Below are 117,613 nucleotides of genomic sequence, written 5' to 3'. Positions count from 1 at the left end.
GGCTTTAGTGAGAAATATTTCAGTGCAAAGAACGACAGCCCTGTCCTAACAGGGAAGCATGGCGAGATGGACACAGGTCCCAAAGTCGTCTGGCTTCTAGACAGGACAAAGGGAGACGGGTGCAGCAATCTGTGGTCCCAGCTTCTGATGGAACGGCCCTGCGTATCTGGACCAGCCTCAGTTGGCCAATGGGAAGAGCGCTGCAGACCACCCCACCCCACTGCACCCCACCCACTTTGCCTCTACTCTTGTGAATTATAGCAGCACTTTAGCTAATGAAACGGTTTGGGTCCAGGCAGTAATAAAAGCCATTAAGTGAGTAAAGAGCTTCCCCCCATAATGAAATTAAAGTCCTGCCCCTTTGGGGAGAGGACACATTGTATTAATATTTATGAAGTGCAGAAGCAAACGCATCCCCCACCCCACCCCACCCCAAATGCCACCCAAAGAAAATGCAACTCTCCACCTTTGGGGGAGGGGGATGTGGATGGTATGCTCTTAGAACAGTCTTTTCAGTTCAGTCTCGACATCCAAACTCATGGGTTCACAGCGGCTCTCGGGCTGCCTCCCGGGTGGGGGTTCCCTATGGTGCAGGTTCACCCCGTCAATGGGAACAAGCCGCCTTCCACCTTGGAGACAACATCTGGAAAGTCTACATAGGTTGGTGACTGAGGTAAGAAACATTTAAAGTGCCTTGATCTCCTGATGCACATTGATGGGAAATTACTTGCAGATAAGGCTACAAATCTTCAGAGTTTGATGTCCTGATTGACTCAAGATTTTTTTTCTTGGTTTGATTATAGTGTCTTTTGTAGAGAAGATGAAGGAATTCAATAGATGTGACTTTGGAAAATGTGTTGGGAATGTAGACATTTTCCAAAGTCATGTCCCACTGTCAAAGAAGGTCTAAACCATTGAGACTGAACAGGGTCAAATGAATGGGGAGATACGGGTGAAGGATGGAAAGGAATAAACGTAGCAGGAGGAAATGGGGTCAATGCTGTATTAAAACACTATAGAGGACGACAGCTGGTGGAGAAGCAAGTGAGAAAGTCACATTCCAACGGACCAGCCAGTGGACAGGTAGGGAGAAATGGAGGATATTGCAGAAATCTGATGAGCAGTGATATTCTCACACTCATCTACCTCTCCATCTCCCCATCCACATGTCCTTTTTGGCTAAGCCCTATGATGTGGTCGCCTGCCTGCATGTCCTCTCTGTTCGCCTGTTAGCTGGCATCGTCTTTGTCTTCATACTAAGGTCATGTCACCGTCCATTGCAAATGAAACCCCCCAAGGCCCTGTATAAAACAGCCCACAGGGGATTGGTAAAGGGGGGCAATAATATTGTTATTCAATTCTCCAAATCCTCTTAGGAGTTGGTGGGGGGGAGCGGGGGCTTGTTGTTGATTTACTGTCCATCAGTCATGTCCATTTTGTCAGACCCAATTTCGTTAGGAGCCCATTGGCCACTCAGCCAAGGTCCACTCTGTGGGTCTGGGTATGGTGGACTCAATAGAACGATAACGAAAGACAACATCAGTCTATCCAGTCTTCAGTACCTTTATTGTCCCAAGAACCGCCTGATGTCAATGTGTGAATCTTCCTAAAACAGATAACGGCGACAGAAAGAATGCAACTCGTAGAAGAGGGGAAAAATTCAGTCAACCAGATTTCTATAGACTCAAGTCTTAGCTGTTATTCTGTAACTCAAGCTGTTGGCAGTTTATTAAAAAAAATCTGCTTTTCAGATATGATGTAGCTTAGCAATGACAGCGATGTGATGTGGAGGGGGGCGGAGCAAGGCAGGGTTCCTACGCATAAGAAGGCGGGGTCCACATTTTTCCGCAGTGGACATGACTTGGGCCAAATCCTTTTGTCTCTGAGTTGCTCACCTCTGCATCATACGTTATGCGCCGCCTCCCTCTCCACCCAATTCGATCGGCTCAGAAGGACAGCAAGTCATCCGCTCCCTCATCGCGCACAATATGCTGAAGCCGCCCTTCGCCCCTCTGCCGCAGCCACCATTTTGGCGTTGAGCTTTCGGTCGACTTCTTCAACACTGAGCAGTAAGTTCAACGAAGACCTGCAACTAGACTACCTTGAGCCAAAATGGGTTAGAGCTGAAAAGGGTGGTTGTAAATGTTTGGTAGCCAGAAGAATGGAGTTGCACTCTTAGGCAAAATTAGATTGGCAGAGACGTGATCACACAGACAGGTATGCTTAGGGACTTTGAATTAATTCCCTGAGATTTGTGTTCATATACACTGTTGTCCATTTGCTCTATGGTTGATGGTCTGTGTGAATGTGCAGTATAATTGTTTGGCATTGACGTGTTGAGTAGTCTTAGTGAGATAGACTTCCTTGCTGGGTGTCTGGGGACCTCAGGGTGGGGTGGGGTGTGGGGATCTGTGATCAAGCCCATTTGCCCGCTTACTACAGAGATTCTGGCGGCTTCCCAAGCTCCCATCCTAGTTGCCCGGGACCCCATTGTGCTTGATCTAACCATGTGGTTCCCCCCTCGGTCCATGGTTGTGCCAAGCACTCTGGGGTCCTGTGAGCCCCATCCTCCAGCTTACAGCCCTGACCTCATCAAAAGAACGGAGCCTGCAATACAAAGTCTGCCTTAGCTGGGACAACCCTGTACGTTTTTTACAAGTCCGAGCCCATACACCCGAGACAAAGACATTTTGTTAATTCATTATGATTAACTGTGTCAGACTGAGTATTACTACCTTGCAATGTCAGTTTATTCTGAATTCTGAATAAATTTGAAGAAGCTCAATTATTAAATCTATGTTTATTGCTTTTGGGTGATTATTGACTAAATTCGCAGTGGAATCAGTATTAAATAAAAGGTGCACACTATTGTGTATGTATCTCCAGCTGAATTTTCTAAAACTAAATTTACTGATGACTCTGGGTATTGCAAGAAATAGCAGCGCTCAGACGTATCCTGAGAAAATTTTAACATCACATTGATTTTAACTGTTAATCAGTCTATTCACCATTTTTCTCTCGGTGTACAAAAGAGTTAGATAAAAGCACCATAAACCTTTTAACTGGCCGTTTTCATTTTAAGCTCAGTTGCACTGTCTATTAAACTGAAAAATCAGAGTCAGAAACACACTAGTGAATGAGTTTTGAGTTTTTCTTAAAGCTAACACAAATAGCAGCCAGTAAAGAAACCAAAAATGGCATTTTGCATTACAGTAGTATAAAAGGAAAGTAAGACAGGGCTTTTCATTGATTTGGCAGATAGCGTCAAACTCACACCAGTGGTCAGTAGCATATAAGTCTACACACTAAGTCTCGGAGGGGATGCCGATGGAAAATCGTGGATAGAATTCTACACCATATTTTAACCCAATAGGCAGCCTGCGATTATACTGACAGCATGCTAGCTCCACCCACTTTATGAAAGCATCATTAATGCAATTTTAGAGGTGAAAAATCCTCAGTGCAGTGTCATCTTAATTTAAGAAAAAAAAAATTCTAATTAGAAAATAAGTCTAGAAATAGAGAAGACCGTTCCGTGTACCATCATTAACCTTTATTGGCGTCCGAGCTCACGGCTGAGCTCAGACACTTTGCACACCTCTACCATTTTGTTCAATGTGTATTTCAGGTGAGATGGCAGGTGGGAGAGAGGAATCATTTTCAGTTTGTAAATTAGCTGGACCTCAGAAAGCAAACAAGTCAATAAAGAAGCGAAAAACATTTTATTTATTGGAAAAAATCAAAAGACACAAATCACAGCAGGCGTGTAAAAGGCAGCGCACTCGGTCGCGAGCCTTCAGACAGCTGTCCATCCATCGTGAGCATGGAAGTGGGCTTTTGGCCCTGAAGGAGACTGATCAGATGGCCCGCGCAGAATTCCAGACTCCCGAGTCGGCTGTCATCCGCTTGCACTCTCAGCATACAGCATGTGAAATATTAAAAGGGTTCTGTGTACATGTGGTTTATCTCCAAAGGCTGCCGGGTTAAGGAAGACTGGGGAAGCACAGCAGGCTTGTCATTAAAGCAGGCTCCAGCCGGGACAGCCATAGCCCTACATTCACGGCGCATCCCTGGAATCATGGGCACCATATCCTGAATCATATAACTGCTCATTGCCCCATGGAGAAGCGCATTCAGTAGCTGAGCAGGGGACTCTGGTTATGGTGGTCCATGGTGACAGGGGATGTTACTAGCTGCTCTGTGGGAGACATACATGAAGGATATGTAAAGCCAGGAACTAAATCAAGTAAACTTAGTAAACTAAGCTGGATCATCATAACATTGGCATGGTAACTGCTGTACGCTCACGTCTGCACACAGACACGGACAACCACTTGGGCTCTAAATACTCTAATACTACATTGTGGGTTAACTCATCATATATGGAATAATTATTATACTGCTTGCCAGTTGATTTAACATAAACCAGCAGCCCCTCGCATTATCTGAATGGCCTATAATTCAAACGGAACGTGGGAAGGTAATGAGAGCAGTAACAAAGCCCTCCACTGTCTGGGGATAAGCCCATCCACTTAAACGGAAGTGACATTTTTCCCAGTGTCATATATGCAACCATCTTTCTGCAGGATAACCTCCCTCATCGTACCCTTTCCTCCACTGCAGGGCGTGCAAAACTAAACATACAGGACAATGCCGCGGCGTTCACTGCAGCCTAGTTAGCATTCAGTACAACTGTTCACACAATTTATTGGATATGAAATATCATAAGGACCTATATGACATGCCAGAACAGTCCAGCACGCATTTAAAATTTGGAATCACAATTTGGAATCGCAGAGAAAAATCAAAGAGTAAAAAAAATAATAATAATATATATATATAAAAAAAACAGAATACTGCCACAAATATTTTCTCAAGTGCCTTCATATCTATTACCAAGGTTGCTAGGGGCGGGAAACATGACCTTGGTAGGTGACTCCAATACTGTGACATCAACTCAAAAGGCATGAGAAGGCCCCAGTGCACAACCAGAACTATTAGGGAAAATATCTGAGGGGAAATATATACTGCAGTGACTAAAACATGCACTCACACCCAAACCCATCTGACATGACACTGTAGCTGTGTCACGTGACATAGGGCGGCCAATGAGGCGTCGCCGAGACAAGTTTAAACGGTTACTGAGGGTACTGTCGTGACGACAAATTCCATTGCAGCATATGGGAAACGTACAAATGGAACAATTCGGGGGGGGGAAAAAAAGTATTTGAAACAAGGAACCAAATTCTCACATTACCAGAATGCTTCTTTGACTCTGTACAGTTATATAAACTCTAAGGGGTTTGAAACCAACTCTCTGTCCATCGGATATCCACATTAACAGACTGACACTCCCACTTAGTTTCCTAAAGCTTGGGATTGATTTACAAAACCGACAGACGATAAAATGAACACTTTTGATGCAGAGGTTCACAGGACCCTTGAAACCCGAAGGATGCTGGCACCGGCACATGATAAATGAGCTTCTGACAATTGCTTGGCGCTGAGGATGTCACGGCTGAAATAAGACACTAGAGGTTATTCACTGAAAGGCTGTTAAAGGTGACCAGGTCATCCCGAATCCCTAAAGACCTAAAAGAACGGCAAAGCAGGTGGAAAATCCTCCGTTTTGCAACTAGCAAAACATCACTGTTTTCACAAGCAGGATCTCTAGGTCCCCTTGTCTGACTGGGGGCCAGTACCACATGACCGCAAGGTCTCATCAGAAGGTTCCTGGTGCCTCGATCAGATAGCACCACTACTCTCTCTCCCAGATATTTGGCATTTAGTTACGGAGGTAACAGTACAGTGCTTAGACAACGCCTTCAGGGTACCACGAATGTCCGGTGAGTGAGCATATCCTCACCCCTTCCAGTTAACATTATTTTTCTGAGCAGGCAGCTAAATGGGCACCATAACAGGAGCAGCCCACTCAGTTCACAATGTTCACATGTCTGGTGTACCGTTTCACCATGTATGCCATTGAATGTTCTCAGGAGTGAAACTGTCTCAGTGTGGGCCCCAATGGTGCTCTGAATGTGGAGCTCTGCCAGGTCCTTCCACCACATTACAGAAACTCAGTCCTGATATCTGGTGGTGCATTGTATGGGGGCGTGTCCGAGGGAGGGCTCCGCCCCCTCACGCTGGCCAGACCCAACCTCAAGCGTATTCCATGCGGCCGGGGCCTCCTGCACGCCCAGTTTCTGCACTATGGTATTCCTGCACGGGTTTGACCATGCTCATGTAGTCTTGCATGCCCACCTCTTGGTTGCGGGCCCGCAGAGCAGCAGCATGCAGCTTCTCCAGGAAGTCGGGCATTCCTGCAGGGCAAGGAGAGCAGAGGTCAGGGACATAATGCCAGGAGAAAGAGGACGACAACGGAAGACTGCATCACTCAAAGTGGAACTGACACTCTGCTAGCCAAATACACTGTGACGCAATTTTACGCTACAATCACCAAGGGCCCTGGCTACACGGGCAAATCATGGCAACACTCCCATGGTCAGTGTCAGACATGCGGCGGCACAAGGTGCTCCTCACCACTGGACACCATCCAGCTGACACAGTAGCGCGGGATGGCAGTCTGGGGGTCATCTCTGTAGGTTAGCAGGTAGTCAAAGCCATTCTGTGTTCAGAAGCAGAAAAAGAGCCTATCAAATAACTGGTGTTAAGGTCAGATGAGCAGCCAAGTGTCTGTCAGCTGCCACAAACCAGCCCACCCCCGAGCCGACCACTCACTTCATCAAAGGACCGGTGTGGACGAATAACCATCCGCGACTGATATGACTGCACCCGGACAAAGTCCTTTGTTTCTGGAACCAAGGGGTGTTCCACAGCCCTGCAGAGAGAGAAAGACAGAATTCAGTTGAGGGAGCATGTTGAGACAGTGCCACCTACTGGTAAGGAGGACAGATGACTAAATGCACCTGGAAACCAACACCATGAGGTTCTTCTCCACATCCACGTCGTAGCGACGGACGTAAACATAGTCTCTGGAGTACATGGGATACTGTGGGTGATATAGAAAAAAAAATTAAATAACTATGTATAAAAAGGTCTACAACTTTACAGGCTACCGATTCAACGAAACATTGCCAAATTCTAAACTGGAAACAAGTGACGGCAGGCTAATTTTATTATTTTAAATTTTTAATGGTAAGGTCTCAGAATATCCTAGCATAAATCAATGGGAAGCAATCAATGAGAGTCAAAAATAGCACAATATGAAATGCCATGACAACAAATAAAACAATCACCAATTAGCACTGTAATTATTCATCACAGTAAATGAACCTTACTGGGAAGTGTGTGGCCCAGTGCACAACTTCTGTGCCGGTACTGGCGTCTCTGTCCACCACCTCCAGTTTAATCACCAGGGAATCCCACTTTTTCCTGTACTCTGTGTCCAGCTAAGATCCCAAAACATAAAAAGTCAAACTCAAAAACCGACCAAAACTGGTTAAGAAGGTCCTTCCCCTTAAGATGAATAATTTCTTAAAAAACAGAAACATTCCTTTAATGCCAGTTTTTCCACAATTTACAGTATCAGTGGGAAGACGGTCCATGCTAACGCTGCATGCATGGAGACTTTACCTGGACATTGAAGAACTGCCTGGGGGTGATGTCATTGTAGGTCCCCAACACTACAGAGAAGACAGAGACAGAACAGGGTGAGAAAATGACAGGAAGGCAGTCCATCCAATCAGGACAAGGGGGTCAGCTGACCACAGACCCCAGCAACTCGTGCAAAATGACAGCTATTTATGTAAAAGAACGATCAGAAAACATTGATCTACAAGAGCCGTCCCTGGACACTAATTGGTTTCGCAATTTATAAGAGAACAAAAAAAAAATTAAGCGTATACATTGAACTCAAAGGCTTGTCTCAGGTTATGGCAAAAAAAGCCATTAGTAACAGACCTCTGTATTCATAAAGATGGCCGTTCAAGATGGGCTTGCGCCACACCCAAAAGTTCTTCTTCTCCATGACAATTTCCCAGCCAGAGTCTTCCTGTCCTCGAGTCTTTGCTGGAACGGGGGTCTGGTTCTTCATCTGCTCCATCATTTGGAGCTCTTCGGCTGACCTACAAACACACAAAATTGACAAAGTTCACTTGTTTCTAATTTGCAATTATATGTATCACAGGGTTACAGGCTCACACGGTGTTATTCAATACCGCGATACTATTTGCATAATGCATGTTATTTGCATTTAATGCACAATGTCCAGTTTTATGACCATGTGCTACTTCGGGGGGCTTTAAATTCATTTTACGTTTTACGTCAAGTCCAATCAAGTATTGCATAGTGCTCTGTAGATGAATAAGTGGAATGTATATTATATAAAAAGGTGATGCGGCTGCTGACTCGGCCCTTACTGGGCACCTGCACGGAGCAACCTTTTTAAATCAGCCGCACAATGTCATTGAGCACGCCGATAAAGCACAGATACCATTAGCCAATATTTACCAGAGATAGTAGCTTCACTAACCACACAATGACATCTTTGATAACCTGCTCTAATGGCGATTTATTTGCAATTTCGCTGCATACCTTCGGATTTCTTCGTCTCGAATCTTCTCATCTTCCCACAAGAAGATTCCGGCCAGCGCCGCCACCAGCTTGCCCACCTTGCAGTGCTTGTTCTGGAAGCGGTACCAGAAAGAGCCCACGAGGCTCCAGCGAGTGTGCTCGGCATATAGATTCGAGTACAGTTCGCCGATCTGATAAGCTCGTCGGAGCCTCTGGCCAGTGACAAAACTACACTGGTTGGCGAGTAAGGAAAACATGGTTTTCCGCCTGTTGTCGTGCCCGCTTCCCTTAGCACCTGCCTTATAAAGACACGAAAGTCTACTTCCGAGCCACTCCCCGGCCCCATTTCTGCTTTTCCATAGCTTCTCACTACAGAATCCGCTGAAGGTCTGGATCCGCGCAGTAATCCCGAAAATCGGGCGTCGTCGGAAAAACGGAAACATTTTTGTTTACGAAACAAACCCGCTCCTGACAACGGTGCCAAAAAGTCGTGCACAAGTCAGTGACTGCAATCTGCAATACACAAACAAACAGTTGTACAGTTAGCCAACTATCCGAACACCCCGAGTAATAACATTTCGGCCGAGCAGAAATGCCCCGGAATCGCCGAGATCGCTTTCGAGTCAGCCGATAAACCCTTTCCACGTTACTTTATATAAATGCGCTTCAGAGTGGTGACAGTTTTGCAGTCAAATGACAGTTGTCTGACCTGACAATCAAACTGAACCACGGGAACTTCACGAAGATTGTAAGCAATTCGAAAAAAAGGTGGCGTTTCTGTGCGACGCTTGTTTCTTCAAGTAAAATAAACTGCGTAAAGTCTACTTTTTCGTTTGGTTAAGTTTCCAAACGAATCTTTTCGACGTAATTATCCAAAATACAAAGAGCATCAACAAGTTCACTGTAAATACGATTACATAATACAAACAATTCAAACGATGCTAACAAGGTGTTTCAAAGAGATAAACAATATTGAAGATTTGTACCACCCTCACCAGTGGCTAATGGGCAATACCCTTCAGTACCCTTTGTCAGTTGGCAAGCTACCTATCATATCCTAAATTGTAGCTTGGCTTGTAATCCCGTACTACACCATGCTTTGGACACAGGCTCACTAACCAGTTACGCTGACAGTCGCTAGAACACGGTTGACAAAAGGTCTACTGCCATTGGTTTTCGTCAACAGACGTACAATTCTCATTGGTTGTCGTCACTGTCGTTCTCGGAGTGAACTAATCATATCGTGCTCATGATCGCTAGCACGCTAGAATTCTAGAACTTGAAAACGTCATAAAAAAACGAACGTCGGAAAAGAGCGACGGCACTGGCTCGGCCCCCGGAAAAAGTGACGTGACACCTAGTAGCGTGCCTGTGAAAGAAGCAGTCGTTGTCTTTTTCACACACCATCGTTCTACATGTATAAACAGAGATTCTTCGCAGGTAGATGGCACTAAAAGCAAAGTTTGACGTGGCTTTCTAGAAAAGAAGATAATAAAATATCTTTACGAAGGCTATGTGCTGGTCAGAAAAAAGCTGTGCCTACGTATAATTCAAGCGTTGGACCCTGACTAGGCGGGAGAGTGACGCATGTTGAAACAGCCGTAGTTGCGAAGAGTGTAGTTATTGATCTGTAGGGCATTACTGACCTCCTGCTGAATCGCAATTTTGAACTGTCTAGGCTACTTGTCAAACTCAGCTTCCACCAGCAGATATTGTTATATTGGAGATTACACAGTTTGTAGCCCAAGTTCAAGTTTGTTAAGAGATGGCAGGAAAGTGGTATTATGTTCAGTGATTCATCTAATGCAGGGATCTCAAACTCCAGTCCTGGAGGGCCGGAGCCATGTGTAGCTTGGTTCTTTCCCACTTCCACCATAAATGATTCAGCTCAGGAGCTGTGTTGTAATTAGCACAAGGATTTGAATCAGGTGTGTTTAATGAGGGTAAGCCAAAAACTGCAGGGCTCTGGCCCTCCAGGACCAGAGTTTGAGACCTCTGATCGAAATGGAGGAAGAAGGCATGAGGCTGAGACTTGAGGATTTTAATCAGAAATGTGAATCTGAATTGTTCTTTAGCTGAATTTTCTAACATCCCGTATAGTAATACCTACAGCATTTTTGCACTTGCTTTTGGAATAACTATCATGCACCAAAATTGCATACGTTAATTATTGGCAATGGGGATTTTTGGACAAAGAAAACGTAATTATATTTTTAAAGAAAAAAAATGTATTTGCTCCTTATATCCTGGCCCAGCAAAAAGAAATAAAGATTTAAGACATTATGGACAATTGGAAATGAAATCCATAAGAACAAAGTATTGAAAATACAGGCAAGTAAATGCAAGTAGTATATTTTTGTTTAAAATTGCAATTAAATTTTTTTAATGACATATACCCATCATAGGAGTTTCTAAGATTTTGTTTTAATTTGGAGGTAAATAATTTCCAGCTGTGCGATTAACATATACAGATGACTGACCATTTGATTTATTATTGTATATAACTGGATGGGAGAGAGTTCTTTGGAATCTCCTTTCAATGTTATGTATTAGATCATGAAAACATTGAGTTTTTGGTTAATAACATTGTTTTTATTCATTAGGGTTTTTAGAGTTCAGGTTCTCATCCCAGAGGTGGTTTGTCTTGTAATGGGTGCAGCGACATGCTGTGATCTGCATGCCCTCCTTACCTACCTTAATACAGGTTAGTTATTGCAGGACCATGATCTAAAACTTTTCATCGCGGATGCTTTAAGATGTCTTATGGGACAACATACGTGTCTGAATTTTGTTTCTTTTTTCAAACTTTATTAAATTGTAGTCGATCACCGTTTGCAATAAACCAGACCTCTTTGTATTTCGCGTTGTTAATTCGCACAAGATTGTTGCCTGTAGTTGTGAGCGGAAATGTGGCACAGGGCGCTGGTTTTCTAAGCAGCCGCCTGTCATTCAGCCGGGTGCGCGTCATTTCGGCGGGTCTTTCGCTCCGGAGTGTTCACCTGCAGGATCGGCGCGGCGGCTCATTCCTGAGCTCCGAGTTTTATCAAACCAACGTTTCTAATGCAAAAATTAATTCGAGGTATGTTTAAATGTGTCTTGTTGTTATTAGTCGTTTTTGTTTCGATTTTGTGATATACAGTTGATACAAATATAACTGTATGTTGTATTTCCCTCCTTGTAAGGGAGGGAAATATTGGCGCAGTTTTTGAAACGCAGTTTCCCCGGCATCGTTAACTATAAGGGATGCCAATAGTGTGCCAATTTATAGATAATTTTGACATTTACATGTCCCGGTAGAGTAGAAGTAGCCGTGCATGTTACATTTGGGCATATGATTTCTAGAAATTTAAAATTTAACTTCCTATATATATTATCTGCGGCTGGAATTGTCAAAAATGTCGTGTTGCAGATACTGTAGCATTAGAAGTGATTATACTTATGACTGGAAGCGCTTACGATAAAATCCTTAATCTGCACTCAACGAAATATTTAATATTCACATAATTGTATTTGTATATTAAATTAGCAATCGGAGTAACCGCTACTGTATTTCCTGAAGCCAGCTGGTCATTATATTACTTAAAAATTAAAGCATTCTGTCCAACACTACACAGATAAATTCAGTCTATATACGCGTTTATTTTTCGGACGCAACTCTGTTATATATATAGTAATGCAGGCATTTACTTTACGTGTGGAATCGCTTTGCCTTCAGATCCCCACAGTTCTCAGTGGGTGTGTCGAGTAAGTCATAAACGTGAACACATTGGTGTAGCAGCAGATAGCTTGTGTTTGAGAGATTATGTTTTCAAAGGTGTAATATTTTATTGTTTGTCCGCCTGTTGTAGTAGCCACATACACTTTACACCACTGCAATACTCTGTCAAACAACAGAGGGAAGCAACGTGGCGTTATTCCAGAGGGAGCACGCTTCACCCCCCTTTGTTCCCGGGAGTTCTCTTATCCCGGAATAATAATTACATTTTGCATTTTCAGTTCTGAAAGTCACAATTGTTTAATTTTTTAAAACTACGGTTTTAAAACACTCGATCGTATTTAGTCGTAGCATTCGGTCTAAGTTTATTTGTAGCCACAGGGTTATTTGAGTATTGCAAATATTGAATTCATGTCCTGAAGGTCTATTGTCAAACGACAAAGTAGGGACTCTCCATTTGTGGATGACATGCTGACGTCATCTGATATCAGGGTCTTGTGCGTAAATTGACATGCATTGCACTTCGAATACAGAATGTAACGGGGATTAGCTTGTTATAATTCCACTTTTCCATGCCTTTGCGTACATATGACCGGTGATTAAGCGTCGGTCAGTTTCGTACCGTGATCTTTATATCTGTGATGCCACTGGAGAGCACACCAGCTGTATCTCCTGAGACTGAACAGAACTGGGATGTACTTGTGAGTTCCGTTTTTCTCTCAGGACTCGGAAATTCCGAGTTGAGTGACATCACGTCCGACAATCTCCAGTTCGAGTTACCACCTCTCGGAACAAACATGGCTGCCTCCATGAACACGCTGCTGTGTGTTGCTTTATATTTTAGCAGTTTTGGAGTAAGATTATTTTTTTCCGAGAGACAAACAAACAAGAAATATGAACTAGTCAAACCACATTAAAAGCTTTATAAAATATTTTAGTACATCCATAGCCATATTCTTCTTTCGATAGGCAAACAAACCAGAAACACTAACAAGTCTGGTAAAAATCTGATATTGCATGCTAGGATATTGTTTACGGTCATGATATGGTATTCTCTAAATCGAACACGTGCAATTACATTTATTATTAGTACATTTAACAAACATTTTTAAAGATTTATAAAATAGAATTACTGCTGAGTGTGTAAGCCGCCATGTTGAAATTACGCCACCGCGGCAACGTTCTATATCTACGTCATAAAAGAGGCGTGTTTCCGACAGGAAGTGACGTATTTCCCGACGTTTTCATCCGAGTTGGAGAGAAGTAGTTGAACTGACAGTCGCTGCAAAGTCTCAGAGCTACACGCGTCTCCATTAGTAAGAGGTACATGATGGGGGACCCTTTTCCATTTTCGTCCTGCTACACCCGTTAGATATATAGCAATATATATATTTTTTTCATAAAAGCAAGTAAGATGTTTTTAAGTAGTATTACTGAATATGCATTTTTTTGTCTTCTAAAGTTCGTATTTTCACATTGGTTAACCTACGCTAGCAAGCTAACCTCACTACGGAGGTTAGCAAAAATGGGTTAATCTGTTCCCGTTAAACTAGCGTTGCAGAGTGAATGCTTTTTAAAGACAAAAGCAAACAGCAAAACTGTAATGACATGTTTATGAGTGCATGTATGTGTATATTCACGTGCATGGATTATAAGGCGCAATGCTGGATAAGGCTGTCTCTGTGTGCTGTGCCCTGATAAACCAATGCCCAACTATAGTTTAAGCACTATAACTATATATTAAACATTTGCAAGTACGGTTTCTAACGTTTCACATGATGTCTGGAAGCATTTGTATAAACTCATTGTATACCGAGCCTGTATTCTGCTTGCCGCTTAACTTTATTGATCATATTTAAAATGAAACATGATGTCCAATGACATTTTTGCGGTGTTCTTGACTCTTTTCCTTTCTTAAACACCTAAATCACTGGTGTGTTTTGGTAATGAAAATTGCTTATTACTGATTACATAAAACCACATTTTTTGTAGAGAAAAAAACCACTGAATATGAAATAAGTTTGTTGACTAAATGTGTTTACATCTGCGATACACTCAAAATGGCGAATGGGGGCGCGTCAGTGCAAAACCGCGTCGATTATTATTATTTTTTTTGTAGTCGACGTCGTCGATTACGTCGACTAATCGTTGGAGCCCTAGATGGAGTCTCTCTCTCTGTCGCACACACCCCCGCCCCCATTTAAATACCTTGCTTTAAGCAGCTGTCTTCCGCCAGCCGTACGCCCCTGTCTCCTGCCGGCCCGGAGGGCTTCCTTCTACCCGGTCTAGGGTTATTTAAGGAGTCTGGCCGCGTCTGCCCCCCCCCCGGTATAAAGACTGTCTCTTCGTCGTGTGGGGAGCGCCTTTATTGGTGAAAGGAAGTGTTAAGCGATAGTACCAATGTTGAGATTACACGTGACTTTTTTTGTCTTACAGAAATAAGAGGAAGTTACTGATCGAGACTGTCCCGCTGAAGTGAGGACAGATCGACAGAGAGAAGCGGTGGGTTTCATCCACATTGGTTTCATTTACCTCTTCTGGTGAGTGCCATTGCTTTTATCGATGAGTATTGCTCTTAAATCGACAGTCTCGTTAAGAGATGCTGTTACCCATCATTTATCCGACAGTTATCTATTCGCTATCTGGCCGGGAGCAACGAGAGATGTTTCATGAGCCGCCACGGCTTGTTTATTTTGTAAACGTAGCTGAATTTGGTTCGTTGATTCAGAGTGTTAGAAATTAATATGCCCGGTTGTATGCCCTGCGTGGCAGCTCCGGTGCACAGATTGAATGGGAAGCGGTGACACCCAGCACGTGTTAGCAGGCGGCCATGTGGGTCCTTGTTCCTGAGGCGCCGACCGGGGGGGAAGCCTTTCTGGTCTGTGATCGGGGGATTGTTAAACCGGCATCCGCATTCAAAGCCTCCAGTTACGCTTGTCTGCGCCGTTTCTAAAACGGAAAGATTCCGGAGACAGATAGCATGTATTAATGAGACCCAGAAACTTGTATTGTTATGCACACTCCCCAAACCAGATAAGTATATAAATGAGCGATTAGCTAGATGGGCGGCCAGATACAGGTCAGCGAGGAGATTTGTGCGTCGGCGATGGTATTAATTATAATTTCAGACTGTCTTTGTGAACAAACATGGCCTCCTTCCTTCCGTGAGCCCATTCAGTTTTTGACGGGAGTTCCCGTAAGCGGTTCCTCTGTGAGTTTGCCACCATCCCCCATCTCCACCGCCCTTATCCGACATGTCAAACTTACGCTCGGTAACTTTAGCGGTATAAACGTCGTGGAGCGGGTTCGGTTTGTTTGTTTGTTTTGGGGGGGGGGGGCAATATAAGCCTAGAATGAGCAAATCCGGTTTCTGGCTCGGATCTCCGCCCAGTTGCGCGGCGGCGCAAAGAAATCTCATCAAAACTGAGAATGTATGAACTTGACCCAGTGCGTCTAATAGTAAATGTTTCTGTGTTATTAATGAAACGGGGTCTAGACATACCGCCAGCAGTCTTTACAAGAAGCTCGGGTTTGGCGGATCGTGGGAGGTAAACTCTCTACTACTTTAGTGATTGTTGAATCATATGCATCATCCTGGATTTTTAATTCTTATTTGGATGGCAAAAAATATGGTTGTTAAAGGTGAACTGTGCGTTTTATTGTCAATGGTCTGTTCATCTGTTTTGTAGCTTTTGAAAGCACATTAAGACTGCTTAGCTGTGTATAAATATTCAGATTAAATAGTTTATCCCTGCAGAGGTGGCATGGTATTTTTCGTACTTAAGCCATAGTGATCGATTGAATGTTTACCTGTTTTTGCTATGGCAGATAATTCAATAAAGATGATTTTAAAACACTTAATTTTTATAACTATATTTAGAATTGCAAATTTGTCATGATCTGGTGTGCACATTATATCACAAAGAGGAGGTTTTTAATCCACTCACTTGTACTAAATTTTAATAGAAATCCCATGTTGTCTTTTGGGATGGAATTTAATGTATGTGTTATTTTTTTCTCATAAAACATACATGTTTGCCTCCTTTTCAGGATGCTCTTCCATCTGCTGACTGGCTCCCTTTCACAATGGAAGTCTGTCCCAACTGCTTAACCCCCCAAAGTCAAACAAACTGTGATATTTTGGGCATTCCCAGAGGATAGCAATAGCCCCCCCCCCCCCCCCCCCCGGACTCTCCATCACTCCCCCATCCTCACAGCACGTTAAAAACGGTGCCAAGCATATCTGTTTACATTTGACCTCCTCTTGTAACAAAAGAGAAGGTTTAAATATTTTTGTTTACACTGTATTGAAATCCACACTGTAATACCTCATTTTTTCCTACATTGTTTCGTAAATACTATTTTTGTACAGATATTTATTGCTTGAACCATCTCACCGCAGGATTGTAACAGTCTAGCAAGTTAAGCACTAAGCTGTGAGCAATGGCGTCCGTCACTCCGGTTTTGGTTACCGTGGCTACCACTGTGATGGCGTCGGGCACTGCCCCACTCTCGAACTACCTCTGGCTTCTCATCCTGGGCTTCGTCATTGCCTTCATCCTGGCCTTCTCTGTTGGTGCCAATGACGTTGCCAACTCCTTCGGCACGGCTGTGGGCTCCGGCGTGGTCACTCTCAGGCAGGCCTGCATCCTGGCCACCATTTTCGAGACGCTGGGCTCCGTGCTTCTTGGTGCCAGTGTAAGCGAGACCATACGGAAAGGCATCATCGATGTGAACGTCTACAACGGATCGGAGAAGTTTTTGATGGCGGGCTCCGTCAGCGCCATGTTCGGTGAGCCTCGTGCCGAGAGATGGATGAGTTGGCGCCATGGAGGGTCAGGTGTGAAAAGTGACGGCTAATCAGAGCGTCTCTGCTTCCGCCTCAGGTTCTGCTGTGTGGCAGCTGCTGGCTTCATTTTTGAAACTGCCCATTTCTGGAACGCACTGCATTGTGGGAGCCACCATTGGATTTTCCCTGGTGGCAAAGGGCAAGGACGGAGTCCGTTGGAACCAGCTGATCAAGATCGGTGAGTGAGCAGCCGAAAGAAGCCTCAATCCAGTCGTTGTGGCACTTATAATCCGTGACGCGCGTTAGATCTGTGGGTCTGTTCTTCATTCATTCCATTGTTGTTTATCGGTTATCCAATTATGGCTGGCACAGCTTATCCGTAAGGCAAAGTACGTTGTGTGTGAGATTCTCATCCGTTGCAGGTAATCTGAGCAGATTAGAAAGAATTTGTGCGGCTTCCCTGGACCGAAACTGATTAATTTTAGAAAAAAACAAAACAAGGTTTGACTCAAGTGTCCTAACATTAAAACATTAAGGGCTTAAGTCATGAAATCCAAGTGCTTTCACTCAGTAGGAATTTTCTTGGTTTTGAGTTTCAGTGTTTATGCAATTGATACGATATAGGAAATGTAGTTTTTCATAGATATGCATACGACTAGTATTTTGCATTTGAAATACGGTAATTGGAATGGGTCAGAGTGGTTCTGCCGTTGGGCTGTGTTCAGCCAAAACTGAGGTCTCCTTTCCCCCTGCAGTGGGTTCCTGGTTCCTCTCTCCAGTTTTGTCTGGCCTCATGTCTGCTCTGGTCTTCGTCCTCATCCGTAAGCTCATCCTGCGCAAGGTAAGAACGGTGATGGCGTTACAGAATGAATTTATGTACCTGTATGTGTTTTAAACGCTCAGTTTTTCTTGGAGGGTGTCAGCTCAGTGTTTCTCACCCCGGTCCCTGGGGACACCCAGACTGAGCACTTTTTTGCTTTCTACCAAATTCCCCAAGGACCTGTTTGAAAAATGCTATTTTAGCACATGGGTGTTTCTCCCTCACCACTTTATCTTTGTAAGTTCTGCCTTCACATGCATGATACCGGCGAGGCCTGTGTGGGTGGAGAGCTGGGGGGGGGGAGCGAGGGGGGTTGGGGGGTTTGGCTGGGGGTAGGCAGGGAGGGGACTGAGCCCCTGCTGGATCACCCCAGGCTGCAGTGGGAATGTAACGGTTAAGCTTATTTGATTTCTATGTGTGTCCCACAGGAAGACCCTGTTCCCAGTGGTCTGAGGGCCTTGCCCATCTTCTACGCTGTGACCATTGGAATCAACCTCTTCTCCATCTTGTTCTCCGCAAGTACGTATCACCTGCCTGGGGTTTGGGTTTGGGTGCATTATGTGTCTGCAGTTAGTCGCGAAGTTCTGACTGGTAGGTGTGAGATGCACAGTGTGTATAGGTGAGCCTGATGCCTGTGAATATTTTATATATATATTTTTTTATTTTTCCTCAAGTTTTTCTGTCATTAGTCATGTTTTTTTTTTTTTTTTGCCCCCGCAGAAGACGTAGCCTCCAGTAAGCTAATCTGGTGGGCCGCGTTGCTGGTCTCGCTGGGATGCGCTGTCCTCACAGCCCTAGTCGTCTGGTTCGTCGTCTGTCCACGTCTCAAGAAGAAGATTGAACGTGAGGCACCATCCCGCCACCCCCAGTAATTCCTTCCCCGGATAAACAGCCAGAGTTACTCATCCTCTGCCTCCTCCACACACCCATAGGTGAAGTCCAGTCCAGCCCCTCTGAGAGCCCGTTGATGGAGGTGAAGGTCTCTGAGGGACCACCCCTGAAGACGGCTCCAGAGCAAATCCGGGCACTCGTGTCTGCCCCCCCGACCGTCGCCCCGACTGTCCCCACGGCAGCCCTGTCTAAGGACTTCAGGGTGACCTTTGATGTCGGCGAAGAGGATGGCGAGGAGCGAGAAGGGGGCACCGCTGTGCCCACTGACGGTGAGCCTGATGAGATCTCATTCCTTGGCCCTGCGATGTCTGTCACACGGTTTGCCTCCACCAGCCATGACCGTAGGTGCACTTGCCGCAAAGGGCCCCCAGCACCTAGACTAATGAGTCCCTGTGGGCTGATGGAAAGGGGCTGCTTGTCTTTTCTGGGCTCATTTTGGCTGCAGTTTTGTTCTTGGCTCCAGGCACCACGTTGTTTTGTGTGTCTGAATGAAAGTGGTGGTTTAGTGCATCAGATGGACCTTATAGGAACTTGATAGTTCTGTAGTTTTTGTTTCAGTTAGGTAATCGGTTTAGATGTTATTAGTCACACACAACAGTTCCTGAGGCTGGCTGCTTGGCTTCTGAAGTGACCAGCAGCACTTTGGCGCCATCACATTCTGATTAGCTGGATATTAATGATGTCATTCCCCTCCGCAGGCCAGAACCAGGCCCGCATTCAGTTCAGCAACAGCCCGGCTCGCATTCCCAGCGTCGGCTACAGCCAGTACCATACGGTGCACAAGGACTCGGGCCTCTACAAGGATCTGCTGCACAAGCTGCACCTGGCGAAGGTGCGCGACTGCATGGGGGAGCCGGGGGAGCGGCCCATGCGGCGCAATAACAGCTACACGGTGTACACCATGGCCATCTGGGGCCTGCATGCCGACTTCCGGCCCGGAGAGGCCGACGGCGCGGCCAGCCAGGAGAGGAAGCGCGTGCGGATGGACAGCTACACCAGCTACTGCAACGCGGTGGCCGAGAGCGCCCCCCCCGAGATCGCCTCCGTGAGCGCCGGCGTGAGCGAGGAGGCCGTGCAGGTGGGGGACGGCAGCCCCGACGATGGGGCCAGTGGCGGCAGCCAGGGCTCCCTGGAGCGCGGCGGTACGGACGGCGACAAGCCAGCGGTGTCGCTGCTCTTCCAGTTCCTGCAGATCCTCACCGCCTGCTTTGGCTCCTTCGCGCATGGTGGCAATGATGTCAGGTGGGGCTCGTCAGTGCAGGGGGGGGGTGACGACCGCACCCAGCGTTTTCGGGTACGAACCTGTGTGACTCTCTCTTGCAGTAATGCCATCGGCCCACTGGTGGCGCTGTGGCTAGTGTACCAGGACAACTCGGTGGAATCCACCTCCCCCACTCCCATCTGGCTACTGCTGTACGGGGGGGTTGGCATCTGCATAGGTCTCTGGGTGTGGGGCCGCAGGGTCGTCCAGACCATGGGCAAAGACCTCACCCCTATCACCCCCTCCAGGTAACCAAATCCCCAAATGCGCCTTGGAGGAATGTGGGCGGAGTCAGTCACCCATCCTCCCCCAGTATTGTAACCCGCTGATTTTGTCCTCTCTCCCGCAGCGGGTTCAGCATCGAGTTGGCCTCCGCCCTCACCGTAGTGGTCGCTTCCAACGTCGGCCTGCCCATCAGCACCACCCACTGCAAGGTAACAGGCTCTGGCCACCTGGTCCGGCTCGCGGCCTTTATTAGCGTCGTGTCGCTAACCGCCCGTCCCCCCCCCCCTCCCCCAGGTGGGCTCTGTGGTGGCCGTTGGCTGGCTGCGATCCCGCAAGGCCGTGGACTGGCGCCTCTTCCGCAACATCTTCATGGCCTGGTTTGTGACTGTCCCCATCTCGGGCCTCATCAGCGCCGCCATCATGGCCCTCTTCTGCTACGTTATCCTGTGAGCAGGCAGGGTGGAAGCACAGCCCGGCCCGGCCGCCTTCGACATCCTGCATTCCTGGCTGTGGTGCAACATCCGTGTGGCTCGGGCAATTTCTGGCCCAGTCCTGCTGGGTCATTGGTGTCTCATGTAAATAGTAAAAACAATGTTTTTTTTTTTATCATTTATATAATTTTTTACATGTTTTAATGCAGTATTATTAAATATCTTACTCTTTGAACCTGCTAACGGCTACGGCGTGTGGTATTTTCAGGTGCTGGTGAGTTTTGTACCTCTGTAAATGGCGTTCTGATGTACCTGTTTTGTGTGAACTGTAGCATTAGACCGCGGGTTGTCCGCTGTACCCCATTATGGCGTCCTGTCACTAGCGAGACCTTTTGACCGTCATTTTACTTTTACCCACCATATAGTCTGGTAGATCAAGCTGTAAGATCATGGGGTTTGGTTCATTTTAGAGCCACCATTTATGACTTGATTTATTAAAATGTGTTCATACTGTGAAAATACAAATCTGACTTCTCAGTCTTATTACACCACAAACCAGAGATCTGGTCGCTCCAGGTTTAGCACTGTTGAATTTCAATTTTGAGAAAGTGTCAATTTAGCTCTTTGCTCAAAGCTGGCTGTCAAATTATTATCTGATTCAAACTATAGTGTTTTGGAAGGTGTGTAAAGAATTACTTGTTACCTCATGCAGATGAACTATGGTGCTCTTTGAAATAAGTAGGATTTATCCTTTATTTTACCCATTTGTGGTATCAATTATGGGATGGTAATCGATTTACTGTGAAATTCAATAGAAGGGCAGGTTATGAAGGATTTTACAATAGTGCCTAATTTCCAATTAAGGGCTTGTAATGTCATAGCAAGGTTCAAATATATTGTTAGTGGGGTGCTGGATTTGGATGGAGCCAACGATTGTATGTGTTGTCAGTATTGCTGCCCAGTAACGTAAGCGGTTGTGGACATGGGCAGATCGACATCCTTTTAATTTGCAATGCTAGACCTGCGGGGGTCTTTCTGGAACAGTAACGCGCTCCATGGGGACAGATCAGAGTACGCCAGCGTTTAGTTATCAGTTTAATGAAACGGTGGCCTTCGTTAAAAGGTAGACAGACCTTAACCACAACAGAGTCGTTTCAAAGGTAACAAGATCCAAGGAAAGATACAAACTATCCCAAAGCGTAGCAATCCCTCTAGCAAATGTATTTTTATAAGTCTAAAAGCTCAGATTGATTACGGCGGCATTTCATAAACTACTGCTTTGTTTAAAGTTCTGCCCCAAACAAAATGGGATTAAATTCTTTTTGGTGTCTGTCCAGACTCGTCTGTGGGTGGCTGGTGGCTGGTGCTTAGTTAGGTTTTTGGCTTTTGTGTGTGACCCCCGCCTCCTCCACCCCCACCCTGTTTGCTGGTGCCCAGAACGAGGCCGTGACAACGGGGGCGGTTGCGCTGTGGGGCCAAGCTGCTGAATGACCACTGAGAGGCATCCAGGCTGTGGGGGGGGGGGGCAGCTGGGCTTTGTGTGGGGGGAGAGGTGCTTTCAGGTTGGGGGGGGGGCAGGCAGCTGAGTCCCATTTACTGTGCTGCTAAAGAGCTTTTGTGAGATCTTTTTCCCCCATCCGCACCCCCCATTCTACTGTGTACAAACAGTCTTTTGTAATTAATATGGGGGGGGGGGTTTCTGAAAATGGAATGAAAAGATGAATAAACTTTTCATAATTCCACTCACTTGTGGTGTTAGTCATTAGTTCAAGGCGGGAACACAGAAGTGTTGTTTAGTTTAGAAGTGAAGTATCTGAAACTGATTAACATTAATCATGACCGTATGGAGCGTATCTCTCTATGTTAGTGTTGTTTTTTTCCTTTCGGATTTGCGCCGGTCCCCTTATCCTCAGCAGGTAGCGCTTTGGCTCATTTATAGGTGGCATCCCCCTTCACCAACACACGGACTTCTGCGTCACCATGCTCCACCTGCTGCATCACTCTGTGTAATCTGTTACAGATAGAGAGCATGTTATTGGCAATTTGCATGATGGGGCGGGACCAATAAGTAACCAATAAGAGTAAAATGGGTGCAGGTGACTGACGAATATGTCTGACGAGTGTCAGGTGCCCGATAGGAAGGTGAAACGCGATGAAGGTCTGGCATGTGACAAACCTCGCAGACGGTAGCGATTACAGAAGTTTAGACCCTCTGCGACACTTTCGGGCCAGTTTTACTTTCACCACTGAGTAAGCACTAGGCAGTGTGGTCTGCAGGGGGAGGTTCGGGATTACGGTGAACGATTGCAGCAGTTGTGATGAATGATTAGAGCCATTAGTCGGTAAATGAAGCTGCAAAATTACAGGCAGCCAGAAAATCTACGAAGTGACCATCTGCTGTGTGCTGGACGTGCACAATTTAAACAGGCTATTTTTATACGTCGTTCTCTTTCACAATGCTGGCGTGAGAAACCGAATCGTGTTCAATGTTATTTTGTAGTTCGTTTTTGAGCATCTGCGTATTGTTGGTAGAATTTGTTCATGCCAACAGCAGTGAGAAATGCCTGTTCGGTGTAGATGTCATGGAAGGTTAAGGAGACCAACCTAATGGTTCGGTGTATTCGTAATCGTTCTCCACACTATCCTGGTTCTCTGGAGATGGAAAAGAGGACACTGGATATATTGTACCATAGCAGGGAGTCAAAATGTCATTTCCTCTCATAAACCCTGTCCTACAGGAAATTACACGATTCCTTTGACTTTTGACACCCAGCACCCCTGATGGGAGGGGGAGGGACAGTTACTCAAGGGGCTGCAGATAACCAGTACTGTCTGGACACCACTAGCCTTCATATCACATCAGGTAATGCACCAATAAACCAACAAAATCCATCCATTTTCCAAACCGCTTATCCTATTGGGTCGCGGGGGGTCCGGAGCCTATCCCGGAAGCAATGGGCACGAGGCAGGGAACAACCCAGGATGGGGGGGGCCAGCCCATCGCAGGGCACACTCACACCCCATTCACTCATGCATGCACTCCTATGGGCAATTTAGCAACTCCAATTAGCCTCAGCATGTTTTTGGACTGTGGGGGGAAACCGGAGTACCCGGAGGAAACCCCATGACGACATGGGGAGAACATGCAAACTCCACACACATGTAACCCAGGCGGAGACTCGAACCCGGGTCCCAAAGGTGTGAGACAACAGTGCTAACCACTGCACCACCATGCCGCCCCCACCAACAAAATCTTATTTTTAAAATATTATTATGTCATTTATCCAATATTTTGGATGATTAAAGATGTATTAACATACCAGTCCCCTCCCTCAATCTTTTAAAAAGTTATTATAAACTAAATGGCTTATCGCTTTGTTAAGCTCTTCCCCTTGGTAAATAATGTCCAATTGCTACTGGCTCACTGGCCGACAGGTCTGGGCATGATGGTGAGCATCTGGTCCCATTTCCCCACCCTGGACAGTTCTGGAACTTTCCTAACTGCACGGACACTCACTGTACTTCAACTTCAGAGTAATTGAACATGGGATTGACCGTGTACCAGCCCCCGGGCCCCTTGTGAAGTTGCAGAAATAAAGTAACACTTACGTCTCTTTTGTCTTGCAGCTGTGCGGGGTGGGTGGGTGGGTGGTGGTGGGGAGAGATAAAAAACATGAACTGAGAACTTAATGCCTCATTGTCACAAGGGCTCATGCAACTTGGCTCTGAAGTATCATCAAACTAGCAGCTGGCAGTGGTATGTATGTCAAACTAACTGGGTACAGTACCAAGGTTTATTCCCCAAAACAACCTGTCACTTAGGAGGCCTAGTAACACGTCAGGAGTGTGACCTCATTGCACGCAGTCACTCCTGGGTGAGGCTAACTTACCCCTACAGGAACCTAGAGCAGTGAAGCTCAGGAAGCGGGACAGAGTCGCCTACTCATCTCCCAACATGGGGAGACGCTCTAACAGGTCATACTGTCTGATGGCACATGTGTGACCCAAAGCCATGCCAGTCAAATGTGGCTCGGGGTTAGCCTGGCATAAGTGCCAGTTGAAGCCGCTGGTGCAGGCAGACCTGGCCCCTAGGGAACATCCGCCATCACATGACCATGCTGGGCACATTTCATGCCATTCGTCCTCCAATGATGTCAGTCCAGAGATTGTACCCACCCCTCCGGACCCACTGGCAGAGGTGGAGATTTCAGGTCCTGAAAGTACAAATCCAGTCCAAGATTTTGTTTCAACCAACCAGTTGAGTTACTCTTTATTCTCAAATGGTTGGTTGAAACAAAATCCTGGACTGGATTTGTACTTTCTGGACCTGAAATCTCCACCTCTGCCCACTGGTGCATGTGCCGGCACTGAGGTTGGGACGAGACCCGGCCGCAGCACCTGCCAACGGTTTTAACAGAGATCATCTCACGTCGTTTAGCTCCTGTTGACGTCCCTTAGTCTGCAGCCAAGTAAAGCTACACACCTTTGAAAACTTGGTGGGGGAAAAGGACAAATGCAGTACTGTCTTCTTAAACTAGGCGAGCAAGGTCAGAAATAGCACAAATCGTTACCCAATATTATTGCCGCATATTCTACAGTTTGCTGTTCAGCTGTTTATGCAATGGGCCATGCACTGAAGTCGCCAATGTAACTGGGTCAAAACAGGTTTACCAGCAGTGCATTTTAACCATCAGCTTATACGAGCGCGAGCACCCCGGCCATATCTCCTGTGCAGTGATACGACTGGTGTGTAGAATTTGATAGAAGAAAACAGTTCCTACAATAAAGTGCTCACTACAAAGTCTGTGGATTATCGTCAATAACCGGGTCAACATTTCCGTTTATAGACATTGCAGCTTTATTCTTCAATTGGATTTTGTTGGTGCTTTAATCACCACAGAAAGAATGTCATTCGCTCACACAATATTTCAGAGAAGACCAACATTTCTATGACTGATATCTCCAAAATTAGGCAACTCCCAGGAGAACAACCTAGATGAATAGACAACACTAAAGCCAAACCCCCCCCCCCCCCCCCCCCCAAAAAAAAAAAACATCTGTTTTCTGTTTTGGGGTAAGCTGCTCCTTTAAGGTCCATGCCACCTTTGTGTTAGGTTAGCACTAACATATGCTACCAAACAGCCAATGTTGTAATATATATATATATATATATAAAAGTATGCCAGGCTGATTAGTCAGCAGAAGCTCAAAGAGACAAACTTACCGTCACGATCTTTATTCTCGGTGGATTCTAGAGGGGAGAGAGGATATAGTCAAGGATTTCAGAACGTTTGATTCATTTCATTAACAAGAGGCCAATTAGATGAGCATTAAACTATTCAAACATCCTGACCTTTTGCTTAACTGATTTTATTAGTTATTTTTAGAGAAATGGGGCTTTGAAACGTCTGGAGGTTGTGGATTAATACAGGCAATAGCCAATGCAAACAAGCCAGTGACTCATCACACAATGATCCCGTGAGGCTTCAATGCCCCTTTCCAGCTGCTGATTAATATTCCCTTATTAGTAGTCATTTCATATCCAAATAATACTGGTTATTGTGTCTAAAGGTCCTTACTGTTACACAGAAGCTCTGTGTCACCTTGAATATTGGGGTCAACTACATAAAGAGATAATGACAGAGAATGATCAGATTCTACAATTAGATATATTTGCTGCTGTTTCTGTGCCCTCTCACTAGGTGGCGACACTGGGCAACTAAAGTCTCATTAGTGCAAAGGAAAAACAACATCAAGGACCGACGTTCTTGCAGACTATCTAGCTACATGTCCTGGTTTCTAGGGTCAGGGTCTGTGTTGGGCTGTGTCTTTTTAAACCCTTACCATCTGATTCAGCAGATTCCTTAGAGCTGGTGGTGGTGGGGGTGGTGGGGGTGGGGGTGGTGACATCTGCAAATACAGCAGCAGAGAGTTACGCCAGGTGTTTGGAAGGAGTAAGTATCTCTTAAGAAAAACATTCACCTACATCGTGCTTCGCAAAGTCTACTTACTCATGGTTGCTGTCACCTGCTCGGCCCTCTCTCCTGCAAGGAATGAGACATTAGAGCAGCATTTTACAATAATTTCATAAAAAATGATGGACAGCTTCAGATAGTTACAAACGGAAGGTGGCAAGAGGGAAAACGTTACATATATGCAAACTCTAAAAACACACAACGACAAAGGAGACAATGGTTTGAGTAAGTTCTCCTGCATTTCTTCACAACCTCCACCTTCTTGCACTCATTTTTTCTCTTATGTTGTGAGACCTACCCTTAACTGTGGTTTGTTCTTCCACCCCTGCCTCCAAGTCTGACCTTCCTGAAAATTAAGCAGTTAGATTAAACAATGGGGCGTCCACCATCAGCCCCACAGTCAGTGAAACCCGGGGCAGCCTCTGCTCCTTGTTAAAATGCCCCCCCCCCCCCCCCCCACCCAATACTTGCTCCTCTGAGTGTTACCTTACACCAGGCTGTCATACATTACTCTTCAATATGTTTTTGCATGGATTTTGTTTTCCTAACATCTGAGCATCACGACCCCATTTCGCTGGAAGTTTCCCTTCATCTGCAGGCCCGCGAGGTGTGAGCGGTGGTGGGGTGTGTGCGTCCTCTCAGCTCGTGACCTGTCTGATTTGTCACCCATCTGTCACAACGCCAGCGATGACTAACGGCATTATTAGCGGGCGTGGAGCCGCTGAACAGAGAGGCACACAAAAAGGCTCTCATCAGCCCCTGGGCGGCGTGAAAGCCGGCAGTGTGCCGCCCCGGGACCACGTGTCACCAAGAACATCCCGGCCACAGCCAAAAGTCAGAGACCGCAGCAGAAAGGCCGGCTGACCACAATCCCTCTGTGTAAGTAGCGAGAGACAAACACCCCGGTCTGAGCAGACGGGCCCAGGAAGACGTCCTATGGCATATATATATATATATATATATATATATATATATATATATATATATATATATATATATATACACACATACATATGTGTGAGTGTGGACTCTCCATTCATTTCTATGACAGAAACTTCAGTCCCAACATGACGACCTTAACCCCTACCCAGTCCTAACCTTAACCATAAGTAACCAAACAAAGCACAAGACTTTTGGCATTTTTAGTTCTTTGATTGCATTCACGTGACTTTTTGGGGATCTGAAAAATGGTCCCCACAACGTAAAAAAAAAAAAGTTTTTTATGACATTGTTGGATACATTTGGTCCAATGTAATATAAACATAATCCACATACACACACAAACACACATTTTGGATGATCAAGTACAAATTTCCCCATTAATTCGTATAATTTATTTTGCCGTTTTTTCCTCAAAGTAGACCACGCAGAGAAAAAAAGCTGAGATAGTTAAATATTTGGCACCCTCTTGTGGCCGTCATACGCAAAGACCTAATTTGTGGGACCGGGATAGGATTGACTGGAAGACAAAACGTAAGTGGCAGTATCAGGCTCGTCATACGGCCGACATCATTTCAAACATGAAATACGTCAGGAAAAGGCCTGAATCTAGATGTATTACTTACAAGTCTGAGGTCTAATGTAGACCAACAGCCTTTTTATGACATTTTATACAGTTACATATGTCTCCTTATTACTCAGTGGTTACATTTGTTTGCATATCAAAAATATAGAAGATGCTCATTGGCTGATCTCAAGAATTTTTCCTTCAACAATATTTGGAGGGGATGAATCTCTACTAAATACACGGTTTCCCTAGTTCACATCAAATGGCTCCAGCCCATTTTCTGGGAGGGAGGTGCACCAAACCTACACTGGCCTTAAGACTACTCAGTAAAAGCATTTGAGTCAGGCCTGGAAGGAGGTGCCGGGGGCACGAGAAGGTGGGCATTACTACATCCATCCATCCATCCATCCATCCATCCATCCATCCATCCATCCATCTATCTGTCTGTCTGTCTGTCTGTCTGTATATCTATCTATCCATCCATCCATCCATCTATCTATCTATCTTTCTATCCACACACACACACACTTACCATCGTCTTCAGGTGTGTCATGGTCCGTCACATCTGAGAACAGCGGGGAGGAATTTTGTTAAGACCACAGAATCAATGAGGGGCTTGTACAGATAAAAGTGGATAGTAGAAGGCATGAGGGTGGGGTGGGGGGACAGGATAGTTAAGAGGGCGCTAAGTGGACAAGATAAGAGAGGTTAGGACTGGTTATGCATACAGTTTTTGAGCTGCTGTTGTTTAACATGGGGGTTTAATCTGAACATACCTCGTTTTTGCACCTCAGAATAATTTCCGGCTGGAAATGCAGGTAAAAAAAAATAATCAGAAGAGACAAGTGCAGGCATGTCAGGTTGCTGGTGCAGTTCACCGTGACTCACACAGAGGTTTCTTTTAATAGGTTAGAAATTACCTCACAAGACGAGCATACGGTGAATGAAGGGTTTTTAACCGTCTAACGGTCTCGGACTTAATAGCTAAGCCTAGACTTCATATGAATCCAACAAACCGATGAACGATTTCTAACTATGGATATTCTTTCATACATAAGCCTGTTATTGTACAAAACAGACCTTTACAAGGGTGCCGCTGAAGCATGGAATATGGTAAGATTTTCATCATATAGCCTACATTAAACCCGAGTACATCATGATTTATAACTACTTGAACATGTCCAGCAATAATAATTAGTCATTTTGTACACTTTTTTGGAGAATATGACATCACATATTCCAATACGCCTAATAGCGAAGTTGTCAATGCCTTAAGTATAAGTTCTCCCGCGTTAATTCTCGGCCTCCGTGGTCCTCTTTTACACTCGTTTTCTTTGTCTCTAATAATAATAATAATAATAATAATAATAATAATAATAATAATAATAATAACAATGAAGCGAGACCTACTCTTTCCTGTGGTCTCATCCTCCCCCTGCGAACTGTATAACGTACCTGAAAATGAAGGGGTTACATTAAACAATGGGAAGGGCACCATCAGTCCCGCAGCCAGCCAAACCCGGGGTGGCCATCCGCTCCCTTAAAAGCTCCCATTCATCCTTTCTTTCATCTTAGGTGGGATGGCGTTACAAAAACCTGCTCCTTTGAGTGTTACAGTACCTTACATCAGGCTGTCCCCGTAATTTATTGCTCAGTGTGTTTTTATATGTCACAATAATAGCGAGCTGATTCTAAGACGGCTCACGTGCAGCCATGCATTTGAAAATGTGCCTGAAAACATACGACAAAAATAATTTTCTTCAACTTTAAATGTTAACCAAATAATTATTGATCACAGAATCACTAACTGAGGCGTTTTGTAATAAATAATAATAATAATAATAATAATAATAATAATAATAATAATAATAGTGACACTATCCTGATCCTAATTTTTTATGCATGGTATGAAATGTGGATAATGAATCCTTTTTGTTTGTTTTAGCCTATAAGTTATCTATTACACCCTGAAACATAGAAACAATCTGACTTGGGAGAGAAACGCCTTAAAATATGTATAAATATATATAAAATATATGTGCATTTCGAAAACAGGGGTGCAGTCCCGTGAATCGACACGCCCTTTGGGGTAACGCCTGTTTAACCTTAGGGTGAATGACTGCTAAAACGAACAAAAACCCACTTATCAAATTTATTTTACAATACGTTTTTCATGACAAATTAGAATTAAACTAAAGTTACCTGTTTTATAAATATAAAGCATTAAAAAAAATATTTTATGAGGCCGCTCTAAACACAGTTTACATTTCAGAATTTTATGACTTCAGCTTATAAAATTATTCACAGCAATTAAGTTTTTTTTTTGCTTCCTTACCAGTATCACGGGTCAAATATTTCGCTTGAGCTGAAAAAATAAAATGCAAATAACATTAAAGCGTCAATTAGCACGTCCTGCATGCCTCGGCTGCGAGTGCCTCCCTACATTATCAACGAAAAGTGCGCTTTTTGCGTAATGCGAATGAACTGCACAGCCAAACGAGGCGCTAGACCTCAGCGTGATTTATAGTTAAGATCTAAAATACTGTAAACTTGAGCCCTCCTTGATTCTTCATCCACTTTCAAAGATCGTCCTAAATGCTGATGCAGCTTTAGCTGAACGACCCTCCCATAAATACACCTCATTCACAAACAGAATAGTAAGGAAATATAACTCTGCACATGGCTTCTAACGCTATTTTTACAGACACCTTAAACTAATTAAAAAAAAAATATATATTATATATATATATATATATATATATATATATATATATATATATATATATATATATATATATATATAATTCTTACTGTGTACTAGGGCTACTTTTTATTGAAAGGAGTGTAACACGTGAAGGTCTAGTTTAAGGGTATATATCGATAACAGCACAAATTGCTGACCTATTCAGTAACGGGAAAATCTTTAATAAAAAAAAGTTGGTGCGGGATGAAAACAAGTATATAGCTATAGGTGAAACGTCTTACCATAAAATCCCACTGCGGCGAAGAGAAGGAACACAGAGTAGGTGAGTTTCATCTCGGCTGTTGCGATGGCCGTTCAGACAAGGTTCTGAGCGAGAATCGAAATCCAGACTTGTTCTCCTGCAGCTTCTTATATCTCACTTGCATCACATGACTGACGCGGATGTTCTATTGTCACCCCCCCCCCCCCCCCCTTACCTGACAGCAGCTGGGTTCCATGTCACTAAACGGGACAGTCGTCTCATTATTCGGACCGTGAATGGGATTCTTTGTCGGACCGGTTATCAGTGCCCGCGGTTCCTTTGTCAAATACCCGTTTCGTTTATTTATTTTTATTATTGGGAGGGGCTGCTGGGATGCTCGTGCTGTCAGAGCCTGAAGTGGAAACTGTTTCCGTTCTAGAAAGAAGCGACTGATTAAGCTGGATCATTAACGTTATGTTCCGGCGTTTTGCTTGCAATGCCTAGTTTAAAAAGCGGCCGTCGGCACTCACAATGAATAAATTGTACTAGCTGACTTGATGTCGCCTAATTAAACTTTATACGTGATTAAGAGGGGCAGGCGAATGCATAGGCTATCGTATACTATAACCTAGGGCCCCGTCAAACATCATGGTAAATGGTAAATGGACTGCATTTATATAGCGCTTTTCTGCTCTTACGAGTACTCAAAGCTGCAAGATGACAGGTGATGTTAATTAGCATCTAGGTATTTTCATTCCAGGTTTTGGCGGATCTCCACTTAAATAAAATGTGAGCGCTTCAGTTGCCTAAAAGGGATAAGGACCTCCGTTCAGTCCAGATATGCAGCAAGATAACTCATGAACACAGCAGTAACCACTAAGCCTACGTTTATTTACTTGTCTGGTTTCCATGGGAAACCAAGTCTGCAGCTCCAAATACAGCAGTCAGGTCCGAGGGGTGGAAAGACACATTCTTTCCTAAGTACCTACAGCCCCCCCTGGGTCTCACGTGAGCTGGTTGCCATTATGTGCCAGACAAGCATCTCTAAAGTCTTGGTGAAGCAGACCTTACTGCCACCTGGGATGCCAACCACCCTCCACGCCATATTTGCACAAAACAGTAGAAATTTCGTTACATAAAAATATGTAGCCAAAACATTATATCAAAATATACATCATAAATAGATAGAATGTCTAAAAGCCCAGCGATGGAGAAGGTGCCGTGGTTCAAGCATTAAACGATATTTCATAAAATTCTATATACACACATTCATACCTGGGTAATGCCAACATGCCAACAGCAAGATAAATTCTCCAGAGGGCAGTCGCTACAAACCAGCTCCGAAAACTCATGCAAGTAACGTAGTTCAGTTCGAGCCTTTGCTTTGAATATATGCAGACAACCTCAGCTTTATCTATTGCAATTAAAATTGTTATGCTGCAACAACTGGGCAAAGAAGTGCCTATCATGCGTAATCAATACAATATTCAGAAGCATCAGCATTTCCCATGCTGCTCCCATAATCTTTTGCTCCCACTTCTCTTCCTGGTCAGCTTCAAGTTCGCATGGAACGTGTAGGGCTACCAAAAATGTATCCACCTGTTCCACGATGGGTAGTAACCACAATGTAAAGAGGAAATACTGAGACTAGGCATTATAATTAAAAATATTTACCATCTTTGCTTCGGATAAAAAAATTGCAAAAAAATACGCACGATATTTGCATAACTATACAATCTTGAGTATTAAGTACTACATTCCAAAGAAATTAGATGCTCATGGTACATTCTAAGCTTGTCGTGTACAAATGCGCAAGTTCACAATGGGCACACAGGATTTTGGGATCCCGACTCTGAAGGAGGCCCCAGACCAAGGCATGCTGGGTACTCATGCGTAATGAGGTAGAACATGCACCTGGGATAAAGCGAGTGGGCGTGGCCTCTCCATACACTGTCTACATTAACCAGCAGCACTGAGGGGCTGTGTCACGTGGCGAAGCAGGCCTTGGGCTCCCCCTGCTGGCCGGGACACATGTTCCGAGAGCATGCTGAATCTCCATCGCTCCCCACGGCATGATACACCCCAGCTAGCTCCTTCCCCTCCCTTTCTGCAGGAGGGTGCCTGAGGGGGTCTAGGTGCTGTGGTGTTCTGTGGGCCTGACATCCCGGCCTGCAGCAGTTTTCTGTTCTGCCTGTGCCGGCCCGGGCCTGGTCAGAGGTGGTCCTGAGGTGGACACAGCAGCACTGGCTGCTGTCCCAACCAAGATGGTCCTCCGTGGAACAGCCACAGGGCTGGTCCTCTGTGTCTGCCTGATCCACGAGACCGTTGTTACATGGGTCACTTGCATGGGACGTTTGGGTCAACAAGCCCTGGATGTGCATCAACTGCTTCTGGTGTCAGCCTGGGGACCCCAGATACCTTAATCCATCCCTGGTAATTCAGCTGTATGTTTTTGCTTGTTTTATTGTTTAGTTGCATGTGGCTCATGGCAGATTTTACTGCTGACATTTTAATGTTTAAATGTTAAAATATTGTCTTAAGTACTTTGGGTTGTCACTTTGTGTTAGATGTTCTTTTTTCCCCATTTGAGACACACCTGAGCTTGGTAATATCCAATTCAGTCAAATTCTCCTGGTTTTAAAAGAGCGAAAAACCTGTAAGGGAGCAGACAGAGAGGAAGATGAAATATGATTACACACCAACTCTTTGGGAATAAAAGAAATTAACAGTCAGACAGGCTCCTTTTCTATGGTAACACATGCATACCTTCTGTGCTATTGTACTTCACTAAACATCCACTTACGGAACTCTGCAAAAGTCTTAAGCAGCTAAAGGAAATGATGTTTAAATAATCTTTATGTTGGTCTAAATTAAATTATGCATGTGAAAGTATATTAGCTTTCAAAAGTTCTAGTAAAACTACCCTAATATTTCCAGCCACCATACAACACACCCATGTATTTTTGACTCAACCACTAGCGCACCTCTTATGGCTGATCAATATCTCACTGACTTTTTAATGACATGAGCTGGTGGTGAAATACAACAAATGCATGGAATGATTGAGGTGCCCCTGAGGAGGGGTTTGGGAACTGAAGCGGTGTTCATCTAACCATCCAGCGAGATACCAGTAACTTTTTGGAGAAGAGATGAACTTACTACTAGTTTTCATTGTGTTACTCTTAATTTGCATATTTTCTAATGTTAAATTGTGTTTTTGTTCTGAGCAAATGTGCACTTACTGCCCAGATAAATGACTTCATACATTTCTTTCGACTGCCTAAGACTTTTGCACAGTACATCAAACTGCAACTAATATGCAACTAAACAAAATAACTGCAACTGGTGAGAATTGTGTATCACTGGGTGTGGTCCACTCAAAACCTTATGATGAAATACTCCTGTGGGTTTTCAAAAAACTTCTTTGGGTTTTAGCCTGACTTGTCCAGATAATTATCGTAATAAAGCAAACAAAGAGGTGGAGGGAACGTCATGTTTCCCTGCGGCTCTCCCAGACCAAAGGAGGCCAACACCCAAGAATGATGAGTCATGAGAAGCTCTTCCAAACACCATCTCCTTTCTATGACTCAGAATCATAATGTGTACAATTAATAACCACTATCTGGTTTCGAATCAGTTCACAGATAGATGGACAGCTAAGTAGTGTTTATATTCAGTTAATGAACCCTCTCATTTAGGGCAAGTGATGCTCTTTGCACTGGATCGAATGGCAGTAAGATGAAGCTATTTCAAGTTCTTACGATGTCCAAAAGACCCCCAAAAAACAGCTTTACGCCCACTGCATGCGAGCCCATCAGATGGACCCCAGTGATACTAAAGACCCACTGAGGACCTGCAGCTGCAGATAAGAGAAGTACCTTGGTGACAGGTGAGGCGACGTCACCCAGGCTGTGCAGATGACATCAGTTATTTGCATGCTATCAAATGCCGTGGTATTCTTCCTGAAAACATCGGAATGTTTCACTCCATAAACACACTTGGAAGGACACTGACAGTAAAATTCCATCCAGTTTCGATCACACAGCTTCTACCAAAATGATAACAATAGTATTTCTTTAGGTCAATAGTTTAACTTTATTTCTCTACATTTCCCTTGTGCCAGAATGTTCTGCAGTACTTCAGATCCCTTCATATTTATGTAAAGCTACATCACGCAGAATTTATAACACTTATTATCTTCTGGTGTTAAGCACAACTTCATGGATTCAGCCTTTGAACTTGCTAGACTAAGGCACTTTTGGACTTTTGAAACTAGTAACTTTAGACATTAGTATCTCAACTAATGCATGTCTGAACTGCAGCAGAGCACCATAGAAAAAACTCTGACAGGAATTAAACCCACAACACTGACCAACCTATAAGCATAACCACAAACACTGAAGGGTTTGCCCAAAGTGGAATCACACCATCCTTTGCAGCTTAAATATGCATGCACTAATGGCCAAAATTATGGGAACACTTATAATACTTTTTGGCATTATGTTAAAAAATATTTGCAGTAATATTTATAGACGATCAAAGAATGTTTCAAATGTCATATGTTGGATGATTAAATAAGTAACCGGAATAAAGTTATGCAATTTCTTAAAATTTGAAGTGTTTTTACAATTTTGGCCACTAGTGTACATACATGCATACAATAATTCACAGTCCAGTTAAACAATATACCGTCACTAAAAAATGTCACCAGTCAGACCATTTGCCACCTGAATGCACGAGCATGCGCGCTCGCGCGCACACATATAGCGTTGGCTCAGGATAACAAAGATGTTATCAGTTCAGGAATTGTGTATTGAGTATTGAGCACCAAATGTGTCATAATAGAGAATTTGACATATATTATTCAACTTGAAAACGATTAAGAAATATGTTTTATATCAAGTAATTTTACGTTGACTTCGCCTTTCACTTAAATTTTTTCAGAATAGTTACATTTCCAGGTTGTTCTCGTGCGTCTGTCTTCATCACATGTACTCACTACTAATGTTTAATTAGTAAACCATCAGTATCTAAACCAGGTGGCGCCAACCTTTATTTCATCCATCCATCCATTTTTCAAACCGCTTATCCTACTGGGTCGCGGGGAGTCCGGAACCTATCCCGGAAGCAATGGGCACGAGGCAGGGAACAACCCAGGATGGGGGGGCAGCCCATAGTAGGGCACACTCACACCCCATTCACTCCTACGGGCAATTTAGCAACTCAGCATGTTTACCCGGAGGAAACCCCACGACGACATGGGGAGAACATGCAAACTCCACACACGTGTCTCAGGCGGACACTCGAACCTGGGTCCCCAAGGTGTGAGGCACCAGTGCTAACCACTGCACCACCATGCCGCCCCTTTATTCTTTTACAAGAGCTACGAGCCCATAAGGGGCTCCGTACTTAGGGGCTCCGTAATGAGCAACTTCTATGAAAAAATAATGTTGGGGTCCACGCTTCAGAGGGTAGTGGGAGGAAAGTTGTCGACCGATGGGGGGCGGCAGTACAATTAATCACCGTTCTGCACCCATTGCTATAAATGTTTCTTTTTTCTTTTGGTATATTCAGAATACTTGCTTTTTATATTTTAACGGAAATTCACGTATGAAATGATTCACTTTTCATGTTACTACACGTTTTAACTAGAAGCGTGAAACCTACCGTTCGCTTACGAACTATCGCCAATAGCAATTCCGGGCATTGCGCATGCGCCCTCATGCTTATCCTGAACCCAAACTTGAGATCACGGAAGATTGCTTTCAGATTCGATTAGCCCATAACCTTCTACGACATAGTGCTTTATTTTGCCCAATATGTTGTATGTTTGTTTGTGATGTTGGATTTTGCAATGGTTTGTGTACATCTCTGTTCTTTGTACATTTCTGTAGACAAAATTAGGAAAAAGTTTAGTCTAAATAGCTTAAGCTACTGTGGCTGCGCAGGTGGATGAGGGGAGTAGAGTTAGGGTTAGGATTAGGGTTATCTTGCAACAAATAGATTATTTTTAATAATGACGTGTCGACGCTTAAATTCTGTGATAAAGTTAGAAAAAGAGCAAAAAATGCACCAAATTTAATGCGACGGTGACTTAAAGGTATTCAGTTAATGACTTATTTCGGGCGATAAAATGCCAATAATTGTTTATGAAAGGATGCATAAATGTATCACGACGAATCCGCTTGGGGTGTGGAATCAGCAAGTAATCTAAATTAACTACTGCGATGTCCTCTTCTGTAAGAAAGTAGTAAAATATGATCCACAAAAGACAGAAATTACAAAACATTTGATTTATTTAGGTAGAAAATAGGTAGGATGAGAAAAAAGAGTGTAAATAGGTGAAAGGTTATAATGTTCATTAATGTTGGTTATATGGAATAGGTACTGTGCTGCTATGCCCTTTGAATACTGCTCCTGGGCACCATTAATATCAAATCTGCACTAACCAGCACAGACTAGCATGGAAATTTTGATGTTCTGTGCTTTTTTTTCCAGCGGGGCATAGGCGTCACTGTTCGCCACTTAAATTTGGGCATAATAACAATTAGGCTATGCGAGGTGGGGCTATTAAATCATAAGTCTTAATCATAAGTTAAATAAGACTATGGCTGTACGTAATTAATTTGTAATGAATAACTCTCCTTATATTCGTGTACACTCATAATAGCAGTATCATTATTTTGTAGCCACACCAAGTATAAGTGGTTAGCTAATTTGGCTAAGGTGTAACTACATGCTACGTTTCCATTTAAGGACATCATGTATTTGCAGAAACATTAAATAACACTATTTAAGGCATTCACTGGCCAATCGGGTCGCTGATCTCTCATGAATATTAATCAGTTTTCCCGAACAATAAGCGTTGCAAATTGTTTTGGGGTAGGGGCCCCACGGGCCCCATGCACCCCAAGGGCCCCTGGGCAGCTGCCTCGCTGGCCCGAACCGTAATCCGTCCCTGCTTAAAAGGCGTCACTCTCAATGTGTCGGGAAACGTGTTGCCGTTTCGAACATTAAACAGCGACATCTGGTGGAGAGTAGACATTACAGGCAGCCTGGAGGAAGAGCGCCATCTCTTAAAACTACGTGCAGATACGTGGACACCATTATAAATCTACATGTAAAAATAAAAATGTAAATGTAAAAATCTTACATTAGTGTGAATTTCATAAACATTGCGTATGAAATAAATATATTTTCATTAATGCGGCACAATATGAAATAATTTTAGCTCATTCATCTTATGCATTTATCCAAGCAACTTACAGTAGAGGGAAGTGAACTTATGTGTGCTCTCTGGGATATGAACTCACAACCTTTGCACAATGTTCTATTGGCTGAGGCAGAGTGAAAAACATTTTTGTGGAGTTCACTGGGAAACAGCAGAGTTGCCAACGTTCTTTTGTTTTTTTTTGGGGGGGGGGGGGGGGTGGGGGTGGTGGTACAAATTGCTTCTGTCCCTTACTTTGTACTACCGCTATGACAGACACTTTAATACACTGACACACTCATACATGTACCAAAGTTTGATGACCACTAAACTATAATGTTGTATATGTGAAAATGTGGACACTAAGATTATTGTACATGAATGCAGAAAAAATGCAAAAAAAACTGGTAGCTTATTTGCAAATTTACCTTATAGGACAATATGATTTCAAAATGTTCTCAAATAGTACAATTTTTCCTCTTTATTTATTACCGAACAAATAAATTACCATGGTGGCACAGGTGGGTCCAGGTTGTCCTTGGCCCTACCAGATGGAACTCAAGCCCTCCCATTCAGCATTCAGAACCAGCAATAAACGATCGTGTGTATGTGTGTGTACTTACTTAGATCGATTGGAGGAAATGTGCTATTGAGAGGCAAAGAGGTTTTTCTTTCCACTTTTTCATTTGGTTTTGAATGCAACAGGTCATATGAGATTGGATAAAAATAAAATGTAGTTGAGTCTGTAGTGCGATTTTGTTGCCAAGTAAACTGCTATGGGACTGGCCCACCTGTGCTATGATTTCTGACTCAACTGTTGCCAACAACTAGCGAAACTCTCTCCACCCAGATCTGACGCATAAGGGCATGCAAAGATTCGCTTCAGATTGAAATCCTCAATTGTATTGGTCAAGTGATGCTCTTTGAAACAATATGTATTTTACCAACAGCCATCATCTGTCTTTTAAACACATTTCAGAGTATCGGTACTGACTGGACCACCTCTACCAGAGGGCAAAAACTCCCAGCATTGTATATTTTTCTCTCTTAACTGGCACCACATGTGGAAGAGAGGCATTGTCAAACTATGACAATAAAAAAATAGCTTTATTTATGTGTTACAAACTCCTTTGCTGTATACAGACCACACTGACTGGCGTTTACTTAGCATGTATGCATTATAAATATTTACATGTTTATACAATATTTGCAGATTAAATTGCAACCATTTGCAGGCGTTTTTACAGTTTTAATTCCTATGCATTCCTAAAATGAGTCAAGCTGCAGCTCCACACCATCACAAGACACATTCAGAACATCAAAAGAAAGAAAAAGAAAAATAAGACGAGATGGTAAACACTACTTGAGGGGGATAAAAATGTTTAGCAGTAACTCAGTTACTACTGAAGAACAAATCATGAACAATTATAGTAGCTATTTGAGATAAAAGATGCGTTACAATTCATTATTGATAAACAAACACGAGATCAGTATTTTACTTCCATTATTCATTACTTGTTCCTTCAGTAGTTCACAAAGGTTTACAAAATTAACAGGAAGAGATATTGTACCTACTTGAAATAAAACATGCGTCACGATTCATTAATGATGAATTACCATGGTATCAGTATATAAGTAAGATTTAGTTTGTGATTAATTAATGGATAAGTAATAGTATAATAATATAATCACTTGCGGGAGTAAAACTACCGTTGCTGGTGGACTGGCTGGTACAGGCCGGTTAGGTTCAAGCGTACTCACCCTAAAAGTGCAACCGTGACTTTACCGCATTGGTAAACCTGTATTTGTGTGGCCATCATGGACAGCTAAGTGTGTGCCGTTGAAATTAAAGTAGTCGCGACCAGCAAGCACTGGTGCCTTGATGTGATGTTTTTCGTATATACTGCCGGCACAGTTTGGAAATTTCCACAGTCGCCAGAACTCAACCGCAAGTTTCCTGTTGTTATATAGACGAGCGAGGAAATAACACCGACTGCTGTACTTTCCATGTTCCTTATTACGGAGCATGTTGTACTTGAACCTGCTTCGTAGCAAACCAGCCTGTTAGCTTCCACACTTGAAACTAGGACACGATGGGTAATTGCCAGTCTCTCGGGAACGTCAGTAGGCGTATTGTGCGTAGACTGATGTGCAATAAATGGGCGATGGCGACACACCAAATGATCAAATCTATCTGCTGACATTGTTTAATATCCGAAATGCATCTCCAGGGTTGCCAACTCTCGCGCATCAGGCGTGACGCTCACACTTTCAGACAAATGAACTACATCAAAAGCATCGGGGTAGTTTGCAAACCCTACAAACTATTTAGAAGGTGATAATGAAACGGATACATAACTGTAAATATGTGTGCAGACTTGTCTGGAATTGAAAAGTTCACGCCAGCCAGCTGACCGAAGTTGGCAACTCTGAATCTGTCGTCCATCTCCCTGTTGTCGTATCCGCACGGGAAACTGTGCTGTCCCTCCCTGTGCCTCATAATCACTGGCTTTACATGCCATCTTTTGCGTTCTGCTTCAAGACAGAGCATTTGTCGTTTACTAACTGAAATTGCAGGCGCACTCCTTTAGTTGCGGTGGTCGTGTTTTCTTTCGTCGCGTAGGACGAAAACAAGAAAGTGTGAAGACGACGCTTCCGCTTTGGTGGTGTGCTACAAACTTACAGCGCCGCCTAGCCGTCAGGCTGTACGTTTACGGCCCAGGGCCGGCGCGCCAATAATCAGCCCCGAGAAGCTAAACGGTTGATCTGCTGTTCTAACGTGACGAAATTGGCTGAAAGTGACGCCCCTTTTTCTCGCCAAACTGGATTGTTTACGTGTGTGATTGCCCACAATCGCTACAAGAAACATTTAGACCAAAAAAAAAAGGAACAATCGTAGCGATTTTATCCAATCAGGCTGACGTAGGTCAAGTGCTGTTAAAGAGAGTGTCCGCTGGCTGCGGATGTGCTGGGCTTCCCGTGAGCCGATGCGTTGGCCACCTTGCCGAGAGTTAGCTACCAAGCAAAGTGTACTGTCTGCTTGAGAGGGTAAGAGAAATAACATCGTGGAAACCATGCTAAAATGATCACAATAAATTCACAAAAGAACGGAATTAATTCTGCTTCCAAACTTACTCTGTTATTCTGTTCATCAAGACTTATTTTTAACATTAGCATTTTTACACATTTTGCAGACGACGCATAAGTGAGGCAAACACCACATTACGAACATACATGCTCTCAATATACAGTACTTATAGCATACAGCACGTATGTTATTTTTCCTTTCTGTCTTGATCGTTGTTTTAGGGGTTCATTGTTTTGCGCCTGGCTGTTTTGACATCCGCTTTAGAAAAATAAAAACAACTCTGCACTTCTTTTAAACAAAGAAAATAGCTATATAAAACGGATCGTGGTCTGGGGGATTAAATTCAAAGTCATTTTTAGTTAAAACATTCCGAAGGAGTATTATAGTATTGTATTGTTCTGGATCGGTTTGCATCGCCTTCTCTCGTGATGCGTCTTCCGTATGTGCCTTGTTTATGATTTTTAAAGAGAAAAACGTCTGGGCAGACTTCTCCGCCTTTGCTTCCTCTGTTATTACACTGGGTAATATTAAATAGTCCTTTCAGTTTCTTCATCTTTAATGCATATTCACCCATTGCCATGGCTTCATGTTGAGCAGCTGGAGGGATGGGCTCCCTGGGCAGTCGGCTCCAGGTTTCCCCGCGGGGCCCACAGGGGACAGTGGAGGGTTCATGCGGAGCCTCGAGACATGGGTGCGAGTGCCGCAAAAGGAAGCGCAGCTCGGGGTGCCAGTGTGACAGCGAGCCGGAGGAGGAGGACAGCTTGCTGAACACGCCAAGAAGGTGAGGGCTGTGGGTAACTCCAGCGCACTCTTCTGTGCTCTAGCCCCATATAGGTACCTCAGCACAGAACCAATCACCTTGAGTGGCCTTGGTGTTGGACCATTGAAGTGGGTAGAATAGTGTATATGCATAAGTGCGTCATGTAGTCCATGTGTTTCTTTCAGTGAAACTAATAATTTTAACAGGAAAAAGTTGAAAAGCACCTCTAAGTACATCTATCAGACCCTGTTCCTCAATGGTGAGAACAGCGACATCCGGATCTGTGCCCTGGGCCAGGACTGGAATCTGCACAAGGTCTATTTGTGCCAGGTGAGGTGAGGTGAGGGGGGGGGGGGTCCATTTTTATGGCTCAAACAAACATGCAGTGTCCTGATTAAAGACTGAAATGCGTAATAAATAGGGCTGAACGATTTGGGGAAAATATCTGATTGTGATTTGATTTGCCATATTTTTTAAAACTCAAGCTTCAGTTCAGTGTGTATTAGATTTAAATCATGTGACGCAGCACTACCACTTGAGATACCATCAAGATAACTGTTCTATATCCTGATGCAAGGATGAGAACTTAAAGATATGAATTGATTCTAATATGTATTACATTTTTTTTTAAATTAGTAGAAACAATTGAATATAAACAGGGATGCACGCAATCAGTACGCATTCACCTTTAAAAGCAATGCCTGCAGCAATCGCTTGGTGTCGCAGCACAAATGCCTTCGTATTTTGTGTGCATTTGCTCTGCTGTGCTAAGAAATCAGCATGCATTTTAACCTTTATGCTACAAGTGAAGTACGAATTAGCATGTAAAGGTTAAAATGCATGTTGCGTACCAGTTATGTGCACTCCTGAACATAAAACAGTTATCACAAAAGCTGAGTTAAGTAAAATAAATGAATAAAAATAAAATAATTCTAGCAAGAAAAAAACTGCGATCCTGCAGATAATGCTAATAACCCTAATAACTGGCAGCGGAATCCATGTTTTTCGCACCAGGAATGTCACGTTTTCTTTGGGTTTATGTGTTTGCTGTTTGTGGGAGTATCCATAGTCACCTTGGGCCACTTCTGATTGGTGAGCATGACTGGCATACGAGGAGCACAGTGCTTCTGATTGGTGAGAATGACTGTCACACAAGGAGGCCGGCCTCAATTTGTAAAATTATTCTCACGACAGTTTTAAACCCTGAGTCAGACATAAATGACAGCCTTTTGTGATCTGCTAATCACATTGTTTCAAATTTGCAATTTCAATTTTGAAATTGACAGATCGTTCAGCGCCAGTAATAAATATGGAAAGCGAATGTAAGTCTACATAGAACGGAGTTTTTCATCCCGGTCTTCGGGGAATCCCAGACGGTCAATGTTTTTGCACCCACTCAGCTCCCTGCACATTTTTGCTCTCTTCCAGCTCCCAACTGGCAGCAAAAAACACGGACCATTAGTGGGTCCTTGAGGACCGGATTTAGATACACTGACATATAAATCACCTGTTGTAGATTTCATCAGGCAGGAACCTGACCTGGAATGTCCAAAGGTTGGAGGTTTGGTTGTCTAGTGGTGTGGAAAGGCTGCTGTCCTATTGTCTTACTGCTCTCCTGAACTGCAAATAGCGTTTTAGCTTGCTGCTGACTCCTCTGATAAATGGCATTATTCTCACGTTCTTCCCTGTTCCAGTCGGGGTACTTTTCCAGCATGTTCAGCGGGTCCTGGAAGGAGTCCACAATGACGGTCATCGAGCTGGAGATTCCAGACCAGAACATCGACACAGAAGGTCAGATCCGGTGTTGCATTTCTGACTCCATGGCGTGCATATAGGCTGGTTTCCTTTCTGCAGTTTTGTTTTTTTAATGAATGATTGTCCTCTGTGCAGCCTTGCAGGTGGCTTTCGGATCTCTGTACCGGGATGATGTTCTCATCAAACCCAGCCGGGTCGTCAGTATCCTGGCCGCGGCCTGTATGCTTCAGCTGGTCAGTTGCGTCGCGGTGATGGGTCGTTCTGCTTAATAGCACACCTCCCTCCCCCATCCCAACCAATCCCTTCACATGGTGGGCGGGTCTCCTCGTGCTGTGGGCGGGTCTCCTCGTGCTGTGGGCGGGTCTCCTCGCGCTGTGGGCGGGTCTCCTCACACTTTGGGTGCTGATTTCATCTTTGAACAGGACAGTCTGATTCAGCAGTGCGGAGAGACGATGAAGGAGACCATCAGTGCAAAGACTGTATGTCATTACCACTCCTCTGCCCGCTTGTATGGGCTGGACTCCGTCACAAAGAAGTGAGTCCCAGCTCTTAGAAGCCTCCTCCTGCATACAGGGGCATTGTGGTGCTCATTTGAGCACCTGGGGATGTCCCATTTTTGATTATGTGAGCAGTGGGTGATAAGTACAGCAGAAGCTGGAGGGATGGAGAGGAGGTGGCATGGGTGGGGGGGGTCAGATTTCGAGGTCCTCTGATGCATTTTGCCTTGTCTCAGGTGCCAGGAATGGCTCCTCAACAACCTGATGACCCAGCAGAACGTGGACCTCATGAAGGAGCTGAGGTGATTGTCGTGAGAAACTGGGTGAAGAGTGACCGCTGGTTTTAGCAATTTTATAAAAATCTGTGACTGCAATCAAAAAACTAAAAATGCCAAAAGACTTGTGTTTTGTTTATTTACTTATGGTTTAGGTTTAGGCTGGGTAGGGGTGAAGGTTATGCCCACAGAAATGAATGCACAATCCCCACAAAAGATATAAATACAAACCTTTCTGTGCCCGTCTGTCTGTCTGTGTGTCTCTGTATGTCTGTGTGTCTCTGTCTGTCTGTGCCCCTCTGTCTGTCTGTGCCCCTCTGTCTGTCTGTGTCTGTGTTGTATGGTTTCGCGCCGCCTGACTGATTCCATCCACCCCGCCAGCGTGACGCTGATGGAGCAGCTGGTCCAGTCCTCCGATCTCTTTGTCATGCAAGTAGAGATGGACGTCTACACAGCTCTTAAGAAGGTACATGCCCACCCATCCCTGCCCGTGTTTGGACCCGGCCCTGCTGCACGCGGTTTTATATGGTGGCCGATGGCCCCTTTTTCAGGCCTCAGGCAGTGGCAGAGAGCTGTATGATTTTTGTGGGAGCCCCAGCTGACCCCCTGGCATCCCCCCCCCACTCCCCGCAGTGGGTGTTTCTCCAGCTCAGCCCATCCTGGAGCGGGCCCATCAAGCAGTTGCTGACTGACGCCGACACCTGGCTCTGCAAACGCCGGGCCGGTGGGTCTGACCACACTCTGCATGATGCCACTTGTATTATTCATATTTTCCCAGTTAAAGTGCCTTTGTGTCAGCCTTACCAATTTAGCTGTATTTTTCTTTCCCCTATCCTCTTTCTGCCCCCTCTTACCCCCTTAACCCTACTGATACCTTTTTTTTCGGCCATCTTTCCATCTGCGTTACAGACCTAGGGGAAGAGGAAGCTTTCCTGAGCACCGAGGAGGGGGCCCCCTTCGTCCCCGTGTTCAGACGCGTACGGTTGCAGTACATCATCAACGACCTGACCTCAGCGCGCATACTGGAGCGGGACAATATCCTGCCCCCAGGTAAGACACCTGAAACGAGCATGCGAGAGCCAGCAGACCTCATATCTAGGTCCGTCAGATCCATACGTTTAAAACAATGATCAAGTTCTTTCCTGTTGTACCACCTGTTCCAAGGAGCACGGTGCAATTATTGCACCACAACTGCAGGGGGAAGACAGATACATGGGAGCACAATATAGGGAAAAAAACCAGTGTAATACAGGACAAACAACAGTGCAGTATGGGAAGTCCCTGTTTCAGACTACAGAAGTATTATTGTGTTGTTTGAATTAGTAAAAGATCTGCACTTCACCCATGCATTTGGATGTGAAACACATTTTTTTCGACTGAAATCTATAAATGGACAGTTTGCTCGAAATTCCATTGACGCGTGTCTCTGTGTTGTTGATCTCTGTGTTCCTCTTTCTCCAGACTGGCTCTCTGCTACGTACAAACAGCAGTGGTTTGCCATGCTGCGGACAGAACATGACAGCGACCTGGGGTGAGAGCATTTGGGGACTCGCGTGACACCGCAACACGTCCGTCAAACACCTGTGAGCGGCCCACGATGCATCTGGGCCCGATGAATCCTTGGACATATAATGTCAGAGACACAATCGCTACACATTTCTATGGGAAAATTCAAAGCATTAGACTGAGATGGGATCACTGGATTGAGCGCACGGATCACTGAGCACAACTTGAAACAAACGTGAGATAGTAACGATGAAGGGCGTAAGGCTGGGGTGTCAAACTGCAGTCTTGGGGGGCCGGAGCCCTGTGTAGCTTAGCTCTTTCCCTGTTCCACCGCAAATGATTTAGCTTATGAGCTGTGTGGTAATTAGCAGAAGGATTTGCAGCTAATCAGGTGTGTTAAACCACCAAAAACTGTGCAGGGCTCTGGCCCTCCAGGACTGGAGTCTGACACCCCTGGTGTAAGGGATTAGATTATTAGGTTAATTAATAAGATGTTATATTAAATGACTTCAGTCAAATTTGTGAAAAGAACTTGTAAATCAAATAGTCGTATCTTGAAGGATACCTGTATTTAGATACGCACTCCTCTTTATAACTTTTCCTATAATACGATTATTTCTCCCATGGTAATTGTGTGTGTGTGTACGCGCGCGTGTGCTTCCCCTAGACCGCAGGAGGCCAACAAAGAAGAGTTTGAACTGAACAGCATGAGGTGTGGCAGAAAATTGACCAAAGATGGAGACGTGAGTTGAAGCGGTCATGTGATCCCACATCACCATGTCTGCATTGCCTGTGTGTCACTGTGTGTCACTGTGTGTCACTGTGCAGGCATGGTCACTGAACAAATATTTATAGAAACCATCAATATCGAACATCGGAACAACATAATATTTCACTCTACTGAATCTGTCTTTCAGCTGTAGCCTGGAAATGTATTGCATTAACACATGCTGTTAATTTTAAAGTCCATAACGTGTTCCTGTTTTTTTTCGATTGGAATTAATACTTTGCTCATTCATTTCTTCTAAATGGAGAGTGAACAGTGGGTGAAGTCATTTTCTCTCAATGCAAACATAAACTCATCAAAGCTTTTGATAAACTACCAAAAACTAGCCACCGAGATGCAACGTGAAACTACAATAAGCTATATTTTATGTACGTTATTGTACTCTATTGCAGCACTGAGCAGACCAAGGAAGAGCGGCAGCTGTGAATGAAAATGACAAAGCTGTTCTTTATGTGACTGCACACCGTGTGTGGTTGTGTGTCTGTGTGTATAAATATATACAGTAAAATCCCGTTATAGTGGACTCGCTTATAACGGAATGTCGTCTATAACGGATGAGGTCCGCTGGTTCCGGCCGTGCGCCTTTAAGAACGTGCAGAAAAAGCATCAGATATAGCGGACTCGCATATAACGGAATTTATAACGGACAAACAATTTGCCCCCCAGGGCTGCTTCTAGCTGTAATTTAATTCGGCTGTAACGGACATGCAGCTCCGCCTACAAGGCGTGTGGCGTGCTGGTGATATCCAGCGCAGATTCGTAGTCGAGATTATTAATAGTCACACATCTGGTCAGGTGAAATTGGATTACTACATGTACAATATAATAATCTATACCACAAGTGTGTCTGCTGGGGTGCGGCATGAGTAAATGGTGTCCTGTAGTTGTGTTTTGGGCATACAGCAACTCTGGATATAACGGACTTTGGATATAACTGTTTTTCCAGGTTCCTTGATGTCCGTTATAAGTGGAGTTTTACTGTATATATAAATGTATGTGTGTGTATACATATACATATAAATGTGTGACTCGTGGCTGAATTTCTGGCTGCAGTACTGCTGGCGGTGGACGGGCTTCAGCTTTGGTTTCGACTTGCTGGTGACCTACACCAACCGCTTCATTGTCTTCAAGAGGAATACCCTGAGTCAGCCATGTGGGGGCGCTGTGAGCCTGCAGCCCCGGCGCCACATAGCCTACCGGTGAGAGCGGCTGATGGGCACCTTCTGTCTGCGAGCATGTGCCCCTTGACCCTAACCCTCATTCACTGCCCTCCCTCCACAGGCTGCGCCTGGCCTCATTCGACACCAGCGGCAAACTGGTCTGCAGCCGCTCCACTGGCTACCAGCTGCTCATGCTGGAGAAAGACCAGGTAACGGCCGTCGGCAGGTGGCCAAGAATGCTGAAGGATCCGGGTATCAGGATTTCCCCCATAAAAATGTCCGAATAAACGCATTACATGTTTTCTTTCTTTCTCAGGAGTATGTGGTGATGAACCTAGACAGTCGCCTGCTAACCTTCCCCCTCTACATCTGCTGCAATTTCCTCTACACCTCGCCCCCCTCAGCCAGCCAATCAAGCAGCCCGGAGCCTGAGAGCGGCGCCCGAGGCGTGTCTTGACCCCTCCCACCACTTCTGTCTGCACCGACCCCTGGGCTGTCATTGGCTGTCCTACAGCAGGTGCCCTTGGAAAGGACACTCATTCACCCTCACAAGCGATGCCTGTCTGCTTTCACCGACGTGGTTAGAGAAGAGACTCAATCCAACAAGCCTCTGTGAAATCAAGGCTTCCAACCTGGCAGCTCTTTGTGGATTCATGCCACACTCTGACTCTAAGGCTTTAAATAACTTGGATTGTGTTTTCCAAAATTTTATATGCATATCTATAATTTTATATTATTTTTTTATAGCATTTTTTATTATTTTAAAGCCACCCCTACACTATAACTCTATTAATTTGTAATAGCTAATAACTATGTTCAGTATGAATACAGCAGCTGTAAATTGCGGTCAGCGTACATACATCTCCAGATATGCTTGCGGGTTTATTATTGTATTATTTTTTTAACCAATATATCGGTAATGTATCCACAGTCACAGTTTGTCTTCTTGGTGCTGTTATTGGAGGACATAATTACTTAGTATGACCTTACAGCTCAGGTTAAGCCAAAGCATCTTGGGGGAGGGAGGGGGTGATTCAACAGGTGCTCTCATGTAATGGGGGGGGGGGGGACGTCATTGTCTTTTCTTTCCAATATTGTGATCGTAGTCTGTATTTCACAGGCACTGTACTTTGCACAGAACAAGTAAATTCGGCTTTGTCACCGATATTGTGTCTTAGAAACAGTCATTTTATATGTCAGCAGATGCTTTTCTAAAAGGATTGAATCATTTTTCTTCTAGAAAAAATGACCACTTAGGGAAGGAGTGCTTAGAACCATCTAATAAGATTTTTTTTGAGGCATAAGCAGTTCTAAATCATATTCAGGGGGGCTTCGTCGTGGGGATCCCACCTCCCCTCTGCAAATATAATCATGGGGGGGGTAGAGGTCCCGTATAGAGGGTATGCAGTGATGCCTCTTTCCCGCTGGAACACGCCCCTTCAGATGGACTGAGCGCCGAAACATGCTGCAATGTGGCTGATTTTAGTCGGGGAAACTGCCAAACAATTATCTTCTTAAATCAAAAGCAGTTGGACTCAACAGGGATCCGTACAACTTGCCAAAAAACCGTGAACCATGTATAGTAATATTTGGGCTGAATCCCCCAAAGGTCAAATTCTAGAATCACCCCTTGTTTGAAGTGCGGAGTAATTTCAGAGTTTGACAATAGACACTCTTGCCTGTAGAGTAGCCTTTTTAAAACTCTCCTAACCCACAGAGGATGCCGAGTTTTGGTCCAGCTGAACTATCAAGCGTGACTGAGAGTTTGACACATTACACTATTCCGTCACAGAATGTTTCAGGATATTTTTAATATTTATAGCGCAACACTACATGTCAGTAACACATTCCCATTTTCTGGTTGTTTATAAAACCCTTTGGTTTTAATGATTTTGCAATAAATGTGTAGTGATCATTCATTTGCCTGCTCAGGAACCAGGAACAGTCACTGATTGAAATGATGCAGCATATATCTTTGCAGAAAATACAAATACAGGACTGGACTGTTCACTTAAATTTATTTCCATTTTACAAAAGAACCACAAATGTCACAGCTTGGAGAATGTGCTGAGTACCTACAGCTATGGTCAGGATTGTTCTTAAAGCATTATTTTCTCCAAGGCCCAGGGTCAGGCCATGTATAGCTGAAGTCTTAAAGCCAGCACAGAGTCCACAGATTGTTAACTCATCCAAACCCTCATGGTGAGTTTCTGGTTGAACTCCTCCATAGCATCTCTTTGTCATTAATGTAACACTGAGGCCCGGCACATGGATAGTGCGCCTTAAAAAGGGAGGGTACACCACTTCTCATTCCATTAGAGTACAAGCATTTCTGGTCACAGTGATGTTCCTCAATCCCTCCTATCCAGTGCCACCTAGTGCCTCGGAGGTCCAATTACTGGTCTGCCCTCCCCACCCACGGGACCCTGTCACTGTGGTATAGCCCCCAGGCTGTCCCTCAGACGCCGTGTCATGCTGGGAAGCAGGTTTACATGGTCATCTACACAGCTGCCCACACAAAGCTCCATGGCTGCTCGCACTGCTGGCTCCTTGGTCCCCGAGTCAAACAGGTCCTTGGCCTTGTCGTTGCAGTGCATGGTGCAGCGGGACAGCCGGTCCTGGACAGGAAGCAGAGTTGGGGTTGCGGTCAGGCTTGACGAGAAACTCACATTACATCATTCGAGGCATTACTAGGAAGGCTATTTTTTCAGCAGTTTGCAAAACAATTATAAAAAATTATGTATTTTGAATAATCAAATAGTCTTATTCTTCAAGGTGACATTTTGTACTGTTTTCTGGATTTCGAGCTTCCATTGGTTGATGTTCTAGTGTCATATCCAGGTGCTTTCCACATCTCACAAAGCAAAAAGATTCTCCAGTGGGTCCATAGCACCAGAGATCAATGTCCCAGCTAGCAGTGAGAGCAGAACCTGAGCTCCTTCTATTTAACCATTCACTGCACTTTGTGCACCTTATCCAATCCCACCTGGAACCAACTGGCTATAACTGGAAAGTGTTGCTGCAGCATTTCTGGTAGTGGTTCAGTTTGATGCACCAATCCCAACAACAGGAGAGTGTGAGAGGTGGTTGCTGGGTTTACCTGGAATTTCTCTAGTTCAGTGGTAACTAGGCTCTGGGCCTGTGCCAGGGGGGCATGGCAGCGCTCTATGCAATGGTGAACCTGCTGCATAGACTGTGAGGGCTGTTCACAACACTCAGCGCTGCACCGGAACATGCGACCCTGTTCATAGAGAGAGATGCCATGTGAACACAAGCCTGGAAACAAATCACCTCCATATAGATATATACATCAGGTTGAGTTCCTCCTAAAGATCTCTTGTCTTTAATGTAACACTGAGGCCCAGTACATGGACAGTGTGCTCAGAAAGCTCAGACTATATATATACACATACATACACACACACACATTAACGCGGAAATAAATATATATATGAAATCATAATAATGGAACTATTAACGGAAAAACTGCACACAAAGAGCCGTTATTTTCCATTTATAACAAAAGTATGCGCATGTGACCAGAAGGTATGCCCATAACCAGAAAATTTCGGTTTCCATTCATGTCCCTGAAGGGTATCTCACCTTGAGCCATAAAATACACTACGGTATCATCCTAACAATAAACCACTCATACATCAGATACACGATCTATACATCGCTGCGAGGTTATAAGCAGCACTATATTTAACGTTCACGTGTTTTATACAAAAAAAGAATATAGATCAGTGAATAAATATAGTTTGGCCCTGTACGACTGCACTCACTTGCATTTTACGTATGTGTTCACGTTCCAGACCTTCGACCATTTTCTCTACAGCCGTTTGTACCCGAGCTTGCTGCGTTTCTGCCATCTCGGAGATAAGGCGATACCAGAATCAAATTAACCGACAAGCTTACAAAACTAGCTGACAACACAGCCTGGCTCTCCGGTTCAAGTTACTGACAATAACTTCCAGCGTTTCCTGAAGACCTTGTGCCTAGTGTTGTATTTGTCAGATCAGCATTTGTGATTTTTATGAAATCCGTTTTGTATTCATTCACCAAGCAGCTCCTTAATGCCGATAAGGTCACCTCATCTCGGAAGCATGAACTTCAGCAGCAGCAGGCACCACTGTAAAATGAAAGGGATAGTCGCACTTCCGCTTCCGGGTCACGGGCGGAAAAGAACCCGCGGAATGGTTGTGTTTGTTACACTATACCGGGGAGGTTAATCAGCCGTTATGTTTTGCATTACATAATGTTGCTAATGTGTCCCATATCAGAACAAGTCTACTTAACACATTTATAATCTGGGTGCAAAAAAAGTCGTTTTCAATCTATTTCAGATTGTTTACATGTTATAGTGTTCCGAATTTCTGTCTAAGACAAATCAGATTGGAAATAAATCTTCCAGCTATACATTTTGTTTGTGCAAGTACTGCTGATGTCTGCGTGACACGACGTGCACAAACAGTAGAACATCGCCTTTACCCATATTAACTGAACACGGAAGTTTACTTCGTTCAAATACAGAAGTTATTCTTCACCGTTTGTTCTAATAGCTGATCTTGCAGCTGCCTGCTCCCGTGCAAAAGACGGTTTTCTCCCTGGGAATGGTCAGGATCAGTCTTTTGTCGACGCTACCACTTGTCTTTACTGTTATTAATCGGAAATTACTTCTCTACTAATCTGTAAACTTGCAGGTTGTCGGTGTTAATCTGCACGACCTGAGTTTTTCAGAGACCGAAGGATTATAGACTTATGATATCGACGTAATATTTATGCTACCAATGGACCATCCAACACTTTACGCCAGTCGCTTAGTTGTAGCATGAAGTGTTTTAACTTTGCAGCCGCGGTTGAATTGTTGCATCAGGGCTGCCAACTTTGCTCAGCTGGCTGGAGTGAGATTTTCAATTCGAGACAAGTCTACACAGACATTTACATATATGTAACAGATTTATTACTTTGTAAATAGTCAGCAAGGTTTTCAAACTGCCTCGACGCTTTTAATGTAGATAATTTTATGTTTATAATGAAATAATAATAGTTTTGCAGTAAGATTCCTTGCTTGAGAGTCTGAAGGCGTGCATGTCACGCCAGATACCTGAGTGTTGGCAACTCTGCTGTACTACTGCAGATGGCGATTTGAGGCACAAAGTTAACGTTTGTAAAAGGGGAGGACTTGTGAGAGCAGGCAGGATACGGCGGTCAGACCCGTACAGTCAACTGGTTTGGTGCAGAAAGAAACTTTAGTCATAACTGAGTAGATTTATTTATTTATCCATTTGTTTCCATGCCATCTGTTGATTAAGCACTGGGAATGTAAAATAATGTATTGCTTTAATATATTAATAGTCAATTGTTATGATTTGTGTCTCCTCAGACGTTAGTCTTTTAAAGTGGATGCCAACTCAGGATGCTATCGACACTTTTGCCGACCCGGACGCTACTCTTTCTGGGGCTGTGCTTGACCGGTCGTCGCGGTCTGGCTTCCGCTCCTGAGCTCAGGGAACAGCCCAAAAACATCGGTACGATCCAGCCTGCCTCCCTAGCCGCTAGAGCCTGGGTGGGTCATGGGCGATCCAGCACTTGTTCCCCAGCAATTAGTTGCAACTAATAATTGCAGTCATTATAATAAATTATAGTTAGCTTTTCAAAATGCTGCCTTTGTTTTCAAGAGTTCCTTATATAACAACGTCCTGAATATTGCAACCATATATGATTAACCAACACAATAAGTTTATCACTAGGGGTAAATGTTTAACTTGATTAATTACATTGAGTTGACTTTTCGTGTGGTCTGTGACTGGATAGTTGTGCAATATCACTGTTTTCTTGCAGCTGTGATTGGAGCCGGCATCGGTGGTACAGCCACAGCCTTTTTCCTGCGTCAGGAGTTTGGTGCGGGGATTAAAATTGACGTGTTTGAGGCTGGGACAGTGGGGGGCCGTCTGGCCACCGTAAAGGTCGGAGATGAGGGCTATGAGACTGGCGGCTCCATCATCCATCCTCTAAACCTGCACATGAAACACTTTGTGGATACGCTGGGTGAGTGTGACTCGTACCTCCGCCTCACACGTGCGACTGTGTACCATTCTGCAGAAGCGTGCATATGCATGAGCTATAAGCCGAGTTCTGCTCCTGCCTGTTTCCCCAGGCCTCTCTCCACGCAAGGATGTCCCCACCAAGGTGGCCATCTTTGATGGAGAGCAGTTGATCTTCGAAGAGAGTGACTGGGTCATTGTGAACTTCTTCCGCATGGTGTGGAGATACGGCTTTAATTTCTTGCGCTTGCAGATGTGGGTGGAGGGCATGCTGGACAAGTTCATGAGGTACGAGCCAGGGAGCACAGAGTTTATGGGGTCTGACGGGCTTTTAGAACATTTACAAGCCTTTTAAAGTTCGCTTTGTAGGCTTTAAATTTTCCTTCACTGCAGACCACACGAGGGAGCTGTGAGATATGTACAGTTTGAAGTCTGGTCCAAAGTATGGGATGGAATTGCTTCAGAATTTTTCATCTGGCATAGAGCAGGGCTCCTCAAATCTGGCCCTCGATTCCAAATCCAGGCCGTGTTTTCAGTTCTCCCAGGTAGTTAGTTTAATCATTACTGATTCTGATTGGCCACAGAGGCTTCACACCTGGCTCACAGGTAAAGGGAGGCTGTAAAATCAGCAGGACTCACCCCGTAAGAACCGTGATTCAAATAGTCCTGGCATAGAGTGTTTATCGCTGCTCTGTTTATACTGTCTGATTAATGAAATTACTGCCTATTTATTACTAATTTGCCTCCTACGTAAAGTTAACGAAATGCTTTTTAGGTGCTAATTTATACGAAGACACCTCAAAAATCATATCATCAAGCATTCTCTAATCCAAGCTCCAAGTTGTATCTAGAGCAGTCACAATTATTTGGTTAAACTCAATTACTTGTTTTTTTTTTTTTTTTTAGAAGCATTAAATAGTTTGCCTTCGCAACTTAAATATCGTAACAGCACAGCTTCAGTGTGACATCTTGAAAGACGACATCCACTAAATAAAATGAGGTTAGCAATAAATAAGTACAAATTATGTCCTTTAGTTCTCTGAGTAGCCCAGCCTGTCTTTGTCATCACTTAAATCATGTAGCTTAATTCACCTTCAATGATTCCAGTATCGTAAGATGATCATCCCTAAAACGAAGGTCAGCTTAGCTGCCTTAGTGCTATTAGATAAAGTTCACATAGTGATATTTGAGTAGAACCTGTTAATCTGTTAATGGTGTGTGTCAAATACATTGCTGGTGTTGCTGAGAGTTGTGCCAAGAGGCACAAAACAATGCTGACGAATCACTTGCTATTGCTTAACGTCGTCTCTGTGGAATCCCACACGGTTTGTGGGCGAGTCCAACAGCAAGGACAAGGATGACTGACTGGCTCAGAGAGCTCATGCAAAAGCAGGGACTGCAAACTTTAGACTGTTTTTTTTAAGCCTATGTAGTTGAAGGAGCCATTATTAAAATTGCAAGGCTTTTTAGGTTTTGTTTCCTGTGACAAACACAAAATGTAAAAGCGTGACTTTTCTTTCTTAACCCAGCTAGTTCTTCCATCACTGTTATTCCGATGTGATAATTGCATGTGCATCTCAAGGGGTGGTTCATATCTTATGTATGTGCATATATTACACATAATTATCAATTAATTGTTCAATTAATGGGTATATTCTGCGATTTATTAATCGATGTGACAGCCCTAGTTTCCCCCTTTCTCTGCTCTGTCCTGTTTACCCAGGATCTACCAGTACCAGCAATACGGCTACTCCTTCACCTCGCTGGAAAAGCTTCTGCACGCAATGGGCGGAGACGAATTCCTCCAGATGGTTAATAAGACCCTGGAGGAGGCCATGCTGAAGGCGGGGTTCTCACAGAGCTTTGTGAACGACATTGTGGTTCCGGTCACACGTGTCAACTACGGGCAGAGTGTCCGCATCAACGCCTTCGTAGGTACGAGGTCCGGACTAGAGCGCGAACGGAGCTGTGCACTGACAGGCCGGGATCAGTCGTGGAGAACAATCCGATTGAATGGCATTCTGTCTAGTCTATTAGACCAGGAAAAATGTTAGTGGATGTCTGGTTGCTAAGAACTGCAATCTACTTTACATATTATTTAGTTCACCTTAATTCAAACACAATTTGTTTTCTAAAACTGCTTCACAGCTTAATTTGGAATTTTGCAATAGAGGAGTGGACGCCTATGCTGGGGCTGATGGCAGTCTTTTGAGAACGCCCTTTCTTGGAACTGAAGCGTCTTCCCTTCAGATGACCAGTGGTGGCACTCTAGACACTAGTTTCTGTGTATAATGACTCATCTTACCGGCAGCTTCTCCTTTCTTGGTCTGTTCTGCTATAAATTCTTACTCAGGGCTCTCATTTCCTCACCTTCCTCCACTTCAGAGTTTTTGGAAAGTCTGAAAGACCTTGGTCCCACCATTGCAGCTGTAACAGCCTCCTGGGAAGGCTTTCCGCAAGATTTTGGACTGTGTCTGTGGGATTTTTTTGCCAATTCTTATAGAAGAGCAATTGTGAAGTCAGGCACTGATGTTGGATGCGACTCTGTTGTATTTGATCCCAAAGCTGTTCGATGGGGCTGAGGTCAGGACTCTGTGTGGACCAGTCAAGTTCTTCCTCACCAAACTCACCCAACCATGTCTTTGTTGATCTTGCTTTGTGCACTGGGACATGTTTGTGCTGTTACAGAAAAGGACCTTCCCCAAACTGTTCCCGCAAAGATGGAAGCATAGAATGGTCCAGACTGTCTTGGTATGCTGAAGCATTAAGAATTCCCTTCACTGTAACTAAGGGGTCCAGCCTAACCCCGGAAAAACAACCCCATACCACTATCCCTCCTCCACCAAACTTTACAGTTGGCACAGTGCAGTCAGGCAGGTAACGTTCTCCTGGCATCTGCCAAAGTCAGACTCGAGCATCGGACAGAGAAGCGTGACTCGTCACTCCACAGAACACATTTCCATTGCTCCAGAGCCCAGTGGCGGCGTGCTTTACACCACTCCATCCGACACCTGGCATCGCGCTTGGTGGTGTGAGCCTTGCATGCAGCTGCTCGGCCATGGAAGCCCATTCAACGAAGCTCCCAGTACACAGTGTTTGTACTGGGCTTAATGCCAGAAGTAGTTTGGAACCCTGCAGTTATTGAGTTAGTAGCGCTTCGGCCACGTTTATGCAGTACGCACCTCAGCACTCGGCCGTAATTTATTACTTTGCGTGTTCTGCTACTTCATGGTTGAGTCTCCGTTGTTTCTAAATGTTTCCACTTTGCAGTAATTTCACTTACAGCTGACCGTGGAATATTTAGCAGGGAAGAAATTTCACAAACTATCTGATTGCAATGGTGGGCATCCTGTGACAGTACCAGGCTTGAAGGAACTGAGCTCTTTAGAACGACCTATTTCAGAAATGGCTGGGTGCTTGATTTTTTTTTTTTACACCTGTGGCAATGGGTCTGAATGAAAGACCTGAATTCAGTGACTGTGTCCCAATACTTTTGTCTATAGTGTATAGAGAGAAGTAAGGAGCATGTGCTGATTACAGTGCATTGTTGCATCCACCACATGACAAACCACCTCAGGGATGAGAACCTGAGTGTAGCCATGCAGTGGGCATTAACTCGGCATCACACTAATCCGAATGGACCGGTGGGAGTTTTTTTTCCGGTGGCTGGAGTGCCAGTCCTGCCGCCAACTCCCACAACATCCCTGTAATATACTGTTAAGTGTTTGAGTTCAGCTGAGCATTTTAAGGTATTTAATTCATTTTACATGTATCCCTTCTGCGCATTGGTGAGAAGCACATCGCTGAGACCTGCTTCTTGCTCCCAGGTGCTGTGTCCCTGGCGGGGGCAGATTCGGGACTGTGGGCCGTAGACGAGGGGAACAAGAGGGTCTGCTCTGGGCTCCTGTACCACAGCAAAGCCGAGCTGATCCCAGCACGGGTGACAGGTATCACCCAAAAGATGCGGGCTTCCAGGGCGAGTAAGTGCCGGAAAGGGAGGCTTTGCCCCAATCCCTCCTTGGTTAAATTCCCTTGGGGGTGGTGATAAGTCATCAGGATTTCACAAGCTCACTCGATGTCCCAAGAGGTCTCTTGTAAGAGATTCCATGTTGGCTTTTTGTATTGTTATAAACAATTAGTCATTTACATAATTACTGTGTCCAGCACAAAAACTACAAAATTTAAAGGAAAGCATATTTTGTTTCCTGATGTATGTCCCAGCATGGAAGTTTAATGACATTTTGCATATAAGTGCCTTTAATAACTATTAGAATTGGTTGACCTGTTCACCACACTGCATTAGGAGACCTCACCTTAATTCTCTTGGCCCTTTCCCCTCCTCCCTTGCAGGTGGAACAGTGCCTCAGTTCGAGGTCAGCTACAATGGGGAGTCTGGCTCCGCCTACTCTTTGTATGACATTGTCATCGTGGCCACGCCTCTCCACCAACGTCTCTCCCAGATTGCCTTCTCGGGCTTCTCTCCGCCAATCCCTTCTTACTTTCCAGGACGCTACCAGCAGACAGTCAGCACTCTGGTCCGCGGCGTCCTCAACATGTCATTCCTGGGGAGTACCGAGAGCCCCTCGGACTTCAGGGTGTCCGATATCCTCACCAAAGAGCACGGTGGTCTGGCTATCAACAGTCTGAGCTCCCTCGACCCAGTCCACATCCCGGACGGCTACGTCCGTCCCCCAGCTAGTGTCAAGAAAGTGTGGAAGGTGTTTTCTCCCCAACCACTTTCGGAGGACCAGTTCAGGCAGATGTTCCTCTCCTGGGACGTGATATCAGTAGAGCCATGGCTGGCGTACCCCGCCTACAGCCCTCCCCACCGCAAGCCCCCATTTATCCTACACGATCACCTGTACTACCTGAATGCAATAGAGTGGGCAGCCAGCGCCATGGAGATGAGTGCCATCGCGGCACGGAATCTGGCTTTGTTGGCACACCATCAGTGGCATGGTCTGCAGGGAAAGGTGGACCAGGAGGACCTGCATAGCAGACTAAGGAACGAGCTGTAGGTGCGGAGGTGCAGTTGAGGGGGTGGTAAGGATATGCAGGTTGGGGGGGGTCCATAATCTTAGATACAAACAGTGCCTTGCAGTTATTCAGGGATGACCCACCTTCATCCATGAGGAGGGCTGCCTTCGAGGCAGCGTCTCTTCGAGCTGTGGTCTGTTTCATTGTTTGAAGGGTAGTTTAATTGTACCCATTCAGCAATAACAAGTATTTTTCAGGGTAATGTAATAGTGTCCTTACACAACAAGGGTTCAAGACACCCATAGCTGAAACTTTCTGGTTCAACCATGTCTGTTTAGCAGAATGATTTCAGCGTTGGTTTTGCGAATACATTAAGGAGACATTATTTTTGAAAGAGGAGAGCAGTTCGGTCTGGACCAGTCTGGTTGTTTACATTAAAAAATCTCTTACAGGTTTAGGTAATGTTTCCTCTTTCATGCATTTGAAGTAAAATGGATGGGAATGAGAGGGGCAGTAACTCCAGGCCTCTGTGAGGACGCTCCCCTTCTCACGGACTTCTCAGATATAATGTCCAGTTCCATCAGTAGAGTGTCTCTGATTTCTCTGCGATTTTTCTCAGTTGTGTAATTCCTTAAATGATTTACAAAACCCAAGTGTGGCGTAATACTAATTTTAGTACTTGTTAGATAAGATGAACCATATTGATCTCTGGGGAAATTCTTGATGTATGCAGCAGAAACCTGGTTTAAAATAATAGCTTTAAACTTTTGGATGACGTGCCAGTGTGAGGAAGTAGCCTTCTGATCCTCATCCGCATCCTTACTAATAGCATGAGCCTTCTGACCGATTGCACTGTGGGCCGCTGGCTGAGCCGACGCTGAAGTGGCTTCACGTCACGGCAGCCCTCCCTCTCGGCCTCGATCCTTCCTGCTGCTTTGATCCCCAGCGTGCTTACAGGGGGGGCTGCAGCAGTCACGTAGCACTAATGAAGCCCATGCTGTCATACTACGTCCCAGTTTACCGCACTCACTGTTGCATACTGGTCTCCGTCAATAAATCAGGTCTGTTCACATGGAGCTTGACATGTTTGTTCTTTTCGTCAGATATTCTGTACCTGTGCTGCTGTTTGGGGGGGTGATGGAAGAGCTTTGAAGATTTTGAGATTTTGCTCTTTTGTTATAATACACAGAATAGTTTGCATTCATTGGTTGTCTTATCATGAAAGGCCAGGGTAAACTAAGCAAGTCGTGGAAGTAATTGGCCTGTGCGTCCATTTTCATTAACCACTTATCTAGTGTGTCACAGGGCTCACACTCGTGCATTATGGGTAATTTGCATACACCAGCTCACCTAAAAGCACCTAACCAGAGTGTCAAGGGTGCAGATCTATAGCCCAGAGTCTGCAGCCCCAGATATTAATAAACAGATGGACTTTTCTGATCCCAGGGGATGTTCCATTGTGTGTGGATAGTCACTCACAGGAAACACTTTACACAATTTGCAGGTAAATCACAGACCAACCCCACCCCAGTGAGTCAGTCTAGTTTATTAAATATCTTCCAAGTGGTGCGGGGGCCGTACGATCCCTCACGTATATGGTAACGACCTGTGATGTTCCTGCCTTTTTTTTCACACAGTGACATTAAATTATAAAGTGAAGGCAGTTTTTTTTAGCCTCCCCCAAAAAAAGGAATATACAACTACGTACTTAACATGTACTTAACACACTTAACACATACATCATCAGCACTCTGGAACCGTTAACAAGCAGCAAAGGAACTGCGTTCTGAAATGGGGGCCATGACCATTACAGTATTCCAAAGAGTACAAGAGGGACAGGGGTCCCGGGGACATCTGACACTGCGCCCACCACAGGATAACAGGAGCTTCATCTATAAGCTCTACCCTATAGCACAAGGTCGCCGGTGCTTTAAGAAGAATCAAAAGAACTGCCAATGTTTCACCTTTGCTCAAACGCAAACAGTGTTGCTCAGCTGGGCTTAATCTTCTCCTGCAAGAGCGAACATGTGTGGAGGAAGGTCAGAGCCAAGAAACCTACTCTTTTTGTTTAATCAGACGCTGCATAAAAATTCCCTTTCGGTAAACAGACTTCCTCTGTGTTTCTGTATCTCACAGTGGCAAAACATAAAATGAAGTATTCTGTCCCCCATCCCGGAGAAACGTCAACAAGACTGCGGATCCCCCTGCCAGGCAAATCATTTCTGCTTCGCTACCCATTTGGTGGGGCTGGAGGCGAGGTCCAAATAGCTCGCGGTCCTGGACACAGACCCTCGTTATTTAGCAAGGTGGTAAGTTTGGTCCAACAGCTGTATGGTCTGCGGTGTTCCGGAATGTAGAGGTTCGAGTCAGGCAGATCTCCAGCCCAAGCCCATCCTCTAGATGTTCAGGTTGGAGATGAGCTGCTCCATCCGCTTGATCTTGCGCCTGTTCTTGGGCATGGGCTTCTCGTACCTGCCGGTCCTCAGCAGCTGCTCTTTGCTGTGGTGCACCTGAGCGCCGTGCTGCAGTTGGAAGGTGCACAGGGCCTGCAGCGGCCGCAACAGTTGCTGTGGGGAAGGGAAGGGTGCAGGGTTAAAGGTTAAAGGTCAAAGGTTACTTTCCACACCATGTGTCTCAAGCAAACCACTGCCAAGGAAAAGCTCAGAACACATCTGCCCCCCTCCCAAACTGATATCACTACTGGGATATTTCTGATGTGCGTATTGTACACTCATGGAACCATGTCAGAGACTCGAACCCTGGCGGAGGCAACCGTGCTAAACACGGCACCGCCCCACTACCAATATTTTGTCTGTGAGTTTGTGGAAGGTTTATTGGTCAATTTTTTTCTTTATCTTTTTTTTGGGCTGCATAATGCCTCACAGTGTGACTACCACTTATGACAAACGGAAGCAGAAGTTGAAGCCTTTAGCGGACAGAAACGACACATGTCAAAGGCCGTGAGGAATCTGGGCCTGTGTGCCGCACACCTCCTGTATGGCTGGTCTCCTCTCCACGATGGACAGTGCTGCCGCGGCACACTCCAGGGTGGACAGGCACATGTTGGTGGGCTGTGTACGGATCACGTACTGGCTGGACAGAGAGCTTCTCAGCTGCACCTGCAGGCAAAGTGCGGGCACTGAGCTCACATTGTGTTTCTCGGAAGCTCATCCAATGAAACGCCGCTGGTAAGCAAATAATCATTCAAGTACTAAGCCTGAAAAGCACAAAGTTAGGTCTGAACTCCGTCTTTAGCACATGGCAGGAGCTTCTAATGGTGAAGCCCCAAGAAATCATAGAAACACAGTGAAACCTAGAGGTTTCGATTTACCTGCGCTAACACTGTGTGCCTATACTTCATGCTTCTATGGGGTGAAACTGGGAGTATCTGTTGTGATGGGGGGGGCAAACACCCACCTGTTTTGGCAGGCGGAAGAGGGTGTTTCGGAGGAACATGTCTCTGGCCTGGCTCCACGTCCCGTCGATAATGATGATGCTGCGCGCCGAGGTCGAGAGCTCCTTCTCCATGTCCTCCAGGTTCTCCGCATCCAGGCCAGGGTACAGAACCAGCGTGTGAGGGTCGCGACACACTGCGGCCAGCTCAGGGTTCCTGTCATGCAGCCCGGGGATAAAACAATGTAATGTGCCTCATGTAAGGCTTGCTTTTGGGTAAATCAGAATTCAATCTCATTCCAAATTAAGTTACCCTCTCCCAAAAAGTACAAGATTATTGGCATTTCAGTAACGATATAGACCGATTATCTGTCCGTCCGTCCGTCCATTTTTGGTAACCGCTTGTCCTATTCAGGTTCGGGGGAGTCCAGAGCCTATCCCGGCAAATCAACTGACTTATGACTTTTGAAATTTTATTTTATTTTACTTCGTCTTCTTATCTTCCGGTGCCAAGAGGCTTGTTTTCCTGCTTATCCTCACATCTAACACATTTTATTGTAACGTCGACCTTGTATTTAACATACATATGACAAATAACTCAAACTAGTTACACAAAATCAAAATGTAACAATGGCTCCCATAGAGACATTAACACAAGTCTTTTGTAGCAAACAGAGTCTCCCAGTGAGGGTCACAGGAGGCCTGGAGCACATCACAGGCAGCACAGGGCATGGAGCTGGGGTGTGCCCTGCAGGGGATGCTAGTCCATTGCAGGGCACATGCACACATACATAACATTAGCAATTTGGAGGTGCCGATTAGCCTAACTGCATGTCTTTGGAGTACCCAGAAAAAACGCTTGTCACACGGGAAGAACATGCAAAATCCATGCACACAGAGCAGAGGCAGAATTCAATTTCAAAGCCCTGGAGGTGTGTGGCAGCTGTCCACAGATCCTGTGACACAACTGGATACAAACTCTAAATCAAACCAAGATTATCAAACACTTGTAAAAGCAGCAATTTAGGACAATGTCCTCGTGAGTGAGTAGATGGAAGAACAGCAGATCTCTGTGTCTTACAGTACGGAAAATGTGTCCACCTACCTTTCTTCACTAAACCTCCTTCCAACTAGAACTTTGCACTTGCCGGGGGAGAGGGAAGCGGCTAAAAGTGGAACTGTTCGGAGTGCCCGACTCTCCTGGGGAGAAATGCAGAGGCGTGGATGTTTGCTCGTGAATCACTGGATGGATCGTGGCAGACGCAATAAAAAGGTCATGCTAGTTTAGTGTACATTACGACCCCTTACATGATGGTGGTCTGCTCACCTCTGCAGGATGCTGCACAATGTACAGGCATGTGGACACCTCTAGGGGGCGCGCCGGCAGAAAGGGACACAAGCACACTTTTTGAGGTCGCCTTGAGTGGAGGGAGGAGTAAAAATTACTTGTATTCCAATATCACATTTGTGCAGGGTCATTCCATGTCAGACCATCACACTTTTGGGCCTCATCGTGTTAATGAAACTTGGCATGCTGATTTGGTCACATGAGTAACTTATGAAACTGAAATTGGGCATGACTGGGATGAATATTCAGGGAGATTTAAGTTTTAACTTTTTTTTGGGGGGTGTATGACTGGCTATATTTACTTTAATATAAGCTGTACAGAAATGGTCCTTATATTGTTTTAAAGCTATTATCCAGCTCTATAGATTGAACAAATAATATGCCATCCCCAATGAATAATTACTGTGTAATAACTGATAAAAATATTTAAAAATTCAATAATAAAAAAAACTATATTTCAAAATTGATCGATTGTTTACTAAAGCTAGAGCATAATGTCCTGAACATCTCCAGAAAATTTGTTGCTGAGATATCTTGACGTAAAGGTAGCGTCACATGGTTCCATATCACTAATGGGCCTTTTTAATGGCAGCCAAACTGACATGAAATAGTATAACAAGCACAGGTGTAAGTAATAACATTAAGGTTACAAATGCTATAGTAAAATTTAAGGAAAGCTTCATTAAAATCTGTGACGATGAGGTCAGAAAGTGAGATGATTTGACATGGAATGACCCTGCAGTTATAAGGTGAAATCTTTATGTAATGGCATACCAAACACTATAACCAGTGAACAAATGGAGATTTTACATACTATTAGTCATTCACATACTGTTAGTCATATAATCATTATTACTACAACTTATTGTTATTGCTGCTGTTACCGTCATTATTATTACTGCTGTGTGGCTTGTCTCCTCACACCGAACCCCTCTCACACGCCCATGTTTACATATTGAAGGGGTCTCAGGTCTGAGACTTTGGGTGCAATTTGATATACAGTACATCGTAAATATCCCTTCAAATGTCCCTTCATTCTGTGCTCTCTCGTTCAATGTAATGTGTGATCCTGTTTATCCTGTTTCGTGGGATTAATGAAGTTAATCTCATTTTAAACTGCAGTATTTAACATCGATTTTACTTAAGATGTTATGTCTTTTTTCTTCTAAACTAGGAAAAGACATTATTATGACTGACGGACGCCAAGTGCCCGTCGCAGTTTCGACGTCGCTTACTGATGAGGTCATTGTTAATACTGTTTTGCAGATTATGTTTATTTCACTGTGATTTTAGAAGCATAAAACATACCGCGTATTACTTCATGTGGTAATATGAAGAAAATATATCGATATAAAAAAATCACAATTACTGGTGGTTGCTTGAAATATGCCAGGAAAAGATGCTACAATTGAAAAATAGGAGTGTTTACTATAGGATTCGGAAATGCTCGTCAAACTTACCCACATCTTAGACATGTGGGACGTCTCTCAGTTATTTCAACCGGCAGTTCCAGTAAATCCCCAAATACATCGGATGTTTCCTCTTGTCCCTTCTCAACCGAGCCGGAAGGACGTCTGGACTCCCCTGCGCTGTTACTGAAGTTCTTGTCGGGGACATTTAAATCCGAAACGTCCCCGCATTGTGAGTCCATGGCACTGTATAAGTAGAAGAAATGAACACCCCTACGCATGCGCAGTGTAGCGGCCAAATACTTCGCAACCGATAGAAGGCGCTGGGTCGCATATATGATTAGAAGCAGTTTAACTCAGTGTTTTGCTTCTTACGAAAATTTATTGACGATACGTATGGTATGGACGGTATGGTATTAATACAGTATTATTTTCTGTATTTGGAGTCACCAACGTCATTGGACAATAAATTGTTTTACAGTTCAGCAATAGTTGGGAATATCTTAATCATGTATAGATATCCAACCAAAGAGCTGGCTGGCTCAGGTAACTGGAGATCACTACCAGACCCAGATTCAAGCTTGTATCTATGCTGTGGTTTTGGGGTAGTTTGTGGCTCAGTGGATTAGGGTGCCTGCGATTATAAGACTGCGGGTATACATCTGCTGGTTGCCTGTTGGTAGATTGATTTCAGCACTGGGCACCTGAGCAAGGCTTGAAACCACAACTGCCCCAGGAACTGGCTGACTCTGCTTGCTTGAAAGGCTACTCTACTTTGGATAAAAGCATCTGTTAAGTAAACTGCTTGTTTTTATTATGCAGACACTTTTATCCAAATCAAAATAGCAAAAAGCAGACAGTATATGATATGTTTTCTGCCTTTATTGTGGGGGGAACAATATATATATCTCACTTAAATGTATCATACATGCAGAATTGAGACATTTTCTTTAAAACAGCTTTTCCCAAAAAATACTGGAAATACAAAAAGACGTTTATTTTATATTTTATTGCTCTCTTCTATTTATTCACCTTTACATAGTCCTGCACATGGTTAAAGTGCTAAAAGTTAAATGTTAGTCTTGGGTACATAAGCATCACATCACATCAGTGTCCCATAGATAACGGATCGCACCTGTCCCTTTGAAAACAAAAGTTAACATTACTAGGTCGGGACAAGAATGTTGGAGTGTAAGACATATCAGTAGGCTAGTGTTCTGAAATATCACTTTTTTATGACCACTTAAAATACGCACAACATGCCAATGAATCGGCAATGCCGCGTGTCTCCATGTAACCACACATCTACGACATCCGTTTTCGAACTTCTCAGAATCTATACAAACTGTGACATTACATCAACTCAGGGCTCCAAAATGCAGTCCCTTTGACGACGAACGGTGTTTGTCCATCTCCCAGATGTGCATGGGCGACAAACGCCTTTCAGGATGACCGTGTGCATTCAAGGATAATTAACCGGCGCATGTCAAAAGCAGCACCGTGTGTGAGTATTACTGTTCCAAAGAATTAATGCATCACGTTTAAATCAGTGTGCAACTTTGACTGGCGTTTGATTACAGATACTCACGCATTTACAAAACAAGGCAGTAACAGCAACAGTAACACATCCGTCCAGCTGCCTCAACTCTACCTCTCCAACTGGAGACCAGAGCTCCCGCTACACAACCCATGTGTTCTCAACAACAATAACGATTAAATCACACACAACCAGTTCCCTTGTAAATTCCATTATTTTCATTTGTGTTAAAAACAGATTATCATCTTCCTTGTGAGTTAAAACAAAACAAAAAAAAACAGGCCTGTTAGCATGACATTTAACACAGTGCACGTCAGTTCATAGAAAAATGAAGCGTGAATCGCTGGTTTTGTTTCATTTGAAGCAAAGCCATCATCAAATCGATGGGTCAGTTTCATCTCATTATTCACATTATTACATCTGCTGGAAATATACACATCTGTTATGAAAACCCCTTTGTGGATAAGGAGAATATGGTAAAATACATGTATGTACTTCTACATGTAAACCCCGACATGCTGCAATGTTGTTTAATCCCTTTTGCTGAAAAATCCGAATCGGTCCTGAAGATCATTGTCTGATCTACCTTGGCTGCAGGTCGGGGAAAAATATTCCATGAATCACACCCTCTATGATCACATTTGAAAATGTATCTGGAAAAAACAAACACACACAATTGGAAATATGACAGCAGAACTAAGTATTTTGTAAATACTTAGAAAAGTATTCAGCATAAAATGAAGACAAATATTTAACAAAAGAGAAGAATTCAAAATTTAAAATTATATTGTACTTCCAAGCAAGGGCTGTTAGTCAAATAATCACTAGTGGTGGGGGGGGGCTTACCATTGGCAGCTGGCAAAACGTATGGGTCCCTCAGGAACAGCAGGACAGGCTGATGGGATAGTTTACTGGAGCGGAACAGGGTGCAGGAAACACAGTCATCACACATTTGCCTGTACTACTTTTCTCATGTCTGTGTACGTGTTTTGAATCCACAATTTCCTACTTAAGATGGTAAAAATAATATCTATTGCTGCACTTCATGTGCTGAGCTACACTATTTGTGGCAGAAATTCACACCCTCCGTAATATCTGTATCTGGTAATGATTTGCATGTATTGCATACCTGGATTCTTCCGATTCTGCTTCAAGGGATCTTTAAGAGAAAAAAATCATCAATTAACCGCATCAGGGTCAGTTTTAATTCCAACGTAATACAACATGCCAACTAGAAAAAATATATTAGAAGAAATATATATATAAAATATACGTTACATCTTACCCACAACTCTCCGTCTTCGGCAAGGAAGGAAAGTGGCGAATATTGAGAAAGTCTAGAAATATCTTTGGAAGGACGTCGTTCTCCATGATTATTGTCTAAAGATGCAAGCAAAATGGACTGTGTCAGAGGAAGTGGTTCAAAAAGCGAAGAGATTAAGTGCAACAAAACTTCATGCACACTTCCTCATTCATGAAAAAGCAGGAACTGATAACATCAGCATGCTTGTATTCAAACCTCAAAGCCTTTCACAGTCTTTCATGTCTTATGTCATCTCTATGACTAGAGACGCACCGATGCGATATTTGGATCGGTGTCGATCCAGACCTATTTCACAGATTGGGTATCGGCCACACATGACCAATCCACATCTGAAACTTACTTATTTAGGTTATCTGCTGTTTCGTGCTAAACAGATTTGTACAATAAACTGCAGGACAGTTCTTTCCCATATTTTTTGTGGCATTCAAGCTGAACGCTAACACTGCCACTCAGGTTTATTTTTGCGACACAGTGACTGTGAGCGCAGTGCATACTCTTTGCAGCAGGAAGAGCGTAAAAACAGCAGATAAAGGGGTGACCACTTATTTTAAGGGTACAATTGACAACAATGTGTAGTCGCACATGAACTACAGGAATCTTACCTGCAAGTACTGTTCCAGACCAAGACGTCTCTGCTCCAGAACCTTGGGAACCCAATTGCGGACATGTTTGGATGGTATTTCAGGTGGCTTCATAACCTTCTTCAACTGAATTAACACAAACCACAGGTAATACTAGTGAGAGTATGCTAAGTGTAGGATGCACAGAGCCATTATACAGCTGTGGAAAAAAATTAAGAGACCACTTTATATTTCTGAAAATTCTGCATTTTTAAAGCCTGGATCAGGCAGGCTGCTTCCAGGCTCAGTTTCTAAGACAGCAGCACCAACAACTTTCTAATGCCAGAGATGATTGTCAACTTATCCGGCAGTGCCTCATAAATTGGAGGATGACCTCAAGTGACCTTCAAAAAGAATGGGAAACATTAAGTGGTGTGAAGTGCATGGCTAGGTCAGTTCATATCAGGATACTAGAAGCAGAACTGAAGACCCATAAAGCAAGGAAGAAGCCCTTCACTAATGAGAAACAGGGAAGAGCCAGGCAGCAGTTTGGAAAAAAATGTATATTTTAAACATGAACTCAGAAAACTTTGCCGTGGTCTCAATTTTTTTCAGAGCTGTACATACCAAATGGAATTTCGTGTTGCTGGAGCTCGGCTGTAACGCGGCAGACTCACGTTTTTGTGCAACGCATGGAACTCGCTGTAGCGCTTCTCCACGGTGTGCTGCCGCCCGCTCATCAGCACCTCGATCTTGAACACCTAGAGAGGACGAGGCCCGCCGGAGACATCGGCCACGTGAGGCATTTAAAAATCACTATAACACAGCGAGTAGCGTCAGACGATAGTAAATAACTACCCGGTTAGCAAAACACTGGGCTTCATCCCGTCCTAAATAAGGAATGCATTTATGTAATATTATTTAGTGTAGTGATCATTTATAGCTCAAATCCCGGGGGTCTGAATGGTCGTAAACACTGCAAACACACTAAATTAGAAGTGCAGATCTTATGACGTAACGGTGTACCCTGTTCCAAGTTACGAGGTGCTTAGTATATTTTACACATGCCTTCGGTATTTAATTAACACGTTCAAAAGTTTTTTTTTTGTCGTGTCACCTGTTACCAAATCTCTCTTTAGTTATGTTAGAGGGTCAATTCAAGCAGTTGAAATGCAAGCATAATAAAACAAAAAGGCAGTACGGTATTGTGGCGGTTTTTGTGTGTGTTACATTTCCCCACCACCACCCACATATACCGCTCCGGAAGATCCCAGAAAACCTAGTAAGCAGATTGCGGGCTGTTAACCTTTAAAGCTTTGCTTTAAATTAATGAAGAATCATAAATGTTTTAGGTCCCTAAATATTTAGGCAACACTAAACTAAATTTCTTTTCCTTTTCTGTTAAACATCAAAAAGGACAAATTACAACACAAACGTTTTTCAAACAGATGTAAACATCACCAAGAAAAACGGAATACTCAAGATATAAAATAAATAAAATAAAAACAAGAGTAGTGCCACATGGTACAGAAGGTACTTGCACTGCAACAATTAAAATACATGCATGAAGAAATATCACTGATCTAGGCTGAAGTACTCCTTCACGTCAGAATCTGAGCCATTTGTGAGCTCAGCAACAAAATAACCTTCTAATGAAATATTAGCTTTACAGCCAAATTTTTGTGATTATTTCATGCTACACGGTTTTTATTAGAGAAATATACTGAACATTCCGCAGTTCGATGCTCCTTTGCATACTGTTCCCTGCAAATCGGTCTTACCGTGTAGCCTTTCTCCATCGTGCTGTCTTCCGATCGGAAGGAAGGGATACACACCATTACAGGATGCATACTGAAATTAACGCGGTTACTGATATGGTGCGAATAAATACTCGGCTCACGCCTCCGTTCAGGATCCCTCAACGAAGAGGTTCATATCTAGCCATCGCGGACTCCCCATGGGTCACGTGATTTGAAAACCATGTGATCGCGGCTGCGTCTGACGCCAAATATGACGTCTTCGTGTGGATTTCCTCGGGTCTGACGGCGTAGGAAGAGGGTGGATTTTTCAGGAAATTGTATATACTGCTGACCTATCTCTTTCTCATGTGGCGAGAGCCGGAATTGCAGTCACGCTGTTTTTTGATGTTTTACGTTAAATGACTATGCCTCTGTGAAATGGTTCCCTGGGTAACATTGGTGTCTCACCGTACTTGGGTTATGCGTTCGAATCCCTCTATTCGTGGCGTTTACGTGTTTATCGTAGCGTGGGTTTCCTCTCACAGTTCAAAAACATGTCATTAGGCACACTGGTACCTCTGTATTGTCCATTGTGTGTATGCATGGTTTGGCGCCTCTTTTACCCTGTGCTGGTTGCTTTAAACTCCAGGACTCCCTGCGGTCCTAACCACGATAAGCGGATAGAAGTGTTCAGACTATGGATGGATGAAAGTAATTATACAATATGTACAATATATATGATTTTGTGAAGGTTTAATAATATTAATGATCAGTATTCTTAATAAATAAATGAGGTGACAAATTGATAAACAGTGATAAATTCCTTTCATGTGATATCTATTTATATAGTTGTTCACTAGATTAAACAATAAAATCCACTTATAATGGACATCAAGGGACCTGGCAAAACAGTCTGTTATATCCAAAGTCCGTTATATCCAGAGTTGCTGTATGTCCAGAATACAAGTACAGGACACCATTTACTCATGCCACACCCCAGCAGACACACTTGTGGTATAGATTATTATATTGTACATATAGTAATCCAACTTCACCTGACTAGATGCGTGACTATTAATAATCCCGACTACGTATCTGTGATGGATATCAACATAACTTAAAAAGTATTTGATGTATCTTAAGCTTTGTAGACACATTGTATAGATGAAGGAATAGATTGGTAAAATTTTGAGACAAATTGCAGAAAAACCTACAAAACTTTGCTTAGTGGTATTGTTGTCCAGGGAATACATAGTTGTCCTTTCAAAATTATCTAGTTATTAAAAATGAATGGGTGAAGGGGAAGTGAAATCATCGACCTGCCTGAAAGTGATCACTTCTCTTTCATAAGTTTCATTTTTGTAATTTTGAATAATGCATGTTTTCTTACCAACTGTTCTCCTCTAGGCCATCACAAAAGCCACCAGATTCTTATAGAGCTCAAGATTGTGCTTCTCCTGGTTCCAAAGATCAGGGTGCAAGGGGAGGAAGGACAGAACAATGTTAGTGAACTCCTTCTGGATGTTGGATCAGGCTGTCTCTCTTGCTCTCTGACCTTTACCAGAACACATTACACCACAAATAAATTCAAAATAAACTCCGGGCATACCTAAGGGGAGTGAAGGGGCAGTGCAAGGGACGCAGGGCACAACAGGATAGCACCTGGGGAAACAATAGAGAGAACATTAACGGGACACAGGGAACAGCACCTGCACAAAGGACAAACAAGACAGGAAGCCAGACAACAACTGCACAAACGCAGACACGAAGAGGGACACCAAGGACGGAAACACAGAACCGAACACCAAAGAAGGGGACAACAGAGGAAGGACACCAGGGGGCACACTAACGAATGGAGGACTGGGACCAGAAGGGAACAGAGGCACAGAGGGACGGGGAGCAAACACAGGGGGCACAAAGGGAAGAGGCGAGGAGGCAAATGGCCGGAGGGAACTTCTGCGGGCAAGAGGTGGAAGCTGCAGGGGCAGCAGGTGGCCTCAAGGCCAGTGCAGGAGGGAACATCAGAGGGGACGAGGAGGAAGGTGGAGGGACTGGCAAAGTAGGCGAGAAGGATGGCGGAGGGTACAATGGTGGTGGGGAGGAGGGAACAGAAGCCGCGGCAGGCACAACCACAGCCAGCTAAGGCGAGGCAACCGAAGAATCAACGACGGGGGTCCCATAGTCGACTGGCCGAAAGTGAGCCAGGGGGCTGGGCGGGCAGGACCCGACCCCAGTGCAGGTGTCCTCTTCCTCTCCGGGAGACCGAGAGGCGTGGGCCTGGCCAGGATCTGCCAAGCTGGGGTGGTGACTGGGTTATTGAAGGATGACCTGACCTGGAGTGCTAACACTAAGGAGCTGCTGAAGAAGGGGCGGCAGAGGCAGTATTGTCTGAGAATCCTCAGATAGAACAGTCTTCCCAAAAATCTGCTCCTTGCCTTTTATCACTGTTCCATCGAGAGCACTTACTTCCATACGGACTCTGCGTGAGGTACGGCAGCTGCACTTCCTTCAGACATGAAAGCTCTCCACGGGGTCATCAGGGCAGTGGTGAAAACAACTGGCTGCCCTCTCCCCACCCCGGAACAAATCTACACCACCCGATGCCGGAAAAAAGATATGGACATTTCACAGGATTCATCATATTCCGGTCACTGTCTCTTTCAGCTTTTGCCATCAGGCAAGAGATACAGAGCCATGAAAACCAGGACAAATTGCCTGAAAAACAGGACAAATCCCAAAGCAATCATGGCTTTTGTCATGACCTGCTCGTACGATCTTCGTGTGTGCCACGCCCGCTCATTAACCCCGTGTGGACTCCCTATGTTCACCAGCTGTTCTGCGTTTCTTACCTTTAGTCTTGTGTATTTAGTCCATGTTCAAGTCTGTTTCCCCAGTCTGGTCATTGATGTAGTTTCCCATGTGTTTTTTTGTTAATAAACCCTGTGATTTTAGATCTCCGTCTGCCTGACCCTGATTTCCCCGCTCTGTCACCTCCCTGCTCGCTAACCCGACATGCGGTCGTCACAGCTTTGAATGCAAAACATAACGGTTAATTTCCTATATTTAACACAATGCAGTATTCAGTGTAATTTGTAACCTCGGGGGTTTGCACCCCGGCATCAGGGCCTTTTTAAGGAGCTTGGGGATCTGCGGAATGGCATCCTCCATTGACCTGGCCCTGATACCTTCTGCCAGTTTGTGTTATTGATCAGGATTAAATTCAAAGTCATTCTCATCTCCCACTGCCCTTTGTACCATGGGTACCTGGTAATGTAATCAAAACACTGCCGCTGTGTTCAGTGAGATTTAACGTTAAACAGAAACATATGGTGTGACTTTTATTTAGGAAACGAGACGTGAAAACCCTTTTTGTCTTCTGGTGTTCAATTCAAATATCTGTCTTCTTAATGGTGATTAAAACACTTTTCTTGCACTCGTTTTTTGTCATCGTCTTTATGACTTGAATTTTCTGGGTGACTTCAGTGATTTTCAGTTCTATCAGGCTTTTATTTTCATGAATTTATAGAGAAACTAGTGTTTAAAGGTAGAAAAACTTGTGAAGTCGCACGGCTATTAACTGTGCGACTTGCTGCTGTCAATTTAATGGTCTACTTTGATAAATCGATTTGCAACTTCTTTTTCCAAGCTACAAATGAATTATTTTCTCTTGATTATTATTGTCAATTTGTAGAAGTTTGTTACAGTTCCTCTGTAGTACATCTGTAGTAAATATATGATGGCCTGCAAAGATCACTGTATATTGTGCATCACTTTTTTCTCTTGAATTTAAGAGTTTTACGTAATTTTATCTTCCACTCTGCATACAACTGTACATTCCACGCACCGCTAAACATGCCAAAAGGATTACGGAGGAGCCTTCACATCCTGCCCCTGATCTGTTTCAGCTGCCTCCCTCGGGCAAGCGACTCGGATCACTCGCCACAAAATCAGCACACTTCAAGACCAGCTTCTTCCCCACTGCTATCAGACTCCTCAGCAGGTTCTCTTGCTTGTAATCAACAACAATGTAACATATGTACCATAGGCATGGTGCAGTGGTTAGCACTGTTGCCTCACACCTCTGGGACCGGGTCTCCGCCTGGGTCACATGTGTGTGGAGTTTGCATGTTCTCCCCATGTCGTCGTGGGGTTTCCTCCGGGTACTCCGGTTTCCCCCCACAGTCCAAAAACATGCTGAGGCTAATTGGAGTCACTAAATTGCCTGTAGGTGTGCATGCCTGGGTGAATGGTGTGTGAGTGTGCCCTGCGATGGGCTGGCCCCCCATCCTGGGTTGTTCCCTGCCTCGTGCCCATTGCTTCCGGGATAGGCTCCGGACGGTAGGATAAGCAGTTTGGAAAATGGATGGATGGATTTGCAAGAGCACAGACCGCCGATATTGTCTGTATTGTAGCTGTGTCAAATTTGTCTGTATTGCACTGCTTAATTTAGCACAAACCTCAGTATTTATTACACACCTTGCATTTTCCCCTCTCCATTGTGTATTCTGTGCTTTTATTTTCTCTCTGTAATTGTTAATCGCCTATTGTCATGTCCCTAACAGTATCAAGCTGTGGCAACAAAAACTTCCACTAGCCTTGGTCACGTGGCAGTAAAGATTCCAATTCTGATTTGGATATAATGCAAATGCCTAGAAAACCATAGTAAACGTAAGTCATTTATTTTAAATGTAAAATGCACAGATTTACCCTAACTGCTCGATGTCAGACTACATAGCATAGGGTTAGATTCAGACCAGTGTTACATGATTTGGGTACATATCTGTTCCTTGTACTGATTCCTTAAGCCCCACAGAGGTATTGAAAGGTATTGAGAGGTATTAACAGCAGCAAACTGACTGTCAGCAGTCTCCTTCTTGTGATTTTTAAAAATTATTACTATGACTTGAATGTTGTTAGCCTATGGAAATGCTGTTGCTTTATTATGCTTGGAGTTAGTTGTGTTTCTGTTGATTGTCTCCATCATTGTCTTTTATGAATGCAGTGTGAAAACAATTGCGGAATTGTCTTGGGGAACTCTGATGTCCCGTCTCATAAGAATGGTTAGAGAACATGCCTTGATGATTGATTGGATTTATTTTGGGCCATAGCCACACAGTTTGGTTTTGAGTAAATAAATTGATCTCTAAGACATCATGATTCCTTGAAGCTGCTGCCTGATGTTTCCATGGAGATGACCTCACACTCTCCAAAATGGAGGGAAAAAAAGCAAAACCAATTATGAACCAACGCAAGATGATGTTTATTGGACCTGCCACATTATTTTTTAAAATTTGGTATTTCTTAACCATGGTAGATATATTTTATATTGTGCAGTTGTTTTTATTTTTTGCAGCAGCAGCAGCAACGAGAGTGAAAAAAATAATTTCAATGTGTCCTGCGCCTATGACAATAAATTTGCAAATCTCTTAAAATCACCCGTGTTTCACCATTGGCTATTTTCAATTTAAAATGTTTTATCTGTAGTCTGTTCCCACGAATTGCCTGCATTATCTTGAGAGTTACACATTTATTCTCAGTCGCATTCACCTAGAGCTTAACATTAACCTCTGGCCATTATTACTATGACACGCTGCATGTCTCGTTGCGATTAGTCGGGTCTTTTATGCAGTCGGTGCCTCCCATGGCCCCTTCTGGCAGTCTCATCTCCCTTTAGCCCGACTCTCAGCTTGTCGGGTTTTGGCGTCTGCGTCACGCCCCACACAGGGTTTACGTCTGACTCCCCGACGAGCTGATAACGGTATGACAGCGTCACCAAAAAGGGGACCAGCTCCACGTGTGCCAGGCTCCCCCCAGATAAACGTGAGGCGCTGTCATAAAAGCACAGACATCTCCATACGCCCAGGAAACTGAAGCACACCAGTGTGAATTTCATCAAGCTTTTCTAGCTGAACGCATCTTTTCTGAAATACAGGCAGTCCCCAGGTTATGAACCAGATCAGTTCCCAGATCAGTTCCCAGATCAGTTCCCAGATCAGTTCCCTAGGTCTGTCTGTTACGGTGGGGCACGGCAAAGGAAAGAGGGAATGGCTCACCACAAACAAAAAACTTAATTAAACTAAAAAAAAAAAAAAACACAAATGAGAAACCAGAAAATAAAGGGACCGCAAGGGGTGAAAAGCAGAACAGGTAATACAAGAAGCTAACTAAATAAATCACAAAGACAAACAAAAACCAATCAGGGAACCGGAGCAAAACTGGAAGCAGGATTGGGAGACAAACATTAACAACTACAACAACAATAAGGGGTAGGTGAGGTCAATTAATGGATACAATAGGTAAAAACGTCAAAGGAAACTAAGACAAGGACAACTGAACAAAAGAGAACGAGGGGAAAAACGTAAGAGACTGTAACACAAATCTATAAAACACGTGTAAACCAGGAGGACACAAAAGCTGGCCACTGGCCTGAATCAAAACCACAACCAAAGGGGGAATCTGCATGATAGCAGACCGCTCAGCCCCTTAAGCCACATGGCAGCCCCTGAAGTAGTGAAACCAACTAGGGACTGAGGGATTACAAGACAGACGGGGGAACAGAATGGCCAGTGACACCTGCTGGCCAATTAGGAACAAGACACATGAGACAGTTTTAAACAGGCGCCGATCCTGACACTGTCTTTAAGTCAAATTTGTAGGTACGTTGAAACAATAATAATATGCTACATAATAATAATACCATAATAATGGGGCAGTGTGTGGCTCAGTGGGCTAAGCCTGTGTCCTTGTATTCAGAAGGTCGCAGGTTCAAACCCAGCCTCATCGCGGCTCCTTGAGCAAGACCCTTAACCCCCAGCTCCCTGGCACCGCTATGGGTGGCAGCCCTTTGCAGTCTGCTTACTCCACAAAGAGCAAGTTGAGGGAGGCGTAAAGATAATTTCCCTACAGGGGGTCAATAAAGTATCTATTATTGCTATAAAAGTAATTACATTCAGTACAGTGCTGTACCTCGAGCCTAGGAATTTCCGCAGGATGTTTTCAAGAGCATCGCAAAGTAAAGTATTGTCTAAGTTTGTTATTATGAATCAATGTAATTAACTCAATTTTGTAATATAAAAGGCTTTTTGGCAGTCCGTTAGTAAGTACAAGTTGTCAGTAAGTGAGATATTTTTAACCTGGGGACTGCCTCTACATGCTTTCCTATAATTCAGGGCATTTTTGGTTATTACCTACAAAATGGGCATGAAAGTGTCAAGCTACAGGAACTCTCTCCACTCACTCAGGAATTTGCAGGGTAGATGGATAGATCAACTACTGAACACAATCAATAAATGAATATGGCCAGCTATTGTGCAAGGAGGCTCACCTTTCTGATGCTGTAACACAGAAGGTGGGTGTCTTCAGTGGTGGAATGAAGGGGGGGGTTGCATTTGTACAAAGGTCGTTTAACATCTGCATTTACACCAATGATCTAGTAATTATCCTACTATACAATCTCCTGAATATTTCAATAATCAGTACCTGCATGAACCGCTGCACCTTTATATTTTGAGCAGTTTAAGAATGAGAGTGTCTGTTAGTTTAAAAACACCTTTCTCTGAACTCTGCCTTCCTCAGGTCCTTCATGGGTCTTCTCAGGCTTAACTGCAGAAGATTCCCAAAGATTGGCATGGGTCATGGACCAGTGGGAGGCCTATTAATCCTAAAAAGAAGGCAGGGTAAACCTGGTCCAGTACAGGAGTAACGTACCAACCTTGATACCTTCTGTCAGTTTGCATTATCGACCAGGATTAAATTCGAAGTCAATTCTCATCCCCCACTGCCCTTGGTACCATTAGTAGAAAGCACCCGTGCACACAAAGCAATCAATGTATGTAAACATTACCATCTAAGCAGGTTTTTAATAACAAGATCGCTGACTATAAAGCAGCAGACCTGAGAAGGCCATGGTACTTACTCTCTCGGAAAAGAGTACACTGCTCTTTCCGGGGGGGGGGGGGGGGGGGTCTGCACTTAGTGACAAAGTCTGAGCACTGCGGATGATAGAGAGAGAGGAAACATGAGATTGGCAGGAAGATTGGCGGTCAGGCAAGGGCTGAAGTCACGGAAAGTTCAGGAATCCTCCTGGTTGGTTGACCGTGGTCTTTCCTCCCTAACAGTTGTATAATATAGCATATATGATCGTGATCAGCAAAATATACCAATGGGGAGCCCCTGGGCAGAGGCATAATATACTAATGCCCATGCCAGAAAAATATCAAATTCCTTGGCTGTTTTTTGTTGTCAGTCCATCCTTCTCGGTGGCTGAAGGTCTGCGAGCGCTTACCAGCTTCGGTGTCGGGTCCTCCGCAGGGCTGCCCGGCTCATTCTCTGCAACAGGGTGATCAGATTGCAGATCCAGAGGTTTTCAAATAGATCTGGCATTCCTTCAGACTGAGAGTAATCTGAGGTGGTTTGGGTATCGCTTACCAGGGGCTCTGAGGCAGATCCAGGAGGTGCTGGAGGGATAATGTCTTCCTGCTTGCGAATGTCTGGGGATCATCCTTAATGACCTACAGTTCACAGCCATGGGGAAAAGGGGCTAACGTGGAAGAAGGGGGTTAACATGCCTTTCTTATTAGGGAGATAACTCAAAAAGCATTTGATGGACCTTTTTGCAGTTTTGCAGATGGATTGTGGGGCTGATCTATAACTGATTTGGAACTGGTCAAATTGTGAGATGAATTGCACCAAAATTTGAGCAGTGTCACATAGTGATAGCAAAGACAAGGCAAGCCTCAGCCAGGTATCCTGTTAGAGCAATAACTCAAAAACATTTGAGGGATCTATTTCAAACTTGCAAATGAATTGTACAGTACAAGATATGGAACTGATCAACTGAGAGAAATCGCACCAAAACTGAAGCAGTGCTTTTGAAACAAATTGAACCAAAATTGAAGCTGCAGTGCTAGTTGGCAGCAAAGGATAGAAAAGACAGTTGCAAAAGACACTTGATCTTATGAACACACTAACTCTAAAAGTGTTTGATGAATCTTCTTCAAACTTTCTAGGAACAATGTATTTGTGATGATCTGGCCTGTTTCATGTTGAGATCACATCACATCAAAAATGAATGCAGTGAAGCAACTGAAGATCTGGTGATCCTCAATACATTGAGACAAGTCACACAAAGCTGGGCTTTTAATAAAGATTATTAGAGAGGTGAGGGGAGTGTGTAGGGAGCTAGAGACTGTAGAGGTTGGGGTAAGTGGGAGGAGTAGGAATTAGATGGAAGCGAGGGGGGGTGACAGGGTTGACCAGGAAATACATCTCATTAAATCTGAGCATTAGAACCATAAATTTCAACTTCAAACTGTGGTTAAACCTGATACATGACATTTATTTCTTGTAGTCTGTTCCCACGAATTGCCTTTAATGAAAGAGGTTTTTTGTTGGCTTTATTGATAGATATTGATTTTGGATGATGTACTTGTTTTTACTGGATCAACTATATTATTCTTGCAGGAATAGACCTTTGACAACATCTAGGGTGTCAATTGGTTTCGCTGCTTGTGAAGCAGTGGAACGGAACGAGACAATAAAACCCAAACATCTGACTCATTGATTTCCATATAACTGGACACATTGCACATGTGGCAGGGGCAAAGGACACCTTCAAGAACAACACCCTGTATGAAGGCAGGTGGTCTGACCCAGGATGTTTGAAATATATTTTTAAAAATTGTATATCTGCCGTGTGTATGTACAGTTTCCAGTATAAGCTGGAGGGTAGCGTATAAAAGTGTTTTCCTCTGATGCAAGTCAGTCAGGCGACAAAGTCGCAGCATAATTAAATAAACACGCCCAGGCTGTCAATTCAATCTTTTAATAGTTTATTCAAGTAATACTTTGCTTATTAGATAAAAATGTGCTGTAGCAATTAAAGCCAAGCTGTATGAACCCTACCTAGTAACAATAAACTTACAAACATGTACAGATACAATATGCTGCTCACATTTGTATCATTACACAAATAAGGAGAATGTGGAAGAAATGTGTTTATAGTTCATAGCCTTAACATCAATGGCATTTAAATAACCTTCAAGTCTTACGGGAGCACCACGATTCTGCACATAAGCATTAAGACAAAACGGCCGTTTGCATTTCAATTTACAGTCCCTCGTTTCTCATGGCTTCTTGAATGTCGCGGAATTCACACAGAAGCGCTTCGCCATGTACAAGCTGTCTAGAGACAAGATAATAAAACCGGAATGTTCCTCATTGTCACAATTATCTGTTCAGAAACTGTGGGAGATACTCACACCCAGCCGAAAACACTAAGGAGATGGCCGGAGAATAGCCGGAAAATAGCCGGAGAATAGCCGGAAAATAGCCGTTTCATAGGCAGAAAATCTCAGGTGGTAATTTTTGAAAAAAAATCACTTTGTCTCAAAGTCAGTTGTTATTACCGAAGAGCAGGAACTCGGTGGCATGAAGATTAATTTCATTCCATTACAAGATGGTGTTCTTGATATTGCAGCAAAAAAAATCTTTCTATATACAACTACGATTTCTATAATATTTTGAGTAATAGAAGATTAGAAGTGTAACGTTAGGTTATAAAATGTAATAAACATGTTCAATTAAGTTCACAACCCCTGCTTTGTAAACGCTCAGCTACAACGGTCCCTATTCTTTAGTGTTAGTCCAGTATGCAGGTATGTAACACTAACTGGCACAATTACAGGAGTCTCTGGGCCAGTATAAAGTGGTGTTTTGGCGCCCACAGCTGCGTTTTCAGTCATTTGTTCTCCAGATCCTTGGCCGGGAGCCTCCTCTTGCCCTCTTTAGTACCTGAAATGACAGACTCAGGCCATTTAGCCCAAGCTCCGCTGATACAAAGGCTTTTAGCACCTAAGATGAGCAGCGGAAGCATAACCGTCAGGCACATTGATGGTTCGATGCCGTCCAAGCGGTATCACGTTTCGAGGTCCAGCAAGCAGAGGACCGCCAAACACAGGAACTCTGGAACGTGAACTGTTTCACCCCATTTCAGGTTAAAGAACCTCTGGGATGCTTTACCACACTGAAAATTTAACATGACACTGGCATTTCATGTTAAATAAATTACATAGCTGTGGAGCAGCGAGGGATGTCCTCTTTCGGTTCAGAATAATTTATAAAGCAAGCTAGCAAATGTGAATTCCCTTAGGAAACATCTAACCATAAATAAAAGCAAGGCGGTCGAGATATGGCAGCGGCACAGTACTCACATGGATAGACGACACCCTGATGTATAAGCGTAGTTGCCGGTGTAGCGAATGTCACACCGTACGACGTTGTTGCTGTAGTCAGACTCTGGGACTTGATAGCTGGGATTCACACTGACCTGCAGATCAAACCCGAAACTTGTGTATCTGGCTTAGAAGTAAACAACAAATTATGCGATGATTGATCTATTAGAATGATTAATTAAGTCTACGTTGTGAGTTATTTTGGCTGTAAAGACAAAAATCGGGGGCAAAAATCAGGAACACACCGCAGACAGGATGTCGTTCCATCACAAGGCATAGGCAGTACAGGCAATTTATAGATTCCAATTCACTTAATCACATGTTTATGGACTAAACTCCACACACAGAAAGTCAAGGATGGGATTCAAACACTTGTTCCAGGAGATGTGAGGTTACTGTGCTATAAAAAATGTCTTGTTTAATATGATGTTCAATGTAAAGATGGTAAGACATCGTGTCAAGCAAGAAAACACTGCCAGAATTACTAATTGGACCACTGAAAACCAAAAACCCCCGAGTTACACACTGACAGGCATTAGAAGATTTTTTAAGGGACAGACCTTGAGGATGTAGTTTCCTGGTTTCACGTCAGTGATGTCGATCCACTGGCAGTCTATATCTGCGTTGTAAGTGTCGTAGCAGCCGGGACTAAGCCCCTGGAAGTCAGCACCAGTCAGCAGGGTATCCAGCATGGCATTGCTCAGCCACAGCACCTGTCTGTCCGGACTGCACTGCAGCTACCCTAACTGTAACCCTACTGCAAGCTTATCAAGGTTCCTGGTGTTACAGCAAACACTGTCCACTACAAATGAAACTGGCTGCTATGGAGGAACTGCTTTTGGGAAAGCCTGCAAATCTGGTACAAAGATAACCTGCAACAGGGTGGAGAATCCACATCTGCGAGACATCAGTTACATACAGATCTGTACCAACATCTCCTTCTCAGTCCATTGACGCCCATTCATCAGCATGAGTCGATAAATCTTTTTTTGTTATCCTAAATCACAGATATGAATGTTTTAAATTTAACTTTGGAATGTACAAAGAGATTTTTGCACCTCCCCAATAAATAATAAAAAGCAAAATTTGCTCAAATGTTACACATTCTTTTTGATGGCTACACATTCATTATGACGGTTACATATTCCTCATGATGGATACAACATTCTTTTTCATGAAACATAAGGCTGTAATCACTGCATAAGCAAAGGCATCGTTTATGAGCACAGTCATTACCACATAGTTACAGTACTTGGCTATCTATCCCTTACCGCAGTGCCTGCCCTGGGACTTTGGGAGTTGACTTTGGGAAAGTTAGGGTCTTAATAGGTACCTGGAATCCGGTAATGACTGTTTTATACATGGCAGCGGCCTACCTGAGTGTGTGATGTGCAGGCAAAGCGACGGTAATAGCCATAATCGCAGGAGGAGTCTTCCAGACAGAAACTGGCTTTGTGCCCCTCGGCCACACGTCTCTGCGAGCTGGCCTCCAGCAGGTCGTAGTGGCTGAATTCATCCATGCTGTGATAGTGCCTTCAGAAATATCGAGGAACCAAACGTCAATTCGCATATAACAAGATGCAGATCTGTGTAAATGGAGTTATGAGCCTCACAATATTATGAAATGAATTCCTTGCATCTTCCCCGTGATCGTGTCCATGAGCTTTAAAGTCATTTGAGATCGACAAAAATACTCAGTGCCGATACTGAAGCCTAACATGGATCCTCACAGCACAGATCTGAGGTGAAATTAGCTACACTCTTCCTGATAAATGTGCAGGAAACCGCTATGGCGAAAAACCTTCTGAGGATAATTCTTTGATTCGGTTTAAACTGAACTCCTGCTGGATGGCAAATGATACCTGACCATCTAAGAAACCCCAGATTTTGGAACCATCTAACAGAAAGAACTGACGGCAGCAGGCGTAACATGTCATCAAGCTCATCCAAAGCAGTCAATGCATTAAAAATGAAGGTGCCTTTGGGGTGGTGTGTGGTTTAATGAATATGTATTCAGGGCAGTTAATCTCTACTTATATCATTTTAGTTGCATACTTTATTTAAACAGCCCGCAGTGGTACTCAAAATCAAGTCTCCAAAACCAGAGACAGTGACCCTAACCCTAAGTTTCTCTAATTAAGCCTACTGGCATATCTACAACACATTCACCATAAATCATGATGAATGAATCCAATGAAGGCAACACAGAAATCATTATAGAGAAGGAGAGACGAAAGGACACAGGAAGGCTGACAGGGGAGAGCAAGACTGACTGGTGACAGCTGTGCCATTCCCAGGAGTATCGTGGCCGGTTTGGCAGAAAGTCCGACGTGCCCTGGTTCTTCACGCGCTGGGGGAACCTCAACAGCATGCGGGTGTCGTAATCCCTGACGTCAGACCTGTAGGCAGAGCTGTCGGCACGCGCAACAATCAGAACCGCAGTCACTGTACACTCCGCTTTGGGAGCGATCGTTCTTAATGAAAACAAGAAACATTCCAGAAATCAGTTCAACCCCATGTCCGCTAACCGGTATTAGATTTCTCCTGGGTTGCAGTGGATATTTCTCAAGAAAAGCACAACTGCAGGAAAAGCTTTTACGTCAAGATTCCTTAGAAAGAAAATGCCTTAAGGGTGAATTGAGTTTTGTCATTAAGCGTTGGGCAATTTGTATTTTTTTAAAAACCTTCCAAAGGAACAGCACCGCTGGCCTTGTACATATTAAACTGTCTGTAGATTCCTCGCCATCTAATCAGCAGCAAGAGTCAAATTCACCGTTATTATTCTTTCTGGAATCCCATTGTTAATTCCATGGAAAGTACACCTCGAGCGTTCGAGGATTCGTCAACAGCAAAACGACTATATCCTGCGACAGTGATTCCAGCTGTAGGTACCTTGCCAGACAATTTTCCTCAGCGGCACATCTGAGATTGTACATTGGCACCCTCTGGACGTAGGTGGAAGCTTGTATATAATATGGGTCTGGCACGAGATCAGGCAGACCTGCGGAGCAGAGCCACGCGAATTACTGGAAAATAGGTAAAGGCAATTAAAAAAAAAGTCAAATCCACTAACCAAATATTTAATACTTTTATGCTTAGGCAATGAGTCTTTATCCCAAAGTCCAGTTAACAGAATAACCAACCTATTAATATCATTTTGAAGTCTTACCGTTCTGGAAATACCTTGTGCCATACCCATGTCTCTGTCTGCTTCGTGGCCTTTCGTAGCTGTCATAATAGTTATAATACGGGTTGTTCTCATCTGTGGACTTGTACGGGTTGTATGGATCGTCCCCTACCATCACGTCGTCGGGTCTCAGATTGCTTAGGTGCAGCGGAGCTGAATCGGCGGTGCCGTTGCGCTCCTGTTCGGATGCCGGCATTACGATCGGTGTCACCCGCTCATTCAGCTCGGAACCGTGACTTTCTCGCTGCTGAGATCTACTCGCCTGCCGTGTGAGTCCACCCTGAAAACGAGTGAAGGCCCGTGCGAGAGTCCCTATGGACGGGTGTCTCCGGGAAGCCCTTTCAGGTTGGTGTGGATTTTGCGCCGAAGAAGGGTTGACGTTTGGTTCTCCTGATGTCCCATTGCTTATGATGATAATTGGTCTCGTTTGCGTCTGGTTTCTGCCACCGGCTCTTTGCCTTGGTGGCTGGTATTCGGATCCATGGCTTAATAAACTAAAAACTTTTCCGTTGTACTCCCATTGGATCTTCTGTCTGAAATCGCCTGCTTGCTGGGTATTGGCTGCTTGTGCAGTATTTCCCGAATTTGTCTCCGGCTGCTGTTGAGTGTCAACGGGTTGCAAAGTGCAACTCCAGAAACATAGGTGCGTGCATACATAAATTACAACGTAAAAGTCACATGCCCTCATCTTTGCTCTCAGCTGTATACAATTAACCTCAGAACGAATAAAGCTTAATATTCCAGCCTAATTAATTTAAACTGGTATTAAGTCAAAAGCGAACGATATATTTCATCATGCAAATTTTGGAGAACGTGTGATCAAATAGGTCTTGCAGCCGAAGTATCAAGTAACTGCATTGACCAAAAAAATCCGAGATCTTACATTAAGGAAGATTGTGCTGAACAGGCGAGCCACATCGCTCCTCACTGTAGTCTGGCTGTTGTGCGGAGTGCGAGCAAGAGGAGGGGTTGAATTTTTAAAGTTTCAGGAATCTAGCTCCTTTGGCAGACTGGTGGTGTGGCTCGCATAATAGTCTGGTTATGAAAGGTCTGACTCGGAGGTCTGATCGCCTTCATGTAGAAAAGGCTGGGCACTTCTAAGGACGTCCAGACACTGTATCAGGTTTTCCAGCGGTCCATCACTGGAAGTAACTTAGAGTGGAAATAGATTTCCGAGACAGCCCTGTTTGGATTCCCGTCCGTCTTTCAAATAATTTTATATAGTTCTGTCTGGCCGCAGGAAGTTTTTTTCCTTTAACACGAAGTGGGTGATTCATGTTTTTACAATGCGATAAAGCAACGATCTTTTGCAGCTATTTAGAAAATTCAAAATATTTGAATTGTCACTGCTAGTTAGAAAATAAATGATGCTATGCATAACAATTTAATAATAATGTTGACACCAGACTGTCACGATCACAGCTCCTTATTTAATGAAATACAACTAATTTAGAGTGCATGTTGGCTGTATTAAAGCATTTCCATTAAATATTAGTGTCGTGGTCTGCACGTTTTTGGCTGACACCTTCTTGTACCCACGATTACGCTGCAGCAGCGCGGCTGAGTCCGCACATGCGTAAGACACCTGCTGCGCATAACGTCACCCATCATCGGGACGAGGAAAGACGGCCAACTTACTGCTTTACCATAATGTTTAAATTCAACTTTGGACAGTGCGAGGATAGAAATCCGCCATTTCAGAATCACGCACATTTTTAGTATCGGGGGAAATGTATATGCACAGAGAAGCAGCAGGAGGAAACGAGGAAAGCCAAAAATGTGCTATGGTTTATTTAAGTTACTAATATTCGTGAGCAAAACTTTTCTTGCCTTAGAATCGTGCACCACTGAGAAACTTGAAGGAAAATGTAATAAAAATAGCAAATACATTTGGTTTTCATGCATTTCTGAATGAAAATCTCTACAGGAGTAACAGGCTATTAGCAACAAACTATGTCTCTTTGTCCTTCACTGGCATACTAAATGCAACCTTGTTCCTAAAGAAATGGGGCATTGAAATAACTTTTGGTCTCTATCCAGACACACATCTTTCAAAAATTATTTCTATAAGAAATAGTCTTTACTTAAGTAAATATATGTACATTCCATAATCGGAAAATGTGCAGTTGTTGGTATAAATCGCACTGTGGTCAGCTAAGCATATAGGAAAGGCGATGAAAGGCAAGCAGGTGTGCAGATGAGCACGTCAGGTTTTCTCACGGTGACGCAGTGCCAGCAGGCAGTGCGGGACCCTTGGGACCACTCATCGGAATCCAGCGCCGTTGCTGGCTGGTTTCTCCATCGTCGAGTCCTGTCTATGCACCAATCGCACTCGTGACCTTTTCAGGGGCCCAAGGCAAAGCTTTAGCTTGGAGCCCCCCTACCAAGAAAACGAATCTTCATTTCACTTCCTCTGCAAGGCAGGTAATTCAGGGGCCCAAGGCAATAGCCTGTTCTGCTAGAGCCAGCCACACTAGTCTTGGCCCCTCCTGATTGGGTCCCAGGCAGCTGTCTAATACCTGGCCCTATTTTATGCTGCCGGATCCAACCCCAGAGCCTCAGAATAACCTCAGGAAGTACCGAACCCTCCTAGGCCGATGATTGTGCAATTCTGTGCCGTAAAATTGTAACATCCGTGAATCATTTTGGATAAAGCTATAGCTGAAGCACTAAAGTAGGGAGTAATTAAGTCACGGACAGACACATACTACTTTGGGCTGAATTTTTTCCATCCAGGGAACATATTTTTAGCTGAAGTCCTCGGGGTGAGTTAAAATCCAGATACATGGGCTAAAACAATTCAGTAAAGCAGATGTACCTCAAGGCACACTATGTCCCATACTTATGGACCAATCACATGATCTAAAAAAAAAACACATAGAGTCTATCACAGGATGAGCAGGTCACAAGGCAGGGGACACCTCAGATGGGAAGGCAGTCCGTCACAGGACACAAGGCAGGGGACACCCCAGATGGGAAGGCAGTCCGTCACAGGACACAAGGCAGGGGACACCCCAGATGGGAAGGCAGTCCGTCACAGGACACAAGGCAGGGGACACCCCAGATGGGAAGGCAGTCCGTCACAGGACACAAGGCAGGGGACACCCCAGATGAAAAGGCAGTCCGTCACAGGACACAAGGCAGGGGACACCCCAGATGGGAAGGCAGTCCGTCACAGGACACAAGGCAGGGGACACCCCAGATGGGAAGGCAGCCCGTCACAGGACACAAGGCAGGGGACACCTCAGATGGGAAGGCAGTCCGTCACAGGACACAAGGCAGGGGACACCTCAGATAGGAAGGCAGCCCGCCACAGGACACAAGGCAGGGGACACCTCAGATGGGAAGGCAGCCCGTCACAGGACACAAGGCAGGGGACACCTCAGATGGGAAGGCAGTCCGTCACAGGACACAAGGCAGGGGACACCTCAGATGGGAAGGCAGTCCGTCACAGGACACACCCTGACACATTTGAATTTACTGAAGTAGATTCACCTCTTAGTTCTCTGTTCCATTTGCATTCTGTGCTACCAGGCTGCTGCACATATCACCGTACCCACTAATGGTCTTTGAATTACCATGGATAAGTGTGTTTTCTCAAAACAGCAATTAAGCCGGTTCCTGACTTCAGTATTTGTGCAAAACATTTCTGCTTTTAAAATCCAGAAAGGAAGGAACACAAAATACACAATTAAGTCACACCTTCCAATTAGAATGTTTAGAGCTTGCAATGAATGCTGGGAATTTATACTTTTTTTCAGGAAATTTCTGTGGCTATCTTCTATGCCTTTTTTAACTTTCAATGGACCAAATAGTTTGAGTTCCAAAAACCAACGGCGACCTCTGTTCCTCTCCTTTCACAGCCATCAGTTTTAGCATCAAACTTCCTGGAATAACATCAAGTTCCCAGTGATTAAAACCAATAGCAGAAAACACAACATTGTTGAGGGGCTGATCAGCCTAATGTAAAAAGTAACTGAATATGATATGAGCTTAATGGAAACATCAAAAGAGACCCGCAGGACAAAAAAAATCTGTTATTAAATTTTGAAAAAGTGAGATATCTATACAGAACTGTGTACATGTATAAGTACTTTGTATCTTTGAGGGCGACATTGGATCTGATTTACTGCAATCCACAGTTGTCAAGCCTATGCGCACACAACAGTATCGACTCAATAGCACTCTCTACTGGAACAAAAGGCTAATATGACTGCAAGCGTCACATGACATTATGGGAAGCATGTCCTATGGAACTGCCACCATCACGTATAATACGGGATCATGTCAAATCATAAAATGGAATGCTATGTCCCATTTGGAACCAATACAGGACATGATTTGTCCCATATTTTTATATAACTGATTCATCCTCCAGGGGCAGTATGGTGGTGCAGTGGTTAGCACTGTTGCCTCACACCTTTGGGACCTGGGTTCGAGTCTCCGCCTGGGTCACATGTGTGTGGAGTTTGCATGTTCTCCCCTTGTCGTCGTGGGGTTTCCTCCGGGTACTCCGGTTTCCTCCCACAGTCCAAAAACATGCTGAGGCTAATTGGAGTTACTAAATTACCCATAGGTGTGCATGTGTGAGTGACTGGTGTGTGAGTGTGCCCTGCGATGGGCTGAACCCCCATCCTGGGTTGTTCCCTGCTTTGTGCCCATTGCTTCCGGGATAGGCTCCGGACCCCCCGCGACCCAGTAGGATAAGCGGTTTGGAAAATGGATGGATGGATGGATAGATTCATCCCCCAAGTCAGCAAATTTTTATCGCAAGGCGCCCTTCCCACTCCTCCATCCCTGGTTGGCAAATTTCATGTGGGATAATGGCGCCCCTTATATCTTCAGATTGGAAGCAACAACCCTCCCTATCTCACCAAGAGCTCCGTTGCCTTTTCTTGGTTAGGCCTGTGAATAAGTCTGGCCTGCGGCACATTCCAGCTGCGGATGAAATCCGCACTACTAAGCAGTGTCCGCCCCACAGGGACAGTTCACTGGCTGCTATTTCACTGCTCCCAATCTCAATTTCACTATAATATCCCAATGCGACGTTGTTTGGCAGTGTGAAGGTTAGCCTGAGCAGAAGCTAGCAGCGTCTTTAGGGTGCCGTGTGGACTCAGGAAGTGAAGAATCAGAGCACCACAAGGGCTGCGGGCACTTCGATTCCTCTTTATTTCGTTCATGCATTTACACGCTCTATTCCTCCACATTGCAGAGATCTTTTTTTGGGCAAATGGCAAATGCTGCATGAGGAGGGGAAGTGCCAGACCTGGAGAGAGGAGTTCCTTTCTGGAGGTTGTGAACTTGGAGAGTCACATTCCTTTGGCTTACGTGAGACTTGGCACGCTCCCCCCGTCAGAGTGCACTGGGTGGCCCGAGGTTTGACAGACTGGGGGTCCCAGCTCCTCATCAAAGAGTTTTTGCACGACTTGAGAGGAACCTAATTTTCCACTTCAGTCTTTGGCGATTTGTGCAACCCGAAAAAATTTAATCTTGCCTTGGCATGAAGGACAGTTGGATGGCAGGGGAGTGGGGGGGGGGGCACTGCTAACCGGAAATTATGGCAGAAAAGTGAATGACCTCTGGACCATTCAAACCCTGTGGTATAGTCAAAATCAGGCCATTAAGCTAATTACTCAACAGACTAAGCGCAGTGACATAGAAGACCAGCATGACAACTTAGCTGTAATACGACACCAGCTAATAAGCCAGTATGTTAGTCCTACGTTCGAACCACATGGCTCTTCTCCTGAAGGCAATCTTCTACTACTCCTTCTCCAATCAGGATTCTGCTATATTTTCCATGCACTTTACTTCCACCAGTGAGAGATCCTTGCGCAGTGGTGTACTGACAAAAACCTAACCCTCAGTAGGTCGGAAAACTATGGAGGTCATTGTGAGCAAATGCTGATGGACAAAAGCACGTGGCTTATGCTTCCGCTTCTACATCACTGGGGCCATGATAGAAGGCATGTCCAGCTTCAAGTGCCTGGGTGTCCACGTTTCTGAAGACCTTATTTGGGCCCTCAACACAACAACTTTGATAAAAACAAAAGAAGACTCTGAGGCACCTATCCTAACACACTTTTGTGAAGTTCTACCACTATGACATTGAGAGCATCCTCGCAAACTGCATCTCAGTGTGGTACGGCAGCTGTACAGTCACAGAACGGAACACCCTCCATGGGGTGGTGAAATCCACCCAGCATATCACCGGCACTGCCTGTGACGGACGGGAGGTATCATCCCTTTTATCCCAACCATGGGCTGTTCATCCTTCTCCCATCCAGGAAATGCTACAGGCGCCTCCGCTGATGCACTTGCAAGTTAAGGAGCAGCTGTCAACGTGCTCAGTAATACTTCATGACGTTAATCTTCCTTCCAGCCTCCTCCACACTACTTAGTACCTCCACCGATCACTGTTTTGTTTGTACCGACTACTCTTGTAACCCATCTTTTTAGCACAATAATTCACTATCTACTTCCTTTCTGCACATTTTATTACGGACTACCTCATGCATAATTTTGCACGCTGCCTTAATTTACAATTTCTTGTAGTTATTGTTTTGTATATATTTTATTTGGTTAGATGCACACTGCTTTTCATTGGCTGTGTATTGGTGCTCAGCACAATAAAAATAAAGTTCAATGTAATCTAATATTTATAAGTCCCACTTATGAAAACTGTCTCATAATCAGCAGATGATGCAGGCTGATATTAGACTGTGGCTTGAGTATTAGGATACGTAGTTTTTCCGTCTGTCTCTCATTTATTGCTGCATAAATTTTGATACATGCAAGCCGAACTAGACTCTGACCGCAACACACTTAGATGATTACACAGTCACACCCGAGGGAGTCATCCTAACACAGATACACACACATGCACACACACAGGTTTGTAATTATATCTTTGTGCAATTGTATCTATCCAGCCCTAACCTTAACTGTAAGTAACCAAACAAAATACAAGTGTTTTGGCATTTTTAGTTTTTTGATTGCATTCACAGATCTTTGTGGGGACCTGAAAAATGGTTCCCACAACATCAAAAAAGCAGGACTTTATTACATTGCGGGGTCCTCACAGTGTAACATAAGCATAACCCACACGCACGCACACACATACTAAAGGAGATAAACAACCACATTCTTTCTGATTCACACTAGCACAATCTTTCACTGAGTTATACTTCCACATGCTGGTGGAAACACATTTTTGTAAGAAAACTGAGAACAGGAAAAGCGGGCAAGTATTTGCGAGTGACACAAGATTTCTTCTCAGGGAAAATTTTGTCCTCAGGCTGAACCTTGAGAGCTTCTCCTCCTGACAGAGAAGAGAGGCTTCCAGAGGAGACCAGGATAACACATCATTACTAGGGGAGTGACTTCCAAGCATTAATTAGACATAACTGAGATGGTTGTAGATCCGCTGGCAGACATCTGAGTTGCTTTCTTTGGTAGGATTTTAACACAGATTATAAACTCAATGTGCATTTTGTGCCATAGATGAGGTACAAAAAACACATCTTCAACCATCTAAAATAAATTTTCTCTTAAAATGGCTAGGGATGGCCCTCCTACTGCTTCATGTACTACTACATGCGGGGTGTTTCTCAGTGGGTTAGAGAGCTGTGTCTGTGTCCAGAAAGCTATAGGCTTGAATCCCGGGGATGACAATGACATCACCCTTGGGCTCTTGAGTGGGACCTTCTTGTTGTATTGGATGGTGGCCTATCCTCCTCTCTGACCCCAAAGATTCCTCACTTGTATGTTGCTTTGGACAATACATGACCAGTCGCCACGAAATGAGTCTTAAATCGCACTGGTAGAATTTCATCCATAAGACTCATTTCGTGGTGATGGGCCACATAGTTGAAGCAAAAATTCTAATGTTGGTTTGCTGCAAATAGTCAGTTCTGCCAGATGGCCAAAATAAATCTCCTGTAGGATCAACAGAGATCTGGCTGCATCCTCTGCCTTGCATCTGCACGCTATCCCTTCCCCATCATATCCAGCTGTCTTTCTCCTGGACCCAGTCATCAGCTCCACCATAGTATACGTGACGGCACCAGGCATTTCCTCCCCCGCCTTGTCGGGTCTCTGTTCGAACTCATTTTTATCCCATTTGTTCAATGAATCATTTCTGAAGGCAAAACAACTCCGGTGCAGACGAGGAGAAGATGGCTCACGTGTCGAGGAAAGATCAAGATCAGGGGAGAGTTGGGTGCAGATTAAGGCAGGACTGCTAGAAATTCAATCCCAAATTGTACGGATGACTCTGCTTTCAGCAACGTCAGTGCCAGCCTGACCCACACAGCAGGCTCGTCTCCTGAGTGGAATATTCATTGGAGTCTGCGTGGTGGTGGGCTGCCCAATTTCATCATATATAACATCTTATAAACATGCTGGGAATGTCATGGCAGGGATCGTTTCAGGAGAAGCGTCCTCAGCATGTTTGACTGCAAACACATTGAGCCAATAGCAGTGGAACATTAATTGTCTGTGGCTTCCATAGGGCATTGGTGGAAAAGATAGGAACTCTACGTATTAATGTTTGGGGTTCATAAGCTGTCGTGCAATGTATTAGAAGGATGCGGGCTCACTTTCCAAGATACTGTACCTAACGGAGCCCCTGTGATGGGTCTTGGCTTATTAATGGGAGAATATCTGGTGTGGCCCATATCCCTTATATGGAATATGGGGGGGGGGGGAATATCCTTCAGAATCCCTTTCTTTAGCCACAGCTGGGGTGACCCCTTGGCCACCTCATCGCACTAGTGAAAGTGTCTTCAGCACTTTCAGGCTACAATAGTAGCAGTTGTCAATGGTGAGTGTTCCAGTTTTAAGCCAAGACATTGGGGTACTACAAGAAGAAGACATTCAGTGTACTACAAGGGCAGGACTGAAGGTCAGCGGGTTTGGTGTGTCGGTCATCAGAAACTAGGGGAAAGGCATAGATTGTGTCTGCACTTTGTTATCCAAAGTTCAGCCTGGTCCAGCCGGGACATGACACTGTGTTGCAGTTACAACATGTAAAGGACAATTACCACTGGATCAAGGCCAAGAACCACAAAAGTAAGGACCTCTTGATACCATCATACAGCTATCATACCTAATGCAATGTTACAGGCTTGCAGAATGTCTTAGTACCTTTTATGACAGTAATAGCACTTTATTGGATGTGTCCATATGTATTTTCTGAACAGATTGCACAAAAGTCAGTACTAAGGAGCTGAGGTTAGTAAACACTGAAAAAACTATAATATAATGAAAAATAATTTGTAGATTTGGACCATACCATGTGACCCTAAGTAGGATAGGATAGTAGAGGATGGATGGATAGGTATTGGCAATAGTCCAAATATGCGCTTTTGACAATGCTGTTTAACTGCACTTTTACTGTTCGCTCTTTACCAGCTAAGTAAAATTTGTTAATTTTCCCAGAAATCTTATCTCCTTGAAACGGGGGGGGGGGGGGGGGGGGGGTCTTATGCTAAACAGTCTTATTTCATTTTTTTACACACAAATTCCTCCCATACATGTGTCATAATGCATTTATCTCTGTGACCCTGGTCAAGTCAAGAGCCTATTCTCAGTTTGCATCCGCATCCTTGTTTAATGGTCATTTAAACCTTTTTTTTTTTTTTTTGTGAAGCAATACTGCAGTTATAAATAGAGTGTGAATTATTTCTGTTGACGTGTTCACAAAATGAAGATAACCCTGAGGGATTTTCGACGAATACCTGCGGAGGTAAACGGCAACTCGGACCTCAGATGTCTGCTAGCGACTGAGCCCAGGAGGAGTATCAACGTACGGCACGTGTTCCCCATATAAAAGGACCCCCCTCCCCCAAACTCATTTGACGTCCAAATGCACCATGAAGCCGACTGTAGGCCAGTGTTGCATTCTTTCGCGGTTGTGCAAGATTTCTGCATCGGGCAAAACACCAGAAACATTGTTCAGTGACTGAAGAATGCTCTCTCCCTCCCAAGTCGCTGGAACACTATCAGTCTCCGAAATAAATCCTCTGCGCTTTGCGTCTCCTACAAATGTATTCGGCTTTCCAGACACACTGTTTTTTTTTTTGGTGCATGGAGCATAGCTAAAATAAGCAACAAACATGGGTCTTGAAGCGGCGACCTCTTTTATGGATCTAATCTTTATATCAGATGCATGTTCCAAGCCAGGCTTTTCCAAATCCAATTAATAGCAATGATACGTCAGTCAGAATTACTGTGTTTTCTGTCAGTTTTCCAAAACAGACTTACAGACTCAAAACGTATCAAAATTTTCCCTCCTAGCTTAAGCATTTAGGTACCTTTGCTACAATTTTATTTAACCTCTGTCTTGGTTGAGCTGGTGTCATCTCCACTGTACTAACTGCGTTTCATTTTACCAATAACCGTTATATTTATTAAGTGATGATATCTGAACGTAGAAAATTCAGACAATCACTGGAACTAATAAACCTGGACACTAGAATTTGGAAGAAGCTTTTAAGTTCTGATCTGTTTCTCAGAAGTTCAATCCCCCCCCCCCCCCACCTCCATTAGTAAAATTTATGTCCAGAACACAGAACACTGAGAACCATTTGTCCCGGACTCTCGTTGTTTTCCTTCATATTTTCTATTGAAGTATGTCCGTGAGTCCTACTCATTCACAGGAAAGCTATGGGGCTGCGTTCCTGCAGTCAACAGTGCCACATCTGCAAACAATTAACCCAGTTCCTCCGTCCACGTCGCGGAAACCCTCAACCCGCTGCTCCCCAGACCGGCTGAGGCACTGGAAAGTATCCCTGTCCTACCAATTTGAGTGGCTCCCCCCGGGGAGAGTAACACCACAGAGAATAAACATTGTTCAAAAGGGAAAGTCAACAGCAGCCGAAAGTGCCTGAGACGTACGCATGATCACTACTTCAGACTTTCGTTTACGATCATTCCGTTACGCCTGCTGCTTCCGTATTCCAGCTCATTTCACGTTTCCTCTCTGCTCCTCTCCAAGCATCTATTCCCTTGGCGTCCATCACATGCGAACAAGTGGATGTCAAAGATAAGCAGAGAAAAAACATGTGCCAAGTGCTCTGGCGGGCTCCATCTGCCTCTCTAAATCTTTCTGGATTTTGGATATTTTGTCCAGCTCTCTGACACACGCTTATGAGCTTCTGAACAGGCTCTTAGTCTTGTGGTCAGTGACGTGGAGAAGCTGCATTGTGTGTTACACAGGATCAGTGTTTCCCAAAGCGGTTCTCGGGCGCCCATAGCCAGTCCACATTTTTGCTCCCACCAAACTCCCTGCCAGACAGTCCACATTTTTGCTCCCTACCAGGAGCTGGGAGACAGCAAACGCTTGGACTTTCTGTGGATCCCCAAGCACCGGACTGGGAAACTGGACTGGATCATTCTGCTCATTAAAAGCAAGATCTTATTCATACAAAAAGAGAAAGAAGTTAATGTTCAGGGATGTGAAAGTATATACATTTAAATTTAAGTCAGCTGTGCCGTTGATGGCTGAAAACCCATGTGATACAGATGTACACGACTGACTGTTTATACCAGGTTATGGTGGGACATATGGTAATGAAAAGAATTGCTGCAATGCCTCAGGGGTCCTCTGGGGGGCCTCTCACTTTGAATGTGTTTCACACTGCAGACTGCCTATCTGTAACTGTCAGGGGTAATCACGGCACTGACTCCTAATCCACCCTGATGTTTGTGTTGGAGTTCTCTGACACTTGTTACAGGAATGTGGAATACAATACAGCACACACACATTCATGCAGACATTCACACACGCACCACATAATATGTTCTGTTTACACCAATTCACACAGACTTCATCTTTTCATTTTTAATTAGGAAAACCGAGTATTAACCTCCCTTGTGGTCGTGAAGCACTGATACTTCAGATGCCACAGTTTGATTAGCTGATCGGCAAACGGTGGGGACACTAGGATGAACTGTAAAGACGAAAACCAGATTCTCCATTTTTTTGAACAGAGAGCTAAGGGTCAGGTGTATTTTAAGACATAATGCATGATTTCCTGTCATTCTACTGTCTGTATTATTGACCTTTGCTTGCGAAGATAATTGAAAGTTAATTGTTACATACCTCAGCCAAGCAAGCTGATCTGAACCCTGCTATTTCAGGCCACAAAACCAGCACAATATGGCACTAAAGCTGTTTTTCAGGAACTAACCAGGGAACAAGCATTTAAAAAGGAATAAAAGAATGACCTTTTCTTGGTTTAATTGTTCGGAAACTACAACAAAAAAACATTTATGTCTCACTTTTCCCACGTTTCCACAGTAATTCATTAAATTTAGATGCAACAGAACATAGGATTGAAAGTTTAAAGGCGTAACCCATGGTGTGGGGCGTTTGTCCAGGACCGTGTCACGATTAATCCAATGCGCCCTTAATTAATGATAACCAGCTGGCTCCGATCACAGCTAAGCGAAATGAAGTGAATCAGTAGGCCGCCTTCGACTCATATCTCCATGTCCTTCACATTCACTCCAGCAGCACTAAATCGAGACGACTGCAGATACCCAGAGGCACAGCAACAAGACAAACGAGCAACGGCCTGGTGCCACGAGCTGAGACGGCGCCCCCCAATGGCGGCCAATTCCGTAGTACATTGCAAATGATAAATCTGCTTCATTTGTGTATCGTTTTTGACAAAAGTGAAAATAAGAAGTCTTGTGTTTATTAAATTCTCTTTGTTGATATTATTCATTTACAGTAGAATAATGGTGATAGATTTCACCATGCCGGGGGAGAGGGGGGAGTTGGGGGGCTCCATGGAGTTTTTTTGCCTAGGGCCCCCAGAGGCTCTAGAATTCCCTTTGGCGATACCCCATCCAAGGGCGTAACTTTGGTTTGAACATTGAGGGGATTGAGGTCTCCACCCATTTAGGGGGAGACATGATTAATGGGGAGTTCGATTGACCGGTTTTGACTATTGGGGGGGGGGGTCACAACCCCCTCCGTCATTTATGCCCATGACCCCATCGTCCCAGGAGGAGTAGGAGCAAAGGCAATGCCATGTGACAGTGTGCTTTTCTGTCGAGCCGCGTGGTGATCCTTAGGTTTTTGGAGATTGTTTTTGTTGTTTTTGGAGTAAATGAGCTCAGATTCTGCCAGCCTATGCGGGAAGTCCCTGCCCCGGCGTCCTGGGATAGGCTCCAGGCTGACCATGACTCTGTACTGGATAAGCAGTTACGAAAGGCAGATGGAAGGACTGATGGATGATGTAAACTCACTCTAGTTGACTGATTATAACTCTGTAGGAAGACAATGACACGCCCATTTATGAAAGGGCTTCTCTACACGCAGCCTATGGCTTCTGACCCGTAACCCTCCGTGTCTGCGATGATAAGTCATTTTTATTCCTCAGCATCTATCCTTTTTACGTATTTTGGATCGAGTGACATATGCTGTCCGTAAATACAGTTTTGTGAGGAGGTTCTGGGATGGCCTTCGCGTTTGCCTGATCGTAAATGTCTTGTGACGACAGCAAAGAGATGAAAAAATAGAGTTTTATAGATTTCCCACATCTTTTAGAACTGCCAATAAGTGTGCAGCCAGGATAAACAGAGGTGGGCCACTGGTTGTCCTCTCTCGCCACTGGGATTCCAAGGACTTCAGGGCATATGGGGAGCTCTTTTGGAGCCTGTATTAACCACTGACATGATTTATTGAAAACTACTGCTAAAAATGAAAAGTCCTTAGATGAATAATAAACTACTACAACTGAGAAGCACACTTTAAATGAAAGGATTTAAGATTTGCCTCAACAGAAAGCCTTCTGGAAGGCTGTATAGTGATTGTATGTACATGCTGAGATTGACCCTGCAAATGTCAAGGTTTTTCTGTTACTAGTGAGCGTCCCTTTCAGTTATCACAAGGTCCGTGGGTCAGAGGAGGCCAAGCTGATCTGCGAGTGAGGTGATTCGTGCCAGCAGGGTTTGGTCAGCGACTTTCCACACTGAGCCCCGGAGCGGAGGCTTGTAGTGGTGCTAATCTGTGCTGTTTAGTGACAGATCCTGCAGTGACTCGACAGGGTCCTTTGTCCAAACAAACACGATGGCTAAACCTGATCGTCAAAACGTAGAACTTGTAAATACTGACAAGCTGATTCCCTGTATATGCGGACATATTCAGTCAAGGCTACGTCATGACCACAGAAACCATGCGATGGTTTCACAGAAACCATTCCGAGCCAGAAAAAAAGAGACTGAAGATGGGGCTGCTTTTTGCTGCTAAAATGACATGCCTACTGGATGCAGTTATGCGACGGGAGGCAACAGGACCATCACACACCCGGTGAGACGGTGATGGGGACGCGGCCCGGACACACAGGTACTTCCCTGCGCACGGCAGCCTTTCATTGGCCCTGCCAAGATTCCATCTGGCCGCGTTCTCCGCCGCAGCCGGCCGGCGTACGTGGCAGTCCGCACGCGCTGCCCGTTTCCAGCCTGGGACAGCCAGCGGAGAGGGGGAGGGCAATCGTGCGCACGGTGACGCCCCTGAGACCGCAGCCTCCTATTATTCTGCGTGCAGCACGTACGCTTAGCGGAGCTCACGCACTTCAGTGGAAAACCCGTCTGTTGTCGCGGCTCCGAGGCCCACGTGAATTAAGTGTTTATTTTTATTAAATTGGGCTCCGGCAGTGGCCCATTTTAGGCTGCCCCGCAGACTGACGAAAGTTACATGATATCGCTGACGCATGCTGTTTTTGGAGCGGCTCTGTTTTTACAGAAGCGAAGGAGGCCATCTGCCATAATCGCTTTCAGGCCCCTTCAGTCCTCTGTGAATCGTAATTGTGAAACACTTTAAAAAATTACTAATATTATGACAGCACCGGCAAGACATGCTTATTCATTTGTGTGGCATCTGGAACTGTCCTGTGCTTGCTTTAGCAGATGCTAAATGTATTGTAAATAAACAAAAACAGTTTATGAACTACACACCGTATGGGTGCTGGTGCTGGTTAATGAGAAACCATGTTAAATGTCTAATATGCAATAATCTGATGTAGTAGAGTTTCCGATTAGCTGCGACGTGTGAAGTTAGAAAATAGCAAGGAGAGTAGATGCTATTCCGAATTGATTACTCCAATTAAGTTCTCAGGTGTTTAGTTGAAAAAGTCTTTGTGTTTCTCAAAGACCAGGACCAGGGCGAGACCACCCTGAGACCAGGGTGTTTCTCAAAGACCAGGACCAGGGCGAGACCACCCTGAGACCAGGGTGTTTCTCAAAGACCCCTTGAAATCTGGGCAATCCAGCGCAAATCCAAAATCACAAAGCTCAGAAATGAGAAAGAGTTTAGATGTCAATTCACTCGTTTCTGTGACTAAACCTCGGTTTCCTCTGTCTTTTTTGGGCAACGACGAAAGCAACGTCTAGATCGAGGACCAGCTGAGCGGCAGACCTCGAGGACAGACGCATTTGCAGTTCCATGGCAGGGGGGAGGTTGTAATGGTCAGAGTGAAATTTCAAAAAGACGTACAGATTGTTTGTACAATTACGGAATGTTTGCACAAGTACATCGGAATGTTGGCTGCCCCCTCGGCAAGGAACTTAGAATGTAAGATAGACGAATGTGGCCTGGAGCACACATACGTAGCCACCTTTTAGCAGTCATCATGCAAATGAAGGTCTGTTTTGAAACCATTTTAAAACAAACTAGACACTATATCTTTATTTTTAAAACTTATACATATAAAACAATAAAGAGCTGAAAGGGTAATTTTATACATTTGAATGGAAAGAGTTCATCCTCCTAGAGGCTCTTGGTATGCATTTGGAAATGTAAGCGTTTTAATGATTTACATCCGAGTGTGTAGTACAGTAACACAATGTTAACTTTGTTATTTTGAGGGTTTCTGCAGCTGCGCACATCTGTACACATCTGCACACATCTGCCCCATACATGGCTTGTGCAGTTCTGGGCTGAGAATTCCATCTTTGTCACAGAGTTTGCTTTTGCTTTGACTAATATGTTCCAGTAACTGGAAGTGTACTTGTCCAGAATACATTCTGAGTCACACAATAAGAGGACACTATTACAGCAGCCTGACCTGCCTCTGGCTCAATGCGTCAGTCTGACACCCCGGATGGGACGCCAGTCTGTCAGAGGGCATGAGGCGGAGGGACACCCCGGATGGGACGCCAGTCTGTCAGAGGGCATGAGGCGGAGGGACACCCCGGATGGGACGCCAGTCTGTCAGAGGGCATGAGGCGGAGGGACACCCCGGATGGGACGCCAGTCTGTCAGAGGGCATGAGGCGGAGGGACACCCCGGATGGGACGCCAGTCTGTCAGAGGGCATGAGGCGGAGGGACACCCCGGATGGGACGCCAGTCTGTCACAGGGCATGAGGCGGAGGGACACCCCGGATGGGACACCAGCCTGTCAGAGGGCATGAGGCGGAGGGACACCCCGGATGGGACACCAGCCTGTCACAGGGCATGAGGCGGAGGGACACCCCGGATGGGACACCAGCCTGTCACAGGGCATGAGGCGGAGGGACACCCCGGATGGGACACCAGCCTGTCACAGGGCATGAGGCGGAGGGACACCCCGGATGGGACACCAGTCCACTGCAGGACACATCCATTGTAATTTCATTTTAAAAAATTATAAAACACATTCACACAAATATTAACATATAATATATTATATGTATTATATATATAATATAACATAATATAATGAAACAAAAATAGCTGCTTCTCTAAATCATCAGAAACATCTTCATAAAATAATCCGAGGATACAATAATCCCTTTTAAAGGACAAATCTGTATCATAAATGCTGAACTCTTGGCCCTTGTTTTTTGATATCTGATGTTATGGTCGTGACTACACTGCCCCCTATGGTGCAATTCACCACTCACAACAGCAGCAGTTCTTGACTGGGGTTCCTGTGGGGCCACAGTTGCACCTTGAATTGACTGCACTTGTCTGAGCTGTCATACGGACTCTGAGTCTGATTTCCCCAAGTCCTGAAGATTCCATTGGTGTAATTCATACACACATCATTTTTCTTTATGCCACCTTAAACAATTTCCTCCTGGATAATAAATGTATTATGATTCTGATTATTCTGGATTATTCTGTTATCCTAATACTAGTCATTGGTTTCATATTTTCAGTTCAAATTCCCTGAAGTTTGCAATCAAAACATCCATGTAGCTTTTTCAATCTGAACAACCAGTAACAATCCGTGTGGCTTTTATCAAAAAATAGCTGTTCAATTTAAAACTATTGAAATCCTGTAACGTCAATTATATTCTTTAACATAGCTTGCAGAAATAGGCATTATTCTGATTCCAACACTGGAAGTTTATTTCGGTGGTGCTTACAAATGTCACAGTTGGTGGCAGAGCTGCTGCTGCCAGGCCTGGTTGTTTAACGTGGCAACCCCCCCCCCCCCCCACAAGCCTTCAAAGATGGAAGGTGGAGGAAAAAAGCAAGAGGAGAAAAAAAACAGCCAACATATTGTTACATCAGGGACCGTCATCCAGTTAACAGGCGTAGACGAACCCTTGCAATGCCTAATTTTGATGCTGTTTCCTAGGTTGTCTCGTTAAGCCTCCCCTTGCACTACTGTGCGTCCTAATGTGGAACAGGTGAGACCATGTTCCGAAATGCCTTCCAACCACCATAAAACACGACAGCAAAATTCCTGAGCGAAACTAAAAAAAAAAAAAAAACAGGCGTATTAAAATGTTTAGCATCACTTCACTAGCAGCTTTTAAAGTAAACGAGTGATTTCAAAGTGTTGCCCTCAATTAATAGGACCTTAAAGAGGCTGCCACAGGGAACATGAAAGCACCCCCTCCCCCATCCCCTTTAACTTTCCATTGCTCAATAAGAATCAGTTTCCCTCTTAGGTGGCAGCTACTTTGTGCTCCTGAAAGTCATTAAGTGAAAAACAGGAAGATGCAATGGGGTCTTCGTGAGATTCAAGCCCAACTTGGCACCACGTGGTTATCTCAGCACCGTAACATGGGCCAAAAGCTGGCTTTCTTTCCAGGCTGCGACAATAGAAAGCACCGAGTACCAAGGTGGGACAGGTTATGTGGTCGACGGTTCGTTCAGAGTCATCAAGTAACAGTAACAAGTCACCCTCTTTGTCTGAATTGAAGGTTGACCAGAGCTTCGAGGGTTTGAATCCCTCCCATGATTCTGTGCCTGGGAGGAGTATTTTGTATGTGAAGTTTCTTAACTAACACCTTAATGTTAATTATAAGCTCTTAGTGTGGTCTTGTCTTGAATTATTTTTAAAGACAGTTTACAACAAGATTTTTTAGATATTAATGTTAACATTATACAGTATTGTACTTAGGGCGACAATATTTTACTTTGCAAAAAATAAAAAGGACACGGGGCACGCAAAGATAGATGTCAAAGCAACGCAAATATCCATCCATCCATCATCTTCTGCTTAATCAGAGGTCGGGTCACGGGGGGCAGCAGTCTCAACAGGGAGGCCCAGACTTCCCTCTCCCCAGCCACTTCATCCAGCTCCTCTGGGGGGATCCGGAGGTGTTCCCAGGCCAGCCGAGAGACATAGTCTCTCCAGCGTGTCCTGGGTCTTCCCTGGGGCCTCCTCCCAGTGGGACATGCCCGGAACACATCACCAGGGAGGCGTCCTAATCAGATGCCCGAGCCACCTCATCTGGCTCCTCTCAATGCGGAGGAGCAGCGGCTCTACTCTGAGTCCCTCCCGAATGACTGAGCTCCTCACCCTATCTCTAAGGGATTGCCCAGCCACCCTGCGGAGGAAACTCATTTCGGCCGCTGGCACCCGCGATCTCGTTCTTTCGGCCACTACCCGTAGCTCATGAACATAGGTGAGGGTAGGAACGTAGATCGACTGGTAAATCGAGAGCTTCGCCTTTTGGCTCAGCTCTCTCTTCACCGCAACGGAAATATGCACACACAAAGTACTCTGTAGACTGTAGAAAGCAAATGAGACAAAGCAAACTCCCGGACCCTTCAGTCGGTTTAGGTCAAAAAAGAGGGCAAAAAATGGGATGTATGCTCACCGTAATCGTACAGGTCATTATTAATTGATTTCAATTAATAACGTCCTCAAAACAAAAACCTGACAGTTCTGTAAACTTTTGTAAATAATTCACATTTTCCTGTTAACGTTTAGTTTTAAGGTAATAAATGCGCTGCCGATAAACATCACGGTATTATTACCGTATTAAACTCGTTTAACTGAGATATGATCACAGTACACTCTTTACGAGAGCCGGTTCTGCTGACCGCTTCAGGGACTAGCGGCGCGGCGCGGTGATGTAAGGCATGTGCATCCAGTAGGGCACGCCCCCGCGCAAAGACATTGTTTTTCACGACATTCCGCCGGGATTTGCGGTAACTCTGCCTGCTACGCTACGTTGTCAGTGCGGAGAGAGATTGTGTTTTACGACATTCCGCCTGGATTTGCGGTAGCTCTGCCTGCTACATGCTACTTTAGCCACGCCCCCAGGTTCTCCGTGGCATCTGAGCGGCGCAGGAATGGAGGCTAGACGACGCGGCGCAACTGCAGGTAGATCGACACCAGCGCCGTGGGGACCGTGTACAATCGATGACAGCCGTGACACTCTTTTATAAGTTTAAATCGTCGTGCATTCGCCGTATTTAAAGCTTTATTGGGAACTTTCCTCTTGCTTAATTCATAGGTTGCTGCGGAGCAGTGTTACTGTATGCAGTAGGGAAAATCGGATAGTTCATACATGGCACATCCACGACGCCTTATAAGTGTATAGCTGATTATTTTCTTTACGTAAACTAGTATTTTAATGAGTTAAAGTCTGTGAATCCTAACTATCAAATGGAGTGAGTGCGTTCCTGATTTTATTATGTAGTGATTACATGCCATGATATTGGTATGAATTGTCTGTCAGTTTGTCACCTTGATAATCCAAAATCGTAAAAATAAGGAAGCGTAGTATCGCTATTTTTAATTATTTTCGGGGATTCCTTCGATTTAAAGATCCGAATTATATTAAAATGGAATCCCAGTTAAGTTTCCCCCCTTTCTGTATGATTATAACATTGCATTGTTTGTTTTTTTTCACTGGAATGTAAAGTTTGGGGTGCGGTTTGTGGCTCAGACGGTTAGGACACTGTACCTGCGACCAGCCGGTTCATGTCCCATAATCAACACCCTGATTTCACCATTGAACCCCTTAGCAAGGCCCTAAACCTCCAGTTACTCCAGGAACTGTCTGCTTTCTGAGATATGTCTTTTGATTTGGATCTACTGTAAAATGTAGTCTACTTTTAGACACTTGGTCCTGGTTGAGGAGTAAGCAGATGACCAGGGCATGCTACCCATCCTGTGTGTGTTGCAGGAGGTCAGATGACAGAAGGGGCAGGTGGCAGGGGCACAGAAACAGAGCCAACATCAGCACTGCCAAACAAATGCACCCCCGAGAGCTGGATGAAGCGCGTATTTGGGTTCGAGAAAGGGGACCTGTCTTCCTGGGAGCGTGTTGTGTGCCTCCTGAACCGGCCCACTGACCCGGCCTCACTCGGAGTCTTCCGCTTCCTGTTTGGTAAGCTGTCACTGCAGGTGCAGAGGGCAAGGGTGCCAGTTATTTATACAGGAGAAATATAGAAACAGTTGGGGGGAGAACATTCGAGAAAACCACTTTGTGGGGAGGGGGCAGTGTGTGGCCCAGTGGGCAAAGCCTCTGTGCCTGTGATCGGAAGATTGCAGGTCCACCACCAGAACAGTCACGTGTCGTCATCCCTCGAGCAAGGCCATTAACCCCCAGCACCGGGGGGGCTGCACACTGGCTGACCCTGTGCCATGGCCCCCAAACTTGCTGTCACCTATCTGTGTGTCGCATGGACAACAAGTTGCAGTAGGCAGAAAGAGAATTTTCCCCTGAGGATTAATAAAGTATCACTATTCTGTAATATATTTGTATTTATTTCACTTGTTCAAATACCTTTTCATTCCAATGTTTGCTTGTTTCATAATAGTTACGGTTAGTCGGAGTCAGATTTGGCCAAACATTTGTTCTTTGACACTGTCCACTGTCTCACCTGGGGTGGATGCAGCTGTGTGTTCAAATGCCCTGTGTCTTCTAATGTCATGTGCTGCTGTCCTCGAACTCCTAAAAACACCATATTTATAAAGCTGTTCGTTCATGATCTATTTTGTAAGATTTTTTTTAAAAACACACACACAGTGTAAAAATAAAACTTGATTTTGGTCCAGTGGTCTCATAAACACTGGGTTTAACATACCAGGAATGTTAGAAAAGTATGGCCTGCATGATCACCCTGAATGTCTGCATCGCTTGTAATTTTGGTTTTCAAAATCATCTGTGATTTTTGTGGAACAAAAAAAAGTTCAGCTTCTGTGTTGAATGCTTTTTAAATGTAAATTTGTGTTTGGTGGGACAGCAATGGTGAGGAATTCTGGACAAGATAATCCTCTTTGAAGTCCAGAAGGATCGAACATGTGAGACTCTGGCACCTGTAAATCTGTAACTTAGGTTTGTAGATTTGAGAGGCCGCTTGGTGACCATGTCTTACAGGGTCATATTTTAAATGTTAATGAAGTTTAACAAGCTGAGTGCCTTTCTTGGTTTGAGTCAGAATTTATTAAAGATTTTTGTATTTTGTATTCCGTATTTGCCTTTCGACCGCCGATTCATGTCATGCATATCGGAGATTTTTGACGAATTCTTTGAAGTGTCTGAACTGCACTGGTCCTTTGATATCCTGCTTATTTAATTTAATTACCGGCGTGAGGGTGCTTCTGGCGAGGCAACGTGAAACTCATTTTGCATGGCCGGTCAGAAGCCGGGATCTCCTGTTAACGTGACCCTCGCATTTTTTTTCCTCGTGTGAATTGCGTTCCAATGTCGGATCAGGCCTTCTGATGGCATTGGATGTTACTCAGGAGCGAGGCCTCAGTCACCTGGACTACAAGTACCTGGATGGGGCACCGATATGCCGCTTCCCGCTCTTTGACTTCCTGGAGCCCCTTCCGATGGACTGGATGTATTTTGTGTACGTGGTCATGTTCTTAGGTGAGTACTTGAGTCAAGCTCCTCTCCATGTCTGAGCGTGAGGTTGTCGCTCTCTCTGACCTGTTTCTCCTACGCTGTGTGGACCTCCAGGAGCTGTGGGCATCATGCTAGGTTGTTTCTACCGCTTCTCCTGCCTGATGTTCATCTCCACCTATTGGTACATCTTCTTCCTTGACAAGACAGCCTGGAACAACCACTCATACCTCTATGGCCTTATCGGCTTCCAGCTCACGCTCATGGATGCCAACAGATACTGGTGAGCAATCTACTGGTGCTTCAAAAAAAGTTCATGTGCTTAATGTGGGATCAGTTAAGCTCTTAATGGTACTTAAGAATGTTGTATATTCAATCGTAGTCATCTTAAGTGTCTTTCTGCAGTAAGAGTACATTTCCAGGGAATTATACAGTATTTTCAAGTTGCTCTTTTGCCCACCCGGGGTAACTTAGGCATGTTTTGGTTGTCCTGCATGGTTACTGTTGACTTGGTTGTGGTCAGACCGTTGTTTCCTTGTCCTTTTCAGGTCTATAGATGGACTATGGAATCCTAGAAAGCGGAATGCCCATGTTCCGCTGTGGAACTACACTGTCGTCAGGACGCAGGTACACTGTCGCTCAGATGTGCAGCCATGGTCCCTGGAATATCCTTTAGTGTCTTACTGGGCATTTCATCTTCTCAGGGACACCCAGATTCTGTGCTGTAGACTCCCCCCCCCCCCCCCCCCATGGTTTACAAATGAGAATGTGTGAAATGGGATCGATGCATTAAACAGTTTTGAGATTATCACTCGCATAAAATGGCAATTTCTGTAAGTTAAGGAGTAAATGAATGAGTCAAAAGTAAGAAGATATTCAAAGTAAATAATTACAAATATGCTTACATTTGTTCACCATGATCTGAAGATTCAGCTGACTGTTGCCTGGAATCACGTTTGGGAAAACTGTGTTTGGGCTAGGAAGTCTCAGTCATTGCCCTGTTGCAGATATTCATCGTGTACTTCATCGCTGGTATCAAGAAGCTGGATGCTGATTGGGTGGAGGGCTACTCCATGCAGTACCTTGCTCACCATTGGCTGTTTGACCCTTTCAAGTAAATAATTTTGCATTGCTTACATTGGCCTGTGTGTAAACAGTGGTGTGCATCAGCCTTCGTTTAATGGTGTCATTACTGGTAGGCTGATCCTGCCTGTGGAAACGGTGAGCCTGCTGGTGATCCATGGATGTGGGCTGGTGCTGGACCTGTCTGCTGGCTACCTGCTCTTCTTTGATGCCACGCGGCCCTTCGCCATGATCTTCATCACCTACTTCCACTGCATGAACTCCCAGCTGTTCAGCATTGGTGAGGAAGGGGCCCGGCTTTCTGGCTGTCCTCCGGGGGGCTGTCCGCAGCCTATTTGCCATCTTTGAACAGATGGCTGATGCCAGATTTTCACGAGCAGGCACATGCCAAGGGTGGGTGGCAGCAGTGGGCCAGGCCGCTGCCCCTTTGCCCTCCTTGGCTGAGTTGTCCCTCTTGACCAAACATACAATTCAGTAAACACATGGGCTGGAACAGGTTAGCAATTAGACTGACGCTTGTTGAAATACGTCTTTCGTTTCGGGGGGGGCTGTGTGCTTTATTTTTCCACATCGAAACAGAGATCTTCTGTTCACTAAACTGACTGTCCATTTTGTTTCCTGCAGGTGAGTAGACGTCACTGAAACACTGAATTATACATTGTGACTTAGTCTTTTTGATTGATTTTTCTGTTACTAATACAAATGTTTGTGGTTTGAACAGCAGAGATGCACAAAGTGCTGTTATTGCAGGCCGCTTAAGGCCTGCCCCGCCCGAGCCCCCCAGCCCTGATCTTTGAGTCGCTGCTGTACCCGCTCCCCCCCAACCAGGCATGTTCTCCTACACCATGCTGGCCACCACCCCCCTCTTCTGTTACCCCGACTGGCCCAGACGCTTCTTCGCCCGTTTCCCGGAGTTCCTCGGCCCCCTGCTACCGCCTGTGGCTCCGCCTCCCCAGCCCAGCGTTTCCTGCGTGTACCGGCCCCCCCAGGCCGCCTCCTCGGACTGCCAAACGCCACCGTCAGCTACCACGCCCTCCAGACCGGGCCTGAAACACAAACTGGGGACACTGTTTACCCTCCTCTATGTGGCAGAGCAGTTCTTCATGCCGTATTCCCACTTCATCACGCAGGTGAGGGGTGGTGTGAAATGACCGACTCTCCTGATGTAGGTAGCTGCTGTGGAAAATATTCTTGTCGAGGAATTGCATTGAAAAATGTTTCTTTTAGTAACATTAATGTCTGATTGTACGTTCAGCACAGCGTCATCTACGGTAAAATCAGTGTAACAGTCAGCCGTGTTGGTGGGTTTGCCCTCTGTGTCAGAGACGCTTTGGAAACAGGGAATATGCAGGTGACTCAGAGATCAGGAGCGAAGGCTTCTGGTTTGGCAGGAGTGGAAATTGGGTGGATCAGATGTTACAGAAATGCTTTCCCATAAATGCTGATTCAGCTCTGTGCTCAGAAAAGCAGAACCAGGTGTTTTTCAAATATGAAGTTTGACCTCTTTAGGGGAGAATATATGTCTATAACTGAACTGTCTTTTTGTTACAAGTGTAAGCAGGATTGGAGTATGAGCTACACAGCATCTTTCAAACAAATCAAGAACCTAATAAGACAGTTCCAGAGGTGGAGATTTCAGGTCCAGAGAGTATAAATTCAGACCAAGATTTTGTTTCAACCAGCCAGTTGAGTGTAAAGAGTCACAAATACAGAATACTGAACTGGTTGCTTGAAACGAAATATTGGTCTGGATTTGTACTCTCTGGACCTGACAGCTCCACCTCTGGACAGCACTTACTGTCTGCAGAAAGTGCAACATTACCAGCAAGTAGGCGACATGGAGTGATATTAGGATACTGGAACAGGAGGATCTTCAGGTGTTTCTTGAAGGTGGAGAGGGTATTTCATGACTGGTAGTGGTTTTAGCAACTCATTTCACCATCAGGAAACCATGCATGGGAAACTTCTGGAGAGAGACTTCTCTCTTGGTGCAGGGATCTCCAAGCGGCACTGGTTTTCTGACCAAAAGGGGAGAGGTGGGACATGGGTTGTGAGGGCCCTTTTGATGGAGATGGGTTCCTGTCCATTAATGGACCTGTAAGCCAGCAACAAGGACTCGAACTTAATGCGAGCACCAATAGGGAGCCAATGAAGAGAGACATGGAGGAGTGTGACATGAGAACACTTGTGCTGAATGAATATCAGATGTACTGCAGGACCACCTGGAATCATCTGCATTGATCTGATAGCGCAAGCAGGTGGACCTGCAAGTAGAGAGTCGTAGTAGTTTAGTCACGAGATAAGTGTCTCGACTAGAAGCTGATCTACATAGTGAGACAGAAAAGGTCTGATCTTCCTGATGTTGCACAGGGTGAATCCGCAAGACTGAAATACAGCATCTATGTGCTCAGCAGAGGATAGCTGGTCATCTATGGTCACGCCTAAGTTCCTGGAGGACCTTGATGGAAACCTGTGCTTGCTGCTATGTTATGGGATCTGCTCTACTCTCAAATGAGCATCACAGTTCATATCTGTGCCTGATTTTCACTATGTGATCCTATGTGATCCAGGGCTACAACAACTGGACCAATGGCTTGTATGGGTACTCCTGGGACATGATGGTCCATTCACGCTCTCACCAGCATGTGAAGATTACGTACCGGGATGGCAAGACGGGTGAAATTGGGTACCTCAACCCAGGCGTGAGTTATTCGCCAGTTCAAGACCTCAAAGATTATGTAGCATTTATACAAAATAAGAAACTAGTTTTAAAATTCAAATTTGTCAAGAAATACTGGTACCAAGATGATATAGAAATTCTTTAAGTACATTTCTGGCAGTAGGGTTCACTGAAAATAAGCCCTGTTACTCTGTAATGTTTTGTGCAGTAGTACTACTGTCTATGAATGAATGCGCGATTGGAGAATGTGACTAAAACCTTGTTTGGGGGGGGGGGAGCTACAATGGGTGACTATCTAACAGCTGATTGGCCAGTTTTATGAGTGAACTTTGGTGCCCCCAGGTGTTCACACAGAGCAGGCGCTGGAAGGACCATGGAGACATGCTGAAACAGTACGCGAGCTGCCTGAGCCTCTACCTGCCGAAGTACAACATCTCGGAGCCAGAGATTTACTTTGACATCTGGGTTTCCATCAATGAGCGCTTCCAGCAGAGGTGGAGTCACGCTCACACATGCATATATCCTTGACCTCGAGACGCCTTGCAGGAATGACCAACTTCTGGATCTCTATTTTGCCCTCTAGGATCTTTGATCCTCGCGTGGACATCGTGAAAGCTGAGTGGTCCCCCTTCCGACCCAACCCCTGGCTCATGCCCCTCCTGGTGGACCTCTCTCCCTGGAGGACCAAGTTCCTGGAGATCGAGGGCACCCTTGACAACCAGACCGAAGTTGTGTTCATCGCTGATTTTCCAGGTTCGTTCCATCCAATCGGTAGAGTTCTCCCGTTGTCATGGCAAGGCTAATGCAGAATGTGCTAAAGTAATGCCACATATTTAGATTCACCTGACAACTGGTGTGGGGTGGAGGCCAGTAGTAGTAAGGGTGGATAAAACCTATAAGATCTGAAGGCAGGCTGAATTCTGGCTGCCACTCTGACTGCTAGATTTCATGCATAATTCCCATAATCTCCACTCACCCTCCCCCAAGGCCTCCACCTGGAGAACTATGTGAGCGAAGACCTGGGGAACACCAGTGTTCAGCTGCTGCAGGGTCAGGTGGCCGTGGAGATCATGGAGGAAAAGATGAACTACACCCTTCATCCCGGGGAGAAGATGAAGGTGCACAGCTATCTACCTCCCAGTATCTGTCATTTGAGTGTAGCCACTTAATGTCCATTTTTATACCAATGGATAGTTTAATAAACCAGGTTGTGTTTATTAGTACACTGAAAGACATAAACACCAAGGCTCCTCCGTGGATTTTTGCTTTATTTCCCTAACTGCTATGCCATCTGCCATTTACTGGTTGGCAGCCAGTGACTTAGTGGCTGATTCTCGGGTCAGTCTGCGTCCTTATTCTGGCTTCAGTGAAATGCTCATGTTTTCCCACTCGGACCTAAACAGCTGCCCGCCGGGGCGTACCACAAGGTATACACAGTGGGGGGGGAGCCGTCCTGCTACATGTACATCTATGTCAACACTACAGAAGCGGCGCTGCAGAGGAACTTCAGCCAGCTGCTGGAGCTACAGGAGCGAGTGCGCAATGGCACAGGTCAGACAGTCTGCAATAGAAGGAGCTTCCGTTATTCTGTATGTGGCTCAAAATAACCTATTATAATGGCCAGCCTTTACTGTAAAACTACATATCCCATCATGCCTGCCGGCAACCTGCAGAGACAGAGCCGCTGCCCCCTGAACTTGCGCCCCTTATTGGGGAATATGAGGCTGAGGGGTCAGAGGTCAACGTGAGCAACCCGGTGCTGCAAGTGTTCTTGCGAAGGCAGCGGCGCATGAAAGAAGTGAAGAAGCGCAGGGAGGCATCCTTCCTGCAGAGACTGCACCGCTTCGCCGTTAAGAAGTACTACATGCTGCGACGGGGGTGAGTCGCACCCTCACACAGCGACAGCTTATTACCTTGTTTTGTAATGTACTAGTCTCACTTGTATGTTACTTATAACAAAAGCATTTGCTAAATTAGTGTCAATAGTAAATAATGCAGCTTAAATGCAAGCTAAACCTGGTACATGTTTGCTAGTGACCTAGAATAGAATAGCTTATGTGTTGCTGTACCTCTCCGCTCCCCCCTTTGCGTAGTTTCCTGATGACGGCCATCGCCCTGCGTAACCTGGCCCTTGGGCCCCCGCCACTTGAGCAGCTGACACTAGAGGTTGCCTACGCCACCATGAGGGAGCCCAACTCTCAGGCGAGCCCGGATGACGACCTCAAGCACGACGTGGGCCACGGCGAGCTTTGAGACAGCGGGCGTGCTGCAGATCTGTCTGTTACCAAGTTGACTGATCATGGATTTCATCAGTTACTGACCTGGGGGGGGGGAATTGTGTGTAGATCATTCCAGATTAAATAATGGCCGATACAGTTGGCACCCTTTTTGAAATGTCGTGTCAGGCACTGAGCTGCCACCCAGTGCTTATTCCTCAAATAAGCTAATAGTGAAATCGAAGGCCACTTGTCAGTGGAATATGAATGCTTATGTTAAGCGACTGCTGTTTTCAAAAAAAAAAAAAAAAACTCATTCCTTAGTTTGATTATGGTAACCTTTAATAAAGAAATGAATTTATTTATCTCCGGCTCTTCCTTTCTCTCAAATGAAAAGATTTTTGTACAAAACAAAGAACAGGAAAAGCACACAGCAATGTTTGGTTAGAAGAGTGTTTGAGTTGCACATACGTAAGCTAGGCAGCCTTGACCCATTTCACTTTCACAGGATCCCTCATGCTTCTAACACAGGGTCCAGCCAATCCAGGCCAGAAGGAAAGGAAATGGAAAGAACCACCAGAATGTTACTGAGCTTTTCAGGCACTGAGAATTATGACCTGGCCTGACACCCAGATGGGAATGTTTGTGGCATTTTCCGCCAGGCCCTGGGGCCCAGATGGAAACCTCTCAATCTGCAGGGCTGTAGCCCGCACCACGGGGAGGGGTCCGGTTACAGCAGGACGTAGCGCGTCAGGCCGCCCCCCCGCAGCTCACGTAGCCGCTGGCAGTGTCTCAGCATGTTCAGCATACCCTGGAAGCGCTTGTCCACCTTCAGCTGAGTGAACTCCTTTATGTCAGCCTCCACCACGAAGAAATGCCCTGCAGAAATAGTCTGTGGGTCGGTGCCACGTGGAGCCCAAGTACTGCAGAACACTCATCCGTAAAAGTCGCGCGAAGCTGATAAAGGTTCTGCAAGTTCAACAATCAAGACGGGCAGTTAATAGAATACTGTAGATACCTTTGGTATCCTTGGTCTCCTCGTCCTTGAAGCGCTGGTGCAGTTTGCGTGAGGCGCTGCTCAGTGTCTTGGCCGACTGCTGCAGGATGCTGTACTTCCCCGTCACAGCTGCGTTTATCCCCTGTACCACAGCATTGAGCTGGCCGTGCATCACACGGCCTCTCATATATCTGCCGGCAAAGACGGCAACGCGACTTAATGTGGAAAACCGAGAGACCCTCGCATTTGAGCAAGGTCCTTAAGGAGCACAGCATTCTGGGAGGTCAGGCATAAACCCACACTAAGAGAAAACAAGGGGTCACTGCTACGTCTGACTGGCAGGGTACTGAGGCCAGAACTCACGGAGGAATGCTGTCAAACTCCTGCACAGTGATGTACTCCATTTCCCGTGTGGGATTATGGGTATTTTTCCGAGGTTGGTCTTTTTCTGGGGCCACCTGTACCTCTGAAGTCTTGCTCTGAGCTGGAGCCAGACCACTGGTGCAGGGTGGAGAAGACCACAGCAGGGAGAAAAATACAAAGCAAATTATTATTAATGAATAGTGTTTTGGTTAACAAGGTGCACAAACCCTATTGTATCCTAAACTCCTCACTTGATTACTGGCTGGCTTTTCCTGGGCATATAGGCTGGGGTATTGTCCTTCAGGTGACTTCCATCTCGCACATCCTCCAGGAAGAACTCTTCAAGTTCCTGCAGCCAGCACAGAGGTTGATGCCTTCAAACACATCTAATGAAACCTGTTCAGTTACTAGTGGATGGCTGATCCTACAGTCTTAGGCCACTTCTGTCTCATTGGGTCCAACATTCTCATGCCTTCGCTGAAACAGTGGCAGCCAGAATTCAGGGCCATCAGAGCAGATACTCCTTACCCAGTGCGTTAATCACATGGTCTCAGTGAACTAAGCAAAATGCTAGCCCATACCTTTAAGCATGCCAGCATGTACCTCTGCTGCCCAATGTGTTTCTCTAGCTGGTCCAACAGGCCGTTGATTTCAAGGACGTCCTGCCCTACCTTGAGGAGAATCTTCCGCTTGTCAGCATCTTGCGCTGAAGGAACAACAAAAGTAGATTACGACAAATGTGTCATTTTTAAAGTACGATTTACACGTGAACAGCCTTAATTTAGAGCACAGCGATCCGTAGCAACTGAAGGGAAACACGCATGCAACGTCTTGCCCAAGTATATCAGCTAAAGCTAATTAAATGGATTCTTTTCAGGAAAAGAAATACCCATACTCCAGAAATAAAGTTTAGGTCATAAAGAGAGACTGCAGCTTCGCCCCTACCGAGACTGCGCAGCTCCAAGACCCTTCTTATGGATGATATCTTGTCGTTTATGTGCCGAGTGAGGTCTTCTAATTCCCCCGACATGATATTTCTTACGGAGCAGACAGAAAAATAATGCTTTAATCACTAGCAATTTTGGCATTATGTCGCTACAAACAAACAACATTTAACATTAACAGTGATAATCACTCGTACGCAGACGCCATAATTTCATAAACGCAAACATGTAAATAAGGTTTTGCCTTGATGTTACATAAAGGCGAGTATAAATACCAGAAATTATGCGAAGTATTCAAAAATTGCATTTTACAGTTTTAAAACCGAAAATCTGGCTAAATTACAATAGCAAAAATTTTGTAACTATCACAATATAACCAATTGAAAGCTGAGGAGTTTGTTATTAGCACGTTACGTAGCAAATAAAGCATTAATCGACAGTAACGAACTTAATAATAATACACATCTTATACATAATAACATTTCATGATTTATCGAGTTTAGGCTTCTAGCTACTATACATCGGCACTGTAACTTACTCGAGACGAAGGAGAAAATCCAAAATACAGCGGTTCCCTCCTTACGCGCTTCTATTTGAAACTTCCCTCGTCACGCGTCGTTTCTACGTCACCTTCGGAATGTTTTCGACATCATGCTGCGCATTATTTGGGTGCGTTCCTGCGCGAGCTTCTCATCAGGTCTCATCAAACCTCTTGGGGAGGCAGGCTCCTACCGCCACTGTCATTTATTAACTTTATGCATTTTGCACATTTCACTGCACATATTAAACATTTTCAGTCACACTCTTTCTAAAAATGTTAACGATGCTATTCGTACAAGTATATACGTGCTTGGCAGTTTTAGAAGGAATGTGCATATGCAAAGTATTTTTTTAAACAAGACTCATAACAATCATACTGTAATTAATCCCGTGTTTTCTGATGCCAAGTGTGGTCCATGTAGTATTCTTGACTGGCTCCCCTGTGTTCTGTTTGTAGCCTCTCAGCTAAACTTGGTTGCCTCAGATGAGTTTAAACTAGGCTGAGCTCAGTCACTGTTTTCTTAGACAAAACATCTTACCTGTAATTAGCCAGAATGCCCATATGCCCAACCCTTACATATTACAACCTGCTCATATCCTAATGCTTTTGTTTTATAATGTATAAGTCTTCCATGCCCAATGAAAATGAATGCCTCTGGTTGCAATGTCTGGCGTCAACAGCTTCCAAAAGCTCAATGTAACAGTTTTCAGGTGTTGTGATAACTCTAATCTACCATCCTGGTCAAATATGAATCATTGAATTTCAGGACCAGAATATAAAATAAACTTAAATAAATTATAATACTGACCCCCCCCCCCCAAAAAAAAAAAAAAAAACAAAAAACCTAAAAGCACTCAGGCCCCTACCATCGAACTTTTTTTGTCCTGTTCGATGTCCTTCCTGTAATATGACCTTGAAGTTGAGTTGCTTTTGATCCTCTCATGTAGTAGAAGCACAGAACCACTCAGAAACAGTCAGGATATCCAAAATTAAAAGGTAACTTAGAGGTAAAGTGTCAACATTTATCTGAATTCAGGACTCATCAAGCTTAATATGTCAGGACATCCTCACAATATATTTAAAGGGGTCAAACTTTAAATTTCAAATCAAAATCATTCAAATTCCTACCTTTATTTAGCATGTTCTCTCTCTTGTGAACTGTCAGATTTTGATTAAAAAAAACAAACAAACATTAATATTGCCTCAAAGGTGCAGGAACCCAATTTAATATCTGCTCAACACCCTATACGACGGAACAGCCTCCGCAAACAACCAGATTACAGCCATGCTTGTCCAGAAGTCTGGGGTACACCCTCTCCTTCTAAAATGCATGTGTCCTTATACACATCCTTACTATAACAATTTCATTGTCTAGGCTGCCAGAGGTGACTCCTTTATTTTTCAAAGAATGCAGCTAGACATAACACTACAGAGCTTCTCAAGTGCGTCACAGGTCAGTGTATGAGGTGAGTGTATTTCTTTGCCGTGATATTACATAGGTTCAAGTTCAAACTCTTGCCATATGTATTAAATATATACAATGAAATATTTATGCTCTTGTTCTTTCGCTGCCTTACAGAAAAGATGTACTGTACATTTCACTAGTCTCTGAAAACTCTGGCCATCTCATGTCTTCAGGCTGTGTATCAGGTACTATTTCAACTATTACATGACCAGGGGATCCATGTATGGTCACCTGAGGATGGTGATCATCATCAGTTCGGTGGTCTCAGAAAGGTCAGCTCAGGACTTTGATATATTGGGTCCTCACTACTCTGTGCTGACTGTATCACACTATTTAAGTGTTTTGAAATTAATACATCTGCATATGATTCTTGACCTATGGAGCCTCGACTTATATTCTGGGAG

At 44.5% G+C, this 117,613-nt stretch overlaps 10 protein-coding genes and 1 long non-coding RNA gene across 21 annotated transcripts; 4 read left to right on the top strand and 7 right to left on the bottom strand.

The window, feature by feature from the left end:
- Positions 1–3,703: 3,703 nt before the first annotated feature.
- stard7 (StAR-related lipid transfer (START) domain containing 7) lies at positions 3,704–9,803 on the bottom strand. Of its 3 annotated transcripts, none has more exons than XM_049020630.1 (9): positions 9,652–9,803; positions 8,554–9,045; positions 7,921–8,084; positions 7,594–7,643; positions 7,299–7,409; positions 6,927–7,009; positions 6,739–6,838; positions 6,541–6,625; positions 3,704–6,320 (listed from the first exon to the last, which is right to left on the bottom strand). In XM_049020630.1, the coding sequence occupies exons 2-9, from the start codon at positions 8,973–8,975 to the stop codon at positions 6,160–6,162; spliced, it is 1,176 nt and encodes a 391-aa protein (XP_048876587.1). In that variant the 5' UTR covers positions 8,976–9,045; positions 9,652–9,803; the 3' UTR covers positions 3,704–6,159. The 3 variants fall into 3 exon arrangements, with proteins under 3 accessions (XP_048876587.1, XP_048876586.1, XP_048876588.1); XM_049020629.1 differs by having other exon boundaries at positions 9,528–9,664; XM_049020631.1 differs by lacking the exon at positions 9,652–9,803 and having other exon boundaries at positions 3,704–4,198; positions 6,262–6,320; positions 8,554–9,641.
- A 147-nt stretch (positions 9,804–9,950) lies between these two features.
- slc20a1b (solute carrier family 20 member 1b) lies at positions 9,951–20,907 on the top strand. 5 transcript variants are annotated; one of them, XM_049020625.1, is made up of 12 exons: positions 9,951–9,972; positions 14,684–14,787; positions 16,650–17,039; positions 17,134–17,274; positions 17,792–17,877; positions 18,285–18,375; positions 18,577–18,699; positions 18,789–19,016; positions 19,446–19,989; positions 20,071–20,256; positions 20,358–20,442; positions 20,528–20,907. In XM_049020625.1, the coding sequence occupies exons 3-12, from the start codon at positions 16,691–16,693 to the stop codon at positions 20,681–20,683; spliced, it is 1,989 nt and encodes a 662-aa protein (XP_048876582.1). In that variant the 5' UTR covers positions 9,951–9,972; positions 14,684–14,787; positions 16,650–16,690; the 3' UTR covers positions 20,684–20,907. The 5 variants fall into 5 exon arrangements, with proteins under 5 accessions (XP_048876582.1, XP_048876581.1, XP_048876579.1 ...); XM_049020624.1 differs by lacking the exon at positions 9,951–9,972 and adding an exon at positions 11,490–11,611; XM_049020622.1 differs by lacking the exon at positions 9,951–9,972 and adding an exon at positions 13,451–13,570.
- Positions 20,908–31,316: 10,409 nt separating this feature from the next.
- On the bottom strand, positions 31,317–40,935 carry LOC125746545 (uncharacterized). Its single transcript, XR_007399005.1, has 3 exons — positions 40,063–40,935; positions 34,970–35,053; positions 31,317–33,745 (listed from the first exon to the last, which is right to left on the bottom strand). It is a non-coding gene; the product is annotated as an uncharacterized LOC125746545 (long non-coding RNA).
- Positions 40,936–41,093: 158 nt separating this feature from the next.
- Positions 41,094–49,204, top strand: gmcl1 (germ cell-less, spermatogenesis associated). The gene is made up of 15 exons (XM_049020628.1): positions 41,094–41,349; positions 41,987–42,170; positions 42,356–42,479; positions 43,844–43,940; positions 44,040–44,137; positions 44,327–44,439; positions 44,638–44,703; positions 45,058–45,142; positions 45,310–45,400; positions 45,586–45,726; positions 46,138–46,207; positions 46,850–46,925; positions 48,023–48,168; positions 48,251–48,338; positions 48,446–49,204. Exons 2-15 carry the CDS (start codon positions 41,995–41,997, stop codon positions 48,584–48,586), a joined length of 1,512 nt encoding a protein of 503 aa, XP_048876585.1. The 5' UTR covers positions 41,094–41,349; positions 41,987–41,994; the 3' UTR covers positions 48,587–49,204.
- Positions 49,205–50,130: 926 nt separating this feature from the next.
- fam136a (family with sequence similarity 136 member A) lies at positions 50,131–52,638 on the bottom strand. 4 transcript variants are annotated; one of them, XM_049020634.1, is made up of 4 exons: positions 52,621–52,638; positions 51,915–52,261; positions 51,230–51,370; positions 50,131–50,747 (listed from the first exon to the last, which is right to left on the bottom strand). In XM_049020634.1, the coding sequence occupies exons 2-4, from the start codon at positions 51,999–52,001 to the stop codon at positions 50,559–50,561; spliced, it is 417 nt and encodes a 138-aa protein (XP_048876591.1). In that variant the 5' UTR covers positions 52,002–52,261; positions 52,621–52,638; the 3' UTR covers positions 50,131–50,558. The 4 variants fall into 4 exon arrangements, with proteins under 4 accessions (XP_048876591.1, XP_048876592.1, XP_048876593.1 ...); XM_049020635.1 differs by lacking the exon at positions 52,621–52,638 and having other exon boundaries at positions 51,915–52,001; positions 52,095–52,293; XM_049020636.1 differs by lacking the exon at positions 52,621–52,638 and having other exon boundaries at positions 52,222–52,340.
- On the top strand, positions 52,590–60,229 carry pcyox1 (prenylcysteine oxidase 1). The gene is made up of 7 exons (XM_049020627.1): positions 52,590–52,745; positions 53,516–53,660; positions 53,974–54,180; positions 54,290–54,464; positions 55,900–56,111; positions 58,004–58,156; positions 58,527–60,229. The coding sequence occupies exons 2-7, from the start codon at positions 53,549–53,551 to the stop codon at positions 59,192–59,194; spliced, it is 1,527 nt and encodes a 508-aa protein (XP_048876584.1). The 5' UTR covers positions 52,590–52,745; positions 53,516–53,548; the 3' UTR covers positions 59,195–60,229.
- Positions 60,230–60,650: 421 nt separating this feature from the next.
- Positions 60,651–65,571, bottom strand: dtwd2 (DTW domain containing 2). Its single transcript, XM_049020632.1, has 6 exons — positions 65,355–65,571; positions 63,874–63,964; positions 63,652–63,746; positions 62,571–62,763; positions 62,144–62,272; positions 60,651–61,720 (listed from the first exon to the last, which is right to left on the bottom strand). Exons 1-6 carry the CDS (start codon positions 65,543–65,545, stop codon positions 61,550–61,552), a joined length of 870 nt encoding a protein of 289 aa, XP_048876589.1. The 5' UTR covers positions 65,546–65,571; the 3' UTR covers positions 60,651–61,549.
- Positions 65,572–66,293: 722 nt separating this feature from the next.
- Positions 66,294–70,731, bottom strand: snx24 (sorting nexin 24). Its single transcript, XM_049020985.1, has 7 exons — positions 70,506–70,731; positions 69,402–69,485; positions 68,767–68,871; positions 68,126–68,220; positions 67,970–67,999; positions 67,687–67,751; positions 66,294–67,493 (listed from the first exon to the last, which is right to left on the bottom strand). Exons 1-7 carry the CDS (start codon positions 70,572–70,574, stop codon positions 67,423–67,425), a joined length of 519 nt encoding a protein of 172 aa, XP_048876942.1. The 5' UTR covers positions 70,575–70,731; the 3' UTR covers positions 66,294–67,422.
- Positions 70,732–80,276: 9,545 nt separating this feature from the next.
- Positions 80,277–86,078, bottom strand: loxa (lysyl oxidase a). Its single transcript, XM_049020983.1, has 7 exons — positions 84,864–86,078; positions 84,587–84,695; positions 83,968–84,105; positions 83,071–83,227; positions 82,255–82,350; positions 81,674–81,789; positions 80,277–81,254 (listed from the first exon to the last, which is right to left on the bottom strand). The coding sequence occupies exons 1-7, from the start codon at positions 85,567–85,569 to the stop codon at positions 81,248–81,250; spliced, it is 1,329 nt and encodes a 442-aa protein (XP_048876940.1). The 5' UTR covers positions 85,570–86,078; the 3' UTR covers positions 80,277–81,247.
- Positions 86,079–104,379: 18,301 nt separating this feature from the next.
- ggcx (gamma-glutamyl carboxylase) lies at positions 104,380–113,264 on the top strand. 2 transcript variants are annotated; one of them, XM_049020532.1, is made up of 15 exons: positions 104,380–104,444; positions 105,253–105,456; positions 106,789–106,947; positions 107,038–107,203; positions 107,469–107,547; positions 107,928–108,034; positions 108,120–108,283; positions 108,832–109,133; positions 110,574–110,705; positions 111,026–111,177; positions 111,267–111,436; positions 111,671–111,801; positions 112,087–112,234; positions 112,357–112,561; positions 112,777–113,264. In XM_049020532.1, exons 1-15 carry the CDS (start codon positions 104,414–104,416, stop codon positions 112,934–112,936), a joined length of 2,310 nt encoding a protein of 769 aa, XP_048876489.1. In that variant the 5' UTR covers positions 104,380–104,413; the 3' UTR covers positions 112,937–113,264. The 2 variants fall into 2 exon arrangements, with proteins under 2 accessions (XP_048876489.1, XP_048876490.1); XM_049020533.1 differs by lacking the exon at positions 104,380–104,444 and having other exon boundaries at positions 105,318–105,456; positions 106,818–106,947.
- Positions 113,224–115,828, bottom strand: ska1 (spindle and kinetochore associated complex subunit 1). The gene is made up of 7 exons (XM_049020534.1): positions 115,742–115,828; positions 115,205–115,296; positions 114,841–114,965; positions 114,511–114,608; positions 114,260–114,394; positions 113,918–114,087; positions 113,224–113,778 (listed from the first exon to the last, which is right to left on the bottom strand). The coding sequence occupies exons 2-7, from the start codon at positions 115,287–115,289 to the stop codon at positions 113,630–113,632; spliced, it is 762 nt and encodes a 253-aa protein (XP_048876491.1). The 5' UTR covers positions 115,290–115,296; positions 115,742–115,828; the 3' UTR covers positions 113,224–113,629.
- Between the last annotated feature and the right edge of the window lie 1,785 nt (positions 115,829–117,613).

This window comes from Brienomyrus brachyistius, chromosome 7 (assembly GCF_023856365.1).
Source record: "Brienomyrus brachyistius isolate T26 chromosome 7, BBRACH_0.4, whole genome shotgun sequence".
In the NCBI taxonomy this organism is placed as follows: Eukaryota; Metazoa; Chordata; class Actinopteri; order Osteoglossiformes; family Mormyridae; genus Brienomyrus; species Brienomyrus brachyistius.
Note: the sequence above shows the minus strand (reverse complement) of the source record. Positions and strands in the feature narration are given on the sequence as shown.

Excerpts from the sequence above, each read along its gene's own strand:
- stard7 (XM_049020630.1), bottom strand. The coding sequence starts at position 8,975 with ATGTTTCCGTTTTTCCGACGACGCCCGATTTTCGGGATTACTGCGCGG. Across the intron at positions 7,410-7,593 it reads GGCAGTTCTTCAATGTCCAG|CTGGACACAGAGTACAGGAA; the intron begins GTAAAGTCTCCA and ends TTGGGATCTTAG. Across the intron at positions 6,321-6,540 it reads CAGCTGGATGGTGTCCAGTG|GAATGCCCGACTTCCTGGAG; the intron begins GTGAGGAGCACC and ends CTTGCCCTGCAG.
- slc20a1b (XM_049020625.1), top strand. The coding sequence starts at position 16,691 with ATGGCGTCCGTCACTCCGGTTTTGGTTACCGTGGCTACCACTGTGATG. Across the intron at positions 17,275-17,791 it reads GAACCAGCTGATCAAGATCG|TGGGTTCCTGGTTCCTCTCT; the intron begins GTGAGTGAGCAG and ends TTCCCCCTGCAG. Across the intron at positions 20,443-20,527 it reads TCAGCACCACCCACTGCAAG|GTGGGCTCTGTGGTGGCCGT; the intron begins GTAACAGGCTCT and ends CCCCTCCCCCAG.
- gmcl1 (XM_049020628.1), top strand. The coding sequence starts at position 41,995 with ATGGGCTCCCTGGGCAGTCGGCTCCAGGTTTCCCCGCGGGGCCCACAG. Across the intron at positions 46,208-46,849 it reads GAACATGACAGCGACCTGGG|ACCGCAGGAGGCCAACAAAG; the intron begins GTGAGAGCATTT and ends TGCTTCCCCTAG. Across the intron at positions 48,339-48,445 it reads TCATGCTGGAGAAAGACCAG|GAGTATGTGGTGATGAACCT; the intron begins GTAACGGCCGTC and ends TTTCTTTCTCAG.
- fam136a (XM_049020634.1), bottom strand. The coding sequence starts at position 52,001 with ATGGCAGAAACGCAGCAAGCTCGGGTACAAACGGCTGTAGAGAAAATG. Across the intron at positions 51,371-51,914 it reads AACACATACGTAAAATGCAA|GGTCGCATGTTCCGGTGCAG; the intron begins GTGAGTGCAGTC and ends CTCTATGAACAG. Across the intron at positions 50,748-51,229 it reads CTGAACTAGAGAAATTCCAG|GACCGGCTGTCCCGCTGCAC; the intron begins GTAAACCCAGCA and ends CTTCCTGTCCAG.
- pcyox1 (XM_049020627.1), top strand. The coding sequence starts at position 53,549 with ATGCTATCGACACTTTTGCCGACCCGGACGCTACTCTTTCTGGGGCTG. Across the intron at positions 54,181-54,289 it reads ACACTTTGTGGATACGCTGG|GCCTCTCTCCACGCAAGGAT; the intron begins GTGAGTGTGACT and ends CTGTTTCCCCAG. Across the intron at positions 54,465-55,899 it reads ATGCTGGACAAGTTCATGAG|GATCTACCAGTACCAGCAAT; the intron begins GTACGAGCCAGG and ends CTGTTTACCCAG.
- dtwd2 (XM_049020632.1), bottom strand. The coding sequence starts at position 65,545 with ATGGACTCACAATGCGGGGACGTTTCGGATTTAAATGTCCCCGACAAG. Across the intron at positions 63,965-65,354 it reads CCCACATGTCTAAGATGTGG|GCGACCTCAAAAAGTGTGCT; the intron begins GTAAGTTTGACG and ends CCTCCACTCAAG. Across the intron at positions 61,721-62,143 it reads GGAGACCAGCCATACAGGAG|CAACTGTTGCGGCCGCTGCA; the intron begins GTGTGCGGCACA and ends CCTTCCCCACAG.
- snx24 (XM_049020985.1), bottom strand. The coding sequence starts at position 70,574 with ATGCATCCTGTAATGGTGTGTATCCCTTCCTTCCGATCGGAAGACAGC. Across the intron at positions 68,872-69,401 it reads TCCATGCGTTGCACAAAAAC|TTGAAGAAGGTTATGAAGCC; the intron begins GTGAGTCTGCCG and ends GTGTTAATTCAG. Across the intron at positions 67,494-67,686 it reads CGTTTTGCCAGCTGCCAATG|ATACATTTTCAAATGTGATC; the intron begins GTAAGCCCCCCC and ends TGTTTTTTCCAG.
- loxa (XM_049020983.1), bottom strand. The coding sequence starts at position 85,569 with ATGAGGGCATGTGACTTTTACGTTGTAATTTATGTATGCACGCACCTA. Across the intron at positions 84,696-84,863 it reads CACAAGGTATTTCCAGAACG|GTCTGCCTGATCTCGTGCCA; the intron begins GTAAGACTTCAA and ends TCTGCTCCGCAG. Across the intron at positions 82,351-83,070 it reads CCTGCACATCACACACTCAG|GGGCTTAGTCCCGGCTGCTA; the intron begins GTAGGCCGCTGC and ends GCTGACTTCCAG.
- ggcx (XM_049020532.1), top strand. The coding sequence starts at position 104,414 with ATGGAGGCTAGACGACGCGGCGCAACTGCAG. Across the intron at positions 108,284-108,831 it reads CTCCCAGCTGTTCAGCATTG|GCATGTTCTCCTACACCATG; the intron begins GTGAGGAAGGGG and ends CCCCCCAACCAG. Across the intron at positions 112,562-112,776 it reads TACTACATGCTGCGACGGGG|TTTCCTGATGACGGCCATCG; the intron begins GTGAGTCGCACC and ends CCCTTTGCGTAG.
- ska1 (XM_049020534.1), bottom strand. The coding sequence starts at position 115,289 with ATGTCGGGGGAATTAGAAGACCTCACTCGGCACATAAACGACAAGATA. Across the intron at positions 114,395-114,510 it reads AAAAGCCAGCCAGTAATCAA|TGGTCTGGCTCCAGCTCAGA; the intron begins GTGAGGAGTTTA and ends ACCCTGCACCAG. Across the intron at positions 114,088-114,259 it reads GAGTTTGACAGCATTCCTCC|ATATATGAGAGGCCGTGTGA; the intron begins GTGAGTTCTGGC and ends CTTTGCCGGCAG.